The sequence below is a fragment of the Nilaparvata lugens genome, chromosome 6 (genome assembly GCF_014356525.2).
Source record: "Nilaparvata lugens isolate BPH chromosome 6, ASM1435652v1, whole genome shotgun sequence".
Taxonomy (NCBI): Eukaryota; Metazoa; Arthropoda; class Insecta; order Hemiptera; family Delphacidae; genus Nilaparvata; species Nilaparvata lugens.
The window spans coordinates 58,992,249-59,136,427 of NC_052509.1; the positions used below are offsets into that span (position 1 = coordinate 58,992,249).

The 144,179-nt window shown below is 33.3% G+C and overlaps 3 protein-coding genes across 7 annotated transcripts in view; 2 read left to right on the forward strand and 1 right to left on the reverse strand.

Moving 5' to 3' along the window:
* The first annotated feature begins 21,869 nt into the window (after nt 1-21,869).
* On the forward strand, nt 21,870-32,121 carry LOC111052549 (inverted formin-2-like). Its single transcript, XM_039431496.1, has 8 exons — nt 21,870-22,495; nt 25,595-26,526; nt 27,101-27,405; nt 27,905-28,159; nt 28,753-28,931; nt 29,314-29,417; nt 29,895-30,070; nt 32,095-32,121. The coding sequence occupies exons 2-8, from the start codon at nt 25,626-25,628 to the stop codon at nt 32,119-32,121; spliced, it is 1,947 nt and encodes a 648-aa protein (XP_039287430.1). The 5' UTR covers nt 21,870-22,495; nt 25,595-25,625.
* Nucleotides 32,122-51,914: 19,793 nt separating this feature from the next.
* Nucleotides 51,915-95,364, reverse strand: LOC111059396 (amino acid transporter AVT1A-like). Of its 2 annotated transcripts, none has more exons than XM_039431561.1 (8): nt 90,117-90,249; nt 89,464-89,611; nt 81,156-81,324; nt 71,500-71,688; nt 67,412-67,656; nt 60,917-61,123; nt 56,297-56,489; nt 51,915-52,876 (listed from the first exon to the last, which is right to left on the reverse strand). In XM_039431561.1, the coding sequence occupies exons 1-8, from the start codon at nt 90,117-90,119 to the stop codon at nt 52,729-52,731; spliced, it is 1,302 nt and encodes a 433-aa protein (XP_039287495.1). In that variant the 5' UTR covers nt 90,120-90,249; the 3' UTR covers nt 51,915-52,728. The 2 variants fall into 2 exon arrangements, with proteins under 2 accessions (XP_039287495.1, XP_039287493.1); XM_039431559.1 differs by lacking the exon at nt 90,117-90,249 and adding an exon at nt 95,055-95,364 and having other exon boundaries at nt 51,916-52,876.
* Nucleotides 95,365-99,281: 3,917 nt separating this feature from the next.
* LOC111045726 (hepatic leukemia factor) overlaps nt 99,282-144,179 on the forward strand; it is a 276,427-nt gene continuing 231,529 nt past the window's right edge. For all 4 annotated transcript variants that reach the window (XM_039431569.1, XM_039431566.1, XM_039431567.1 and 1 more), the window contains exon 1: nt 99,282-100,603. In XM_039431569.1, coding sequence (XP_039287503.1) covers nt 100,504-100,603 — 100 coding nt within the window. In that variant the 5' untranslated portion in view covers nt 99,282-100,503. The remainder of the gene's footprint in view (nt 100,604-144,179) is intronic.

A 144,179-nucleotide genomic window follows, 5' to 3' on the forward strand; every position in this document is an offset into this window, starting at 1 on the left:
TCTGTGTTGGCCGGGCTCTAAATATTGGAAATAAAGATACTTGACAAGTTATCTGAGAAGTAGACCTACTCAGCATGAAAACAGTGTTGACGTTTTCGAAAAATTGAAGCAGCGTAAAACATTGATGCAGCTGGAAGGTGGTGGAGTCCTCGCAGTAATGGTCAGCCAGCCTAACTGTGATGTCCTTCATCAATTCCACTCTCTTCACTCTGAACATTCTGATTCATTTTGGACCAACCATCGGCTTGGTTCTTGGCATTTTGGAAGAATTTTGTAGCATAAATTATATCTGTTACTTAAATAAAAACTTTTCCCATTCTTTATTCATATGATACTGGATGAAAATTAAATCGAACGTATCGCTTTTGCTGATGAACGTTTTGTCAACATTGAGTACTACGGTCATAGTTGCTCCAGATTCCGAAAAAATTAAACTGCTGTAAATTATTCATTCTAACAGAGCCAAAGAACGAGCCTGATGTTACTTTACGGTTGTTTTATTGAATTTGATTTTCGTCAAATCGAGCGAGCAATCAGGTTTAATGAAGTACTGGTATTATTATTTTTTCAAATGTTGAAAGAATCTTGTATGTTTTTAGTAGCCAACAGAAATCCCGTTCTGTCTCAATCGATTTATTTCCCCCTTAATTTTATTTCTATAGGAAGGATAAAATGCATACCCTTGATATATATTTCTTCAAATATATTTCAGTAAAATTCATAGAACGAATTAATTAGTAACGTGCATGTATTCATGATACTATCATGTTGAATTAGAATGGAATCTTGTTGTATGGTAGCCTACCAACAGCAAGGTAACAATACGAGTTACAGTTTTATCTATTCTAGTAGCTATTCGTTGCTTCCATTCATTCATTCTCACGCTCGAACTACCGCTGATGCTCAAGAATATCCTCATTCAACCAATATTTTGACAATTTGAGTTGTGTGACTTGTCCCGATAGACAACACAGGATTAGTTAGGTGCATGAAATATACATAAATAGCTCAACTGAAACTAGTCAATGCTTGTCAAAATACAAGGAGATAAGTGATCATTAAGAACTATATTGGATAGTGCTTCCTTTGTGGATGATATCAACCACCGCGTTAAATATTATACTCATTCACTAATGTACTCAATCCATACTCATATTTCCAATCTATTTATCAGAACATGCAAGTTTGCTTCCTGTATAATATACTATGCTTTTACTCTAAAAACGTTTATATTCAGGACTACTCAGTTTTTGAAAATGAAGTAAGCATCCGAAAAGGGTGTTTTCCAATTTGCTATCTTATATAAAAAAGTTTTCAAAAGGGTGCTATGGTATTATTTCACAAAAAAAAATCTACTCATATAATATGCTTCCAAGTAATAATACACAAATATGCTTGATCGATTTGATATACGATTTTCTGAAGATAGATTTTGAAATTTCAAATTCAATAATTTATAGTCTTATTTGGGTATCATGATTCAATATTCAAAATGTTTTGAAACTAAAAGTTCTAGGAAATTCATTCATTTTGAACAATTCAAAGAATGTTGGATCGAACGTGCTGAGAGCCTTTTTTCATTTAGAAATCTTTCGAACAAATAAATGCGTATTCCAACCAGTAATGAGTAATTGTGGTAGTGAATTGAATTGATTGACTCCGTGGTATCTATCACTCATATAAATTGAGGAGGAACACGTGCCTGTTATTCCCATTGCATGGCTGATCATTTGACGAACCGATTACACTAAATTAATATCGAATTTGAAAATCGTGGTTAGTTGTTCATAACCCAACAAAAGTTGTCTTCCCACCAAAGTACAAGCCTACATACAGCTTGTGTGTGTAACCCTACAGCCAGAGAAAACTTTTATAGATTGGAGAGAAACCTGCTATAGATTGTCTTTTTACTTTAGGGCTACTTTTAATATGAATAAAAATATTAATGTGAGTACCCTTATAAATGGCATTAGTAGCCGAAACATGTCGTGACAAAATAATTCATAAGGGTACTCAGATTAATATATTTATTTTTCTACTATAGATTGTTTATTCCGCGCTACAGCTTACAAGCATCATCCTCGGTGAACAAAGAAAGTTAAGAAGGTGTATTTTTCACGGTTGCAAGTAGCCTACGTCAATTAAAATTAACAACGGTCAAGTGACGTCATCTAACGGAATCGATGGCACGAGAAACAATGAACGACAGTCGATCACGTAAACGTGTTTGAATCTAATGGACGTAATTGCACCCGAACCTATCGGGATATTATCGGAACTTTTAATTATTATCCGCATCCTTTAAGGTATAAGCACAAAGGAAGGAAACACAAACTCAGATTTTACTTATTGTTCTTTACTTTGAAAGCTACAAACAGAATGTACAAATTACTAGTGAAAATGCCAGGATTTCAATTGCCTAAATGGTAGATTCAAATACTCACCACCAAATTGAGAGGAAAGTTTGCTTGCTTTGAGTTGACTCTGAAAAAATATGGACTCCCTCCACAATGGATTAGTGGTTTGAAAGAATTACATATTTCAATTTTTTGATAAGGAATAAGATTACATTACTCGTTTTGTAGAGACTGATTTGAATAATAATAAAAAGCTTTCATTAACCAATTCCGCTAACTTTAATGCTAGAAGAAAATTTCACGTTGAACCAGAATCAGAAGACTGAGTAGAATAAGATCGTTATAAGAATATTATAAACATGAAGAATTTCAAATGTTTTTCATCATCAGAAATAAAGTATGACATTGGCTCAGGCAATGAGACAACACAATAATCATTATCAATATTGATATTTCATGGAATTTCAATTAGGAAGTAGACAAAGGTATCGCCAGTGCACGGTTTTCTCAGCCAACCCCACGGACAATGCATTTCGTTGCCCAAAATAGACAAGGAATTTCCACCATTATCTTGGCTTCTCGTAATTACTGCTCCGTTCACACAGCTATTTCAGAAATACTTACTGGAGAGAGTTCACACCAAAAATAGGAGATATTATAAGAGACAGATTGAATTGGTATGGGTACACAGAATGTTATCATCAATTTTGAAGGAAGAAATTGAAATTTTTTTATGTCAAAGTGTTCAAAGTCCTTTCTTATTCTAGTCGCTTCACTGATTCTAGAACAGCTTGAAATGTTATTCTAGCATTCAATTTAGCTGACATAATCCATTCAATTTCTTCCATTAGTAGGTTATATTTACATGTATGGAAAAATGTTCGATAAAACGGGGGATTCACATAGCCCAATAGGAAAAATGTCAAGGTTGTATGAATTCAGAAGATAGAGTGAAACCATCTTCAAAACATATTCGAGTAACACCTTCAAAAATATACACTTTCCATTACTGTTATTCACGGTATGTGGGTATCTTCTGGGTCTACTCAATATTTTTCTTCTTCTTACAATCAAGGATTAGGCTATAGCCTGTTCCGACTCACATTCAGCTGCTATTTACGATTTGTTATGTGTAAGAATACTGGTAGTTCTGTGAACAGTAGATCTCGCGCAGTTATAGACCGCAGCCTCCTCTTATACAGTACTGTCCATCAGTAAATCCTACTGGTTTCACATGTATGTCGTGTCGGCGAGATATCGGTGTGAAAACGGCTAATGGCTGATGGAATTGGTGTATGAAAAATGCTAGCATCAAAAGCTAATCTCCTTCAAGACATACTGGCAACAGGACAGCCCGAGTTCAAAGCAGAGAACGTTCGAGAGACAATACTATGTTATTTTAGTTATTAATTGCATGCGTTATTGTACGCAATCAATAGTTCATTCATTTATTCACAATGGAGACAACAGGTTTCTCGAAATATGTCTCCTTAACAATAAAAATTGTACAGATACAAATGAAAAAAGAGAAATTATGATAAAAATAATACGTACTTATGCAATAATAAATAATACAAACAACAAAAATACCACCTAATTGAAAATTAAAAATACAGTGATTTCAAATACTTATAAAAAAAGTAAAAATAAAACTAATTGAGAATTCAAAATTCCAGAACTTATGAAAATTAAAGAATATAATAACAAATAATGAACAAAAATTGTATCAATAGAATAAATAACATTATTTATAACTGAACGACTTCCCAAACCATATGCACAACCACACTGATACACCAACTATTTATTTGATTAGATCATGCTTACACATCCTATTTAATATTGCATAAAAATTGCATTCAATGAGGCATGCAATTTATAGTCTACACAGCAGCTGATTTTTTCCCAAGTTACATTGAGATATTGGATCGCATGCGTCATGGCATGCAATTTATAATCAACTCGACTGCTGATTTATGATGAATAATTCTATATTCTGATTTTTACTCTAATATTGGCGTACGAAGGAGGCTCCTTTTTCCTTTTGTATTATCTTTGAAATGCAAAATTTCCAAAAACCTTGTATATACGTCGACACGCAATTTAAAAAGGAACATACCTGTCAAATTTCATATCAATCAATCAATCATTTATTTCTTTCCAAAACATACATGAAAAAGTCAAAAACTAAAAACTAACTTAAAGCTAAAGAGAAATTAGTGTATCATGTGCTATTAATGCTAGTAACGTACCTTCTGAGAATCATTCAATTTTGTTAAATAAATTTAAAATGCCTTTGAACTTGGAAAATAATAATTTCAAATGGAAAAAAGTGGAACCAAAGCTGGTTCTTGACATTGTAAAAAATCTAAGCACTTCATCAGCAGGTGATATTTATGGCCTGAGCAATGTCGTTGTCAAAGGTTTCATAGAAGGTATACTGACACCTCTTACATTTCTGATTAATTCAGTTCTTATGGGTGAAAAATTTCCAGATTGCTTAAAGCTCAGTAAGGTAACTCCGGTTTACAAGAAAGGTGATAAAACGCAGCCTAATAGTTACAGACCAATAGCTTTAGTTCCTATAATAGGTAAGATTATTGAAGCCTGTATGTTTGTTCAATTGTACGACCATTTTAATTCCAATGACTTACTCTATGAACATCAATATGGTTACCGACCGAAACATTCTACCATAACAGCCGTTGAGACTGTTGTTAATAGGATATTAGAAGCATTTGATAATAAGTTAATTGCAGGTGTGTGTTTAAATAGATTTACAAAAAGCATTCGACTGCATATCACACACTATTCTAGAGAATAAATTACGCCACTTATGGTATCTTGGGCAGTGAGCTAAATGTAATCATGTCTTATCTGCAAAATAGGAGACAAGTTGTAATTATAAACAGTGAGAAGTCAGAAGTTGTAAAGGTGATAGCAGGAGTACCTCAAGGGTCGATATTGGGCCCATTCCTATTTCTAATATTCATGAATGACTTTCATTGTAGTGTATCATCTAATAATTGTCTACCAATACTGTATGCAGACGACACATCATTGATGTGCTCTCAAAAAAGACAGGAAGACGTTACAGCAAGGTTGATAGAGAGTATCCAATTGTCTACGGCCTGGTTTGAATCTAATAGATTAGCAATTAATAATGATAAGACTGAGAATATATATTTTTCATTGGCGAATAATGTTTGTGAGAATAGATCAGTCAAATTGTTAGGTTTATATTTAGATAATAAGTTAACATGGAAAGAGCAAGTGGAGTTTGTATGCAGGAGAATTTCAAGAGTAGTCTATCTTATAAGGAAGTTAAAATATTGCGTGGGTACTCAAACACTACTGATGACCTATTTTGGCCTGTTCCACTCACTCATCAGTTATGGAGTTATGCTGTGAGGGAACAGCAGCAATGCAGGAAGGGTGTTAATACTACAGAAAAAAGTCATCAGAATTATTGCTAACCTGCAGCAAAGAGATTCCTGTAGAGAGAGTTTTATTAAATTTGGAATAATGACTGTGACTTCATTGTATATTTACTACAATCTAATCCAGGTGAGGAACAATTTGGGAAATTATCTTCAAAATAGTGATAACCATAATTACAATACCAGACAAAACGGTGACCTTCTCACACCCTATGTAAGATTGTCTAGAACTTATGTATCAGAGGCATGTAATGTTTAATAAACTCCCCATAGCAATAAGAAATTTGCAAGGAAAAAGCTTCAAATTAGTGGTAAAGAATCGGCTGAAAAAGAATCCATTTTATAACTTAAGAGAATTTCTAGACTGTGATATTAGTAGTATTGCTAGACTGTGAGCTATAATTAGTTTTCATGTTATATATTATATTGTAATATGTATTTCAAATTTATATTTTGTTGACGAAGCCTATTGCATTGATGTTTATATGTTTAATGGCAAATAAAATTCTTATTCTTATTCTTATTCCAGTGACTGTATAAAATTCATTTTTTTACAGTAAACTCGTCTATACTGTAGCATGCTAAATCCATCAAATAATATGCTCTCAGCAATTCCTTAAATTTTGATCTATCAGGTTCATGTCTTATGCAACCTGGGAGACAACCAATAAATTTTATTCCCATGTACGTTGGACTTTGTTTATATTTTTCCTTATTGTGTTTCTTTATTGTAAAATTATTTTTATTTCTTGTGTTGTAATTATGTATATCTACTTGCCGTGGGAATCTAGATTCGTTAGTTTTTATATATAATATTGTCCTATAAATGTACTGTCATGAACTTTAACTTACTGAAGAATGGCTTGCATGATCGCTCTCTATCAAGATTTAGAATTATTTTTATCGCTTCTTTTTGTAATAGGAGTATTTTATTTAAGTTTGAGATGCTTGTTCCTCCATATATTTCAACTCCATATGAAATGTGGGAGTGGATCATTGCAAAGTACACTGCTTTTAACGTTTCTAAGTTCGAAATTTTTGCTAGTCGTCTCAGCGCGAAAATCCCTGAACTTAATTTTTCACATATTTTTTGAATGTGAACGGACCAACTAAGGGTGTTGTCAAGATATAGACCTGAAAATTTGATTTCTTCCTTATTATTTACGGAATTAAGTTGTTTTACCTCTGAATTTCTACAAGTAAAATGGAGGAACTTTGATTTGTTATCATTAAGTAGCAGATGTCTATGATTTAGGTACTTTTTAGTTAATGATATAGAATTGTTACATTTAATTTCTGTTGTGTTCCAGTCCTTATCAGCAATGCACATACTTATATCGTCAGCGTATAAGCATAATTTACTATTTTCAACTAAATCGCACATATATTTAGGCAACCCCCCTAAGTAGCACAGAAACAAAAATGGACCTAACACCGATCCTTGTGGTACGGAATAGTTATTACATTTTAAGTTTGATCCAATATTGTACTGATTTTCATTGCTTGTATACTTTATATTTACATACTGTTGCCGTCCTTCTAGATATGACTTGATCCAGCTAAGCTCTTTACCTCTAATTCCGTAATTTTGAAGTTTATTTAATAATAATTTATGATTCACACTGTCAAATGCTTTGGTTAAATCCAGGAATGCTCCTACAGTATTCAATCCCTCATCTAAGTTTTCTAAAATGTTTTCTATGAACTCTATCAAAGCAGTAATGGTTGAGCTGTTTTTTCTATAGCCATGTTGTTCTTTGTCAAGTATACCATTAGTTTCAAAATAATCAATTAACTGAACTTGTACACACTTTTCAAATATTTTAGATAGGGCAGGTTGGATGGCCAAAGGTCTGTAGTCTAGAGGATCAGATGGATCTCCTTTCTTATATGCTGGTATTACTTTTGATATTTTTAATTCGTTTGGGTACACTCCAGTTATAATTGAGGCATTGATTATGTGCAAAAGAGGTTTGATGTGTGTTGACTTAGCATCCTTGATTATTTTTATTGGTATGTCATCATAGCCAGCTGACCACTTTGGTTTTATCGAATCTATTATTTTACTTAAGTCCTTCTCTTCAATTGTATTACATCTAAATGATAATTTTGTAACTTTTTCATTTTTCTCATCTGTTACGTCACTATTGGTTACATAAGGGATGACATGAGTGTCAACCATCCCTACAAAATCATTGTTTAGCATGTTTGAAATTCTATACGGATCATCTATGTCTATACCATTCTCTTTAAGTACAATATTTTTAATAACTTTCTTGTCCTTTTTGTTTGTTGTTTCATTGTTAACTATTTGCCATATTGTTCTGTTTACATTTGTTGATTTTTTTATTCTTGAGTCAATATAATTCTTTTTTTTTGTAGAGGATAATTTTTTTTAGATGCTTTTTTTGTGCTTTTATAGTTTTCTTTAAGTTTATATTACTTTTGTCTTTCCTGTATCACTGATGCATTTCAATTAGCATTTTATGTTCGTCGACAATCTCATTATCAATCCACTTATTACTAAATTGTTTCACTCTTACTATTCTACCAAACAGAAAGTGAATATCAAAATAATATTTGAGCAAATTGTAAAAGTATGAAAATTTGTTTTCTACAGGACTCTGATAAAGTTCAGTCCAATCCAATTTATCTAGATCATTTATAAAGCGCTGAATTTGGGACTTCCCAAACTTCCTACCCATTGTTTTAGTCTTCAAACCTTCACACTTATTATTTGTGTTCAAAATATGGAAAATTTGTCCATCGTGGTCTGATAGAGCTGTTATCAAACATTCCACTTTAATAGAAGTTTTGTTGAGACTGGTAATGAAATTGTCGATTGCTGATTTACAAGTTTCAGACATTCTAGTAGGTATTTCTATAGTATGTCGGAATCTATTCATATTCATTACATTAATAAAATCTGATTTCTTTTTCCCCTCCCTCAAAACATCCACATTGAAATCTCCTCCGATTACAACATTCTGGTTAATTTTGCTAATTTCTACTGAAAATCTATTCAATTTATCAAGAAACACTTCTATATTCTCTGAAGGAGTTCTATACAATCCAGCTACAATGTATTTTTTCTTACCTATTTTTATCTCTATCTTACATGTTTCAAAGATTTTATCATCATTAATAACAGTTTTTGCCTTTACCATAATGTTTTTGCATTCAACTAGCTCTTCAGATACTAATATTCAAACGCCTCCCCCCTTAAACGATTTTCTTACATACCAACTCATACAGGAATTTCCTGGTATTTTGATTCTTTGAATTTCATTTTCATCTAGTTTATGTTCAGTTACTATAACGATATCCGATTTTAATTCCTGCAATGTGATTATTAGGGAGTCTATTCTTGACTCCAAGTGCTGGATGTTTTGATGGAAGATTATTACATTATTGTTTATAAAGTTCGGTTGAGCATGGAAATTACCTCTAAAAAACTACTCTCTTCTCTGTGCCGGGAAAGTATTGGTGATTGAGGACATGAATTTTGTAAAATGGGAGAAAAACATGTGGGATGTTGAACGTTGTTATTTTCTACATTAACTAAGGAAAAACTGTTATTACTAAATGGTGAAGTATGATATTGTCTGTTGTTGAATTGTGAGGTATCATGCAGATTGTCATCAGAATTTATTGCATCCAGGGCAATTCCATTCTCGTCCAGTTGGTGAAGTGTCTCGTCTGCGTTTGTGAGATGTCGCACGTTTGAAGCTGCTCCTCCGTACCAAGTCGTATGAGACTGACCAATCAATGGCGCCGGTGATGAAGTCAATGAATAGTCGTCAATGGTTATCGCATCAACATCGTCATTAATCTCCATTCGTTTAGAAGGAACGTATTTTTCAGCAGTCGTTCTTCTGGTCATGCAATTAGCAATAATTCCACTATCGCTAGTCACAAGGTCACATAGAATCTTTCCCATGAAACGCTTACCATTCTTCGAGTAATGTAAGCCCTTTTTTTGTGAAATGGTGTCTCTGCATGTCCCTATTGACCTCTGTATAAATCACTTTTGATGCCCCACAGTAAGACGATATTCCACCCGAGATACATATGTTTGCAAAATGTATGTCATCGTTGAATTGAGGTCTATCGTATCTGCTGGGTATCGCACTGACAATTATGTTAGTGTTGAAGCTCGAGGACAAAATCTTATCCATTGCTTGATGGATAGTTAGATGACCTGGCTCATTGTTTCCAAAATCATTGGATCCAGCCATCACCAACACATAATCAGATTTAGTCAAATCCTTTATAAACTGAGTTCCATTTGCAATGACATGTTTGAGTTTTGCTCCCGGCAAAGTATAGACAAAAACGTCGAAGTAGTCAGACAGGCAACCAAGGTATTTAAACACATCTCTACCTTGACTATCAGCCAGTATCACGATCTTATTCTTCGCTGAATCCGTAGATGATGAAGATGCTGATTTAGTGACACACCTACTTGATTTCCTCATGTCAGCAGGTGTATTGCTCGCTTCTCTATGCACCTGGGCTCTTACTTTGATTGTATGCTTATGTCTCCCTGCCATTTTCAAAGGAAGTGACTCAGTCTCCTCAGCATCAAGGGCCGAAAAACAATTCGACGTCTCTATCGCACTGCCGCCAGAAAAACGAGGTGATTTACAGGTCGACCTTGGGGTTGTAAAATCCACTGGGGAAGGTCTGCATTTCTTCAATAATTTAATTTCGGTTTCCAATTTTAGAATGTTATCCGCTGTCTGCTGTGCATCATTTTGTAAAAGATTAATAATTGCATCCCTTGAACTGAGCTCAATCCTTAATTCATTAGCAGAATTCTTCAATTCTTTGAGCTTTACTCTCAACTGCTCTATCTCCGCATCAGCCCTCTCCTCATTACACAGCGATTCGTTCAACTCATTCAATCTGCCCCTCTTCTCTTGTGAAGTAATTTTCCTAGAGAATCATTTTCAGCTGCAATGCTCACCAAACAGGCCTTCAAAGGCATCATATTTATTCAGCAGTGAGATAACTTCTGGGATCATATCTATTACAGCTTCTTTTGAAAATTTATTAGCGATTGATTCCAATACTGCATGTATATTCACCGCAATCTCAATCACTCCACTATCAATCAACCCCTCTCTAAGGTCCATTGAATTGCGCTCCATCTGTGATCTACTGGTATTACGCACAAGTCGTATTATCATTTCACCACAACAGAAAGAGCAGTCTGTATTGAATAATTTCTTCAATCTGTATAATATGGCATGGGAACTAAAGTGAAGGAAATTTGACGCTTAGAGAGCCAACAAAGCAGGAAAAAAGCGGAAGCTCCTGAAAAGAAAGGATCAAGGAACATGGAAGAAAATAAATTAGAGGTTTAATATAGTTACAGTTCTTAGGCACGATTCCGTAAATCATAATAATGCATCGGATTTGTTCATGACAATGCTTTTGTTTATTTGATAATGAATTGATTCTCAGAAGCCACTTGATAACGACCAAAGATAACACACTTCGGTGTTCAGTTCGATTGAATTTGCAGAGATGGTTAAGCTCAGTAGATACACAAGATAGAGATGTGAAATGTTGCCGAAAGACCCGTGTCTCATCGATCTTCTCTGTATCATAAGCTAGCAACGACTCACAAGATGAAGCAACAAAACGAAACTAACCTTAGCAACTCAGGTAGCAACACTAGAAGAGCTTCCTATACTTTTGTTCAGGTTCTTCTGAAAATCTATTACCGCGTTTCGCCGTAAATGCGCAACATATAAACATTAAAATGTTTATATGTTTGTAACGTTAATGTTTATATGTTGCGCATTGTATATTCATATTGAAAGTCGATGTTCAAGCAGAGTATGAGGGTAGAGTACACAACCTTCCAATTTCCTATTCTATTTAAGATAATTGATTCAATAATTATATTTTGAGATGATATTGTAATTAATATGATGAAATAATAGCATTTCCATTTTTAAATTGGGACATGTATTCCATGGTAATACACTAAATTTTATTAATTTGTCTTCAGGGAACATATGCTGGTGATGCAACTGCGATCAAGATCAGCTCTCTGGCATTGCTGGCTGACACGAGAGCCAATAAGCCAAAGATCTCATTTCTGCACTATGTGGTTGATGCTTAGACCAGTTATAGAACCAGACACAACCCATTGTATATTAAAAGTCGATGAAGCCAACATCTACTGCCATATCACCATATTGTGACGTCAGCATCAGATAGAAAATAATGTAAACTAACTCAAACAACAGAGTTTTCTATCCGAATTTATAAGAATCATCACGATATGGTGATATGGCAGTAGATGTTGGCTTCAGAAGCTAGACTTCCCAACATGTCTATTCTATAACTGGTGCTGCCTCTCGCATGAGTTTTGTGGGAATGTCATATTTAGCTGCACCTCACACGTTAGCAGAAAATTCTTATAACCCTAAATCTTATCTTTTCTTGGAGGATCATCGTGACTTAGGGTAACTTTGTGATTACTCTCATGATGATTCCATACACCATACTACAGTTACATTAGACTGTTGGCTGTTAGGCCTAATGTAACTGTAGTAAGGAATCAGAATGAGGGTCAAAATTATCAAAAGTCACGATGATAGCCCAAGAAAAAATAAGATTTTGGGTTATAAGAATTTTCTGTTATCATGTGATGTGTGAGGTGCAGTTAGAAATAGACATTCCCACAAAACTCTGGCGAGAGGCAGCACCTATAAAGTCAGTAATCAGTGACAAATCCAGTTCCAACTGAATTTAAATTCATTTTCAAAGCTCTTGACACATCAAAGAACGATTGTTGATAGTCAAATTTGCAAAAATCATCCCCTAATTTGATGAAAAGCAGTTATCAAAGTTACAGCGACGGAAAATCGAGTAGAGAAAAGCTTTATGTAGTTGTTTAAAGTAACGCTAGATAGCGCTGGTAGCAAACATGATACAAACCACCGTGATATTGTATCATTCGACATGCAACACAGATTTTCAGATCTGATTGATATCTGACAAGTCAACTCAATCATAGTGAGGTTCAGGAAGCATTTGACACGTTATAAGGCAGAAGTGTTCTATCCTTGTCTATGATTAATCATTTGATATAGCCTATATCGCCTATATCAAATGATTAATCATAGACAAGGATAGAACACTTCTGCCTTAAAACGTGTATATCAAATGCTTCCTGCTATATCAAATGACTAATCATAGAAAAGGATAGAACACTTCTGCCTTATAACGTGTATATCAAATGCTTCTTGAGCCTCACTATGATTGAGTTGACTTGTCAGATATCATATAGCAGATAGTACTATCCTTGTCTAGCTCTACAAGGTTGCCAGATTGTTTTCAACAACGTAGAATTCTTATAATTATAACACCAAAATATTCATCTCAATCAAGGAAATCTATTATTTAATCATAAAAAACTATATTTTCTCAATGAATAAAATATAATTGATCAGATTTACTTCATACTTTCAGCATTACTCCTTATAATAGCTTCAACGCTTCCCATTCAATCATTGCTGACAATTTCAACTGAATCTTACAAGCTAGAAATGTTATGTCTGTGTATCTTGCTTTCACTATAAATAATTGCAAATATTGAAGTGGATTTTTAAGAGAGTAGCCTGTTATGCTTCTCTAAGAATGTTTTGTACATAGCTAGCTAAATAAATACATAAGTAAATCCTGCAGTATTCATTTATAATTTCATCCCATGATTGATGTGGTATCAAATTTACAATAATTTATTCCATCATTGGATAATGATTTTGTTCCATAAAACTGAGTCTGTACAAGAATTCACCATCAGCCGTAACTAGTTCCCTATAAAAAGGAGTGAGATGATGCAGAGTCATCAGCCAATAAAAATGCGTTGTGGACGTGAACTTGTAGCTGAAATGAACAAAATGGAGTCTGTGGAGTGACATCAAAAGATTAACCAATGAGAAGGCGTTGTGCTCCGAGCACCTAAAGTACTCGCACATGATTGGTCGACATTGTTTGAAGTAATAGATGTTATAGATCGACGTTGTAGATCATCTGACATCGGAATTGGTGTTTCGTGAACATAAACTGTTCATAATACATTACAGAAACGTTTTTTAATAGATTACATCAATATCACATAGTCTTCCATTCAATTTTCAATTAATTTTTTCAATAATAATAACATATACGATATACCTTCATTTGCTCAATTAGCCAACTTTAAAGAAATCTATATATATACATAGATGATTGAGATTACATCAATATCACAACGGCTTTTTGTTCAATTTTCAATTATTTTTTTTAAATAATAATAATAAATATACTATATAGCTTTATTTGACAAATAGAACGGTTTAAATACATCTATATACATATACTATGTCTACGATTACATCAATATCACATAGGCTTTTCATTCAATTAACAATTATTTTTTGAAAATAATAAGATGGAGAAGAGGGCTTATGCAATAATAATTGATATCGTAATTGAATAATTAATACCGCTGTACCATCGGATGGTAATGCTCAGAAAACCAGAGACGAGAAACTCAGAAAATACCAGGAGCTATCATTTGAGCTGAAGAAAATGTATGCGCTGATAGAATGCAGTGAGAATACTTATATTAATAAGAGTCAGTGACCTGATACTCAAGTCAGTTGTGGAAGTTGAGAAACCACACTACACTGCCTATCACTTAAAAACCAATACTTGGGACAATCTGAATCTATTCTATTAAAAACAAATACATTGAGTATGCATCAAATAATGCATACCATTTGGTATGGATCGTCTCCGAGATGAGGACGATCATTATCAAGGGTAAAGTAGGGTAATTGAGAAAAATAGGACTTGAAACACTTCGTCATCAAAAATTTCCAATTTTTCCCTTCAAAATTGATGGTAAAATATTCTCTGTACCCATATGAATTCAACCTTTATCTTATAATAACTATTGTTTTTGGTGTGAACTCTCTCCAGTATGCATTTCTGAAACAGCCGTGTGAACGGAGCAGTAATTACGAGAAGCCAGGGTTATGGTGGAAATTCCTTGTCTATTTTGGGCACCGGAATGCATTGTCAGTGGGGTGGGCTGGGAAAACCGTGCACTGGCGGTACCTTTGTCTACTTACTAATTGAAATTCCATGACATATCAATATTGATAATGATTATTGTGTTGTCTAATTGGCCTGAGCCAATTTCGTGCTTTATTTCTGATGATGAAAACATTTGAAATTTTTCATGTTTAAAATATTCTTGAATAGTCTGATCTTATTCTACTCGGTCTTCTGATTCTGGTTCAGCTTGAAATTTTCTTCTAGAATTAAAATTAGCGGAATTGGTTAATGAAAGCTTGATATTTATATTCAAGCAATTCTCTACAAAACAAGTAATGCAATTGAACGAGCGTTAGCGAGTTCTCACTCTTGACTTACTGAAGGTCAAAGTCGTTGTCCGTCTGTTTGTGTATGTTCTACAATAACTTTACAAAGAATTGTATATCAATCAAATTCAAATTTTGAACACGTACCCTTGGAACCTCTTCACAGGTCAAGTTCGTTGGACAACAAAATTGACTCTCTCATTCGTCCTTTCCCAGGATATGAAAATAACATTGAAAGTGCATAAGAAAACAATTTGCTTTGATTTAGTCAGCTCAAGAATTCATTGCATGCAATTACTACAGTATTTTTCATTCATTCATAGCATCAGCTGAGACTATTTGAGAGCTATCACACAGACTGACACATGATTTCAGCTGGTTAATATACAAAATACTGGTTGAATTCATATGAGGGTCAAAGATGTTGAAGCGACAGAGTAATTTTTGAAAATTTATTTTTTCATTTCAAATAGGATCCCCAATGAAACCTACTGTCAAATAATTATTCTTGTTAGAGAAATATTGAGCTGTTTCCATGATTTTCATCAACTCAGTTTAATTAAGAGTTGCGGGTTTCAAAGATTACGAAAGAACAGTCTGTTCTTTAGCGAGTTCTCCAACCCAGGGGGTCGGTAGTCTTATTTAATTCTTGTCAAAAATTATCTTAATTTTATCCAGAAAACCTCAGCATTGTGGAGGAAGTGCATACTTTTGTTGTAGCCATCAATGAAATCAACATAAAGCTCAAAAATCAAGCAAACTTTCTTCTCAATTTAGTGGTGAGTATTTGAATCTACCATTTGGGCAATTGAAATCATGGCATTTTCACTAGTAATTTGTACATTCTGTTTGTTGCTTTCAAAGTAAATTTCGAGTTTGTGTTTCCTTCTTTTGTGCTTATACCTTGAAGGATGCGGATGATAATAAAAAGTTCGGATAATATCCCGATAGGTTCGGGTGCAATTACGTCCATTTGATTCAACCACGTTCACGTGATCGACTGTCGGTCATTGTTTCTCGCGCCATCGATTCCGATAGATGACGTCACTTGACCGTTGTTAATTTTAATTGACGTAGGCTACTTGCAACCGTGAAAAATACACCTACTTAACTTTATTTGTTCACCGAGGATGATGCTTGTAAGCTGTAGCGCGGAATAAACAATCTATAGCAGAAAAATAAAAATATGAATCTGAGTACCCTTATGAATTATTTTGTCACGACATGTGTTGGCTACTAATGCCATTTATAAGGGAACTCAGATTAATATTTTTATTTATATTAAAAGTAGCCCTGAAGAAAAAATACAATCTATAGCAGGTTTCTCTCCAATCTATAGAAGTTTTCTCTGGCTGTAAGGTTACACACATAAGCTGTAGGCTTGTACTTCGGTGGGAAGACAAGTTTTTTTTGGGTTATGAACAACTAACCATGATTTTAAAATTCGATATTAATTTAGCGCAGTTGGTTCGTCAAATGATCAGCCATGCAATGGGAATAGCAGGCACATGTTCCTCTCAAATTTATATGAGTGATAGATACCAAGGAGTCAATCAATTCAATCCAGTAACGCAATTACTCATTACTGGTTGGAATATACTTTTTTTATGAAAAGATTTCTAAATGAAAAAAGGTTCTCAGCACGTTCGATCCAACATTTTTTGAATTATTCAAAATGAATGAATTTCCTAGAACTTTCCAATTTCAGTTTCAAAACATTTTGAATATCGAATCATGATACTCAGATAAGACTATTAACTATTGAATCTGAAATTAGGTTAGACTGAATAATAAATAAACAATCCAAAGTCTATCTTCTGAGCGTTAACATCAAATCAATCAAGCATCTATAGTTTATTATCACTTTAAAGCATGGATGAAGGAAAAGTTTATGTTGTAAGAAGTAGATTAAGTATATGAGTATGGATTGAGTACAATACTAAATGATATAATAGTTAACGAGATGGTTGATATCATCCACAAAGGAAGCATTATCCAATATAGTTCTTAACGATCACTTATCTCTTGTATTTTGACAAGCATTGACTAGTTTTAATTGAGTTATTTATGTATTCCATGCACCTAAATAGTCCTGTGTTGAATGAGCGGGACAAGTCACACAATTCGAACTGTCAAAATATTGGTTGAATGGAAGCTTGATGAGGATATTCTTGAGCATTAGCGGTAGTTCGAGCGTGAGAATGAATGAATGGAAGCAACGAATAGCTGCAATACATTAGTCTCCTAGAATAGATAAAACTGTAACTCGTATTGTTACCTTGCTGTTGCTACCATACAACAAGATTCCATTCAAATTTAACATGATAGTATCACGAATACACGCACGTTACTAATAAATTAATTCATTCTATGAAATATATATTAAGTATATGCATTCTATTCTCCCTATAAAAATGAAATTGAAGAGGAAAGAATCGATTGAAACAGAACGGAATTTCTGTTGGCTACTAAAAACATACAAGATTCTTTCAATATCTGAAAAAATTATAATACCGATACTTCATCAACCCTGATTGCTCACTCGATTTGACGAAAATCAAATTCAATCAAACAACCGTAAAATAACGTCAGGCTCGTTCTTTGGCTCTGTTAGAATGAATCATTTTACAGCAGTTTTTTTTTAATTTAGAGCAACTATGACTGTAGTACTCAATGTTGGCAAATTTTCGTCAGCAAAAGCGGTACGATCGATTTAATTTTTATTCAGCATCATATGAATAAAGAATGAGAATAGTTTTTATTCAAGTGTCAGATATAATTTATGTTACAAAATTCTTCCAAAATGCCAAGAACCAAACCGATGAACTGGTGAAGAAAGTGGAATTGATGAAGGATATCACAGTGAGGCTGGCTGACCATTACTGCGAGGACTCCACCACCTTCCAGCTGCATCAATGTTTTATGCTATTTGCCGAATTTTTCGAAAAAGTCAACATTAGTGGGGTAACCCCCCTTGGGGGTAGTACTAGGGGGGTAGTAGGGGGTAAACATGTGATAAATACGGTGGTGGTTCTGGTGAGCCACAAATCCGTTTCAATCTCCTATCTTCTAGTTTGGAGGCAAAAATGTTTCCAATCATGTTAAGTTTCTACGTGAGATTCACTTCAATTTGTCAGTATGGGTTAAAGGGGGATCATCAATATTATTTGAAAGGAATGTTGAGAGTTCAACGTGAATCTCACCATATTCTTTTGAGTATTTCCGTAATCCACCGAACACCGTTATAACTTTTCAGCATTGGATTATCCTGGGAAAGCCCGCCGGAAGTTCGTTATAGGCTATTGTACCCATTGACAACCACTGAAGATTAATTTAGATCTAGAATAACCCTTGATTGCTCACTTGCCCAGGTACAATATTAGAAACGGCACATTGAATAACTCTTTAAAATCCAAGCTTTCTCCTGAAGGCTTGGGTATCCAAAAGTAATAATCCTCAAGTAATGAGTTGGGATGATTCTGAATCGAATGAAAAATATTATGACGGAAAATACGAATACTCATATAGTGAAGTGGAGTGTTCCAAGGTAAAAAACATGTTTTTGGACTCAGAGGACCTTGAAACGTATAGAAAACATGAAATTAGGGTACCTTAATTTTTTTGGAAAGCAATACTTTCCTTACTTATGTTAATAGGGCAAAGAAAGTGAAAAGTCATTCAGTAATATTATTATTTCTTTTCAGTCTCGAGATATGAATCGGAGTGTTCCGGACTCTAGAGCAAACTAATGATCATAATCGTGATAATTTGTATTATTAACAAAATTGTTCTGATTAAGGATTTCCTCTACTCTGTTATGGGACTGTATTAATACAGTTCATAAACTAAGCATTTGGATTGAATTCAAAAGTTCCGATTTCGTTCTCAGGGATGAAACTCTATAACGAATTTAATAATGAGACGTTTTGGCTATTTCTAAGAAAATTTTTAGAGATAGTTCAACTTCAATTGGAGCTTCTCATCGGAAGTGATAGAGTTCCTTTTCACAACAAGAAAAGTAATTTTTGGATAATTTTAGACGGTATAATGTTGACGTCTAATCGCTAATCCGTAATAGAAATTCAAATTCTACGAATCGCCTATTCATCGGATAACAATTATATGAAGTGAAATAAGGGAGACTTCAACCTACTAAGGCATATTTCGTCCTCAAAAAATAATCTGATAGATCGTAATAACGTCAAACATAATTTTCTTCGTAATCATCATGCATTGATTGGGAATAATGAGACGGAGAAAGGGAGACTGAAGTCAATTTCAACATAATTATTTCGTCCCTGAATTTTTATAATATCAATCTATTAATCCTAGTAATTGCTATATCTACCAACAATTTCTCGTAATCATCAATCATTGGTTTGAATTGATATTATTTTGAATACTGTAACAAAAATATGAAGACTATAATAGCCTAGTACCATAGGAAAAAGATAACATTGTCTCATTTTTCTTCAATCTTTTCTCTTGGAATCCATACTGCTTTTACTTTGTACATTGAAAAAAGACTTGAAATCGTCTTTCTATTGAATTGAATGTATCTATTTCATTTGGAATAAAATAAAAAATGGAAGATGCTTATGGTTTTCTCCCATATTTAACAAGTAAGTTAAATATTGTGGATTGTTAAACAGATTCACAACAAATTTTCTTAAAAGCATGGTACACATGACTGTCGTACATTGTGAGATTCAGCTAGAGCTGTCATCATTGATTGAATGGGGAACGTTGGTGTTAATCATGACGAATTATGACAGAGTTAATCTGACTGGAGCCATTCATCCTTTATCGTATTGTAGTGGGGAAGTTGCGTTGACTGAGCAGTTGCGTGAATTTTAATGTATAAAGTATTCAAACAAATTTGTATTTTAGATAATACATACTATAGATCGGCAAAAACCAGCTATTGGAATTGATTTCACTGGATGATTTTAAATCTATGCAAAATCTTATTATACTTGTAAATTGGAAAATCAATATAATGGTTTAAATGTTTTATACATTATTATATACAACGTTTTTCATTGCATTATGGTTCATGGGAACATATTTATACCAGTTAACAAAGAATGGTGTGAAAACACATTTTAAAAATTATCAACAGATTAATATTATTTCTGGTAAATCAGTTTATTATTACTTCATTCTACTTAAATGAAGACTGGAACAATGTGTCTAGTCATGGCTTACTTTAGATAATACTTATTTACTCTATCTATAATAGTAGGCTATGATCTAGTAGAAGTTTTCGGAATAAAAAAATATCTACCAAGTAAACGCATGCTTAAAACATACTTCCTTAACTCGAAGATTGAATCATGTGTGTGATATGAATTCAAACTGAGGAAATTAAAAATTCATATGTTTTAATATTTTTCTATCCAAGAGTTTGTCAGCTGTATTATTTCTTGAAATAAAGCCGGCTTTAGCAAAACTCCAAACTTGTTGTCTCAATAAAAGTTATCAAGATTGTTTGATAATGAAGGATAATATTCAAGAGTTTTTGTGTTTATTCAGTTTCATTTATATCCTTTTCAATTGCAAAATGATAAAGCCAGTTTTTGTCATATTTTCAAAAGTGCGAATTTCAAAAACTCAACTGCAGCCTCCGTTGATGAAGTTGAAATTGGTGGTGTAGAAATGTGTTGGTTATAACCTTGTTGTAGACAATGCATCGAACTAAACCCAATATTAGCTATATGGATTTTGCATGTTTATCCTTTCCATCATCTAATTTCTGATTTAATTAAAAAATGGACGATGAGCTTTATAATGTTAATATAGACTCGGAATATTATTCCAAGTGGAAATATGATAGGTAGCCCACGGCCTCACATTATCCCACTCGATTTTGATATTGATTAGTCTTGCATTGTATTATTTTGAGTTTAGATCCAAGTTAAATATAATAAAACTTTTATAATAAACGAACGATCATCTTAGTTGATATAAAAACTTTTTTATTATGAAATATTTCACTTGAAACTTCAGCTCACGGTTCACGGTGAACTTTTCAGCAATATATATTGCCTACTAACTAATATTGTAAGCTCCTAAAAAATGAACAAGCAATATTAACTAATTATTCTCTTTTTATAAAGAATTAATTCCTTGAATGAATTAAGAATGAAATAAATGAATTTCTAGAAGATCAATCTTTTTTCCATTCAAATAATACATGCAAGTGTTTGGCCACCACAGCCTACAGCATACTCAAATTCAAGATTTTAGACAAAACCTTACTTTAATTCATCATAATATTTCAAGTTTTCACCCTGTAGTATCAAAGTATCAAATAATGAATCATTTTTAGTAGACAAACAAATTATTTGATCGAAAGCATATCTGTAGAATAGGAAAACTTTAGCCTACGGTAAACGGTCCAGGTCCAGGAACATCTATACTGTACCACAAAAATAAGATAAAAAATAGAATTGTATTTATTTAAACAAATGGATGTTGATATAGTGTTCAATTTTATCGTTATGTTTTAATTAATAATTGATTGTAGCTTACTTTTCAATTCGTGAAACCCGAATAGGCCTACAAGGTAGCCTAGGCGGCCACGTGGCCTAATTCAGCCTAAGGGTTTTTCACTCTTTCAAACCTTGAATTTAAATTTGAAATGATAAAAAATCTATAAAAAGCGACCAATACATTATCCATTCAATAAAAACATGTATCATTGAAAAGGAAACCATGGAAAGGACATGGAACTAATTCCAAACAGTTCTGTCTGCAAATCAACTGTTATTCAACATCCAAAAATATTTTAAAGCTTTTTTTATTGAATTCCTTTAATTTTATTCCAAAGTAGGGAAGTACCTACAATAAAATCACTTTTTATGATTAAGATTCTGGTAAATACTTGAAAAAACATTGAATTTGCCTAAAATCATAGTAATTTCTCATCTTCCACCATTTTGTTTTCCAACTTTCGCCAGAGCCTATAAATACCGGGGTATTTCCAAGCGGAGCTCAGTTGGTTCCCGACTTTCCGAGACTGAACAAGTGCTGTTGATCCTAAACCGGTGATTGAATTGCTAAATTCTTCTAAAGCATTAAATTAGATTCTCCAGTATATGTATTAGTATAGTTTGGTAGTATCATTCATATTGAATAATTAATAAACCAAGTGTATTGGTAACAATATAGATTGATATCTATTTCGATTGGTTCATATTTAATAAGAATTTGGTGAATATTATTTGTGCTGTGATTGTCCGATTTATCGACTCTGGTTTGTTTCTTGTGCGTTTTCTGGATAAACGGATAGCCTATATTACTGGTAAGTGAATTATTCCAATTCGATTTCCTTAGGCTATTTGTTCAAAATTCAATATTCATTTGTTTATTTCTTTTACATTAAATTTAATAATTTATGGTTAGGTTTTTGAACCGGGCTTTTCTGCTTAGGTTTTTGTTAGATTTGACTTTTTGGATAAGAGTTTTGTTTGATAAAGAAAGCTGTAAGTTTCAGTTGAGATTTTGATAAACCTATTTATTTCACTTTGAAATTATAGTTCTAGTTGATTTATCATTCTTCAATTTGAATAGTTTCATTTTTGATTGACATAATGTTTAATGGCATAGTAGCCCACCGGTAACGGTTAAAGGTACCAGTCAACGTTAAAGGATAGTTTATTTTCAACTATTGACATTAAAATTTCAATTTCTTGTTTGAAAACATTATATTTGTTGTGTTTTTAGCTGTTTTAGAAGTTGATAGGATGCATTTATGCATTTATATTATATTAGTCTAAAAATCTATGATTTCATTAGATTTCTAGAAATTTTCTCATGACATTGAAGGTCACGGAGCTTAAACGCCGTAGGTTCAATGACCTTGAATGTAACGTTTGATGTTGTTTCAAGTTGGTATTAATGATTCATATTATAGTTCAGTTTATCCAGTTAATTACAGTAGGCCTACTCTATTGATATTTCTGATTAAGGTGTTTATTGTTATAAAAATATTTATGCTAAGATATAGCCTAATATCTTGCTGCAAGTGATTATTGTTGTCTGTTTATGAGTTCTGTATTTGAAGATATATTGAATTGTTTGTTCTCTATTTTAAGTTACATCTATTTCTTTATTAATCCTTTTAAAATATAATTACTTTCTTCTTCAATTCATAGATGTAAGTTGTAGGTTGTCTGTTTTTTGTTTTTCACTTTTTGTGTAGTTGATATTGTGGTAATTATTCATATTAAATGGAAAAGACAAAAAGACAGAAATTGTCAAAAAACCACAGATTTATTTACTTAGAAAGACCGGCAACGGTTATTACACCATTTTCAATCTCTGATAAACTAAAACTAAATACAAGAGCTGCAGAATTTATACCAGTAGGCATGAACGCCTGCCATTGGCTCAGCTAGACAGTCACCTCCCACTCAACAGTGTCACAAAATGGCGGCTTGAGCAACAGACTCGCCATGATAACAAAATTTACTTTCAGTACAAAATAATAACACAAATATGTAAATGGAAATCTATTGACTAATGAATGTTACAATGTTATGATGAAACTAAATTCTTATGTTTCCATCATAATTGTATTTAGTTGAAATGAATTTGGTCATTTAAACTGTACTGAGAATTTTCCATAATTACTCTAGTGATCTCTAAAGCCTCTAGAATATTCTAGAATGCTTTTTGTTTGCGATCTTCGAACCGATTAGGGTATCAAATTATATTAAATGTAGTTCAGTTTCAATTTAAAAATTGGAAAAATTAGATTTTGTTAGCTAGTTTTAGTTTTCAAAAAGTTTACGTAGTGCAGTTCCGTTATTTTTTGAAGAGAGAATGTTGACTGAAACGGAACGCAAACTTGGACCTTAGCATACTGTAGGCGTAACTATTCGGTTGCCGGCAGTTATCGTTCAGTTTACGTAGAGAAGCAAAGTCAAGGACTTTTTAGCGGTGATCGGCCTAGGATTCGAATATCTGAAATGATTACTGCCATAGTAGTTGGGCTATCCTGTTGTTCATTTTCCTATGCTACATTATTTATATAGTTTGTAATAATTCCTATATATTTAAAACTGCATTGTGGGATACATATGCTGTAATTTTCTTTATAATGGAATAAACAAGGGTTGGATTGAAAAATGGCTGAACTTTTTCCAAATACGGCAATTATAATTTTTTTGTGTAGTTGAGAAGTTGATATTGTGGTAATTATTCATATTGAATGAAAAAGACTAAGAAATTGTCAAAAACCACAGATACTCAGGCTAGCTTCACACGCGTTCGGTTCGGTTCGTTACCAAAAACGAATGAGGCTTTCATACATGTCAGGTTTTAATTCATATGGTTCTAATTAGGTATTTTCTTTTCAAACACAGCTGTTTGGATTTTCACAGTTCATGCTGGTATATTTGAATATAACAGCTGGTGTTAAATTGTAAGATGTTATTTCTTGAACAACTAAATTTTAAAGTTAATTAAAAATTGTGAATTATTTGAATAGTTTCTTCTTGATTATGTTTATTTTGGATGTTCAGGGAGATTATTTTTTTAAATTGAAAATTTTTTCCTTGTTTTGACACATAGTATATAGACTTCATCCCTTCTCTCCATTGATGAAATCATGTAATATTCGTGGAAAAAAATAGAAATTCTCCCTGAGTTTTAATTTATATCTTTCATATTTTTTTAGCAAACTATTCATTGAGAGAAAAATGTTCCTGTGAACTAACAGAAATGAATTGACCATATGATTTTGACTTGGAAAATTTTGAAACAGATAATCACGATATCAGGTTAAAATAAAAACAAAAAAGGCAAGCGTGTGTGAAAGACTTTGTTTTTTCCTGTTTCCCTAGCAACAAATTCGAATATGATGAAACCTATTTGTGTCGATGGGGCGTTCGGTGCTATGCGGTTGCTATTCGGTACCGAATTCAAACCGAATCATCGTTTCACACTTTGCCGAAAACGAAACGAACCGAATGAGTGTGTAACTAGCCTTAGAAAGACCGATCTTTCTGAGTATCAATAAATCTGTGGTTTTTGAAAATTTCGTAGTCTTTTTCATGCAATTATAATTGATTGTTTGTATAAGGTAGTTTATCAGCTTATAGATTCACTACTTCTGCACTTAAAAAACATATTGCGTTGAGTTTTTCTCTATGAATAATATAGCCTAGTTCATAAAGTTATGCAGTTCCTATTCATAGTTGAAAAAGTAGTTTACTATAATATATAGGCTCACTAAATTAGTAGTTTGCAAGTGATTGATAATGATGTAGCAACAGGAACTAGTTTCTCAATTCCTCAATAAATACATTTTGCGAATTTAGGTTGTTTTTTGAATATTTCATTGATGCCTTATAATTTGTTTTGAATGTGTGAATTAACAAAGAATTTTTATTTTCAGTTAACTTGTTGCTATAACATCGAACGTAAAGATGGCTCCCAGACCTCAGGGATTACAACTTGACGGAAGTGTCACTGGCCTACAAGTCACTCCAGGTTTCACCGACAACTCTACTCAAACCGAAGCAGTAGAAACTACAACAACTGGCATACAAACTATTTCGAACGTAGTTGATTCCTCGACCCAGACGATTGGATGTTGCAAGTGCAACTGTGCAAATACCATACGAACTGTTGATGCCGCAATTCAGACACTTGGTTGTGCAAGTTTAAAAAGAACTAAATCCAGCTTTAAGAAGAGCGAATCTAGCAGTAGTTTGAAGGAGATGTTCTCGAAGATAAGAGTTGACCTCAAGTCGGCCTTAGAGGTGAACAATGATGTTGACCTCAATGTTGAGGTTGACGCTAAGGAAGTCGTTAAGAGGGTGGATGTTGTTGGTGATCTGAAAAAACCTGAGGTGTCACCAGTCATTCCACCCCCACATCCACTTCCCACCACTCCAGCAGTGGTGAGGAGATCTTTGCTGCCAAATTTTGTTTTTGAGGACGCCGAAGTCAAGCCAGCAGCTGATGTCAAGGTCACAGCTATTCCACCACCACCCCCTTTGCCAACGGCAGCTATTCCTCCGCCACCACCACTGACAGTTCTCAAGGTTGGAGCTATTCCACCACCACCCCCTTTGCCAATGGGAGCTATTCCCCCGCCACCACCACTGCCTGTTCCCAAGGTCGGAGCTATTCCCCCACCACCCCCTCTGCCAATGGGAGCTATTCCCCCGCCACCACCTCCTCCAATGATGGGCGCCTCCACTTTCCCCAGCATGAAGTCAGGCGTTGGAAATGCAGTGTTGAGGAAAAGCAAGACATTGCCACAACAGAGCACCATCAAGATGAAGACCCTCAACTGGACCAAGGTTCCCAAGCAGAAGATTGGTGAGTTGTAATTCATTTTCCTATTCTCTTTCATTTCTTCAGCTGGTTAATTGTATTAAATTTGATTTCTCAGTCTTTCAATTGATGCTGCATTGTTATAAAAAATCAATGCAAGATCAATCGAATATTCTTTCATATTGAAGTATTTGTTTCTGTTCTATTAGTACAGGTAGGAGAATTTATTAGGTAGCCCATTCTTCCAATAACTACCAGCAAGTTAATTTATTTAATGTAAAGGGGCTGATCAAGAGATTTATAAATAAATGAAGAAATGTAGGCTCATCAGTTCAATCGATTTATAAAAATTGATCGAACTATACATGGGGAAGAATATATTAGTTTACAATGTAAATATTATGCTTCACTTGTTTGATTCATTCAAACAGTAGTTAGTCTATTGGAAGAGTTCAGAGTTGTTGATTCATTGAAAGAATGACAATAATTTGTATGCAATAACTTCAATACCAATAATATGTAGTCTTCCAAATGATAGTAATCAAACTCAGTTATTCATTTTTTCCAACCTTTTATATGATTTCAATTCATGAAAATAATAGACTGTTCTCTATCATAGCAAAATCCTTGTGGTCAGACTCAGAGGTACAACTGCCAATCCTGAAGGTGGACTTTACCAAGATGGAGGAGATGTTCTGCCAGAAACAGCCGACAAAATCAGCTGATGCCTCCAAGAATCAGCTGGCAGAGAAGAAGGTGCAGAAAGTGAACCTGTTGGACAGCCAGCGCAGTTTCCTGGTCAACATTTTTCTCAAGCAATTCAAGGAAGATGTTGGGTTTGTCCTGGACTCGATTAAAAATGGCACTGGTCTACCTGTGGAGAACCTGAAATCGTTGATGAAACTCATGCCCGAAAAGAAAGAGGTGAGGATTCTATTGAAATTTCATTTCAAAACTTTGTTGATTTATTCAAAAGTTCAGAATGTGTAGTTATACATTTCATGTAGTACATACGGTACCCTATTTGTTAAGACACTTACTTCTCAGGGATAATTACAGTTTCAGGGATAATTATTTTACTAAATTTCTATTATTAAAAATTGATTTTCCATTGATTAATGATTAAAAATGAATTTATTGATACAATATAATACAAGGAATATTTTTACAAATAAAAATAATTATCAAAATACAATAGTTTTTGGCATGACTGGAAAAAGAAGCATTGAGCTTCAGTCACGAGTTCTAAAAATAAGAAGAACATTTTTTAATCTAATAACAGCATTACAAATGAAACAATTCTATTGATGGATGATAGTCTAAGGATGTTGAATTTACAGAATAATGAATAATTAATTTTTCCAAAATTGGTGATTCAGCCAACTCAGTTCTCAATTTTAAAATGTAATTCTTATTCTCTCAGATTGCTGAAATACGCGGTTATGCCAGCAGCAAAAACCTTGGGGAAGCTGAGAGCTTTTACCTGCATCTGTCTGACATCGCTGACTACGAACTGAGGGTGCAGGCAATGCTCTATAAAGAAGAGTTTCATGAACGATACACTGACGCATCTGAACATTTGGAGAAAGTGATTGAAACCTGCGAATTCCTCATCAATGATTGCAGTCTCAAGCAGTTCTTGTTGCTCATCCTGCAACTTGGGAATAAACTGAATGCTGTGAGTAGATATTATTTCTCAATAATCCAGGTGGATGATTCTCACTTTTGTGTAGAGTGATTTTCACTCTACAACAGTGTATTACTTCAAGTAGAGAAGATAACCTTAGAGGAAATTCTTATTCTTACATTGGTATGTATGAATGATTCATATTACATTGGTATGTATAATATCATAGCCACCTCTAATACAAGGCCCTGTCCTACGATATTACAATGTCGCAGTGAAGGCCTAGAATCCAATACATGATTTGTGAAAAAGATTTTTAGAAATACCAGCTGATCTTTTTCACCAATCATGTATTAGATTCTAGGCCTACACGTTGCAATATCGTATGCCAGGGCCTTGTATTAGAGGTGTCTATGATAATATGGTACTTATTATACATTTATTAAAATTCAAGATGAATTAACTGTCCATTTTATTCGAGATTATTCACATAATAATAACCTTATTTCGAAACGGTTTTGAGATGGTATTGCAATAATATGAAATATAGGCGTTCACAGATGTTTATTTTACTTATCAACTTGGAACAAGTGTTCAATAATAATACAGTGCATTATTATAATTCATTTCACTTTTTTCTTCAGGGAACTTATGCTGGTAACGCAGATGCGATCAAGATCAGCTCTCTGGCAATGCTGGCTGACACAAGAGCCAATAAGCCAAAGATCTCATTTCTGCACTATGTGGTTGATGTGGCTGCATCCAATGATGCCAGTATGCTAGCATTCAGAAGCAAGGTTGCCGATTTCCAGAGAATGTCAAAGTGAGTTTTGTTTTAGAGGCCTATTCTCTTTTTAATGTTATTTTCAAAAGTATTTTTTTTCAAATTCAACATGTTACCAATATGATGTGAGTAGATGTGGACTTGAGTGACAGTTAAGGTATTATTATTTTCTAATCCTAAGATTTTTTCAAGTATTTGCCAAATCTCTGAATGAATCCCGGAGTCCAAATAAAATTATAAGTTGATATTATGATAAATGTGCTATTTGGAAAATTATAAGTGATATCTTGATGATTTTTTATATTTTGTGTAAAGATGACTGATGGAAATTTTAATATTCATATTTTTTGTATTGTAATAAAAGTTGAAAAGACTAATACAATAGAAAGCAATACTAATCATCATATTATTCCATTTGCAGGACACCGTTTGCAGCCCTCGAAGAGGAGATCAATTCATTGGTGGAGGGTGCTAATGATATCAGAAAAAAAATCAAATCTAGCATAGTGTCTTCACAATTTGGTGGTAAGTTCCACACCCCTACAAATATACCATTCATCCATTGATTGTATTGAAAGTTCTGCACTCACAATGTGAACATACAATTTCAAATTGACTGTAGGAGAAGCCTAAACAATTTTTAATTTTATGATATGAGAAGCATATACAAAGTACAATATCAAATTCATGGTATGAGAAGCCTAAACTGTTTTGTGTTTATAATCACTATAAATTATCCCAATTGAAAAGTAGAAATAGCTAGCATTGTCGAATAACAAGAGTGGTACGCTGTATGATAAATGAGTGATAATAAAATTACAAACCGATTAAATTATTTGTATTGTACCTATAATTTAACAATTAACAGTAGTAACCTTCGGATTCCTAAAAACAGTAGAAATGAGAACTGAAAGATATTTCATATAAGTCTAAACTTTGAAATTTCAGAATAATACTTGGACCTATTGAACATGTTACTTATTCTATTGTTTACTTTTCCAGATTTCTTCCACAATGCAAAACAACAGGTGGATTGTCTTGTGAAGAAGATGAAGAAAATTCGAGAGGTGAAATCTCGACTGGCAGTTCACTTGTGTGAGGAGCCTGCTGCTTTCCAGCTGAATGACTGCTATCAGCTATTTGCTGACTTCTTCATCAAAGTCAACAAAGCTTTTCAAGTGAGTACATACAATAATAATGATCATTGTCCATTGTAGATACTCCGAAGAATGATAGATGATTTTGTTTAACAAATTCAGATCCTTTTGATTCATAGTCTGCTTCTTATAGCAAAACCAAAATAATTTAATGTCGTTTCAGCTATTACTCAGTATTGATCAGTTTCTTATAGTTTACAGATGGAAATTACTGAAATAATGCATTTATTCAAATTATTATGAATTAATAATAAATATTGAATGGAAATCCAAATTGAATGCTTTACAGCAAGATGCAATAGACTTGCTTAGTATTTTTCTTTGTAGGTGGCTGTTGAGGCATATTGGCTTTTAAAATTATTTCATATTATAATTAGATTTTAGTATTGTGTCTGCTGATCTAGGATAATGTCGAAGGATTAATTATTAGTATTGATCTCATCTCAAGTCTGAAAAAGAATCAAAGTACCGTAACTCATTTAAGTCTGGAAAAGTTTAAGAGTAACTCATGAGTCTGAGAATATTTTAAAGTAACTTGAAAGTCTGATTGTAAAGTTTGATTTAAAAATGCATGCAGTCTATGAAATTATCATTGTTTAGTATAGGAGTCACTTTGATATTGATGAAGTTCTATAGTCAATTTATATAATATAAGAGTATTTTATATGATTAAAGTTATAACTACCTTTATTAGAAATTTAGATGTGTCAAACTAGTTAATATTAATATTGAAAATATAGTAACTTGACCTGTAATATCACAATAGCTTTATAATTAATAATATAATATTTTATGGTGTAGGCTTAATTTTTAAAAAATATTTTATGTAACACGAAAGGAGATTCTTAATTACTTATTTAGGATAATATTTAATTTTGAAACAGATTGAAAATGAGACTTATTAAATTATTATTCTGTGATAATGGATCCCAGGGAATATATTTTTCATTAACTTTGAATCTAATTATATTTCTAAATGATGCTTGCAATAAATAGTGATAATTATTCCAGAATATAAATTATGGAGTCATTGAAAATAGAAAATAATAATATGTGATTTTAGGTCCGAATGAATGTGATAGATGACACCATAATATAGCCTATTATGTTAGGGAGTAGGTAGTAATTAATAAATAAAAGATTTTAATTATAGTTCCTAACAATTTTGTAACAGAAGGCTTCAAAACATACGATTACTAAAATAAAAAAATGATAGATCTTCTAGCATCATTCATTTGAATAGGTACTGATAAACTCTATCAATCCATAAATTTGAATTATTTTTCAAAGTGATAATAACGTTGATGATAGTTATGAATAAAGGAAGGCTGAAATGCGCAATAAAAAGTAATCAATGTGTATCAAATCTTAATAAAAATATGTAATAAGTGAATACCGGTGCTCACAATAGTTTTGTAGATCTCACTCATAAGTAATAATAAATGTATTAATCGTTTTAATTTAAAAATAAAAATGTTATGAGTAAATACCAGTGTATCCTATGCGTAGTTTCTGTCAATATTTGATATCAACTGCACTCAATGTTCAATGAATTTGTGATAATAAATAATAGACTATTTTCATATCAAGCTTTGTTTTATTTGTGTGATTCCTAATTGAAAGAGTTATTAGTTATATTATTAGATATTCACTTATTTCTTAGTTGGAATTTTCAAACATAGGCCTACTTGTAGTATGTACATAGAATATCATAATGAGAACTCTAGGTTGTTGTCAAAATATCACTTATTTATTTAAAAAAATCACAAACATGTTTCAACACCAATGGTGTTATCTTCAGTGTGAGAAATATAAAACTTTGAAATTGTAGGTTAAGATACACAGGTTGTAAAAAAGTTGGAGAATAATTAATCAAAAGAAACAGCGAAATGGTTAGAGTGAAATATTAAAAGACAACAAACTAGAGTTTTCATTATGGATAATAAGTATCACAATATCTCACCATCAACAGTATCTAGAATATCATAATGAAACAACGGAAATAAGTTCAATTTGTTACATTATTAATTTCTGTTGAATTCCAGCAATTCGACCGTAGAATAATTCACTAGAGATTGAAAATGGTGCAACAATATTGAACTCCATGACTGTTCATTAGAAACGTAAACCGTTGGAAAGCTGGTTTACTCTGTGGTCGCGCTGATTAAATATCGTATCGATTAGATTGATTGAGATTCTAGCGCCTGCTACTCCCTCTGGAAAAGTGACCTCTTTGAGATTTGATCTTTCTAAAATAAGGTTTTATGATTGGAAAAATCATTTGCTGATGGTTCGGAACCCACCTAAGGCTGTAGGTCCACTCAAACATCAACCGTGTCTCATAACCCATGCACAAGCCTGGGTGGCAGCTCCAGAGCTATGTGGCAATCACCCTCAACAAAAAACCCCATAGCCTATTGACATTTACTTTAAACTGTCAGTATTGGATGAATGGAAAGTATTGACGTTCTTTATTGACCGAGCGAAGTGAGGTCTAAGATTCAAGTCGACGGTTTGGCATTTCTCTTTATGTTTATATGTTGCGCATTCACGGCGAAACGTGGTAATAGATTTTCATGAAATTTGACAGGTATGTTCCTTTTTAAAGGAACCTTGGTGGAACAGTTGTATGATTGAACGAGTTATCAAATTTTGACTATGGTCTAATTGACCATGGCTAGGCTATATTTGATCAAGGTTGGTGAAACCAATTATTTTGAAAACCAGTATATAATTTTATGTTTTAAGAAATAAAAATATACTATGCATGATAAGATTTTGCATTCATTCAATATTATTGAATAAAATCAATTCTATAGGCTTATTTCCGTTCTTTCAAAATGTATTATTCAAAACGCAAATTTGATTGAAACACCAATTCAACATTGATCATCAGGCTACTCATTTCTTGATACATTGTAATGCATTAAGCATGCTTGAATTTTGCGCTACACTGCAGTACAATAGAGAATTCAATATTTCATTCGACAGATTCACTTCATACTTTCAGCATTACTCCTTATAATAGCTTCAACGCTTCCCATTCAACCAATGCTGACAATTTCAACTGAATCTTACAAGCTAGAAATGTTATGTCTGTGTATCTTGCTTTCACTATAAATAATTGCAAATATTGAAGTAGATTTTTAAGAGAGTAGCCTGTTATGCTTCTCTAAGAATGTTTTGTACATAGCTAGCTAAATAAATACATAAGTAAATCCTGCAGTATTCATTTATAATTTCATCCCATGATTGATGTGGTATCAAATTTACAATAATTTATTCCATCATTGGATAATGATTTTGTTCCATAAAACTGAGTCTGTACAAGAATTCACCATCAGCCGTAACTAGTTCCCTATAAAAAGGAGTGAGATGATGCAGAGTCATCAGCCAATAAAAATGCGTTGTGGACGTGAACTTGTAGCTGAAATGAACAAAATGGAGTCTGTGGAGTGACGTCAAAAGATTAACCAATGAGAAGGCGGTGTGCTCCGAACACCTAAAGTACTCGCACATGATTGGTCGACATTGTTTGAAGTTATAGATGTTATAGATCGACGTTGTAGATCATCTGACATCGGAATTGGTGTTTCTTGAACATAAACTGTTCATAATACATTACAGAAACGTTTTTTAATAGATTACATCAATATCACATAGTCTTCCATTCAATTTTCAATTATTTTTTTTAAATAATAATAATAAATATACTATATAGCTTTATTTGCACAAATAGAACGGTTTAAATACATCTATATACATATACTATGTCTAAGATTACATTAATATCACATAGGCTTTTCATTCAATTTTCAATTATTTTTTGAAAAATAATAAGATGGAGAAGAGGGCTTATGCAATAATAATTGATATCGTAATTGAATAATTGATACCGCTGTACCATCGGATGGTAATGCTCAGAAGACCAGAGACGAGAAACTCAGAAAATACCAGGAGCTATCATTTGAGCTGAAGAAAATGTATGGGCTGATAGAATGCAGTGAGAATACTTATATTAATAAGAGTCAGTGACCTGATACTCAAGTCAGTTGTGGAAGTTGAGAAACCACACTACACTGCCTATCACTTAAAAACCAATACTTGGGACAATCTGAATCTATTCTATTAAAAACAAATACATTGAGTATGCATCAAATAATGCATACCATTTGGTATGGATCGTCCCCGAGATGAGGACGTTCAAGTTGAGGACGAACATTATCAAGGGTAAAGTAGGGTAGTTGAAAAAATTGAATTTGATGGGAAGAACACATTGACAGAATGTATCAAGAATCTTCAGAAAAGAAGAATTATGTAAGTCCTCAGAGAAGTATAATGACTCAAATTGTTGTGTAAATCAGCTACATAGTTCAAAGGTGAATTTATGGTAGATGCTGGGAGCCCGGTCCTGAACCTGGGTGCAGGGCCCGCAATCGAATGTGAGGGTCATGAATAAATGGTCGACTACTTATTAATCCTTAAGCTATGCGAAAAGTTCGAAGAAAATATCACTGAATCAGTTCAACACTTAATATTACATTCTATACACTCTGATCCTATTCCCGACCTCTGATCCTATTCCTGTTAATGAGAAGGATATTATTCTAGACTATATTCTTTCCAGAGAATCAACAATTTTATTTGTTGAAACACCACCGATTCATGTAGTTACATCACGATTAATATCATATTAACGTTTCTCAACCATACACTTCTCCATACATATGAAGATAACTTATGAAAAAAATTGAACGAATTATGTCAGCTAGTTTGAATGTTAGAAGAAATTTTCAAGCTCTTCTAGAATCAGTAGAGCGAGGAGAATAAGATAGGACTTGAAACATTTTGTCATCAAAAATTTTATATTTTTCCCTTCAAAATTGATGGTAAAATATTCTCTGTACCCATATGAATTCAACCTTTATCTTATAATAACTATTGTTTTTGGTGTGAACTCTCTCCAGTATGCATTTCTGAAACAGCCGTGTAAACGGAGCAGTAATTATGAGAAGCCAGGTTAATGGTGGAAATTCCTTGTCTATTTTGGGCACCGGAATGCATTGTCAGTGGGGTGGGCTGGGAAAACCGTGCACTGGCGGTACCTTTGTCTACTTACTAATTGAAATTCCATGACATATCAATATTGATAATGATTATTGTGTTGTCTAATTGGCCTGAGCCAATTTCGTGCTTTATTTCTGATGATGAAAACATTTGAAATTTTTCAAGTTTGAAATATTCTGATTTTATTCTACTCGGTCTTCTGATTCTGGTTCAGCTTGAAATTTTCTTCTAGCATTGAAATTAGCGGAATTGATTAATGAAAGCCTCATAATTAATATTCAAGTCATTCTCTACAAAACGAGTAATATAATCTTATTCCTTATCAAAAAAATAAAATAAGTGTTAAATTCTTTCAAACCACCAATCCATTGTGGAGGGAGTCCATATTTTTGTCGTAGCATTCAGAGTCAACTCAAATCAAGCAAACTTCCCCTCAATTTGGTGGTGAGTATTTAAATCTACCATTTAGGCAATTGATATCCTGGCATTTTCACAAGTAATTTGTTCATTCTGTTTGTAGCTTTCAAAGTAAAGAACAATAAATCAAATTTGAGTTTGTGTTTCCTTCTTTTGTGCTTATACCTTGAAGGATGCGGATAATAATTAAAAGTTCCGATAATATCCCGATAGGGTCGGGTGCAATTACGTCCATTAGATTCAACCACGTTTACGTGATCGACTGTCGTTCATTGTTTCTCGTGCCATCGATTCCGTTAGATGACGTTACTTGACCGTTGTTAATTTTAATTGACGTAGGCTACTTGCAACCGTGAAAAATACTAAAATACATCTACTTAACTTTTTTTGTTCACCGAGGATGATGCTTGTAAGCTGTAGCGCAGAATAAACAATCTACAGTAGAAAAATAAAAATATCAATTTGAGTACCCTTATAAATTATTATTTTGTCACGACATGATTCGGCTACTAATGCCATTTATAAGGGAACTCAGATTAATATTTTTATTCATATTAAAAGTAGCACTAAAGAAAAATACAATCTATAGCTGGCTTCTCTCCAACCTATAGAAGTTTTCTCTGGCTGTAGGATTACACACATAAGCTGTAGGCTTGTACTTCGGTGGGAAGACAACTTTTGTTAGGTTATGAACAACTAACCATGATTTTCGAATTTGATATTAATTCAGCGTAGTCGGTTCGTCAAATTAACAATATCTTAATATTCATGCTTGATTTTGAGACTTACTTTTACTATCCTTTGTCTCCCTACATCCTTAGCCTGCTGTTTTTTTATGGCAGGGACAGGGTTAAGCCTACTACCGGTTAGCATTCTGTCAATGTGTTCTTCCCATCAAATTCAAAATTTTCCAATTACCCTATTCTACCCTTGATCATAATCTCCTCTTGAACGTCCTCCTTTCGGGGACGATCCATTTTGTGTACACCTTTACAAGAAAGACATGTATATTTTTTAATAAAATAAAAAAAAATTTCAAGTATTTTTTCTCTCAGCTTCCACAACTGAGAGAGGGTAGCTTCCACAACGGGGAGGATATTTTTAATATTCTTCCCAAAGAATGGACATTGATATGTCCAAAGCTCCGCCAATTTATGTAGATGCATAACAATATAATTATCTATAGTTATTATATTACAAATTACTTTTTCATATCATATACTTTCAATAATTTTTTTCTTAGTCTATATTATGTAAATTCATCTATAATTTTGCTGTATTGTAAGCTATTGTATATAAGTGTATAAGCCAGTATATATTGTAATCTACATAAATAAAGTACTCAATCAATCAATCAATCAATCAATCAACCGGTTCGAGTATTTTAAAGGGTCACTGACTCTTATTAATATTGGAAGTATTCTCACTGTATTCAGCCCATACTATTCTTCAGCACGAATAATAGCTCCTGGCATTTTCTGAGTTTCTCGTCTCTGGTCTTCTAAGCATTGCCATCCGATGGTATAGCGATATAATTTATTCAATTACGATATCAATTATCATTGCATAAGCCCTCTTCTCCAGTTTATTATTATTATTGAAAAATTAATTGAAAATTGAATGAGAAGCCTATGTAATATTGATGTAATCTCAATCATCTATGTATATATAGATGTGTTTAAACTTGTCCATTTGTGCAAATGAAGAAGGCATATAGCATAAATATTATTATTGGAAAAATTAATTGAAAATTGAATGGAAGACTATGTGATATTGATGTAATCTATTAAAAACGTTTCTGTATGTATTATGAACAGTTTATGTTCACGAAACACCAAATTCGATGTCAGCTGATCTACTACTTCAAACAACATCGACCAATCACATGTGAGTACTCGAGAACATTTCCACGCCCACAACGGCTCTCATTGGCTGATGCTTTCACGTTACCCCATAGACTCCATTTTGTTCATTTCAGCTACAAGTTCACGCCCACAACGCATTCTCATTGGCTGATGACTCTGCATCATCTCACTCCTTTTTATTGGAATGACCAATAGGAAACTAGTTACGACTGATGGTGAATTCTTGTACAGACTCAGTTTTATGGAGCAAATTCATTCTCTAATGATGGAATAAATAATTGTGAATTTGATACATCAATCATGAAATTATATTATAAACTGGTAATGTAGGATTTACTTGTGTATTTATTTAGCTAGCTATGTACAAACCATTCTTAGAGAAGCATAACAGGCTATACTGTCTTAAATCTACTTTAATCTTTATAATTATTTATAGTGAAATCAAGATACACAGACATAACATTTCTAGCTTGTAAGATTCAGTTGAAATTGTCAGCAATGATTAAATGGGAAGCGTTGAAGGTATTATAAGGAGTAATGCTGAAAGTATGAAGTAAATCTGATCAATTATATTTTATTCATTGAGTAAATATAGTTTTTTATGATTAAATAATAGATTTCCTTGATTGAGATGAATATTTTGGTAATATAATTATAAGAATTCTACGTTGTTGAAAACAATCTGGCAACCTTGTCTCCTTATCCTTGTCTATGATTAATCATTTGATATAGCAGGAAGCATTTGATATAGGCTACACATTATAAGGCAGAAGTGTCTATCCTTGTCTATGATTAATCATTTGATATAGCTATAGCTATATATAGGCTATATCAAATGATTAATCACAGACAAGGATAGAACACTTCTGCCTTATAACGTGTCAATTGCTTCCTGAACCACACTATGATTGAGTTGACTTTTCAGATATCAATCAGATCTGATAAGCTGTGTTGCATTCTGTTGCATGTCGAATGATACAATATCACGGTGGTCTGTATCATGTTTGCTGCCATCGCTATCTAGCGTTACATTAAACAACTACATTAAGCTTTTTTCTACTCGATTTTCCGTCGCTGCAACTTTGATTACTGCTTTTCATCAAATTCGGGGATGATTTTTGAAAATTTGACTATCAACAATCGTTCTTTGATGTGTCAAGAGCTTCGAAAATGAATTTAAATTCAGTTGGAATTGTATTTGTCACTGATTACTGACTTTATAGGTGCTGCCTCTCGCCAGAGTTTTGTGGGAATGTTTATTTCTAGCTGCACCTCACACATAACATGATAACGATATCAAAAAATTTGTACAATAACGTCTTTATCTCTTTTTGGAGGATCATCGTGACTTAAGAGTAACTTTTTGATTACTTTCACGATGATTCCATACTGCATTTACAATTTATTTATTATTTTTCGCCACACCCACACTTGGATGTAATGAGCTGGTTTACGTGCGTCATATGGAGGCCGAAAGTGATTGTTTTCCGACCAGGCCGGTAAAACTTTACGGCCCTAGGGCTGTAAAATGACCTTGAATAACAGCTGGTCGTGTCCGATCTCACAAAAATCATAGAGATAATCTCATAACGACTGTAATAATCTATATAATTATGTATTGTGAATCGCGGTATCATGTCTATAATATATTTTATGAATTACTGTCTCATAATTTAATATTTATTATTGTGTTTTTGATATCAAACAATAGAATACGATGATATCTCCATAGCCTCAACAATATAATGTTGGCTGCATTGTCCATTGTCAGAAAGGTAAGTATCACAAGTCTTTAAAAGTGAAGAATCGAATTTTGAAATCAAAGTACAATAATTGTATTAATATTTAAAAGTGAGGTAGAGTAATAATTGTTTCTTTTTTATTATCGAATTCCACTTCTTAATGCAATACAATCAACAATAATAATAGGAAAATACAGCAGAGATCTAAAGTTCAGGGTAAGCCTACTGGTGAAACTCAGCCTTGACTGAAAAATTCCTAGTAATTTTTCCGTAATTCATTATTAAAACTTTTAGATCATTTTTCTTCAATATCAAACCATATAGAGAAAACATTAGGCCCACTCAAGATTGAATCTTCAAATGTTTTCTCTATGATTTAACTATTTTCAGAGCAATATTTTGTTGTGAAAATGCCGGCAAACCGGCTTCAAGTTTGCCGCTATAGGCCTACACTATATTATAGTAGCCTACATACGTTACCTGACTTACAGGCCTCTTCAATCAAAAATATGCAATGGCCGAGAGCGTAAAGGCGTAATACATCAGAACTCAAACTTCAGTGAATTACAAACAAGATTTAGGTTCGAACCTCGGTCAGTGACATTTTTTTTTGTCGATGAATTTCGACTTTTATTAGCTATTTTTTATATTAGTTACCGTAATTTAAATTTCAATCAATTTTTTAGATATATTTTGAGACAAAACAGTGAAATATGCAATTATATTAATTTTTTAATCACATTATTTCAAAATAGTAATGAAAATTCTATTCATCCATCTATCCATGAGATATTGCACCAGGTGCAAAGCACGAGCTATAAAAATTCAAACAATTATTCGAAATATTAATAGTATAAAAATATTGTCACTATTGTAAATTATTAATTAGTAATATTGAAATTAATTGACAGTGAAAGTTGTCATAACCAAGATTCAAACTATCAAAATAGGCTGTTTGAATTTTATTTATTTTTTAATTTCTTATATATTGGGAAGTTTTTTTTTGGTGTGGCGAAAAATAGCGTTTGCACCATGGGCAAAAATGTATTTCCGGCTCTCATATTTCATGGCCGTAGGCCTCGGACTTAAAAACCGATTTCGAGCCGGAAATATCTCATTTTCGGCCCTAGGTGCGAAATATACTATTACAGTACACGCCAACACGCCTAGGGATGGCAAAATTTTAATAAAGGCAGGTATCGATGGTACCGATATATCAGGAGCAAAATATCGATAAACCCAATATTAGAGATAAATATACTACTCGTATACGTGTTTGTATAATACATCATTTAATGGCTTTTGTTTGGACGTATTGCTCAAAATCAAAACACACTGTAATATTCAATATATTGATTTTAACATAAGATTTTAGAATTATTATAATGAAGGAAACTTTGAGTTTATTCATTCATTTACTACAAAAACATAATATTATATTTGTTCAGGCCTCTGGCCTCTCACAAAAAATAAGGAAACGAACCATTGGACAGGTTTTTGGGACCACCAAGTTCATGAAAAAATTACCTTGTTAATTTAATTGTTTACTACACTTCAGTCTTCGGTGGGATACATTAGAAAAAAATTATGAATTCTTATTTATAGGCTAGCGTGGATGAGAAGTTTATTTGAAAATATTTTAATGCATCAAATTTTTAATGAGAGGATCCATTCAGTAGAAATATGCCCAATTCATTCAATAACACAATCATTCCTGAGAATTCTAAATTTACAAAAGTATTAACACTCAATTTACTGGCCATAATCATCTACAGTACTATATTCACTATATTGAATAAGAGCCATAATACCCAAAGTATCTAATATGGTACACAGGCCTTGTCTGCTCACTTATAATAATAATATGAACATTCATTGAAATTATAGAAGTTATAAACACATTAAATTGATGTAGAATGAAGGAGTTACTTACTATACTGTAATACAATATAATCAATCAGTACAGACTCAATACCTGCTAATCACTTACAAATATGCAACATTTCCTAACACTTAACCTATCAACTTCGTCTATTAACTATATTATTATTCTATTAAATTATTAAATAAAACAACTGAAGGTTAACAGGAACTGAGCAAAGCAAAGAACACATGACATCTTCAGTTTCTTGACATGAATGAAATGAACGCGAGAACGCCAACGAAGAGTCGAAGACAGAACGATATACCGGAAGGAATATATCGATATTAGCGATATATCGTTACAAAGATATCGATGTCAATATATAGATATATCGATCTTTCACAAATATCGATATATCGTTGCCATCCCTATACACGCCTGTTTCAAATGTGTTGGCGTTGTTGACACAGAATAGGTATTACTGTGTTGTCGGTTTGAATATTCTCGATCATATTATGATATTGCATGATGTTTAAAATGTTTCATAAATGTTCTTTCAATTTCGCATAATCTGAAACTTTGATAGCTTGTCCAGGTCTCAGCCTATTCACAAAGTATAGCCCAGCCAATAAAGGTTTTTTTCGATCCGAACATTAAATAAAAGCTGAATCTCTCACCATCGATAGAACCCTCCCAGAGAATCATTCTCCCAAAAGTCCCAAGAAATCCCCTCCCCCTTGGAGCTTTCCCCCCTAGATCCACTCAACATTGAAAATTGCATGTAATCACGGGAAATCAATTATCTCTGTAACCATCAATTGGAAAAAAATCTATCATATGTCATTCGATTCGTTACATTATGGACTACAATATTATTCGTATTCATTCCCTCAATAAATCGAACAGTTTCCTTGATAAAATAATATGTATATATATGTAAAAATTTAGGGGGTTTTTGATTTGATTTTTCTGTTTTCTCCGATTAACTTCAAAGCAAGTAATTTTAAAGAAAAATGAGACAATTAATTAATGTAGCCACATTCATTGCGAATTTATTGATGTATTATTGTTATGTATTTGCGATTCAAGTTGACGCCGTGGAAGGGGATACAGCCGACGCGGCTTACTCCCTTCACTATAGTTAACAGAATAGTAGTGCTTTCTACATTGCATCTCATTTACACTATGGCGCTCGAAACAATCAATTTTTTTTTCTATTGTATTGACATGCACTGAGTCTAGATTTTCACTGTTCAATACTCTAAAAAAATATTATGATTTTCTTGATTTAACCACGCTGATGATAAAAATCAGGATTTCGTTGTATGTCTGCTCACAGAATTTATTATAATTATTTGAAGTGTGCCTTCTCAATACGAGTAAGAGGTATCACAATTTGATAACTCTGGTTTCAGATATTAATGTTTTTCAATGAAGCTTGATGATATATTTTGTGTCCGACTCCTTCATCTTATCCTTATTTTGTGAAAAATGAAGATTCAAAATAGCTTTTTTGTGTTTTTTTTTTGTTTGATTACTCTATAATTTAAACACTTGATAATGTAATGAATATCATTAGATCACGTGAACAAAAAAATAAATTAAAGGGTAGGCCTACCTGAGATACTATAATATGATAACACTGTACTCCTGATAAGTTGAAAATTTTCAAGATGAAAGTAGATTAATTTGTTTCTCATTCGGTTGACATATTAACAAATGTTACCAATATTATCACATATAGCGAAAACAAATATTACTCTGAAGCTTTCTATTCTCACTGAACATGAAGAGGCAATACCAAGCCAGAATTGCAGTTCCGTTCACAATCATTATTGTCAGAGCTTTCAAATTGATGCTATGTAAATTCAACTATGGATGTTATCCCCATCTCACAATTTCCCTATTTATCCTTATCGTGATACAGAATTTAGTAGTTAATCTCTATAATCACAAAATGATTGTACAGTACCTATAATAAATATTACAAATAACAACATTTCTAGTAATAATATTTTAGGTACGAATTTCAAGGCTCTCAAAATGACTTGAATATAATATACAAATAAAAAAATTAATATCATAATATACAAATATTATGTATCTGTGAATATATGTGTATCTATTTGTTACGTTTTAAATTTTTTTAGTTGATTTTATATTAGTTGTTGAGTACAAACACATTCTATCTTGCTTCAATATGATTCAGATGACAAGTAGTTCTCTAAAGGAGTAACATTTCCAAGTGGTTTCTAAAAAACGTCCATAGACAATAATAACTGATTGTCTGATAATGATTCCAAATGCATAATATTATATTACATGTCTAGAGTTTCAATTGTTTATTTCAAGAAAGTATAGGGATAGATGTAGTTTTATATTTATAATTCAAGAATTTTTATTTAAATTTCGACAATGCTTTCAAGATGCAATACTCTTGCTTAGTATTTTTCTTTGTAGGTAGTTGTTGAGACATATAGGCTTTTAAAAGTATTTCATATAATATTCAGATTTTAGTACTTTGTCTATTGTTCTAGGATAATGTCGAAGGATTAATTATTAGTAGGCTATTGATCTAGATAAGATAAGATAAGATAAGATAAGATATTTATTAAGCCATAAACAATACAAGAAAGTACAGGCCAAGTCAATATTTACAATAATTTAAAAAGTCAAAAGACAATATTTACAATAAATTGTAAAACAATACACAAAATCTATAAAAAGATATCACAAAAACTTAACATATATCGTCAGAATAATTCAAAATAGCCTAAAGAATGTCATATGAATAAGCATGTCACAGCCAGGAATCCAACCACGTGTATTAAATACTACAGACATTATGAAATAAACAATATTTATCTATCAGTGAGGAACTCTTCCACACTATAATATGCTTTCTCCGCAAGAAAAGTATACAGTTTTTTTTAAAAGTTGCAGATGACATGGACAGAGATCTAGGTAGCTTATTTAATAGTCTCAGACCATAGGTTCGAGGGTCTTTGTCGGAAAACTTCAATCTATGCTGAACAATACATGGATTGCCACTACCTCGTGTATTATAGCCATGCATATCAGAATTACTTATCTCATCTCAAGTCTGAAAAAGAATCAAAGTACCGTAACTCATTAAAGTCAGAAAAAGTTTAAGAGAAACTCATGAGTCTGAGAATATTTTTAAGTAATTTGAAAGTCTGATTGTAAAGTTTGCTTTAAAAATGCATTTAGTCTATGAAATTATCATTGTTTAGTATAGGAGTCACTTTGATATTGATAAATTTTTATAGTCAATTTTTAAAAAGGTATTATAGTATTTAAAATGATAAAAGTTATAATTACCTATAATAGAAATTTAGATGTGTCAAACTAGTTAATATTAATATTGAAAATATAGTAATTTGACTGGTGATGTCACAATAGCTTTATAATTAATATAATTTTTCGTAGTGTAGACTATAAATGTTGAATAAATATTTGATGTAACACAGAAGAAGATGCCTAATATTATTATTCAAAGGATAATATTTAATTTTGAAACAGATTGAAAATAAGACTTTTAAAATTATTATTCTGTGATAATGGATCTCAGGGAATATATTTTTTATTAACTTTGAATCTAATTATATTTCTAAATGATACTTGAACTAAATATATAGTGATAATTATTAATTCAGAATATACATTAGGGAGTCATTAATAATAGAAAAAATAATTATGCTATAGTAGGTCCTAATAATAAATGTGATAGATGACACTATAATATAGCCTATATGTTAGGGAGTAGGTAGTAATTAATAAATAAATTTAATTATAGTTCCTAATAATTTTGCAACAGAAGGCTTTGAAACATAAGATTACTAAAATTAAAAAATGATAGATTCTCTAGCATCAGCCATTTGAATAGGTACTGATAAACTCTATCAATCCATAAATTTGAATTATTTTTCAAAGTGATAATAACGTTGATGATAGTTAGAAATAAAGGAAGGCTGAAAGGTGCAATAAAAAGTAATCAATGTGTATCAAATCGTAATAAAAATATGTAATAAGTGAATACCGGTGCTCACAATAGTTTTGTAGATCTCTCATAAGTAATAATAAATGTATTAATCGTTTTAATTTAAAAATAAAAATGTTATGAGTAAATACCAGTGTATCCTATGCGTAATTTCTGTTAATATTTGATATCAACTGCACTCAATGTTCAATGAATTTGTGATAATAAATAATAGACTATTTTCATATCAAGCTTTGTTTTATTTGTGTGATTCCTAAGTGAAAGAGTTATTAGTTATGTTAATAGCTATTTCTTAGTTGGAATTTTCAAACATAGTCCCACTTGTAGTGTGTACATCTATATATATATAAAAGCGAAATGGCACTCACTCACTGACTGACTGACTGACTGACTCACTCACTCACTCGCAGAACTAAAAATCTACCGGACCAAAAACTTTCAAATTTGGTAGGTATGTTCAGTTGGCCCTTTAGAGGCGCACTAAGAAATCTTTTGGCAATATTTTAACTCTAAGGGTTGTTTTTAAGGGTTTAAAGTTCGTCTTTTAGCATGTAATTCTTATTCTCCCAATCTCTTAAATTATAATTGAAATTTCCATAATATCATATTCAATTCAATTCAATTCAATTCAGTTTATTTCCAAAAACATAATACACGAATAAGAAATACAATATACAACATATTTTGGAATCCCCCTACTAGACTATCCATCTGTGTGTAGGGGGGGAGTTCCACTTTATACATAATAAGCTTAATCTGCTCATAGAAGTAAATAATAGAGAATACACTTATATTATGGATGTATTATTAATATTCTGATTACAAAATAGATAATATATGTGCTGATGTATATTTAAGAATGAGTATGTAGGAATATGTATGTAGGAATAAGTATACTTAATACTTTGATTGATAAAAGAATAAATAAAGAAGAAATAACAATATTTTTTTGAAGACCGCAGTGGCAGGGATTCCAGAAATTCTCAGAAGAGAGAATGAAAAAAAAGCATAAACCAGAAAGGCAAAACAGTCAAATCGGTTATATCAATGATAAAATAAATACCAATCAATTGTCTGGAAACCTTGAAGTCGTGTTGGTCACCAAGCATAACGAGATTGGAGTAGTTCTTCTGAAGCTTCCCAACCAATCTGGTACAGCCACCTGTCCACCCTCTTCCTAAACACTACCAAACTAAATGCCTCTGCTTCCCTAATCACCCCTGGCACATTTCTGTACAAGACATGGGCCAGGTATGAAGGTTACCAGTATTTAAATATGTTACTATAGAATAAATAAAACAAAATAAAACTTGTAGCACCCTTTATTTATTAAAAAACTTAAAATAGTTGAACAACTAGTTTCGGTTCTAAAACCATCTTCAGGTTCTAAAATAAATAAATAAAATTCAATAACTGTTTACTAATTGATATAAAACTGATATATGTTTAAATTCATATGACTAATTATTTATGGTAAAAGTTATTAAATTTAAATTTAAATTTATATTTTAAAATTTTAATTTTATTTATTCATTTTTAATTTTATCAAAAATAGGATTATTTAAGTCAAATTGGATTATATTTATTAAATTATTCCTATTCAATTTTGCAGTTTTATAGATATAAAATTCTTCTTTTACCAATTCGACTATATAATCCAATTTGACTTAAATAATCCTATTTTTGATAAAATTAAAAATGAATAAATAAAATTAAAATTTTAAAATATAAATTTAAATTTAAATTTAATAACTTTTACCATAAATAATTAGTCATATGAATTTAAACATATGTCAGTTTTATATCAATTAGTAAACAGTTATTGAATTTTATTTATTTATTTTAGAACCTGAAGATGGTTTTAGAACCGAAACTAGTTGTTCAACTATTTTAAGTTTTTTAATAAATAAAGGGTGCTACAAGTTTTATTTTGTTTTATTAATTTAAAAGCAGCCCATTTCAATAAGTGTTACTATAGAACTATAATCTAGATAGAGTACCTCTTCGAAACAGTTGTTAACTGGCAACTAAATTAATAATTTTGTCAGGTTGGCATTAAGTTGAGTTGACTTTGTTAGGTTGGCACCAAGTTGAAGATTTAAATGCATTTATCGCGGAAAAATTGGGCACTGCTACTTCAATCCTGGGAATATTATATTACTAGCCGTCAGGCTCGCTTCGCTCGCCATATCCGTTTAGCCAGACGTTAAGGACCCCCGACTGGATTGTCCTAACATGATAAAAATGCAGGCGAGCGAAGCGAGCCAGCTAATCTCATTCTTGGACGATCCAGTCGGGGGTCCAGGGGGCGGAGCCCCCTGGCTAGACGGATACGGCGAGCGAAGCGAGCCTGACGGCTAGTAGAATATAATAATGAAAACTCTAGGTTGTTGTCAAAATATCACTTATTCATTTAAAAAAATCACAAATATGTTTCAACACCAAAGGTGTTATCTTCAGTGTGAGAAATAGAAAAATTTGAAATTGTAGGTTAGGATACACAGGTTGTAAAAAGAGTTGGAGAATAATTTATCAAAAGAACCAGCAAAATGGTTAAAGTGAAATATTAGAAGACCACAACCCAGAGTTTTCATTATGGATATTAGGTATCACAATATCTCACCATCAACAGTATCTAGAATATCATAATGAAACAACGGAAATAAGTTCAATTTGTTACATTCATAATTTCTGTTGAATTCCAGCAATTTGACCGTAGAATAATTCACTAGAGATTGAAAATGGTGCACCAATATTGAACTCCATGACTGTTCATTAGAAACGTAAACCGTTGGAAAGCTGGTTTACTCTGTGGTCGCGCTGATAAACTATCGTTTCGATTAGAAGGATTGAGATCCTAGTGCCTGCTACTCCCTCTGGAAAAGTGACCACTTTGAGAGTTGATCTTTCTTAAATAATTTAATCTATGATTCTGAAAATCACTTACTAATGGTTTGGAACCCACCTAAGGCTGTAAGTCCACTCAATCATCAACCGTCTCAACACCCATGCACAAGCCTGAGTCTAAATCTCACCACAGTAGAATCATAGAATCAAGAGTTCTATAAAAATATTGTGTTTATAAAGAGTTTATAAAATAGAATTGTAGTACCTTTTAAAATTAATAAAAGTACATTTTTAATTAATTGATTAGTAAACATTCATTTTTATAACCTGACGATGGTGTGATCACCGAAACTAGTAGTTTTGTATTCTTGTTTTCTAATATTTTATTAATTTCAAAGGGTAATAATTCTATTTTTTATAAATACAAGAAAGTAGCCTTGAATTCATACATTTTAAAAAATTGTGAAGAGTTTTCATAAAACTTAGGTAGTCTATAAAGATTGTTGGATGTGAAGATACAACATTATGAATCTCTAGTGAACTCAATTTAATAAGTCCAGTAAACAAAGCAAATTGTCACAGCCTCATATTTAATTTAAAATATATAGAAACTAGCTTTGGTTGTTACACCGTTATCAATCACTAGTAGCATACTACAATGAATAATCTGGGTTTACCAGAGATTGATTATGGTTAAGCAACAACTAAAAATAGTTTCTTGATTTGTTAGTTTCTTGGTTGTTAACTAACCTAACATTCCTAATTTATTTATTCATGAAAAATGCAGATCTCTCAGATTTGATTTATATTCGGGCTATGGATAGAGGTTGGCCTAACAAGTGTCCTGCTATAATATGAGACGTTTCGCTACAATACAGGATGAGTTATTTACTGAAACAAAAAATTTCTCCTCCACTCTCACATCAGAAAAATCATTCATCTTCAAACGCTTATAACTCAAGAAAAGGAGTGAATTTCGCCAATATGATGACATATTATTGTTCATCTCGTCAAGTACTATCATTCCTGAATCATCTTGGATGCTTTCTGCTTTCGGTTTCGAATTCTAAAACAGAACTTTTTCCCCCCCGTTTGATTAAGGGTCAAGAAGGCTGGAAGATCTCTGCTTGGCTGTTTGGATTGGCGTTCGGGAATCAGATGATAATCAGCCAATTGAGGAGCTTCCTGTCCTGCCGACTCGTCTGAAAAAACACCTCATGTGATCTGGCCCTAATTGTTCATCGAAAATATTCTGATGCATTTTTTCTTCTACACCGTTTCAAGGGTTTCTCAATAGAACAAGGTTGTTCAATTACAAGATAATTCAGCTTAAAGCTTGAGAAGATGTATTAATAATAATAATATCGAGTGACCTGGCTGGCTCAGGCACAGAATATACAGAATGGAAACTTGTAATCAATCGCCTATCTAATCAATGCTTTTTACATGACGCCAATACTAAACACGTCACGTGACCTTGGGAAGTTCCAATCCTGGTCTTCTGATTGGCTCGTGGCAGTGAACGAGATCAATTGATCCGGATCATTGAAGTGATCCGAACCTACCATCAATACTATTACAATGCGGCGCTTCCTAACAAGATGGCGGATTTTGGCGTCAGTATATAGCCAAGTTTCCGTACTGTATGTATACTGTGGCTCAGGTCTGGTGTCAGAGTTTTCAGGTCGCAACTGATCAATTTCAGGGCCTCTGACATGACCTAACGACTGCTTTTTAGGCAGCCGGGACCGACGGTTAACGTAGATGTATTATTCTTTCAGCAGTGACAACTCGAGGTTCTACTCATGATAGGAAGACATTAAGCTCGTTCAATTATTATAATTATTTAATATTCATATTACATAGAAATAAATAAATATATCTACAAAAGCATAACATATAATCATAACTATAAATAATAGTGATAAAGATTGAATAATAATAAATACGTATAAGTGCACTTCTATCAATTTAAAATATTCGAATAGCTTGCTTGAAGCATGAATAATTTGTAATTTATCACAGATTATGGATTATAAAACTACTAGAGTAAATATTCTTTCTAAAAGTTTGATTATAATGTCATTCAAAGAGTTTACACTTATTATTGTTTACGTAAACTACTAGAGTAAACATTCTTTGTATAAGTTTGATTATAATGTAATTCAAAGAGTTTACACTAAATGTAAGTTGTAATATTTATCTTGAAATTTCCAGCAATTACATCTTTATATGAGAAGAAAGCAATATTATTGATAGATATATTATAACATAATTTAAAGAGTAGCTCTTATTGTCATCAATGTAACAATATAGTATTCAAGCTTTTACAATAATTATTAATAAGTAACAGATGAATGAAAAATTGCAATAACAATTTCCTATTAAAAAATTGTACACTATCTAAAAATTACTCTACAAAAATATATTGCAAGGACTACTCAACTATAATTTATTCATAATGCAAGCAATAATCGCATTGTGTGATGGAATTTCATGAATAATGCATTATGAAAATGGAATAAATATATTGTGATAGAGAATTGAGATTTTATTTAAATATAGGTATTTTCATGAAATATTACAATGGAATGGAAATCAAGTAGTATACAAATGCTCAATTCGTTCTTCATATTATAACCCTACTTGTTAATAATACATAAAAACGACGAGTAAAGAAAATAATGTCTAGTCTTGGAAGAATAAAAAATCAAGAGTCTGAGGTAATTCTGAAAATTCTGGAATGTTCTATTAGTTTTTGATAACATGAGGAATGGGATAATCTTCAACTATAGTTTTATCCCGGGGGATATCCAATAACAATTTAAAAATATTATCCAAAAAAGTTGAATATTATTGTTTACAATAACATCTACAATAAATTGTTTAGTCTGGTTTGTCAAAAAATACAATATCACACTTTTTTACAAAGATAAACCACATTGCAAAGCTGCTTCAGTAACTTGGGTTACCTTTAAAATGGTAAAATATTTAATTCACTTTTTCGAGGTGAATTCAAAAGTTGAAAAGATAAAAACGTTCAAGGCTTTGAAAGGCAACAATGTGGACTCTGAAATAGATAGAATTCATTTCATGAATGTTATTTACATAATAAAACATCTTATAAAATATATTATCAAATAAGCATGGCATTCATTTGATGAATATGCTAATCTCACGATCTTAGCTTTAGAACAACATCTTAATAATACAATTATTATAAATAAATTCACTATCAAATGCTTCAACATCACATTAATAATCTGACTAATTTACATAACAGACTAGTGTAGAAAAATAGCTGATAAAATAGAATAGATTTATTTCAATTTGTGTCCAACAATTTTCTTTTCCGAATAATAAGTTATCTCTAAATTTTTCAATAAAATTATTGAAAAATCCTTTCATTGATCAAAATGATTTTGGTATTTTTTATAGAAAAATTTACAAGTCTCGTAAAACGTATACCCCCCATACTATAATGAGATTCACTGTCAACTGACAGCCTTAACCTAGATGCCCACATATGACCATCAGTGAACATGTCCGGTACAGAGCAGATATTATCCCCATGTGTTCTAATGGGACCATTCACACTAAGCCCGGCCGAGCAAGTATGAAACGTCCCATTATAACTAATCATTATTATATTTTCACTGCAGCGGACAGGTTCACTCTTACTGATAACAGAGAATCCTGCTATAGTTTAATGTTATTTATAAGGAATACTGAACGTTTCAAGTGAATATCATTATTGACAAACGTCTATTTTATTAAACATACCGCTCATATCTATGTTAATAGTGTTTCTATTTTTCTAGTTGTATGTTGTTTGTCCAGTGTGCGCCAACTCTTAAGGAGCGTACAGAAATACGCGCCGCGAACATGAGCAATTCACTTTTAATCAGCTGATTATATCTGTATTTTTACAGAAACGGTAAGATACAGATATAAAAATCTTGGCATCAGATGATGAAGAGTGAATTGCTCATGTTCGCGGCGCGTATATCTGTACGCACCTTTAAGGATCAATTCACTTTTAATCAGCGATTATATCTGTATTTTTACAGAAACGGTAAGATACAGATATAAAAATCTTGGCATCAGATGATAAATAGTGAATTGCTCATGTTCGCGGCGCGTATATCTGTACGCACCTTTACATTCAGTTAGTTTTTCTCATTTCATAAAACTAATAGGCTCGGTCGCATAAAAGCCAAATAAATTTTAATAATAAATAAATGCCACGATGATAAACAATCGAAAAATCTCGTTTCTGAATGGTTCTCGTGGATTTTAATCACAGTTAAGATTCAACAGGCTTGAGTGCAACCGAGCTTCAAAATCTCATAAAACCTAACCTAAAGTCCGATTCTATCACACAAAAATTTCATTGGAATGGAAATGAAAGAGCTCTGATTCCCCCATATATTGAAGAGACTTGAAATGTTGTCGAAATTCACTATATTTTAAACAAAAATAATATTTTACAACATTTCAAGTCTCTTCAATTATGGAAAATTCTCACAACAATATTCATGCCAACCCCCATATATTGAAGAAAAATGAGAGTCTTCGAATTTTCAGATCATTGAAACTCTTTGGCAGGATCTTATTAAAGCGTGAAATATTGAAATCTAAGGGCCGATAGCACAGTATAATTTCAAATCAATGCTTTAAACTGAAGACAACAATCAAATTGTTACGTATCAAGCAATAGCTGGTTATAATTTGCTGCGTATCAAGCAATAGCTGGATACAATCAACAATCAGTTCATACTTAGTTTGAGATTACACCATGTGAACGATCCTCAATTTCCTAGTGGAATTTATAAACACTTGAGAGAAGAATGATTTTATTTGACATCAGGCCAATAGCAGGGTTTTGTTAGTGCATCGGCACTAAAGATGGCGGTCATCGCACTGTAAGTGGACGCTGCACCTCCCAGCAGACCAATCACAATCAGCTCCCACATGTAGACTCGCTCGTATAGTGGGATATATCTGCAAAACGAATTAATTTAGTAAAATATTTATTTATTTTGTAATGGGAATTGATTTAGTAAAAAAATGTATTTATTTATTCATCAATATAATTGCAAATCATAATAAATATATGACTGGGAATTGTAAATTTATATTGCAACTAGCCGTCAGGCTCGCTTCGCTCGCCATATCCGTCTAGCTAGGGGGCTCCGCCCCCTGGACCCCCGTAAGAAATAAATTACATCAGCGGGCTCACTTCGCTCGCCATATCAGGTGATATAATATTCCCAGGAATAGCTTTGATTGAATTAGCAGTGCCCAATCAATTTTTCCGCGATAAATGCATATCAATCTTCAACTTGGTGCCAACCTAACAAAGTCAACTCAACTTAATGCCAACCTGACAAAGTTATTAATTTAGTTACCAGTTAACAACTGTTTCGAAGAGGTACTCTCTCTCTAGATTATAGTTCTATATTAACATATGGTATGGACATTTTTCAATTATGATTAAGAGAATAAGAAGAATATACATGCTAAAAGACAAACTCTAAACCCTTAAAAACCACCCTTAGAGTTAAAATATTGCCAAAAGATTTCTTAGTGCGCCTCTAAAGGGCCAACTGAACATACCTACCAAATTTGAACGTTTTTGGTCCGGTAGATTTTTAGTTCTGCAAGTGAGTGAGTCAGTCAGTCAGTGAGTGCCATTTCGCTTTTATATATATAGATTGGAATATTGATTTAGTGAAATATATATTTATTTACTCATTAATACAATATTGAAAATAATAATAATAAATATATGACTAGAAACAGATAGAGGTACGGAAGAAATGCTGCATTTTCTAATAAAATATTACATTGTCTTGTAAATAATTTTCTTATTCTGGGCCCCAAAACTGATAGCATCTATTTTAACAAATTTATTTTTCACTGGAAGATTTTTATTTGAAGGTTATTAGGTTATCCCTATTAAGAAACTCTATAAAGTCACTTGAAACATTATCCTGAACTTAGATATCAAGGGCTAAACCACACGAAGCGTTTTTCAGAGTGTCGGCAGGGCAAGAAGCTCTCCGATTGGCTGATTATCAGCTGATTCCCAAACGCCTACCCTATTGGAGAGCTTCCAGCCCTGACGACTTCTCTGAAAAACAATTCCTATGACTAGGCACTTAGGATGTGCAACTGGGTTTTGAATTTTCAACTGGTGATATTTTTGAACTTGAGTTTTTCGATTTTGATATTATCAAGTTAGAAAAATAAAAAAAGGTTTCGGGCAACTTGTTTTTTTGAGATATGAGAGTCCAAGTAAAATTTTTTGAAACAGGTCATTTCCAATCCGATGAGAGATAAATTGATAAAATTTTGAGGATACATTCTACATGATATTATTATTTTTGTTATTCATGGCGCTTAGTTGCGTATATGTGAGCTTCATTGAAACTCACACAACATGCCACCTGTCAATTACATATATGTTACATACAAGATTGGTTTTATTTAATACATTTTCCAATATATTAATTTTCTTAAAACCTATACGTCTAAACTACCAGACAAGGACCTCGTTACCTCTTCAACACTATAGGGACAACTCTTTGATAGTAAATCACTTATTTTATTTTTGAATACTTTCAAATTAGTCTCCGTTTTCAAATCGTTTTTCAAAGAGTTATATATTTTTATGCCTGAAAATAAGGCTCCCTTCTCATAGGCGGTAAGTCTGTGCTTGTGCAAATAAAGATTGTTGTTACGCTGAGGAAACCTGTGAATGGGATGGTTGTCAGCAATTATCTCACTATTTTTTTTCATGTACATTAAAATGTCAACCATATATAAAGCCGGAAGGGTTAAAAGGTTGAGTATGCGAAATATGGGCGTGCAAGAGTCTCTCCTCCCAGAGTGAGTTAAATTCCTAATCACTCTTTTTTGGATTCAAAAAATGTTTAATGATATGGTTGACAAAAAATGATTTGGCAACAGTGCGGAGCTAGAAAAGGCTAGAACTATCTACTTTGTCTAATGACAAATAAGGACAGAAACCCAATGTTAATCAGGTGCTGACTATATAAAATGTGTCACTATAGAAAAGCGTGAGAATACATTCATCATTTTATTCTCTTTTTTCTTTAGGGCTACTTTTAATATAAATAAAAATATAAATCTCAGTTCCCTTTTAAATTATTTTGCATGACATGTTTCGGCTACTAATGCCATTTTCAAGTTGAATGGCATTAGTAGCCTAAACATGTCGTGCAAAATAATTTAAAAGGGAACTGAGATTTATATTTTTATTTATATTCATCATTAAAATAAAAATGATGAATATAAATTTTACAAAACAAACTAAAATCAGAAAATTAATTTACAAATTCATCCAACTCAGGCAGCTACTATCAACAGACATGATGAAAAATGTTTATTATGCAATAATCGAGTCCATAGCAAGATTTATTTTGGCCTGGGGAGCTACAAATTTTCTGTCACATCGATCCTATCTTCAATGTTCAGAAGCTAATTTTGAGGATAATAGGACGCAAACATCCACTCTTCCCTTCAGTACTACTATACTCGGAGCTCAGCATAAGACAGATTCGTATTCACAGACTTTTATCATTCACCAAGAAGAACCCACAATTTTTCATCAATTTGAATCACCCGCAAGGAACACGCAGAAGGGACATGGACTTGGCAATTCCCAGGATGACAACATCAGCTGCTCAGAGGTCAGCCACATATTTAGGACCAAAAATTTTCAATAAACTGCCAATAGCTATTAGAGAAACAGTTCCAATCAATTAATTCAAATCAAAAACAAAAAAGTGGCTCCTGGATAATAGAATCAATCGTGGAGAACAATTGGTTCTATGAAAAAAAATCCATACTGTTTCATTTTTATTTTCTTCATTTAAATGATTTTTCCCATAATAAATGTTTTATATGTTAAATTTATCTAAAATTTCTTCATCATGAGGTTATCAATTTTATGTTTTAAATATTTGTGTATATAAATGTGATTTTCATGAACTAATGGCTCGCAAGATGTATCTTGATTAGAATTTTTAACTTTTGGCATAAAATCTTAAACAATAGCAAAATTAGTGGCATCCCGACACATATTCATATATTATAGTGGGGAGAATTTTCTTAGATCAGCAAATAATCAACCAATTATATTAATACTTTGTAAATAATTGTAGTTTATATGCTTTTTGTAATCATGTCTATATTTTGAATAAACTCCTCTGGTCGTGTTGTACCCTCGACCAGAGAAATTATTATTGTTATTGTTGACCAAAAACCATTCAAAAACAGTGCGTAGTTAGAGACGGATAGAGCTACCTGCTTTATTTAATGGGAAAAAGGATAGCAAACCAATGTTAATCAGGTTCTGAACTTTATAAAGTGAATGTGACTATAGAAAGGCTTTACCTGTCAGGCCAATCGACCGATTTCTGATCACAGAGCTTCATGTAGAGGAGAGAGGGCAGTACGAATGTGGTGAGCGTGATAGTGGATCCTCCCACCAGCGCTAGGATCATCCCGAACTTGGGAATGGTTTCTCCAACCACAATCATCGCCACAACCATGAGAGTCCTGATGATGCAGCGCTTCCAACAGAATGCTGTCAACAGTCATTGCAATATTTGGATAATGATTGAGAATAAATTAATGAATAATATCAATTATTAAATATTCATCTTGATAATTATTAGTTATTGGATGGAGATGGCAATAATTAGGCCTACTTCATTTATTTCAATTTACTAAGATTCAAGATTCAAGATTTCTTTATTGCGAAAAACATTTACATACAAATGCATAGCATCGTCATAATAAATTTAACATGGTAAATAAAAAGTATTTACATTCATAGAAATAAAAATTCAAACACAAGCATACAAACAGCAAACAAAAATACCCTCAAATTAAAAACTCCTCTTTTCTATACGGGCATTTTTCTATTAATAGTATATTTCGCACCTAGGGCCGAAAATGAGACTTTTCTGGCTCGAAATAGGTTTTCAAGTCCGAGGCCGTAGGCCGAGGACTAGAAAAGATTGAGAGCCAGAAACACATTTTTGCCCATGGTGAGAACGTTATTTTTCGCCACACAGAAAAATAAACAATATAAATATGAGAATAATTTATTGTTTATTAGGCACTTCCGAAAGCAAAGGAAGGTCATAGCTCTAGCAAATCTGAGGTAATCTGAATATCAGGAAATTGTCGAAGTATTTTTATTTTTTAATCCGATTTGTCTAAATAACCTAAAAGATTATGTTCAATTATGTAAGGTTGAGTTTATACTTTTTATTCTTCCAATTGACAATAAGATGATTTTATTATAAATGTTTTGATTCTTGAATAATAAACACAAATAATGAAACATTTTTTGATCAGCTGTTTTAGCACTGAAATTTGGCCAATCTGAATGTCAACGTCAACAATGCTTGTTGTCGTTGACTTCGGAAGTTTAGGTTAGAAGTTCTATCCTAATCTGAAAATCGAATTTGAATAATTTATAATATATAAATCTATTCATCCAAATAAAATGATATTATCTTATTGCAGAATACTTATTCAACTCTAGAAGCATAAACTGATTCCATTTCATGAACCATTTTGTAAACACGTTCACATCAAATCAGAATCAGCTGACTTCAAGGTTATTTTACAGCCCTAGGGCCGTTAAACTTTTACCGGCCTGGTCAGAAAACAGTCATTTTCGGCCTCCATATGACGCACGAAAACCAGCTCATTACATCCAAGTGGGGCGAAAAATATTTTTCATGGTTCTCTTAAATTTACCCACTTCTAGCTCCTTCAAATGTGCAGGAAGCTTATTATAAGCTCTTATACCAAACTCCTTAAAGCAGTTCAATGTATTTGCATAATTGCACTGGTTCACTCTAAGAGATTCAGAATTTCTTGTGTAATGGTTGTGAACGTTGCTATTTACAGAAATACTTGCTAAATTAATTTTCACATACATAAGACATTCAAGAATGTAAATAGCTGGTACTGTCAAAATGTTGAATTTTCTAAATAAATCCACACAATTAAAACGACTATTCACATTAGCAATGACCCTTACTGCTCGTTTCTGTAACACAAATAGTTTCTTTACATTCGTATCATCACCCCAGGCAACAACACCATAATACAAATGAGAATGAAGATAAGCAAAATACACTGAAATTAAAACACTCTTATCAACAATGAACTTCAATCTATTCAATATAAAAATTCCCTTTGATAGTTTGCCACATAATATTTTGATGTGTAGGTCCCATTTTAAATTGCTTTGAACTTTGCATTGTCAGGTTGTAATCTAAATTTAAATTCCAAAAGTTGAGTTTTGTCCTTATTAAGACACAATGAATTAGAGTATGAATTTTAAATTTATAGACTCTGTATCAAATAGCTTATCACCTAACCTTACCCTTAGACCAGTTATAGAATAGACACGCTGGGAAGTCTAGCCTCTGAAGCCAACATCTACTGCCATATCACTATATCGTGACGTCAGCATCGGATAGAAAACTTTTCTGCAGAGTTTGTTTACATTGTTTTCTATCCGATGCTGACGTCACGATATAGTGTAAGTGATATGGCAGTAGATGTTGGCTTCATCGACTTTCAGTATGAATATACAATGGGCCGTGTCTATTCCATAACTGGTCTAAGACCTTACCTCCTAACCTAACCTAACTAACTTATAACAAGACATGAACCATAAGCTGTCTGTCGGAACAGGCAATGGTCTATATAAATAGAAATATAAATCTGAGAACCCTTTTAAAATTATTTTGTTTTTTTTTTTAAAGGGTACAGTACTTTGATTTATATTTATATTCAAAAGTAGCCCTAAAGAAAAAACGACAATAGTCTATATCCTTGCACGCAAGATGATGATGATGATGATTAATTAATCTATATAATGTTTTATATAAAATCGAAACGGCATTGATTAATTCACTTACCTACGAAAAACTACTACAACAGAACTCTACAAACATACTGGACCAAATATGTTCAAATTCTTCAGTTCTAGAGGACCGCTAAGAACTAGTTTGAAAAATGTCTCAAAGATACGCCCAAAATCTACGTATTTCCATCGTTTTTCAACTTTTTCGAGAGCGAATGAACATTTTAAAATTTTGGTACATTAGTTCAGTTAGAGTTAGGAAAATTCGTCTTTAAAAGGATGAATTTGGCATAACGTCCAAGGAACGCTCAGATAGGCTTCCTACGCTTTTTCAAGAACTAATTTACAGAAAATGTTAAAATTTGGCACAGAAGTTAGGGTCTACAAATTAATTAGATCTCAATATAAATTCACAATTACGCCCAGAATAGGCGATTTCAAGCATTATTCCAGAGTTTTCTCAGCCTTTTGAAAGCAAATGAACAGAAAATTAATCTTATTTGGATGTTAAAATTTGGCACAGAAGTTCAGTTAGGGTCTACAAATTGGATCTCAATATAAATTCACAATTACGCCCAGAATAGGCGATTTCAAGCATTATTCCAGAGTTTTCTCAGCCTTTTGAAAGCAAATGAACAGAAAATTAATCTTATTTGGAGAGGCATTCAAAAGTTCTCCAAAAATCGGTGTTTTTCTGATTTTTTACTGTCAACTAGTGATTGAATCAAGCCTATAAGTCTATATTGACTTTCTGACGGAAGAAAGCAAGCTCAAATGAAAAATGCAGGCGAGCGAAGCAAACCTGCTGGTCTATTTCTGGATGACATCATAATTCCTACTGATCTTATTATACCTGGATGGTGTTATTCCCGGTTTGACGGATAAGGCGAGCAAACCGAACTGGCCGGATAGTATAAATAATTATAACTTTAGTTAATTAATTTATTTTTCCTCCACCTACTGTCTAAAGTAATTACTTTACTCCCTGAAACATGATACTAAAGTGTCACTTTTTCGCTCTCGGTAGTAAAAAACAGAAAAACTCCCTAGGGAGGAAAAGTGATTCCATTTAAATAACATGGGAAGCATCTCTATTTTAAAAACTTACATTGTAATAGGTTAGAAAGTCTAAGCTCAGATGAGAAAGCATATAAAGAGGTGTCTGTCATTGAGTCAACTGAATTCAATACCACAACCAGAAATTTGATCAACTCATGAAATATATGTTTGTATGACATTATATTCTTAATATTAGTAGATGATAAAAATTTATACAATTTTTAAAATATTTTATTCTATTCAAAATACCAGCCAACAAATATTTTTGATCTGCAATTCAAATCTTAGCCGCGTGATGGAGTCAGCCATTTTTTGTAGACACCCAGCTGATATAATTGTTACAACTTTGGCCGATAGATAGCGCAATCGGCAGTGCCAATCAGACGACCGGTTTTTAGGTTTTAGATTTTAGGTTATGTTGTTAGGAAACATTGTCACCAACACGTAAGTTATTAAAATGATTTTATTTGCAGTTTCTATAAAAAAATGTAGATGGAGGAAAAATGTTGTGTACATCACGAGCGAAAAATACTTTTTCTCCCTCAGGAAAATTGCTGCCCTCGGCTTCGCCTCAGGCTTCAAACTTTTTCCCACAGGGAGAAAAAGTCGTACTTTTCACTCTAGATATACAAATAACTATTTTTTTCACAAGAAAGCACTGAATGGGAGAGAAAAACTAAGTATACTCCTTGTACTATTTCTCTCCCAAATTTAGATTACATATTAAAAGTCCAAAATGAGGTTATGATTCCACTTTTCTGAAATTTAGTCCTTTTTCACTCAAAAACAACAGAAACCTACTGATAAATTGTGTCAGTTTACAACGAAAAATTTCATATAAACTGAGTGTGAAGAGGAGGAGGAGGAGGAGGAGGAGGAGGAGGAGTAGTATAAGGTGAAGGACGAACAACCTTCTTTGGCATGTTTCTACAAGCAGCTGGCTGGCACTGTGGTGGAAAAATAATGGTAAAGGTGATATTCTCGGATGGTCGAAATATACGAGCCGAAATATACAAAACCATTAAACAAACGTAGTTTTCTCAGAGACTTGTTTGACTTACAATGAGGAATGTCGAAGATCTCCTCGATCTCCTGCGATACGGGGTTGACGACAATGAAGAAGGCCAACAGGAGATGCATCGCCATTAGGATGTTGGCCACCAACTCGAAGGGGCCACGTTGCAACGACAGCAGGATATTAGAGTTGACCGCGTCGCCGTACACAAAGTAGCCGCCGAACGACACCGGCAGGTACAGCAGGAAGATCACTGCAACACAATCATATCAAACTATTATTTCTAGAATAACAGAGATTACGATTAGATTCACTTTCAACTGTCAGCATTGATTAGATGGGAAGCATTGGTGTTACTTATGAGGCATGCTGACTGAAGAGAACGTTTACGTTATGTTTGTATACATTATTTGTTTGTCTTTTTTCTTTAGGGCTACTTTTAAAATGAATAAAAATATAAATCTGTGTACCGTTTTGAATTATTACGTCACGACATGTTTCGGCTACTGTACTAAAGTCTTGAAATAGTTATTTGTGCAACTAGTGCGCAAAGTGACAGTTTGCTGCACCGAAAGATACGTTTACGCCCGAGCCGTAGGCGAGGGCGGAATGGTTTGTTGAGTGCAGCAGAGGAACTTTGCGCACGTATTTCACATTAAGTTTTTCCTACAGTTACCATTGAATATGAAAAGTGGGTAATTATGGGTAAAATTGCCTGAAATGCATCAAATGTTTTTCTGTGTAATTTTATTATTGATAAAAACCTTAATTTATTGTCAAATTGAATAAAAATGTTGTCCTTGGTTATAATATCTACTTAATAATTTGCTCGTTATGCTTCGTTGCACGTCTGCTCACTATAGCAGCCCAGTCACTGTTACCAACTTCATTTTGATTTTGCTGCACTGTTGCTCCATATAACCTACTAAGTATTTTGCGTTGCCATGTTGCAAATCTGGAGTGCAGAAAAATTTTTCCCGCAATAGAGCGGAAAAGTGATTCTTTGCGTTCTGTAATCAGTGCAGCAATGGCCACTTTTCAACGTAACTGTAGGAAAATGGCATTAGTAGCCGAAGCGTGGCATTAGTAGTGCAAAACCGTCGACTTGAATCTTAGACCTCACTTCGCTCGGTCAATTGATGAAAATATAAATCTGAGTACACTTTTGAATTATTACGTCACGACATGTTTCGGCTACTAATGCCAATTTCAAGACATTAGTACAGTAGCCGAAACATGTCGTGACGTAATAATTCAAAACGGTACACAGATTTATATTTTTATTTATTGACCGAGCGAAGTGAGGTCTAAGATTCAAGTCGACGGTTTTGCACTTCTCTTTATGTTTATATGTTCCGCATTTACGGCGAAACGCAGCAATAGATTTTCATGAAATTTGACAGGTATGTTCCTTTTTGAATTTCGCGTCGACGTATATATAAGGTTTTTTGAAATTTTGCATTTAAAGGATAATAGAAAAGGAGAAGGAGTCTCCTTCGAACGCCAATATTACCGTAAAAATCAGACTGTAGAATTATTCATCATAAATCAGCTGTCTAGTGGACTATAATACTACCCGTTCCAAAAAATCGAACATTCTTGAAAATGTATCATCTGTCCATAAGCTGATTCATTTGGAGTTATATTGATAGAAAACATCTTTTTACATTTTTATTTTCGAATCTGATGATTAAAATTGAACAAATATTATTGTAAATAAATTCATTTCTAAAATCATGAAAAGTGAGAAATGAAGATTGTAGGAAATCAGCATTATGGTAGTTTATTTTGTTACTTTCAACACACCGATTTTTCGCCGACACGAATGTGAGAACACAGTATGCTCTCTGATGGACTGATTGAGTTGGCGTATTGACGGCAGCCAGACCTGATAACAGCGCTCACACTCACATTCCGGGACGACACGTCACGGTACGATAGGACAGAAAGCTCTATGTTTATTTAGGATTTTTTCTAGACATTTTTAATTGATAAATTATTTATCAATTTTTGAGTAAACATAACAACAGGTCAATGTAGCTTACAGAGTGCGAGGGGTCTACTATTCACAGAACTACTACTATTATTTGTTCGTATACATTACAGTTTGTATACATTATAGTATACAGAAGCGGCGCATAGTATAGACGTCCAATATTATTGTACATTAAGTAGCACCTACTAAAACAACAGGCCACACACCTGTAGTGAACAGCTGTGGCCACCTCAGTGTATATTCGTGTCTAATACAGTGTTGTAGCCTGTTGTTATAAGTAGGTACTACTCGTATATTGTACGTTAAGATTGCACGTCTACGGGCACTAGCTCCGTAAACAAAGCAGTAGTGCATTCGTGTGACGTCAGCGACTGAAAATGTGCAGTGCGGTCCCGGAAGCTGCGGTGTAAAGTCGTATCGAGTAGCTCGTGCCGTTCCTTGTGTCTTGTGCTGCCGTGTCGTCGTATGTCGTGCCATAATATATGCTGTAAAATATCCACATCAGCCAGTGCATGCAGTTGGGCTGATAGAAACGCGCGCGCGTAGGCGAATCATTATTAACAGTGGTGAGTAAAACAATCACATTTATCATTGTCATTAATTGCCAGTTTCAAATTATATTCCCCGACCTAATATACTTTTATCCATTACCATCCTGAATACCATCAAGTTTCATAATTAGATTTTTCAATATTTTAAAGATAAACCCTATTCCGCACATCATAACCCTCCTTTAAAAAGTTTGCAAATTATTAAATTTGATAAAATTAAAAATCCGTTACACATGGCTCACGAACAGTGACCAATAATAAAATCCATTACAGTAGTAATAATAATAAGCTTATTATTTATTATAATTAAGAATTGTAAGAATATTGCAATAATGTAACAACGTAATGTAATAAGATAATGTAAGAATTTTGTATTGACTGTATTTCATTATGGACTAATTTCACAGCATCTTTGATATAAACCGACAACTCACGAGCTCATCTGTGGCCAACACCTGGAGGACCTACACAATATAAAGAGATACTTGATGAATTCATTAATTCCCAATATATTGTCTTTTCGACTAATACAGTGTTAAAAAGTTCAAGGACTCAACAGGCTTAAAGCCCAGATGGTCGAACAGCAAGTTCTGGGCTTTAAGCCTGTTGTTCCTTCCCCAATCATTCATAGTTGAGAATGACATTGTAGCCAATGTATCAATGTATAAATGTATGTATGCATGTATGTATGTATAACAGGCACAGGCCCTTCGTGTATCGATAGTGCCCCTAGCCATTCTGTTGAGCTGAGCTTTACAAATGGTCAAGTGCTAAAGACTCACACTTGGCAATACTGTACCACTTTTACACTAGTAGTTCTGTGAACAGTAGACCTCACGCAGTATTCTCATCCACAAGTACCTGATTGAAACTATCTACCTTATGGAAATACAGCAATAGACTGGCTTTTCCACACATCTGTGTAATCACTACTTGTCAGCTGATTTATGATGAATAATTCTATAGTCTGATTTTTACTCTAATATTGGCGTATGAAGGAGGCTCCTTTTTCCTTCTATATTATCCTTGAAATGCGAAATTTCAAAAAACCTTGTATATACGTCGACGCGCAATTAAAAAAGGAACATACCTGTCAAATTTCATGAAAATCTATAACCGCGTTTCGCCGTAATTGCGCAACATATAAACATTTAAACATTCAAACATTTAAACATTTAAAGAAATGCCAAACCGTCGACTTGAATCTTAGACCTCACTTCGCTCGGTCAACTAGAATTTTCAGATCTGTGGAATGTGCATGGGTAGTAGGTACTTATTTTTGAGTTCAAATCGTGATGGGCCAGCAGTTTTCAGTTTGAATAAATTCAAAAATTGGATATACACTTCATCAAAATCTCAATTTATTAAGAATCAGCCGGGGTAGGAAACTTCAGTTTTTCAGTTCTGTTGCTTTCTGGAAGTCCAGTGAATATAGTATTATACAGGGTGATTCTTAATTATGGTAAAATAATTTAATACGTGATAGTAGAGGTAAAAATAAGAAAAAAAGTTCTTATAAACATATATCCATAAACGCTTCATTAGCGAGCTATACAGGGTGAAAGATTTTTCCCGGAATTCAGTTCCTCTGGTGAAATACACCGATGCTGAATTGTTTGGGGACTAGTTTTTGAAAAACTTATGCTGGATTCATATGGAAAAATATCTGAAAAATTGAATAAAACTAGTCTGAAAGCTGTAGTGTGAGTAGTTTTTGAGAAAGAAGTTGAATTATGCAAAAAATTGCATACGTTTGATGCCTTCTACGTTTGATGCCCAATAACTTTCTTTAATGACCAGTAAACAAATAATTTTTCGCAATAGAAATTGTAGAGAATTCAATTCTGAAAAGAATGATGTAAGCTATGTAAACTAAATTTAAATAAAAGTTGGATAAAATGTATACTTATGTAGTACATTACACCACAAAAATTTGCTGTTTTATGAGGAGAGAACTAATAACTCATAGGTTGTAGCTGATTGCACATAAAATATTTTTTTTTATATGAAAGTAGCATATCTAAATGACATTAAACTTATACCAAAAGACTAGTAGATTATGCCATTAAGCCTGGGAGGAAGCTCGAACATGATAGTAGATGATCTCCTATGATTCCTTCCCAAATGTTTACTGAAAACTGATGTTGTGGAAGATTAGGATTGATGGCATGAGGATTCTCAGTTGCCCAAATATGTTGGTTGTGGACGTTAACGATAGCTGTTCTTGTAAAGTGTGCCTCGTTGGTAAATAAAACTGTTGTTAAAAAGTGTGGGTAAACAAGTTTTACTAAAAACCATCGGCAAAAACCAGTGGCAATAGAGTATGAACTTTCTGGAGGTGGTATGGATGTAATTGTTGCTCTTTTAGTATCCTCCAAATAATAGATAGATTGACATTAAACTGCACTGACAATTCTCTTGTGCTCTTCTCTGGATGTTCATAAATTTCATTAAAAACTTGTTCTTCTAACTCAACAGTCATAGTAGATCGGGGTCTGCCTGCATAAATGTGCTCTTTGGATATCAAAGAATCTGTTTCAGACAGACGTTGATGAATAGTGGCAAAAAACCTTGAACTTGGACATACTCGGTTAGGAAAGTTCTCTTGATACAATCGTCTTGCTTCAGTACTATTACAGTAGTGTCCCATTCCATACATTAATTGCATGTCAGCTAATTCGTAGTATGAATAATGTCTAAAATTACATGCCATTTTTTAAAAAGTTAACACTTAACACAAAAGCAAAGTGAAATGGTTACAAATAACTGGATAATAGATTAAACAAATAACACAGCGCGGCTACAGTAGGCTTAACTTACAGTTTGTTTTTTTGTTCAACAGTGAGCTAGAACATTTCTGAAAATAATTTTCAGCTGATAATATTTCCTTACTTAAAACAAAATAAATAAGCTGTTTTGGAACAGCTGTTATTAAAATCCATGTTCTATTTGCAATCAGATACAACCTATGAGTTATTAGTTCTCTCCTCATAAAACAGCAAATTTTTGTGGTGTAATGTACTACATAATAATACATTTTATCCAACTTTTATTTAAATTTAGTTTACATAGTTTAGTTTACAAAAATTATTTGTTTACTGGTCATTAAAGAAAGTTATTGGGCATCAAACGTAGAAGTCTGTGTTTTTCTACTTAGATTTTTTGCATATTTCAACTTTTTTCTCAAAAACTACTCACACTACAGCTTTCAGACTAGTTTTATTCAATTTTTCAGATATTTTTCCATATGAATCCAGCATAAGTTTTTCAAAAACTAGTCGCCAAACAATTCAGCATCGGTGTATTTCACCAGAGGAACTGAATTCCGGGCGAAATCTTTCACCCTGTATAGCTCGCTAATGAAGCGTTTATGGATATCTGTTTATAAGAACTTTTTTTCTTATTTTTACCTCTACTATCACGTATTAAATTATTATTTTACCATAATTATGAATCACCCTGTATATTAAATTCTTGTTAATACCATCTTATTGAACTTTAAAAGAAAAAAAATCAACTTCTAGCCTTTCCCTAACTTTCAGTCTCTAACTACCTTCTCCATAACTCAGTACCATTATGACCCATTCTCCCTAGGGCCCATATTATACGAGCGCAACAGAGCTGGCAACAGAACAAAGCGAGAAAGAGATAGCGCTATGTGCTTTGTTGAATGAAAGACAAGGATAGTAATACCATTGCTAGTCAAACACTGGAAAGAGTACCCTACACATTGGGTGAATGCTGTGAAGCTATCAGGGGATAGAGCCAACTCCAACATATAGAATAAGACTACAACTTGACGTGTTGCATGCTGCAGGAGCCCTGCTCACTTAAGCGGCTAAACTCAACAAATTAATTATAATAATACTGCCATTATAACGTGGACATTAAAAAACATTGAAAAACATCGAAAAAACATTGAACTCAGTGAACATCTATAGAGCTCAGATCATGATGGGCCATCAATAGCAGTGTTCTCAAGAATGTTATTCACCAGCAAATCCGATAGCGACACTCTTGGGGAACTTTTCACGGTGCGTCATGTCGTTCTGGATGGTGGGGAAGGTGGAGGCGCCGCCGTAGGCGAACAGGATGACGCCGAACGCCAGGAAGAACTCCTTGAAGGTGTGCGGCGCATGCTGAGGTGGATGCTTCAGCTCCAGGCCCTCGGTCGCGATCTGCGCGATTATCAGGAAACACGAGAGAATCGTCGTTAGCAGGGCACCGATTCCTGCGAAACTGCAATCACAAAAACGTTAATTAGGCTATTCATCACATATGAAAAACAGGTTGGAAATAGTTATTTGTGCAACTAGTGCGCAAAGTGACAGTTTGCTGCACCGAAAGAAACGCGGAATGGTTTTTTGAGTGCAGCAGAGGAACTTTGCGCACGTATTTCACATTAAGTTTTTCCTACAGTTACCATTGAATATGAAAAGTGGGTAATTATGGGTAAAATTGCCTGAAATGCATCAAATGTTTTTCTGTGTAATTTTATTATTGATAAAAACCTTAATTTATTGTCAAATTGAATAAAAATGTTGTCGTTGGTTATAATATCTAATACTAATAATTAGCGCGTTGTGCTTCGTTGCACCTCTGCTCATTATAGCAGCCACAGCAGTCACTGTTACCAACTTCATTTTGATTTTGCTGCACTGTTGCTCCATATAACCTACTAAGCATTTTGCGTTGCCATGTTGCAAATCTGGAGTGCAGAAAAATTTTTCCCGCACAAGAGCGGAAAAGTGATTCTTTGCGTTCTGTAATCAGTGCAGCAATGGCCACTTTTCAACGTAACTGTAGGAAAATTATTATTTATTATTATTAGGGGTATTCACAATGTTGGAGTTAGCTGGCTAAGTCGCTCTATTCGCTAACTCCAGCTATTTGCTAAGAGTCTGTGTTAACTCAATGCTATAGTGGTACGTTAGAAAAAAATTAACAGACGATCGAGGTAGCAGATAGCGCAGGTTTGGGTTTGAGTCCGCTAACTCTAGCTTTCTCTGTTAAAACGGCAGCCAAATGTTTATAATCTTACTTTTTCAAACTAACTTACACAAATTATCCGCTTGGATCGTTACTGCAGTTAGCTAATAGCAGATGGTTTTTTTTCAAATCAAATCAAATTTATTTTCCATTTTCAAGACAAAAATACAATTGAATGATAACATACTATTATGCAATATTGTATACAAAATAATACACTTAATACAATACAGGTAAAAAAACCTGCTAAGGCATAAGCCTGAGCGCAGGTAAGTTGCAAATAAACTTATCTAGTGAATCTTAATAATAGGAATATTTTATTATTTGTAATTATGATAAAGCTCAATGAAGATAATGGAAAAGAATGCTCAAAAAAGAGAAATATCCTGTTGAAATATACTGTTTAGATGGGGCGTTCACAATACAGAGTTATCAAATAGTACTTCAGCTGGCTAAAACAACATTGTGAATACCCCTAATGAACGAAAATCCAAATTAAATGCTGTAATTGGAATAATTGCAATATATCAGTAATTTCCATCTGTAGGTTGGAAAATCTTCAATATAAAGAGAAAATAGACGACCTCAAATTAAAAGGACCGGTTGAATATACTTCTATTGAATTTAATAAATTATATCAACTGGAGAACAAGTTGGGAAATCTTGAATATAGAGAGAAAACAGACAATTTCAAAGTAAAAGGGCCGATCTATTGAATTCAATCACATGAACACTGATTAATGATCTACATCAAATTGTTGTTCTCTTTGTCATTGTTTTGTTGGATGAGATCATTTAGTCCCGGTTGAATTTGATAGACATACGTGCAACCATAATGAGGTCCACGTTATAATGGCAGTGGAGAAAGATATGAAAAAACGTTGCCGATCATAGTCTTGTCAATGCCTTCTGTATACGGTAGCTCATACAGGTTTATTGATGTAATATTAACTGTTCATTCTCGTTGGAAATAATCAATTTTATTAAGCAAAAAAAATATTTTCTCAATAATTTCATAATGAATTTTAATAATTAAAATGGAATATTTTGTTAATTAATTATCAATTCGACATTGTTGAAAGACGATCTGGCAACAGAGCAAAGCGAGAAAGAGATGGCGCTATCCGCTTTGTTGAATGATAGACAAGAACACCAATACCATTGCTAATCACACACTGCCATTATAACGTGCACCTCACTAAAGAAGCAAAAACTTTAATGATACAATATGTAAAATGATGTAGCCTCAATTACGTTTGATTTCAAAATCGGATTCAAACAGCAGGGGTGCCCATCTCTCTCAAGCCCAAGGACGCCCCCTCCCAGAATTGGTGCCCAGGACGCACCCCCCAGTCAGCGTCCAAGCTCACCCCCAGTGGTATGGATACCACTGCATACAGTAATTTAACAGTGAAGTATCTCATTTGACAACATGAAATGCAGATATAATTTATGCAAAACGTGTCATAAGATAGATTGTACCATGATGACTAGGCCACACTCTTGCCAAGTCGCTTGCCGCAAGCACGCTTGTTTGATGAGCGTGGGTGGGATATATTTGTGGATACTCGGCTCATCACTTGCCTTGGGTTGTTTAACTGTCGCTCGTATCTTCTCGGCAAAAATCAAAGCGGAGGCGAGCGGTGGCATAGTAGACATCCACACTCTCATGCTCGTCATCATTTGTACGTAATTGGCGAGAGTATGGCGCCGTCAAGAAATTTGTGAAAAATCATCAGATTCTTTCCAGTTATTTCGGAAACCAATTTCTTATTATGAATAAAACATTTGTAAGAAAAATCAAAGGACAAATTTGAAAATAACTACTGTATGACTTATACTGTATAACTTCACTGTTCAGTTCTGTGAACATCGCTTAACCAAGACCCCCCCCCCCCTCCAGCAACAGCAAGACAATAACAATATGTGATCAGAGATTGACTAAAATGACCCTCCTGAAAATAAATGGATGAATTACTCATACCGTCACTTCACTCCTGAATACTCAACTCTCCGCCTTAAAAAGAGTATTTCCATTTTCATTCCATTCCAATCACTGAATTATTTTTTATTATATTAGCAGATAACCCGTGCTCCGCAAGGGTCCATTTTAAAACTTGACAAACTGAAAACTTGACGTAATGGAATCTTGAAGAATTGAAAATAGGTCTATAACCATCCTCGGTTAATTGAAAATCTATAATGCAAAATTTCAAGTTAATCAGTCCAGTAGTTTAGACGTAATGATGCGTAAAACATAATTTTTCAATCCCGTACGTGTATAAGCCAGTTCTTTTCATATCCGTCTAGCCAGGGGAGCCCCCTGGACCCCCGACTGCATCGTTCAAAAATTAGATCAGCGGGCTCGCTTCGCTCGCCTGGATTTTTCATTTGAGCATGCTTCATTCCGTCAGTAAGTCGAAGTACTGAGAAAACGCAGAAAAGCTGAGAATAACGCCGATTTAGGGAGTATCTTTGATGAAATGTTAAATTCACCTCATAACAAAATTGTTAGACCCTAGCTCAACCTCTGTACCAGATTTGAACATTTTCTGTTCGCTAATTTTGAGCGTATCTTTGGCGTTATTTCAAATTCCTTCGAACACAACATTATTACACCCCAGCTGAGCTTCTGTACTAAATTTGAACAATATTTCTGATCATTTGTTCTCGAAAAATCTGAAAAAAGAAAGAAAAAAACGCAGATTTTTGGCGTATCTTTGGCGTTATTTCAAATTCCTTCTAACAAAACATTATTACACCCTAGCTTTGCTACTGTACTAAATTTGAACAATTTCTGTTCATTTGTTCTCGATAAAGCTGAGAAAACGCTGGAAAAACGCAGATTTTGGGCGTATCTTTGGAATTTTTTTTCCAAATCCGTTCTTAGTGCGCCTCTAAAGGGCCAACTGAACATACCTACCAAATTTGAACGTTTTTGGTCCGGTAGATTTTTAGTTCTGCGAGTGAGTGAGTCAGTAAGTCAGTCAGTCAGTGAGTGCTATTTCGCTTTTATATATAAAGAGTAGATTATTGTATTTCATTATTATACGTATATAGTATGAATAAATATGAATAAATGACGATGATTACCTGAAATCCTTAGGCGATCCGAGCCACATGACAGGTATGGTTAGGACGGCGAATATGAGGAACCACATGCAGTAGCCTATCTCGGGCACAATCGTCCTCAACAGCTCCTGGAAGATTTGCGCAGCCAGCAGCAGGTACACAACACCCGCCCCGAACAGCGTCACTTGGATGCAGCCAGAAACTAGTAGACTGCAACAAAAGTCAATCAAATTTGCGTAAATAATATCATAAGCGTTTAAAAATATGAAAAATAAATTTGCGTTTAATAATATGATACATTTAATTTTTAATTTGTGTACCTTTCCTTCAATTTGAGATTTTGGGGTTTACAAGTTTGTGTTTCTTCAATGGTTCCTAATTTTCTTAAATAACTCAATAATATCGGGAGACCGAGCTTTGCTCTGGAGTGTAAAAGCATAGAACATTTGTGACAGAAGATTGAGTTTATAGTTTATATTATTTATTTATTCATTTTCTCAGTCGTACAATTATTTTTTCCTACAGTTACCTTGAAAAGTGGCCATTCCTGCACTGATTACAGAACGCAAAGAATCACTTTTCCGCTCTAGTGCGGGAATAGTTATTTGTGCAACTAGTGTGCAAAGTGACAGTTTGCTGCACCGAAAGAAACGTTTACGGAATGATGGTTTCTTGAGTGCAGCAAACGAACTTTGCGCATGTATTTCACATTAAATTTTTCCTACAGTTACCATTGAATATGAGAAGTGGTTGATCAACTTAATTTTGATTTTGCTGCACTGGTGCTCCATAAAACCTACTAACTATTTTGCGTTGTCATGTTGCAAATCTGGAGTACGCAAAGTACATAAATTAAAAAGTATAATCAAAAGCCAAGACAAATTAGCCAATGTATATCAACACACGATCTTTGATCTCAAAACATTGATAATTCATATAGATTTTTCTTCATCCAATTTCAAGATTAAATTCCTACACATGACACAAACTCAAGGTTGGTTTTCACTCTTGAACTACATTTCACTTTCATTGAGATGCATTGTTAGTTTTGACATCACTTTTACTAGGAAACAAAGATCTTTTATGAGATAAATAATTGATGACCTTGAATCCGAGCCGTTCATTTCATAATGTGTTTCAATCTAAAGAGACTAGTGCTAAAATGTTAGACATGGCATCATAGTTTATGACAATTGATAATAGTTAATAATACGAAATGGTTATTTTATGAGAGATCAAACTACTTGTTATCATTGATTGTCATTTCATGTACAGTACATGACAATTTGTAAAGATAGAATCAGGAATTCGCATAAATCGTTTTTTGTTTAATAAAAATTCTGTGAAAACATTCAAAAGCAAATTCAACAAAAACTTAGAAGTCCTGTAATACAGGAAAAAGCTGCCCACACACAAGAAATGCATGATAATAATAATGTGATAAGTAAAATTTCATATTATCTTACTTGTGGGCAGCTTATTCATGTACTAGATGAATATTGTAGAATTTAATTGAATCTACGAAGATACGTTTTTCATGTATGCACTAATAAATCTGATTGGACACATGTGGGTTATAATTTTTTATGAACCACTGGTTCTTCATTTATGCACAGTATTATATACTAATAATCTGATTACTGGAAAACCAACTATAATCGGCTACATTACCCTATAGTGAGGTGCACGTTATAATGGCAGTGAAGAAAGATAGGAGAAAAACGTTGCTAATCCTCTGTGTTGTCAATGCCTTCAATAGACGGTAGCTGATACATGTTTATTGATGTAATATTAACGTTTAATTCTCGTTTAAAATAATCAATTAAATTTTATTAAGCAAGCAATTATTAAATGTTTGATTAATGTGTGTTATGTGGAATCTGTTGTGTTGAAATATGAAGGATGGTAGATATTAGATTAAACTTGACGTGTCATATACTGCGGGATTGTTGCTCCCTTAATGCAGTTTAATAATTGTGACGAACAAGAAAAGTAAAGTAAAGTGAAGTATAATTTGGAAGAAAAATAGCAAAAGGACTACCTTATTATTTTATCTTACCTTATAATTTATGTTATTAAATTAGTCTCATTTGCATTGTAATAATAAATAAAATAAATAAATAAAAATAGACTAGATTTGGAAGCTGTTTCCGAAAGTTCTGTATAAATTGAGGAATAGATCAAGAAATAATAGCCATTTAGAGAGGAATAAAGTGAAGATTTTAATTATTCAACTCAACAATTTAATAAGTAGTTATAATTTCAAGTAATATAGTTATTAGTGAATGATAGATGAGTATTTCACAATCGCCTATAAAGATTCAAATAGTGAAGTTATTAATGGATGAAAACCCAAATTATTGTTATCAATGATCAAACGTACATCGAAAACAAAACTGAATTCACTAGGTATAATTTTCATTTTTATGGTAAGAAGCCAGAATAGGATTCAATCAATTTCAATTACAGCAGATAAAAGAATTTTAAGTTCCTTCCAAATGTGCTTAGAATCAATCTGAAAGAAATAATAATGCTCATATCTTTTTAAAAAAATATGAATTCAGGGCTACTTTCTTGTATTTATAAAATAGAATTATAGTACCCTTCGAGATTAATAAAATAATAGTGGTGTGATCAACGAAAATAGTAGTTTATAATTTGTATTCTATTAATTTCAAAGGGTACTATAATTTTATTTTATAAATAATGCTCATCTTTATGCTTGGTAACTCTGATAATGAACATCTTAATAAGTACAGGTTTTAATATTCAGGTGGAACTGCATTTTCATGAGTACACTTATAACTTTTTAGGTGTTTATACCTTTGATTGTTATAGTATAGTAATACTTTTCTATATTATTTCATTGTGTTTTGTTTTATGTACATCAAATAACATTTTATTTGGTTTATTATTTCAGGCTTATTCACTCAACTGATAAGTTCTTATTCGAAGGATACAAAGTGCCAGTAACATCTTTCTTGAATTATTTTATTATAATATAATTGATTTCATTAATTTGTTCATTTAATTTTATGTACTTGATGTAAGATGGTACCATTAAAGTTAAAGTGAATTCATTTAAAAGTTTAGTTCTACTCCATGTTTTTTGTACAATTCTGTTATCACTAATTATTACAAACGATTCATTCAATACAGACTTAAGATGACGTCAACATTCTTGTAGCTTTATCTATTATTTCTTGAAACAAAAAGTCTGATTTGTATGCAATAGACCGTGGATTGTGAGAGACTGGATTTTGAATTATTTATATATTTCAATTAATACAATTACGATTTATGTATTTGATTTGAATTAAATTATAATTGACTCTCATTATAATATTATCATATTACAGGATATAAGTATTTCTATAATTTCATACAAATTTCTTCATCAAGTAAAAAATATAGTTGACTTTTTAATCCTCTTAAATGACACTACATGTTACTTCAATATTTTATTATTACTACATTTTATTTTATTTATTATTATTACTACAAAATTACTATAATATTGTAGACTGCACTAGTAAAATTGTTTATTGCAAATAACTTTCAAACTTTATGAAATTATGTTGTCGTAAAGCAATTATTTGAGCAGTGAGTAGGAAACGCTCATTGAATATTTTGAGAATAGAATCATCAATTATCATTAAAGTATAATAAAGAAATGTTAAAAAAAAGATCCAATAAACGTGCCTAACATATAAAACAAGCTCAAAATTCAATTCCGAAAGTAAAAATTGTACGGAAATCAACAGAAAAAATCTAAAATTTGGATTTTTGATTAGATATAATTAAATAAGAAAAAATAAAATAGAATTATATAAGAAATGTTAAAAAAAAGATCCAATAAACGTGCCTAACATATAAAACAAGCACACAATTCAATTCCGAAAGTAAAAATTGTACGGAAATCAACATAAATAATCTACAATTTAGATTCTTAATTTATTTCTATAATTAACAGGCCTTACTATAAGCCTTATATAAGTTGTCATTTTTATCTTCATCATCAATCATAATTAATCAAGATTATTCATGGAAAACCATGAATCAAATAATATAATAAAAATCCAAGACAAATTAGCCAATGTATATCAACACACGATCTTTGATCTCGAAACATTGATAATTCATATAGATTTTTCTTCATTCAATTTCAAGATTAAATTCCTACAGATGACACAAACTCAAGGTTGGTTTTCACTCTTGATCTACATTTCACTTTCATTGAGATGCATTGATAGTTTTGACATCACTTTTACTAGGAAACAAAGATCTTTTATGAGATAAATGATTAATGACCTTGAATCGGAGCCGTTCGTTTCATAATGTGTTTCAATCTCAAGAGAATAGTGCTAAAATGTTAGACATGGCATCATCATTTATGACAATTGACAATAGATGATAATACGAAATGGTTATTCTATGAGAGATTTCTCAAACTACCTACTTTTTATCATTGATTGTCATTACATGTACAGAACATGAAAATTTGTGAAGATATAATCAGGCATTCGCATAAAATCGTTTTTTTTTTTCAATAAAACTTCTGTGAAAACATTCAAAAGCAAATTCAACAAAAACTTAGAAGTCCTGTAATACAGGAAAAAGCTGCCCACACACAAGAAATGCATGATAATAATAATGTGATAAGTAAAATTTCATATTATCTTACTTGTGGGCAGCTTCTTCATGTACTAGATGAATATTGTAGAATTTTATTGAATCTATGAAGATACGTTTTTCATGTATGCACTAATAAATCTGATTGGACACATGTAGGTTATAATTTTTTATGAACCTCTGGTTCTTCATTTATGCACAGTATTATAATACTAATAATCTGATTACTGGAAAACCAACTACAATCGGCTACATTACCCTATAGTGAGGTCCACGTTATAATGACAGTGAAGAAAGATAAGAAAAAAACGTTCCTGATCATCTGTCTTGTCAATGCCTTCAATAGACGGTAGCTGATACAGGTTTATTGATGTAATATTAACGGTTCATTCTCATTTAAAATAATCAATTATATTTTATTAAGCAAGCAATTATATTTTTCAAAAATTTCATGATAAATTTTCATAATTGAGATGAAATATTTTGTTAACTAATGATTAATTCTACATTGTTGAAAGACGATCTGGCAACAGAGCAAAGCGAGAAAGAGATAGCGCTATCTATTTGTTGAATGATAGACAAGGATAGCAATACCATTGCTAATCAAACACTGCCATTGTAATGTGGACCTCACTATATGCACAAACAATTTTGCATTTAGGAAAAATATTTATATATATTTTTTGTTTCTAAGGGTGTTGCTCACATGAGGAGAAGGAGTGGAGAGGGAAATGGAAGAGGAGAAGAAGAAGGAATAGAAGGTAGGAGACGACGAGAAGTGAGGAGGAGGAGGAAGAGGAGAAGGAGAATGGAGAGCAGGAGGAGGATAGGAGGAGAAGGAGGATTACGATGAAGTAGGAGGAGAAGAAAAAACAAGAAGATAAGAGAGAAAACGAAGCTGAACTGAGAAGTAGGAGAATTTTTTTCCTACAGTTACCTTGAAAAGTGGCCATTCCTGCACTGATTACAGAACGCAAAGAATCACTTTTCCGCTCTAGTGCGGGAATAGTTATTTGTGCAACTAGTGTGCAAAGTGACAGTTTGCTGCACCGAAAGAAACGTTTACGGAATGATGGTTTCTTGAGTGCAGCAAACGAACTTTGCGCATGTATTTCACATTAAATTTTTCCTACAGTTACCATTGAATATGAGAAGTGGTTGATCAACTTAATTTTGATTTTGCTGCACTGGTGCTCCATAAAACCTACTAACTATTTTGCGTTGTCATGTTGCAAATCTGGAGTACGCAAAGTACATAAATTAAAAAGTATAATCAAAAGCCAAGACAAATTAGCCAATGTATATCAACACACGATCTTTGATCTCAAAACATTGATAATTCATATAGATTTTTCTTCATCCAATTTCAAGATTAAATTCCTACACATGACACAAACTCAAGGTTGGTTTTCACTCTTGAACTACATTTCACTTTCATTGAGATGCATTGTTAGTTTTGACATCACTTTTACTAGGAAACAAAGATCTTTTATGAGATAAATAATTGATGACCTTGAATCCGAGCCGTTCATTTCATAATGTGTTTCAATCTAAAGAGACTAGTGCTAAAATGTTAGACATGGCATCATAGTTTATGACAATTGATAATAGTTAATAATACGAAATGGTTATTTTATGAGAGATCAAACTACTTGTTATCATTGATTGTCATTTCATGTACAGTACATGACAATTTGTAAAGATAGAATCAGGAATTCGCATAAATCGTTTTTTGTTTAATAAAAATTCTGTGAAAACATTCAAAAGCAAATTCAACAAAAACTTAGAAGTCCTGTAATACAGGAAAAAGCTGCCCACACACAAGAAATGCATGATAATAATAATGTGATAAGTAAAATTTCATATTATCTTACTTGTGGGCAGCTTATTCATGTACTAGATGAATATTGTAGAATTTAATTGAATCTACGAAGATACGTTTTTCATGTATGCACTAATAAATCTGATTGGACACATGTGGGTTATAATTTTTTATGAACCACTGGTTCTTCATTTATGCACAGTATTATATACTAATAATCTGATTACTGGAAAACCAACTATAATCGGCTACATTACCCTATAGTGAGGTGCACGTTATAATGGCAGTGAAGAAAGATAGGAGAAAAACGTTGCTAATCCTCTGTGTTGTCAATGCCTTCAATAGACGGTAGCTGATACATGTTTATTGATGTAATATTAACGTTTAATTCTCGTTTAAAATAATCAATTAAATTTTATTAAGCAAGCAATTATTATATTTTTCAATAATTTCACGATGAATTTTCAAAAATTAAGATGAAATATTTTGTTAATTGATGATTAATTCTACATTATTAAAAGACGATCTGGCAACAGAGCAAAGCGAGAAAGAGATAGCGCTATCTATTTGTTGAATGATAGACAAGGAAAGCAAGACCATTGATAATCAAACACTGCCATCATAACGTGGACCTCACTATATGCACAAACAATTTTGCATTTAGGAAAAATATTTACATATTTTCTTGTTTCTAAGGGTGTTGCTCACGGGAGAAGGAGTGGAGAGGGAGATGGGAGAGGAGAATAAGGAATAGAAGGTAGGAGACGACGAGAAGTGAGAAGGAGGAGGAGGAGGAGGTGGAGGAGGAAGAAGAGGAGAAGGAGAATGGAGAGCAGGAGGAGGATAGGATGAGAAGGAGGATTACGATGAAGTAGGAGAAGAAGAAAAAACAAGAAGACAAGAGAGAAAACTAAGCTGAACTGAGAAGTAGGAGAATTGTTTTTCCTACAGTTACCTTGAAAAGTGACCATTCCTGCACTGATTACAGAACGCAAAGAATCACTTTTCCGCTCTAGTGTGCAAAGTATTACTTTGAGTACTCTTAATACTTTGCGTATTATCTTGCAGCCATCTCAATCAGCTGTTGATATTGTTGGCGTGTATTTTGAATGCGAATTTGTTCTATCTATATTTTTTCTGATTCTCAAATAAATAAAAATGAGAACTCATTAAATTATAAATTTTGAATATTATTAATTATTCATTATTTCAAATAATATATTTCCATTCATAAATTGATTGGTTGAGAAATTATTTAGAAATTAAGATTTACTCAAAATTATTCAAATTTTCAGATTGATTTAGTTTTTAATTTGAATAAATTATCGATTATCAACTTTAAAATAAATTAAAGTTATTAATAACAAAATTATACAGACAAAAATTTGATGGATTTCAGCCATCATTTTACCCATGATCAACCACTTCTCATATTCAATGGTAAATATTATTAATATTATTTTTATTATTATATTTTATATTCAATGGTAATTGTAGGAAAAATTTAATGTGAAATACGTGCTCAAAAGTTCCTCTGCTGCACTCAAGAAACCATTCCGCCCTCGCCTACGGCTCGTGTGTAAACGTTTCTTTCGGTGCAGCAAACTGTCACTTTGCGCACTAGTTGCACAAATAACTATTTTATTGATTTATTGATTCATACAAGCACATCATAAAAAATGATAGAGAAAAAAATAAGGTAGCCTTATGCTATTCCTCTCCCAAATTTAGATTATAGGTCCGAAATAGGTTAAGTCTTGTAGTTGTTCACTTTACAAAATTTTCAGTTCTTAATTATCTTCACAAAGTAGATTTTTAAATTTAGATGCTTCAAAACCAAACAAAGAAGAAAAATTTCACATTATTATCACTAAAATAGGAAATATTCACAAATTAGTGCCGTTTCACAGTATCAGTTTAAACTAAATTTCATTTTAAACTGGATTAAATCCATATCAAGTCTTGTTCATTATAGTGTGATCCATTTTTACTTTCCTTGCCCTATTACCATAGGTAAGGAAAGTATTGCTTTCCGAAAAAAATTAAGGTACACCAATTCCTAAATTTCTATACGTTTCAAGGTCCCCTGGGTCCGAAAAAGTGGTTTTTGGGTATTGGTCTGTATGTGTGTGTGTGTGTGTGTGTGTGTGTGTGTGGTGTGTGTGTGTGTGTGTGTGTGTGTGTGTGTGTGTGTGTGTGTGTGTGTGTGTGTGTGTGTGTATGAGTGTATGTGCGTCTGTGTACACGATATCTCATCTCCCAATTAACGGAATGACTTGAAATTTGGAACTTAAGGTTCACAAGTGTGTGTGTGTGTGTGTGTGTGTGTGTGTGTGTGTGTGTGTGTGTGTGTGTGTGTGTGTATATATATGAGTGTATGTGCGTCTGTGTACACGATATCTCATCTCCCAATTAACGGAATGACTTGAAATTTGGAACTCAAGGTCCTTTCATTATAAGGATCCGACACGAACAATTTCGATCAAATGCAATTCAAGATGGCGGCTAAAATTGCGAAAATGTTGTCAAAAACAGGGTTTTTCGTGATTTTCTCGGAAACGGCTCCAACGATTTTCATCAAATTCATACCTAAAATAGTCATCGATAAGCTCTATCAACTGCCATAAGTCCCATATCTGTAAAAATTTCAGGAGCTCCGCCCCATCAATGCAGATAGATTTCCAATTATCAGGCTTCAGATACAATTGAAACAAAAAAAATCAAGTGGAGTAGATTGAGCATGAAAATCTCTACAATTAAGGTTCAGTAACATTTTCACCTAAAATTGAAAATAAGCTTTAAATTCGAGAAAATGTGATTATTCAATTGCAAATTATTGTTGATTCTATTAAATCATTCACTATGAAGAGATAGCAGACCTCATGTGTGTCTCCAGCGTTATTGCCCTGTCACCAGCTGTTCAAGTCTTTGAATAGTAGACTTGAGATGCGCGGGAACACTAGCGTCAGGTGATCAATTTTCATAACGGCAAGGAAAGTTGTGTGAGTGCGCCACACTAGATTTTTAGTTCAAGCCACCAGCTGATTGAATTCAGTTTAAGCTTTGACTGTGCAAACGGCCCTTAAAGAGATAATTTTGAAGGACCAAAAAAAACTTAATTCTAAAAGCACAGCTGACAAATGAAGAAAAAAACAAGTAGAGGACAAGGAAGAAAACAAAGCTTGATTGGAAAAGTAGGGTGAGTGAGTGAATTGTTAGTTACCTGCACCACCTCCCGTAAGCCCTGTAGGCAATGGTGGAGTAGGGATTGCGACTGGATGCGCGGTGCTCGGGATAGCGCTCCTCCAGGATGGTCCAGCACTTGCCCAGGCGACACCCTCCGTAGCACGCATTCAGGCAGAACACCACCACAAGCACCAGGCCTATCCAACCTGCAAAAGAAACACTCACTTAGTCAGCTCCACCTCATACAATAGAATAGAATACATTTTTTACACTTAAACAAAATACAATATGAATATATATAATAAAAATAATTATACAAATACTATACTATAGTGAGGTCCACGTTATAATAGCAGTGTTTGTTTAGCAATGGCATTGCTATCCTTGTCTATCATTCAACAAAGCGGATAGCGCTATCTCTTTCTCGCTTTGCTCTGTTGCCAGATCGTCTCTTAACAATGTAGAGTTGATCACTAATTAACAAAATATTATGTCTTAATTTATTATGAAAATTCATTATAAAATTATTGAAAAAAAAATAAATTCCTGCTTATTAAAATATAATTGATTATTTTGAACGAGAATGAACCGTTAATATTAAATCAATAAACCTGTATCAGCTACCGTCTATAGAAGGAATTGACAAGACAGAGGTTCGGCAACGTTGTTCTATCTTTCTTCACTGCTATTATAACATGGACCTCACCACATACTACACATACAAATAAATACTATAGCCTAATGGCAGAATTTGATTGACCACTATAACTGTATTGAGCACACATTCACACTATGCTGACAGTGGAGAAAGATAGGAGAACAGCGTTGCCGATTCTCTGCTTTGCCACTGCTTTCTATAGAGGATAGCTGATACTGGTATATATGATTTAATAACTGTTCATTCTTCTTGAAATAATCAATTATAGGTATTTCATCCATCAAGGAAATTTATTTAATTTCTCAATGATTAAATTTCATAATTGACATTAAATACTTATTTATTAATTAATAAATTAATTAATTTCTACATTGTGAAAAGACAATCTGGCAACGTTGCGGAGCTAGAAAAGGATAGCGCTATCTGCTTTGTCGAATGATAGGCGAGGAAAACAGCACCAATGTTCATCAAATACTGACATTGTAACATGGAACTCACTATAGGCCCTTCCAAACTATATATTATTCTTGTATATATCATGTTATATTATGTATATAACCTCGGACTTGGTGTAGCACGTGATAATGTGGTATCAGTTGACATTATTGACTTAGCAACAGATAAAGGTTTATGTATTAATCAAATATGCATTTAATATTGGCTGTACAACTTAGAGCGAACATACGATTGAGTTGAGAAGAGTTATCTAACACTTATGTGAGTTCTGATGGATTCACCAAGGTTATACCGGGTGCGAAAGCAAAACTTCCTTTTTTAAAGTAAGCGCTATTCAGTCAGCTGATGTCATAGTAGAGCAAATTTGGTCTCGTTATTGAGATCAGATCATAAAGTTTCCTTCCCGACATGTTCAGTAGCCATCATGCATTGGAACAGTGAGAAGCGTGCATTTGCCGTTGAGACTTATTTTTCGAGTGGATGCTCTGTGATCACGACCCAGCGCGCATTTCGAAATCGCTTTAATGTAGTCCCTTTGGCTACAGTCCCGGACTGGAAATCAATTGTTACGTGGGTCACTACGTTCAGACAAACTGCAAGTGCAACAAGAAAAATCTGGTGTGGTACACTCACACAACTTTCCTTGCTCATTGAACTGTAAGCCTCATTCTTGAACGAGAATAATGTAGGGGAATAACATAATGACGATAGGAGTGGCCGTAGTCGAGTGGATCAGATGCTGGCTTTATGATTCAGAGGCCCGGGTTCAAATCCCGGCCCGGGCCAAGATATTTATCTCGGGCCACTCCCGTGTTTCGGATGGACACGTTAAGCCGTCGGTCCCGGCTGCCTAAAAAGCAGTCGTTAGGTCATGTCAGAGGCCCTGAAATTGATCAGTTGCGACCTGAAAACTCTGACACCAGACCTGAGCCAGCCAGGTCACTCGATATTATTATTATTATTATAATGACGATTGGCGGCAACATATTTGAAACTACGATCAGACTACTGTATATGTGTATATATAATTGTTTTCAGAGTACTTTTTCCTTTGTGTAAATATTGTGAAATTCGATGATTTTTTAAAAGTCGTCAAAACAGCTGTTCTACAGATGAAATATCTCGACTATGTGTTCTTTTTATAAACTGCTCTACCTACCTACCTCAAGCACGAGAAGGAGTTTACGAAGTCCATTTCTCAAGGATGGGGTGGACCCCATTAGTTTCCCAGGAAAAAGACTGCCAGACATGGCAGTTGATGGAGCTGATAAATAAGTACAGAGGGTATGAATTTGAAAAAAATCGGTCAAGTCATTTTTGAAAAAAATCGTGAAAAACTTGGTTTTTTAGTAACTATCTGCCATTTTTCTCAAGAATATAACGGAGCTCCTGCAATTTTCCCAGAAATGAGACTCATGTCAGTTGATAGGGCTCATAGATAGCTATCTATGATATAAATTTGAAGAAAATCGTTAGAGCCGTTTCCGAGAAAACCGTGAAAAACATGGTTTTTTAGTAATTATCCGCCATTTTTCTCAAGAATATTACGGAGCTCTTGTAATTTTCCCAGAAATGAGACTCATGTCAGTTGATAGGGCTTATAAATAGCTATCCATGGTATAAATTTGAAGAAAATCGTTAGAGCCGTTTTCGAGAAAACCGTGAAAAACATGGTTTTTTAGTAATTATCCGCCATTTTTCTCAAGAATATTACGGAGCTCCTGTAATTTTCCCAGAAATGAGACTCATGTCAGTTGATAGGGCTTATAAATGGCTATCCATGGTATAAATTTGAAGAAAATCGTTTGAGCCGTTTTCGAGAAAACCGTGAAAGACATGGTTTTTTAGTCATTATCCACCATTTTTTCCGCCATTTTGAATTGAATTTCTTATTGTCGGATACTCATAGTATAAGGACCTTAAGTTTAAAATTTCAAGTGAATCGGTTAATTAGAAATGGAGTTATCGTGTTCACACACAGACCAACACCCAAAAATCATGTTTTTGGACTCAGGGGACCTTGAAACGCATAGAAAACTTGAAATTGGGGTACCTTAATTTTTTTTGGAAAGCAATACTTTCCTTACCTATATTAGTAGGACAAGGGAAGTAAAAACTTGTAATTGGGGTATCTTAATTTTTTTTGGAAAGCAATACTTTCCTTACCTATAGTAGTAGGGCAAGGAAAGTAAAAAGAACTAAACACCCTCGGCCTATTAGGTCATCTGAGAACATTGAAGCAGCGAGAGTTTCAATGTTGAGATCACTACAGCGTTCTGCGCACAAACATGCGTCTGCTCTTGGTTTCCGATCGTTCTGTGAGACGAATTCTTCATGATGATCTTCATTTCCATCCATACAAGATGGCAATTGTGCAAGAACATTCTAAACGTGACTTCAATTCAGAGAGCACTTTCCAGGACGCCTCATCTCAATTAGGAGCGATTTGGTGTGGCCAGCTCGATCTCCCGATTTGAGCCCTTGTGATTTTTTCCTATGGGGTTTTTTGAAATCCCTTGTTTATTTGAACCATCCAAGGACCCTACAAGATTTGAAAACCAATATCAGGGAAGAAATAACGCCTGCAATATCCAGCAATGCTGGCAGGAGTCATGACAAAAGCCAAACATCGGTTTACTCAGTGTATGAAGAATGGGGGATGTCACCTACCTGATTTGATATTCAACAAGAAAAATCTGGTGTGGTACACTCACACAACTTTCCTTGCTCATTGAACTGTAAGCCTCATTCTTGAACGAGAATAATGTAGGGGAATAACATAATGACGATAGGAGTGGCCGTAGTCGAGTGGATCAGATGCTGGCTTTATGATTCAGAGGCCCGGGTTCAAATCCCGGCCCGGGCCAAGATATTTATCTCGGGCCACTCCCGTGTTTCGGATGGACACGTTAAGCCGTCGGTCCCGGCTGCCTAAAAAGCAGTCGTTAGGTCATGTCAGAGGCCCTGAAATTGATCAGTTGCGACCTGAAAACTCTGACACCAGACCTGAGCCAGCCAGGTCACTCGATATTATTATTATTATTATAATGACGATTGGCGGCAACATATTTGAAACTACGATCAGACTACTGTATATGTGTATATATAATTGTTTTCAGAGTACTTTTTCCTTTGTGTAAATATTGTGAAATTCGATGATTTTTTAAAAGTCGTCAAAACAGCTGTTCTACAGATGAAATATCTCGACTATGTGTTCTTTTTATAAACTGCTCTACCTACCTACCTCAAGCACGAGAAGGAGTTTACGAAGTCCATTTCTCAAGGATGGGGTGGACCCCATTAGTTTCCCAGGAAAAAGACTGCCAGACATGGCAGTTGATGGAGCTGATAAATAAGTACAGAGGGTATGAATTTGAAAAAAATCGGTCAAGTCATTTTTGAGAAAATCGTGAAAAACTTGGTTTTTTAGTAACTATCTCCCATTTTTCTCAAGAATATAACGGAGCTCCTGCAATTTTCCCAGAAATGAGACTCATGTCAGTTGATAGGGCTCATAAATAGCTATCTATGATATAAATTTGAAGAAAATCGTTAGAGCCGTTTCCGAGAAAACCGTGAAAAACATGGTTTTTTAGTAATTATCCGCCATTTTTCTCAAGAATATTACGGAGCTCCTGTAATTTTCCCAGAAATGAGACTCATGTCAGTTGATAGGGCTTATAAATAGCTATCCATGGTATAAATTTGAAGAAAATCGTTAGAGCCGTTTTCGAGAAAACCGTGAAAAACATGGTTTTTTAGTAATTATCCGCCATTTTTCTCAAGAATATTACGGAGCTCCTGTAATTTTCCCAGAAATGAGACTCATGTCAGTTGATAGGGCTTATAAATAGCTATCCATGGTATAAATTTGAAGAAAATCGTTAGAGCCGTTTTCGAGAAAACCGTGACAAACATGCGTCTGCTCTTGGTTTCCGATCGTTCTGTGAGACGAATTCTTCATGATGATCTTCATTTCCATCCATACAAGATGGCAATTGTGCAAGAACATTCTAAACGTGACTTCAATTCAGAGAGCACTTTCCAGGACGCCTCATCTCAATTAGGAGCGATTTGGTGTGGCCAGCTCGATCTCCCGATTTGAGCCCTTGTGATTTTTTCCTATGGGGTTTTTTGAAATCCCTTGTTTATTTGAACCATCCAAGGACCCTACAAGATTTGAAAACCAATATCAGGGAAGAAATAACGCCTGCAATATCCAGCAATGCTGGCAGGAGTCATGACAAAAGCCAAACATCGGTTTACTCAGTGTATGAAGAATGGGGGATGTCACCTACCTGATTTGATATTCAAAACTAATTGAAACAAAACTTTATATATATATGTGTCTACATTACAAAAAATAAATACAAACTTTCTGATCCATACAAAGAGTTTTATTTACTTTAAAAAAAGGAAGTCTCGCACCCTGTATTAATATAATCTAGAAATATTATTAAATTACGCTATTATTCAATAATAAAAGTAAAAAGTAATATATTTCAACAAGTTCAATCTCAATCGGAACTGTTAATAGTTCAAACTCACATAATAATTCAATAATTGAATTTTTTCAATCCACCGGCAGTTCAAATTGCGCTTAAACTTACTCTGTGAAAGTGTTTTCAATTTTATTAATAAGAGTAAAGTTTAAACATCTCCATACTGAGATTTATTTGAAACCAGCACCAGCGGAATTCCTCATTACGTCAATGTTTCTCATGCTGACAGTTTCAAGTGAATCTAACCAAAGCATTTCTTTTTATGTCATCATAGCAAAAATTATTTGACTCTCATCATGTTAATACATTTATAATATCATCTATTCTTTCTAAATGATTTCAAAAAGTCAAAGTTCACTACGGTAGACCAACTCCTATTTACAATGTTTCATAATTTGTCATTAAAAACTACCCGACCACACAATTGAGAGATTAGGAAAGGACTGTCTATGAAACGTGTATATCACTTTCTTATGATGTACTTTATGGCCTTATCGGTTGTTTGAAATTAGAATAAACATAAAATAAATTTCATATAAAATAAACATTCAATGAAAGTGGTTCACAAAGCATAGAAATTGAATATACAGAGATTCACTGTAAACTGTCAGGAATCCTCATAAATAACATCAATTTTTTGTGTAGTTGAGAAGTTGATATTGTGGTAATTATTCATATTGAATAAAAAAGACTAAGAAATTGTCAAAAACCACAGATTTATTGATGCTTAGAAAGACCGGTTTCGGTTATTACACCATCTCTGGTAAACTCCAGATAGGTGTAATAACCGAAACCGGTCTTTCGAAGTATTAATAAATATGTGGTTTTTGACAATTTCTTAGTCTTTTTCATTCTAAAATGAAATCAACGCTTCCTGTTAAAGCAATGCTGACAGTTCAAACTGAATTTCACTAATGGAATAGTATTCGTTCGTCACAATCATAATGTGTTGATTAAATCAATATTTCATGACATAATAAGGCATCTACTTATCAGGGAATGACACTACATGAGTCAAAGAAAATAAAAATGAGTCTCAAGGTGGGAAAATACTAGAATATTAAAGAATGGCTATGTAAATAGGAGATAACGCAGCTTTAACTCTTCTAATAGTTCAAGACAGTTCACAGACTAAGTAAGATAACCTCTAATTCATGAGAAGAGAATTCATCTAGGCTCTAGGCCGAATCATAATATTATCTAATAGTTTGAGATGTATCATAGACTAAACAGTGTGTGATATCATAGACTAAACAAATGGTATGGATTTTGTAGAATAAACAAATAGAAGTCTTTTATCGGCGATGATATCTAATGAGTTCAAGAAGTTTCGGATGTGAACTAGACAAAAAAGTGAAAAGAGGTCACATGAAAACTTAATATGTGAATTGAACAAAATACAAATCATGCAATCTTTTTACAAAGAAATTACTCATTATACAAACAAGGTATTAAATGGGACCACAGTTTGAGAAATGGGAACCCCTAAAGGAATATTGCATTTTTTAAAATGTATGTAGTATTAAAGGCTACTTATTTTTATATATAAAATATCATATAAGTAGCCCTTTATGTATTCAGGGCTACGGTACATATTTTTTATTTATGATATAACATCATAGTACGCTTTGTGTTTTTAATCTGTTATTTTATATTAGAAACTTTTTTAAAAAAGGATACTATGGTGTTATTTTATAAATTGAGATTTTTGTTTGTTTCAATTTTGTAGTAGCTACCTACCATTATTGGATTCATATATATTGGGTTCACTACTTTTATGAAGACTGTAGTTGGTATGGACTTGGAATTATTATAATATGAACAAGGTAAAACAATCATTGATCCATTCAGAATTGCGTGACATACTTTCAAGACTTTTCACTCTAATGCGAATGTACAGTCATGAATTACAAATTAAAAATTGATGTCTGCATGTTGGTTTTAAAACTTAGGTAAAATTGAATATTTGAAAAATGAAGTTTTAAATTTGTTTAGTAATATCATAGAGAAACAATAGCTTGAGTAGATATCCCATGGTATAGGGCGTTTATGTCGCAACTTTTACTGTTATCTCAAGCTGATAGTCCACGTATTTATTTCCTAAAAAGGTGTGTGACGCTGGTTGTCTCTGATATTATGCCGTTCATACACACTTACCCGGCCAAAAAAGTAAAAATCTTCAATAATCGATAGTAATTGACTTGAGATAACAGTTAAAGTTGCGACATAAATGCCCTATACCATGGGATATCTACTCAAGCTATTGTTTCTCTAAGGTAATATTATCAAGGAGTTTTTCAGTATCACAGTATAGTATTAATAAAAAAATTCTATGAATATTGGAATAAAACATGAGTTCAAGAAGTTTTGGATGTGAACTTAACAAAAAATGTGAAAAGAGGTCACATGAAATAGGAATTACTCAATATTATGTGAATTGAACAAAATACATCAAATCATGCAATCTTTTTACAAAGCAAATTAGTTATTATACAAACAAATAGTTGAATAAACTATTATATGATAGTTTGGAAAGAGCTTGATTGAAAAATTGTAAAATTACAACTTAAAATGACGACAGCTTCAGGTATCACAGGTATCAATTTAATTTCATTTCAAATCGTCACCTTTTTTATCCACTTACTTTCATCTATCCCACTACATGTAAATAATATTTCTCTGATATATTTTGGAAAGAATTGTAGTAAGAAATAACAGTTTTAACTGACCACAATCAACCACAGCCTTAGGTAATGCTAGTATCCCACTGCCGGCCATCTCTCCAGCTACAAATACGGCTGCATTGAATACGTTCAATCCCTTGCCCTTGCATGGCTCTGAGGAGGTACACGACGTTAATGACCTGTCGTAACTTTCCTGAAACCAAAATATCACAGTATTAAAGAAATCAAAGTCTAAGATGAATAAATGAGGTGGAAATATGCAATAATGTTGAATGAAAAATAGGAAAATAATAAAATAGAAACACATTGGTCGTTTCAACAAACTGACACACAACTACATAACCAAACATTTTTACTTATAAGAAATATTATTGTCATAATTGAGTCAAGTGTAATAAATCTACTTGATGATAAAAAACTATGATCTGATGAAAAAGAATTATACGAGAGACTTGAGAACGTGAAAAGAATACTGAGGAACGAGTTTTGAATACAGAATTGCAGTTCCATCGTAGTTTTTGGTATTTAATTAATAAAAAGTGGAATTTACATTCAACTGATAGAATTTTGAACCATTTAGACATATAGCTGATCCATGTACCATCAATATTTCAACATGAGGGCAAAACAAAAGATGGAAAATGCTAGATACTAAAAAGTCTAATCTTGAAGCACACTTTACGTCATGATTAGCCTACCATTTTAATTTCTCAATTGATGAAAATATTCTCTTTGTTTCAATAAACACACAAAACGTCCACAAAATTTAGCAGTTCACAAAGTTGACTATCAACTGTACTCCGCATTCAAGCATCTGATCATGACTGATCATTTCAGTTTGCTTCTACTCGAGCATCACCAGAAATCCAATTTAAATAATGAGATAAATTTATTCAGAGCATGAACTGATTAGCATACAGTGCAACTTGTACTTTGCTAAAAGCTAATCAGTTTTTGTAATTTGCAATTATATTGAAGAGACTCAACGATAAATTGCAGTAAACGAATTCAAGTAAACATCAAGTTTTATTTCAATATTTTTAAGAACATTATTTGAATTGAAAAAATTTGAATATTCTCTAGCAGAATGATGGTGAATGACTGCTTAAGAAAATAGATCCGGAAAACCCACATTGAAAAAGAAAATTCACTAAGCATTGGTATACATCACAATGTGCAGATACGAACAAAAATTGATTTTAATAAAACCATTGGTAAAAATTTATTTACATTGAAAATGAATCAATGGTGAATGTTTAATTAAAAAACTAAAAACATCATGCCCAAGTTTAGTTAGTCTTGATAAAATTCAGGTTGATAGTATTATTTTTTCATTAGTCCTAGAGTTATCAGAAATTTTTGTTCAAGGTTCTAACACATCTTCAGTTCAGGAATTGTTCCATACATCATCCTCTATTATATCAATTGCTCCGAATCAAATGTAATAATGTCATTAAACTTTACCAGCTCCTTTGCTGTGTTACTCTACAGCTAATTATTCCAATAAAAACATTATACAGCACTCTATTCTAGTTGTTATAAAAATCTCCTACCGTATTGTTTTTATTCCGAGGTTTTTGCCCATGGAAGATTACGTGTGGGGAATTGGAGGAATCACCCAGTTACAAGAGTATCGGTAGAATTTACATGGAGTTGAAATAAATGCTAGAGATAATCACTTATGCTAGAGATAATCTCAGAAAATCACTTGAAATTTTTCATGAAAATATTCAAAATATTTGATAAATTATTAAATTATAACAGCCCGGAACTAATTTTCTCTCAATTATTCAAGATAGAAAAAACGTACGATATTTTATTTGGAAAGCAATTATTGCATCATACAGATTTGTTGAGCATATTTGATCTTCTCAAATAAATAGCACAGAATTCCTTCTTTATCGTTTATTCATAAAAAGTCATTGCTTCCTATCTAGAAAAATGCATTTGATAATAATAAGTAAGGATAATCGAACAGTGAACTTTATGAATTGTGGAGGTGAACTCTTTGTAGATGACTCACCCACCACTCATGACAAGTTCGAAAATGGAGTTCTGATTTTTTTCTAAATTTTAGATGATTCATACATGAAGCTTGACATGAAAATGGCCTACTAACCGAGAAACGAGCCCAAACCAGATCTGAATTTTGACTGTAATTTTAGACCCGAAACTGAAACTGTCATAGTAAAGCATAAAATCTTGTTGCTGTATGCTTCAAATTCAATAATAACTGGATAATTATACAGAATTCTATCTCATTGAAAAGTATAATTTTCAAGTTCTTCAGATAATTATAGCAAAATAATTCATGGCGAAAAGAAGATACTTTTTGAAAACGATGTATTTATTTTCCAAACTCTGTGCTCATTTGGTCTTAATTTAACACTCAGGCCCGGTTTCACAAAAGCCGGTTAAATTTTAACCGTGATTAATTTCACGAGAACTAATCATAGAAGGCTTTTAAGAAAAAAGGCTTCTCTGATAGTTCTTGTGGAATTAATCATGATTAAAATTTAACCGGCTTTTGTGCAACCGGCTCTCAGATTGTTTGTTCCAGTAACAATTATTCAATCATCAAAATTAATCAAACAAGATTAACATTATGATTCTCAGTATCTAATGCGATACCGTAAATTATCATCAACTTTTCCAAGTACCAAGCAAAAATAAACAAATACTATTATCCTTAAATTTACAAAACAGACATGAGGATAAATTCACACAACAAAATTAATCTCTGACCCATGAATGACCTTGATATTCTGTTGACATTAGGATGCAAAGTTCTGTTCCAACCATGTGAGTTCACAACTAGACATTGGACCACTCAAGATACCCTTGAAATCATGGTTGAAGATTTACACAAATACAAAACTGCATTCAGACTGGTGGCAACAATAGCTTATCAACTGATTCATTGCAATATTTTACGTAAATATTATGAATAACCAAGCAATCTTGAGATGCGTATGACCTTTAAAAATTTCAGTGAAAGCCGTGACACAATAAATTAATAAAAAATATGATAAGAGAACGGAAAAAGATCGGAAGATCGTCCGTCTGTAACCTAGATGAAACAGTAGGAACTAACATTCATCACAAATATTTCAATGCCATTAATTACTCCAATAATTAATTACAAATAATTTATTGTATATTAGACTCTTCGTCATCGCCAGCTATTGCAAACTATTTCAATGCCAGCAATGAATGCTCAAATTTATCATAAATTTTCGTCCATATCAAGGAAAATTAATGACAGTTCTATTGTTGATAAATATATTTTCAAATTGATATACATACTGTACAATAGGAATTTGCATTTTCTTTGTTCAAAATATCTATAGTATTTGGAAAGAAGGAACAAATTTTAAACTGCTGTAACACATCTATACATTTATTTTAAAATTGAATATTTTTACAGATACACCCAAAGTATCCCATGTGGGGTTAACTTCTCCCATTTACGTATGAAAAATTATATCCGGTATATGACCATCCAAATTCACGAGGCATTGAATGATTCATTCATTAAATTTAGTGGTGACGCGTTTTCGGTAGGATTCCATTAATAATCCTTCGATTTCCACTCACATTCAATATTGTGATATTGTTTAGGATTTTTTCACGTGACTTTTGATTCAACAAGTCCCCACAATAAAAATAGTCACAGTCAGATAAAAACATGATCATAATAGGAATCATCAATTCATCACTCCTGCACCAAATAAGAATAGATTTCTTCTTCTGTCAACATCAGTTATCCTAGCAACCTTGAACAAGCCTACGACTATGTAAGCTTCACCCTCAGGAAAATATAATCACGTTAACCTTATTGTTTACGATAAGTCGAATAAATTATAAAAAAAACTATGAACAAACTTTGAGAAACTCCTTTTTATATAAAAGTCAAATAACACTGATTCATACACTCACTCACTCACTGATTCATAATCAACAGAACTAAAATTCTTGTGGACCAAATGTGTTCAAATTTGGCAGGTATGTTAGTTGGCCTTTCTATAGAGGCGTACCAAGAAGGATTTGGAAAAACATTCCAAAGATACACCCGAAAACTGCGTTTTCTCAGCTTTTCCAGGAACTAATTGACAAAAAATGATCAAATTTGGTACACAGTCTCAGCTAAGGTGTAAAAATGTTGTATTGAGAGAGTTTTGAAATGACACCAAAGGTGCGCCTAAAATTGGCGGTTATTTACTTTTTCAGCATTTTTTTGCGACAACAAATGAACAAAATATTTTCAAATTAATGTAAATATTGCATTAAAAGGGCTTTGTCATAATGTCAAAGATATGCCGGAGATCAGCGGTTTTCCAGCGATTTCCAACATATTTCTGAGTTTTCTCAGCTTTTTCGAAAACAAATGAACAGAAAAAAATTTAGTGTAAAAGTCCAGCTAAGGTGTGAGAATGTTATATTAGAAGGGCTCCGAATAAACGCCAAAGATACGATCAAAATCTTCATTCCGGCGTTCTCCAGCATTTTTCTACGATTTCGCAGCTTTTTCAAAAACTAATGGACAGACTTCAGTAAACCGGTCGAGGTTTTTTACAAATGCTGCATTGATGAAAGGGCTTTGAAATATAGCCAAACATGCGCCCAAAATCTGCATTGACCAGTTTTTTCTATGTTTTCTTGAGAACAAATTGTATAAGTGAGTATAAGTATAGTATTAAGACAGCAATTTTTCCATTTCAGTACATAAGTCCGTCAAATCATTTTTTGGGGGTTAGAGTAAGTTTTTCAAGGGTTTTCAAGTACGACTGAACTTTGATTTTCAACTCGATATAATGTTCAGCTTAAGTAATGGCGGTGCTAATAAATTAGAAGGATTCTTTCCTCCAGCTTTTTAAGGACTTTTACTAAATTTCTCCGAAATGAAACCTAAAAAGACCGAATGTTCTCTGAATACACTAGATTTCTCCAAAATGAAACCTAAATAGACTGAATGTTCTCTGAATACACTCTAATTCTCATTTATAACGAGTTTGTTGACTTACCGGACATATAGACTGTTGTGGGGATCAAATAAGTAAATAGTATATTCACTTCTAGCGTAGTGGAACTTCAAGTTTAAATAGCTTCTGAAATATATTTTGAACAAAGGAAGTGTTGTACTCATCTACTAGTAGTACTGCAGAAGTGATAAATACTCACTTATGAAGATGGACTGATTAAACTAGCCTCAAGTTTACGAACAATATAGGCCTATTCAGGTATAAATATTCAAATAAATGTTGACTACTAAAATTGTGTGCTAATTATTAATACCGTATTTATTCTTGAAAAAAGATTGATATAAATTTGATGATTTTCAAAGCATTCTTATCTGAGAGCTTACAGCCAGGTAGGTTTAGGTAGGTGGAAGCTTGTCTGTAGTAGGCTATTGAACTGAATAAAAAAAAAAAACTCTACAATATTCTTTAGTTTTGTAATCATATTAAGAAGTCATACTACACGAGCAAAAGTTTATCAGCAAATTCTCTAGAACAATTTTGGAAGTGTGTCAAGTTTAGCTGATAAACGTTAACCCAGAGAAAGTACTTTGTGGCAGTTCCATCAGTAACTTACCAACTGAATGAAATTAAATGTCCTCAATTGTGTTCACTTACATTTGATTCGTATCCCGAACAACTTCCAGATAAAGGATCATTTGCAACCCTTGTCCAAATTGGCTCTCTTGAGGAGCTTGTTGATTGATAATTCACACTTCGTCCCATAGAAGAGTTCACACTTAATTTCTCGTCTGGCATTTTACTAAAGCTTGGATGAAACCTACCCGTACAAATTATCTTCAATCACTTATTTGAAAACCATAACACCCTAACAAAAAGAATAATTGAATAATACTAAAATCACAAAAGAATGCACACACTGGACGGTTGTCTGCTGTTAACTGCTCTTTTGTAGAGAATTTTGAGAAGGTTATGTGATGTGACAACAGAGCGAGTGTGGCGCGGTCTGGATTCAGATGTCGTACTAGAGGCGATCAGCTGTCTACAAGCGCCAACTTTAAATGCCAGCTTGGTTTGAGTCTATTGATTATTGGAGGATCAAGCGATTGACAATTGATTTTTAAACGATCAAGCGATTGACGCGCTTTCCAATCAACCTTAATTGGGCATTCATTCAAACAATCGAAACCTTCTCCTCATCCCAAATGTAATCAGTTAACTACACGCTTGTAAACTTGTAACTACATCACAAATTTACAGTTCGTACGGTAATGGAAAGTTTCTAATAGTTGTTGGAGTTCAAACGGCCAAAATCGAGAAAAATAAAAAATTGAGGATCTGTAGTACAGGCGAGGATCCAGGACTCACACGCTATAATGACAGTGTTTGATTAGCAATGGTGTTGCTATCCTTGTCTATCATGCAACGAAGGGGATAGCGCTATGTCTTTCTCGCTATGCTCTGTTGCCAGATCGTCTTTTAACAATGTAGAAGTGATAATTAATTAACAAAATATTTCATCTTAATTATGAAATTATTTAAAAATATTATTTAATGCTTAATAAAATATAATTATTGATTATTTTAAACTGGAGTAAACAGTTTTGTTAATATTACATCTGTAGATAGACCTGTATCAACTACTGTCTATGGAAGGCATTGACAAGACAGCGTTGATTGGCAACGTTGTTCTCCTATCTTTCTCCACTGCCATTATAACGTAGACCTCACTATAGGGGGGATTGGGGGTGTCGTCAGGACCCCCCTCCCCACGTTTGACTCCCCTCAATCGAAACCCGTTTTCAATCGAAAACAGTATTAATTTGAGCTTATTTTTACAATTAATTGGATTTTTAGATTTGATCATTCAAATACCAAGGTCATGATACTTATTTCTGCACCCTCAACATCTTTTTCAAACACCACTTGTAAAGTTTGGGCAGGGAGCTAGTACACATTGTACCAGAGAAAACTAAAAGATTGTTTTATTTATTAGGTGTAATAAATACAGACCATTGAAGAGCTAGAATAATGGCTTTTATTGACTAAAATAAACTGAGATAAAATAACAAACTTTCTGATGATTTAGAATAATTCAAACAACTGATTCATGACATATGATTATCATATCATTCTTCCCTCCCAGTAGTGGAACCTACCGGGGCCAATCTACGAGTGTTGACAGAAACTTCTCTTCCATCAGAAAGTCTTACTTGAGCGACATGAGGGTTCAAATGAATAATTTCTACCTTTTCAACTTCAGGATCATGCTTACTGAGTCTTACAAAGGTCTTCATCCATGCCTCCTTGGCGTTGATCAGCCAGGATGGCAAGTTTGTCATAGACGTGTGATTACGAGGATGAATGAACATTCGCTCGTGAGGTGTGCAATTGATGGTCGTGCAGAGAAGCGAGCGAATGCTGCTTAGTGATTCTAAGAGTACCTTTTCCCAGTGAGAAGTATCCATGTTCCTGGACCGTAGGGCTAAACGGATTGTCTTCCAAATTATTCCATTGTAGCGTTCCACCTGTCCATTACCTTGAGGGTTGTAAAGTGTTGTGGAACTGGTAGCTACACCCTTGGACATTAAGTAATCTTTGATATCTTTTGATAGAAAACTGGTCCCTCTATCAGTGTGTATGTATGAAGGATAGCCGTATGTGGTGAATAAGTCATTGAGATTTTGAATTACTGTTTCTGATGACATGTCTCGACAGGGATAGGCAAAGGGAAATCTCGAATATTCATCCACAATAGTGAGGATGTACTTGTTTCTAGTTGATGATGGCAGGGGTCCTTTGAAGTCAATGTTGATCCTTTCAAAAGGCCGAGTTGCTTTTATTAATTTTCCTTTGAAACAGTTGAATCTTGGCTTCAGCTCTGAGCAGATCTTGCATTCCATGCAGACTTCTCTGATGTCATCTACCGAGTATGGAAGGTTATGAGCATGAAGGTTATGAAGGTCCAGTGAAAAAATCTTGTGATGCCGGGGTGGCAGAGGTCTTGATGATATTTTATCAAGTCTTGTTTTGATGTGATACATCCCATTATCACACATGCTCGAGAAAGAGCGTCAGCAGTTATGTTCTCTTTTCCAGGTCGGTAAATGATGTCATAGGTGTATTGAGATAGCTCAAGGCGCCACCTCATGATTTTTTCGTTCTTCACCTTGCCTCTTGCCGTGCTATTGAACATGAATGAAACAGATTTTTGATCAGTAATAAGTTGAAAGAAACGACCAGATAAGTAATGACGCCACTTCCTTATGTAATGACGCCCTCCCACTGGGAGGGAAGAATGATATGATAACCATATGTCATGAATCACTTGTTTGAATTATTCTAAATCATCAGAAAGTTTGTTATTTTATCTCAGTTTATTTTAATCAATAAAATTGTAATAAATAGAGACCATTGAAGAGCTAGAATAATGGCTTTTATTGACTAAAATAAACTGAGATAAAATAACAAACTTTCTGATGATTTAGAATAATTCAAACAACTGATTCATGACATATGATTATCATATCATTAGGTATTACTATACATAGAACTGCTGAGTCCCCATCATTCCTTCGCTTGCCTTAACCCCCCCCCACAGGACACTCTAAAGTTCGCAACTTAAATGATTTCGTAAAACAACTACATCACCTCTATCACCTACAAGCGTCAAACAGGTTCCTACGTAGTCAATCAATATCGATTGAATCAAGCTTTTGTTCACATAAATTGACCATTTAGGCTCTACGGCCTCCTTCAAAATCTCAACACTTCATTCTCCATTCAATTTTGAAATGATAATCTACATTAAGCTAATAATCATTGAAAAGTGTACAGAAATAATAAATCATCATTAGGGAATATAACTGATATTTATATAATCATGATGACGAATTTCGTTCTCTTCCCATTGGCATAAAGATTGGACATTTAATTTTGGATACTACTTTGATACATATTAGTGTTAGAAAATGGGTCCATCATTTTGATTTTAGAATAAAACTATAGCACATCACTTGTTACTTCAAGCTCTAGCTGTATCGTTAGCACCAATAGGATCGACAAAATCCTCTCCAGTTCAAGAGATGTGAGCGCTGGAAATGTAACATTTTCTCTGCCACACACTGAGTGTAATTATCTCTTTTTCAATTAATCAAAACCCTGAATTTCCAAAAAAAAAAAATAGTTTCATAATATGCGACAACACTTTTAGGGTAAGAAAACTCGAACTTGAGTTATTGCAAATTTCACAACAATTTATTTTCATGTTTCATGAAATATACAATCTATATTCATGAGATATAGCCCGAATTATGACTATATCACCGATTTAACATCATCATCATCATCATCATCATAAAAATGTACACAATTATGACTGTGATGGATTCTCGCACAGATAAGTTTAAGTAAGCAATATGTATTCATGAAACATATCCCGATATATATGAAGTACACAATCTATATTACTATCCAAGTTGGAAATCTAGCACATACTATCAAAAAGTAAACAATTAGCAATACCGGTTCCGAGAGATGCTCCAAAGAAGTCTATCCATCTTCTTTCAACTTTATCAATCCATCGCATGCGCTTGTCTACACAAACGCACACACACGAAAGGGCTTTTGGGCGCACAAAAGTATAGTTTTACACCTGATGTAAACAAAATAAGTCGGAGCAACTTGGCTTCTATTCGTGGCGGATAAGCTGTCCCTCTCTGTCATGAGACTGTCCCTCTCTGTCATGTGATTGTCTCTCTCTGTGGCCAAGAGGGAGTGAGAAAGAGTCATACATGTAGTGGCCAATCAGAGAGCGTTACCGGGCATTAGTGGTGGTAGGCAACTTGTTCCAAGAATATTTTCACCGGCAAGACGCGCTAGACGTCGCTCAGTGCCAGTGAAGACCAGTCGTCCGGTTGTCAGTTGCCGTATCCGACCAAACAGCCGACCAGGGAAGTCGTACTACTCGCGTGTGTATCGCAACGTTCACAAAAACAACAAAACCTAATCGAAAATATATAAAACACGATTAAACATCCATAGTAGAATACAGAAATAGTTCGAGTGTGCGCAGTTGTGAGAGTTTCCTACAAAGGTTTTCGGCGTTTGTAACAAAAAAGTTTGTTACAAAACTTGTGACAAATTTGCTGGAAAAAGTTTTAGGCATTTGTTACAAGAGAGTTTGTTAAAAATTTGCTAGAAAAAATTTCTAGGCGTTAGCTACAAGAGTTTGTGACAAATTTTCTGGGAAAAGTTTAGGCATTTGTTACAAATTTGCTGAAAGAAGTTGTAGGCGTTTGTTAAAATTGGTACACACCTGCTGGAAACAGTTTAGCGGCATTCGACTTGCATTTCTGTGAAAACACTCTAAGATTGTGTGGAAAATAAACTCAGTGCTGTAGTTTGTTATTAGAATAGTAGCTACATTCTACAGGAGTTTAAAACCTAGATAGAATTGAATACTAGGCCTATCTACAAGAGGTTGTAGAACACTATCTTTATTCTACGAAAATAGTTGTTGTTGAAAATAGGATATTATAATATCTTCAAGAAACAGTAGAATACCATCCACTGCTCACACGAAGTTGTAGAATATCACATACAAAAAGTTGATAATACTTTCTACAATCTTGAAGAATATTATCTAGAACCATCTAATTTTATCAGTTTTTTCTATATTCAAAACAGGACTAGTAGAGGGGAGAAAATTCTGCAATATCAGAACAAGTTTCCTACAACACTTTACGCTACAGTTTGCAGGAAAGTTTGGGAGTATTTGAGAAAAAAATTCAAATGAAAATGGGAATACCAATGTGACCCTCCAACAAGCATCAATGTGAAACCACACATTTGAAGTTAACTGTAGCAATAACAAGAACTGATTCTAGAAGTAAATAATCTAAAAGTTGTGTGGGATTAATCACGAGCAGCCAAACTTTAAAGTTTGAAGTGATTGGTAATTCATTAACTTTGAAAGTTTAAAGTGATTGGTTTAGAACTTCTCTACAATAACCGACTAGTGCTATAATTAGGAATATTCGGGTAAAGTGATTGGTGATAAGTTTTCAAGTTTTTCAATTTCTGTTCTCTGACTTTGTGATCGGATATGACTGACAAGGATGAGCCGCCGCCCTCGCCAATTGAGTTGGATTGCAGTTTGAAATCACTTCTCGACCAGCAAACTCTAGGACTTCTGCCGCTGTTAGGTGAGTAGCTTACGCATTTTCCATTTTAAGAAATATTTATATTTTTAAAAAACTATCAATATTTACACATTTTTAATTTTGTGACAATATGTAGATTTAAAAACCCTCAATGCACACCAGAATATGGTCGATATTATTCAAAGTATGTTGATCGATTACTGATTATTTTAGCTGTTTAGAAAAGCCGCTGTTAGTTGAGTAATGTACACATGTTTCATATTGTGAAATGCAGTATGCAGATTTAAAAATCCCCCAATGCACACCATAATGTGATCGATATTATTCAAAGTCTGTTAATCAATTGTTAAATATTATTTGAGCTGTATTAAAGCTACACAACAAAACCCAATAGAATCAATAATTTGATTGAATGGTATGAGATGTGGTATTCTCTATAATTGAAAGAATACGACGTTGATGTTGTCAATACCACTATATTTGCTTTTTAAATTAATTTTTGAACAAATATAGTGATATTGACAACATCAACTTCGTATTCTTTCAATAGAATCAACCAAAAATGATGATACTGCACCTTTTATCAACTTTTACAAATTAATTAGAATATTAGTTCTTCACCTATACAGCATATAAGCAGATATTAATTCAATTACAAAAACAATTTGTCTAAGCCTACTTACTGACTGGAACGCTTAACAAAGTGACAACATTGATATCAAATGGTTTTTAAACAACGTTGAAATCGAGGAGGTAGGAAGGGGTTAAATAGGTGACACTCGTAGTCCATCAACATTCAATTTAAGTTTACTTGAAATTTGGTTTGAAATTCAATATCTTACAGAAATATATCAGTCGGATAGCTAGCTCATTGATTATATAAATATAAATGTAAATAGAAATACAAATATCATAACCCTTTTTGAGTTATTTTATCACAACATGTTTCGGACATTCATACCATTTCCAAGTGATTTGATATAAATAGATAAATACTGCTGGAAGATTCTTATTTTTGATTATATATAGCCCTGAACAGAAAAGAGACAAATATAAATGTATATATTAGGCAATTAGATGTGAACCTCCCGTCAAGACTCTCCTCCAAAAAAAAAACCATGAGAATAATAATTATGTTCTTGAAAAGTTTACATCATTTTTTATTATGATTTGAAACTGAAATTTTCTACATTATTTTGATACAATAATCAGATAGACGGTTTGAATGCAAGAGGAAATTACTTTGAAAAATTGTACCGGGCTCATTGTAAGTGAGTTACAGATTCCATTCCTAGAACGTTTTATTCAAGAACCAGCTTTTAAACGTCTACTCCATCACATGCACTTAGTCCTTTGCCCTTGGTTGAGTTAGCAATTCAATTTGATGCATGAAATTGCGTCACACAAACAAAATAACAGGAATGGACTGAAATAATTGTTGGTGAGAAACTGAAGAGTCAAACCTAACCGCAAATCCTCTTACTGGCATCATAACATTGTACTGGAGTAATCCCTCTTCACAAGCCAACAATACTACTTCCATTATTATCCCACATTACAGCGTTAACAGGTCTATTTTCAGAAACAATTGAAGTTTGTGAATAGTTTGAAATTTTCTACGAATATTCAAAGTACACGACCCAGACAATAAAATTGGTAATTAGTTTTCTTCATTTGTAAAGTACTGCACTGCCTTTGAAGAAGTGTAAAGACTATAAGTAAAGGACGAGTTTTTGATTACTTTCATTCACGGATACATAATTATTCTAGTAAAAAAAGTAAATTTGTATGGCTTTTGTTGATGGGGAGTCCCTTGCGGGAAGGTCCCACCGCCTGAATATATAATTTAAGCCGTCAATGGGCCTTGCGACTTTCTTACTTCAGCCGGGACCGACAATTCAATTCTAGTAGTATCCGTGCTTTCATTCATTATATTATTGAGCAATTCAAGTCTTGAAATGTTGAAGCAAGCATACTCCACCCAGAATGAGGGCCAAACCACATAAAGCGTTTTTTCAGGCGCCAACCCAATCTGAAAACGTTGTTCCGAGTAGACTACGTTTGACAATTGGAAAAATAATTTCAATTATTTCTGAAAAACTTTCTTAATTTCATCACCCTCTTATCTTTTTTCATGTTTTCTGCTTGAAATGTCTCGACATTGACAAACATAAACATTAATTAAAAAATTACTATAGGTCGGATAAAAATGATCCAGACACCAATAGAAAGGAAACATTCTCCCCGTTAATTTGAAATAAAATTATTACGCCCCATGATTCTGAGAGAAGTGATATTCAAAAGAAAAACGAATCTTCGCGATGATTCCAATTTTATCATAAAAGTTGAATTTCCTTTTGATCCTTCAACCCTGAAACTTTTCTAGCACTACTAGGATATCTGGGATGATATTCTACATCCAATTCTGACGTTGAATTGGAAATTTGAGAAAGTTGCAATTTTACACGATTTGGCAACCCTTTAATTTCTTGGGATGGAGGGCCAAGTATCAATTTATTTTACACAAACTATAAATAACTAGATAAACGCTGAAAACGCTAGGGTCTGGCCCTACCCTATTGTGTTGAGAAGTTGAAAATAGATCAATCCTGGGATTTATGATTATGGAAATATTAAGGAAGATATTAGAGAGCTTCAATACCTTACCTAAAAAATATAATGTTTTTCATTAATTATCTAGTTAAGAAGTTGGACAATTTATTTGTAAGGGCGTCACAATCTGCAATGGCATTTATTATGGGTCCATCATTATGAATTATCTCATATGAATATTACCTCATTATGGCTCCATCATTATGAATTATCTCATATGAAAATTATCCCATTATGGGTCCATCAAAGCTTAGTACTGTGATACCTGTATTTATTGACTTGATGATATAAAAAGAAGAAATCAAGGTGTAAAATTATAATGAACATGAAACTTTAATCGCACTTTAAGCCTCAACTAATTACTTTATTACATTCCCATGATGAGATTTTTAAATCTTGCTTTCAAAGGGCAGAGATTTAACTAATGTCCAACAAAGATCTAATTTGCGCACATCTTTCAACTAATACAGCAGGAGATGCATTTATCTCATCAATCTTCCTGATGCAGTCAAGTTAAATATATTTTTCTGTTCTTTATTTTTAATTCTTCGCACTTTTTTGTCCATTTTTTCTTCTCTTTCTGTTATATTGATGAAATAGCATTACAAAAGCAATCAAGAAGTAAGATTCTTGATGAACATGAGCTGTGATAAGTTTCTCAATACTGTATATGTTTCTTATAATGAATACCTCATATATGATGCATTATTTATGTCTTTAACCTTGATATTTCCAATTCCTATTGTTGGAGAATACTAAAATAAATAAAAATAATTCATCAAGTTCAGTAAATGATCTTCTATAGTGTGATGTAGGCCTATTTTACTTCTTTTTGTAACACATACTGTGGAAACTCTATTATTTTATTCTACTTGGAGCAACAATGTTCAATGGAGGAAATACCTCTGAACTTTTCCTTTCAATACTGAAATACTCATATTTTATAATTTTATCACAATTTGACATTTTTCAATATTTATTCAATACCCTACTTTATTATATTGTTCCTCCCTATAGGCTACCCTGTGTGGGGACACTTGAATATATATAATAAAATATTTATATACAAATTTAAATATTATATCATGAAGAACATAATAATTGAATATGGTATTATATTGAAATAAATCAATATATCAATATTTATAATCATTCTTGCACACATTCATACGCACACACATTCACATATGCGCACACACATTCACACATGCGCACAAACATACACACACACACACACACACACACACACACACACACTTACACACACTTACACTAAACTTAAAACTATGTACGGAGTGGTTGCTGTTTTTTTTCATATTTAGTTCAATTTTATTCATAGTTGACGTTTCGTTTTTTTTCAAAGTGCTGATATAATTAGACCATAAATGAATGCGTTTTGAAGAAAGTGACAGTGATTGAAATTTAATACTGTCTTACTGTTTACGCATACCGGACGGGATTTGTGAGTTCAATGATTTATTCGATTTATTCTTTATTATTCTTCATTTTTCTTTTCACAATGGAGCACAGATCGGGAGAGAAAAACTAAGAATACCTTGTACTATTTCTCTTCCAAATTTAGGTAACATTAAAAGTCCAAAATGAGGTTATGTCTTCTGAATTTCCACAACAGGATAAATAATTTTATCCTCAGAGTACACTGTAGATCTATGAGGATTTCTACCCAACTTGACTTTTTTTCTAATCTTTCAAATACATAGCAGATTTCTACAATATTTTGTTTTCTATAAATCATGTAAAACCAATGTAAAAAACAATAAAATCTTTCCAAAATTCAAGAGGAAGCATGTATTTTAGATGCTTCAATAACGTTACTAAACTCGATGCACTACCCGCATATTCATTCAATTGTGAATCAGTCACTTCAAATTAGGGAAAACATCCTAAGGGAATTAGGAATATTGTTTGATTTGGATCCTCCAGGAAGGATGATGTTAGGACTTGAGACTCCAATGTCCGGTTCACCAAGCTCAATGAAAATTGTCAAATTTGAAAATGGTCAAATCAGGTACACGCTTTACGAGAGCACTGAAACATATATGATTTTTATGGCAATAGTCACTAACGATAATTCAAGTGCATACTTGTAAATCATACCCGACTTGACCATATTCAAATGTCAAGATCGAGTTTAGTCAACCCGGGTTTAAGGCTTTGTTTCTTTTCATAATATTATTTAGAATGTCTTCATAAAATGCTGTATTGATAGGACTCTGAGAAGAATAATAAGAAAACAACTACTATAATATCATATTGTGAAATTTGTTGCATAATTAGCTGTTGTACTGTAATTTATTGTAGATTCGTGTATAGACCGGAATGTATTGTGACTTACTTGAATAAATTTGAATTTAAATTTGAATTTGAATTGTAATATCTCAATTCCCATCAATAATTGAGCAATGAATGAACGAAATCACGGGGAAAACCCATGTAAATATATTTGGAATAGATTATATAAATCAGATAACAGTACCGGTAGTCTTATTGGAAGCTTCAACATATTATTTATAGGCAATCTACACATTACTATCACTATATCGAGTACAATAGCAACTGCTGGAATATTACTATGTATATCGATAAGAATGAATTTCAAGCATAACTACTGTGATTGTTACCTATAGGTTGATGTAGGAATATATAACTATATCTCACTAAACTCTATCACACATAAATTTTCCATACTGATGATATTGTGAACTAGTTCAGGAATATAACTATATTTTACTAAACTCCCTCATATATAAATTTTGCCAACTTGATGTTATTGTTGTGGACTAGTGTAGAAATATAACTATATCTCACTAAACTCTATCACACATAAATTTTGCCAAATTGATGATATTGTGAACTAGTTCAGGAATATAACTATATTTTACTAAACTCCTTCATATATAAATTTTGCCAACTTGATGTTATTGTTGTGGACTAGTGCAGGAATATAGCTATACACACTGAACTTCGTAGTATGCCAAAATAAAAGTTAGACATGATTGCACATGCTTCTCTCAAGGTCAAATCTGGGAAGACTGATTCCATTGTTCGTTCAACCTGAATTGGAACTTTATGTATCCATCAGACGTTAATTGACAAATGCATTCTACTTATCACCCTTTTATAACAGTCATTAAAACGTGAATTACAAAGTAGTCTTGGTGATAGTGCAGGGCTACCACTACCATCTTTATAGCTGTAATCAGCAAAACACCATCATTATAGTAATAGACGGGTTGCACTTTTTGTAAGTCATTTTGTACTTTTTTTAAGACTTGTAAACTGGTTCATTGATGAACTGACGGACGCGTCTATTACGTTTAGATGTAATGCCAAGGTTGTATGGGGGCTAAAAATAAATTGGCGTACAGTAATCGCGGTGAATATTGGTGGCTTGATTTTTCATCGACACGAGAAGGCGTGTTGAAAAAGTTTAATCATGTGAGATTGTTGCCGACTTCTCAGGTAGCAAGATACCACAAAATTTTTTTTATCAATGGTGGAAGGAAATTCGATTTCAATGTTCCATAGAAGCATACGGTAAGGATAGTAGGCTATAGGGAGGATTTAGTTAGGAATAAGGAGATCATGATCAATTGCAGAACAGTTTTGAACATTACATTTTCAAATTGCCACTTGGAATAACGAACAATCTTGTGGATGTGGAGTCTGATGCAAAACCATTGAGGCAACATCAAAGTGCATGCTTGTTACCAATCAAATTCATCAAGAAATTAAAATAAAGTATCAGGAGGAACGTTCTCATTAAAAATACATAAGAACCATGACGATCCAGGAATAATAGACCTACTTGTTATTATTATCACCAGCGGTCAAAGATGTTTCTTTTGCTAGTGGTGCCTGAAACAATTTTTAGTTTTTTAGTTCTGGGTAGTTGATTTAATTTATTTTTCCTCCACCTACTGTCAAAAGTACTTATAGCCCAGTCAATGAAGGTCCAAAAAAGCAGTTTCGATCCGAAAATTAAATAAAAGCTGAATTTCCCACCATCGATAGAACCCTCCCAGAGGGTCATTCTCCCAAAAGTCCCAAAAAATCCCCTTGGAGCTTTCCGCCCCAACCCCCTAAAACATGAAAAATGCAGGTAAACACGGGAAATCAATTATCTCTGTAACCATTGATCGGAAACAGTTCTATTATATGCCATTCAATTAGTTACATTATGGACTACAATATTAGTTATATTCATTTTTTCAATAAAATTAACAGTTTTCTTGATAAAATGATATATATGTAAAAATTGAGGGGGTTTGTGATTTGATTTTTTTGTTTTCTCCGATTAACCTCGAAACAAGTAGTTTTAAAGAAAAATGAGTCAAATAATTAATGTAGCCACTCTCATTGCAAATCCATTGGTGTATAGTTTTATGTATTTGCGATTCAATTTGACGCTGTGGAAGGGGAAACAGTCGACGCGGAACGGCGCGGCTGACTCTCTTAGCCATAGTAAACAGCAAACTGGAAATCAATTATCTCTGTAACCATTAATCGGAAAAAATCTATCATATGTTATTCGATTCGTTACATTATGGACTAGAATATTAGTCGTATTCATTTCCTCAATAAATCAAACAGTTTCCTTGATAAAATAATATATACATAAAAATGTAGGGGTCTTTCGATTTGATTTTTGTTTTCTCCGATTAACTTCGAAGCAAATAATCTAAAGAAAATTAGACAAATAATTAATGTAGCCACATTCATTGCGAATCCATTGTTGTATATTGTTATTCATTTGCGATTCGATTTGACGCTGTGGAAGGGGAAACAGTCGACGCGGTATGGCGTGGCTGACTCTCTTCACCATAATAAACAGTAAAATACGACAGTAGTAGGCCTACTGCTTTCTAAGTTGCATCTTATTCACACCATGGCGCTCGAAACAATCAATTTTGTCTATTGTTTTGACATGCGATGAAACTAATTTTTCACATTTTAATTCTCTAAATTCTCTAAAATCATTTTGTTGTTATAGATGTGCTAAATCATGCATTCTATGACAGACAAAGATATTGTTTGCAACCGATAAAATATTCATACTATTACATAATATAATACGTATTTAAAATATGTGTGTATGATTATAATTCTATGCTAAAATTTATCATAAGTTTTGTCAAAAACTGAGATAAATCAAAGATTACAATAGTGTTAACAGTGGCAATTTCCTGAGAAATCATAGCGTGCAGTCTTAGCTGTTTTCTACAGTTAATATTCTTCAAGCCAGGTTGATAATATACCTTCAGTTGAGCCAAATATATATGACGGCTGAGGCATAAAAAAAATATACATTGGGATAGTTGAGTCGAAACTTTCTATGATTCTCTCTGTAAAGTAGCTTATCTTCCGTTCTTACTAGTTGAATCTAGATTATTTAGACAGTTCAATATGAAAATTCAGTAGATTCTAAAGATGAAAGCCATGCAAAAATACAAATTAAGGAAGAGTAAGCATGCATAAAAGGTAGGAAAATCATGAAAGTGTTTCACATTCAACCACAAAGTACCCTACCGTATAAGATTAATTGAAAGACGATTCATCATCTTCTATTATTTTTGTTAACACATCGATTTTTCACCTCCACTCGCATCTTGTCATTCACTATACAAGGTTGGCAGAAGCTTTTCTTTATGTCGATTTATGTTGATTGAAATTGATTTTGATTAGGGCACCAAAAGGATAGATCATTTTCTATTTGAAGCATTCAAATTGAATCTATTTACAGATTTAGTTGGGTGAAGCTATTTGAAAAATGTACCTGATTATCAATTCCATGGTTTTTATACCATTCTAGTTCATTGTGATCATTGAAGGGTTGAAGTGATGAGTTAGTTCAAGTGAATTCTAGTACACAAGTATATTGTGCTTATGATGGGCTCTTCTTTATTTTCTATCGATGTTTTGCTCCAGTAGAGGAAATTTAAAATGTTGGTTCCACATTTTATAAGCTTTATAAATAATATAAATTTGATAAGTCCAATATCAAATTAATCGATGTTGACTTTCATTGTATCGCTTTGTATCAATGTTACTTGCACTGTTTGCAATTCATCACTATTCTCTCAAGAATTAGTTTTTTATGAATTTCATGATAAATCAAAATTGAAATTCAAATGCTTTTTGGATGACGTTCACATTCCACTGGTTTTTTTCAGTAATTGTTACGTTGAAGAGTGAGGCAAGTCAATCCATTTGGAAGTAAAAGGAAATCACAGTGCGATTTGAACAGTGGATAGTAACTTTGAAATTCAGTTGCTCAATTCATTACGGCTTGATACTATCATTCATAATTATAGTTGATCAGAAATATGGATTGTCTTTATAATGTTTATATTTCAGTTTGACCAATCTTCTATCACAGTCTCGCTTTCATTCATAAACATGATAATCCTAAATACGTTGGTTACCTTAAAGATGTAGCTTATCTTACGTCGAACAATGTACAATATAAACAATTTTCATTAAATTACTATTATGATAATCATTGGAATTTCTGCCTGTGATTGAGAAAAAGTCATTTTATGAGCCTTGAAATTCATACCTAGAAAAAGTTGCATTATTACTAGAAATTTTGTTATTTTTACTATTTATTATAGGTACTGTACATTGATTTCTGTGATTATAGAGATCAACTACTTTATTCTGAATCAGGATAAGGATAAATGGGGAAATTGTGAGATGGGGATAACATCCATAGTTACATAGCATCAATTTGAAAGCTCTGATAATAATGATTTGAACGGAACTGCGATTCTGGCTTGGTATTGCCTCTTCATGTTCAGTGAGAATAGTAAGCTTCAGAATAATTCGCTCTCACTATATGTGATAATATTTGGTAACATTTGTTAATATTTGAATCGAATGTGCAACAAATTGATCTACTTTCAGCTTGAAATTTTTTTTGTTTTTTTGTTCTTGAAAATAAATTTTGAATCTTAATTTTTACAAAATAAGGATAAGATAAAGGAGTCGGACACAAAATATATCATGAAACTTTGATGAAAAACATCAATATCTGAAACTAGAGTTATCAAATTGTGTTACCTCTGACTCCTATGGAGAAGGCACACTTCAAATTAATATAATAAATTCTGTGAGAAAACAACGAAATCCTGATTTTTATCATGAGCATGGTTAATTCAAGAAAATTGTAATATTTTTTAAGAGTATTGAAAAGTGAAAATCTATATACAGCGCATGTCAAAACAATAGGCAAAATTGATTGTTTCGAGCGCCATACTGTAAATGAGATGCAATGTAGACAGCAGTATTATTCTGTTTACTATGGTGAAGGGAGTCAGCCGCGTCGGCTGTTTCCCCTTCCACAGCGTCAACTTGAATCGCAAATACATAACAATATACATAAATGGATTCGCAATGAATGTGTCTACATAAATTATTCGACTCATTTTTCTTAAAAACTACTTGCTTCGAAGTTAATCAGAGAAAACAAAAAATTCAAATCGAAAAACCCCTAAATTTTTACATTATATTATTTTATTAAGGAAACTGTTCGATTTATTGAGGAAATTAATTCGACTAATATTGTAGTCCTTAGTTTAACGAATCGAATGGCATATGATAGATTTTTTCCCGATTAATGTTTACAGAGATAATTGAATTCCAGTTTACTGTTTACTATGGCTAAGAGAGTCAGCCGCGCCGTTCCGCGTTGACTGTTTCCCCTTCCACGGCGTCAACTTGAATCGCAAATACATAACATTCCCCTTCCATGGCGTCAACTTGAATCGCAAATACATAACAATATACATAAATGGATTCGCAATGAATGTGGCTACATAAATTATTCGACTCATTTTTCTTTAAAACTACTTGCTTCGAAGTTAATCGAAGAAAACAAAAAAATCAAATCGCAAACCCCCTAAATTTTTACATATATATTAATTTATCAAGAAAACTGTTAATTTTATTGAAAAAATGAATAAAACTAATATTGTAGTCCATAGTGTAACTAATCGAATGGCATATAATAGAGCTGTTTCCGATCAATGGGTACAGAGATAATTGATTTTCCGTGATTACCTGCATTTTTCAACTTTGAGGGGTGCTAGGGGGGAAAGCTCCAAGGGGATTTCTTGGGACTTTTGGGAGAATGACCCTCTGGGAGGGTTCTATCGATGGTAGAAGATTCAGCTTTTATTTAATTTTCGGATCGAAAAAACCTTTATTGACTGGGCTATCACTTTACTCCCTGAAACATGATACTAAAGTGTCACTTTTTTGCTCTAGGTACTAAAAAACAGAAAAACTCCCTAGGGAGTAAAAGTGACTCCATTTAAATAACATGGGAAGCATCTCTATTTTAAAAACGTACATTTGGAATAGGTCAGAAGGTCTAAGCTCAGATGAGGAAGCATATAGAGTAGTCATTAAACCAACTAAATTCAATACCTCAACCAGACATTTGATCGATATATGAAATTTATGTTTGTGTGCTGAAATTATTATTACAAACTTCATAAATCATTATACTAAAACAATGTATATATTTTTTTCTTTTATTCCATGTTATTCAAAATATCAGCAACGAATATTACTTATAAACTAATCAAATTTGAAACGGGAACTTCATCAAAGCTGTAGTTTTGGCTGTCATTGTTGTTACAACTTTAGCCGACAGATAGTGCTGTTGGAGGAGAACTGTGATTACAAGCCAGCTGTTTCTGTTTACTTTTTAGATTATGTTGTAACACATTGTTTGGTCACATACGTTTTTAAAAATTATTTTATTAGCAGTTTTTATAAAAATGTAGGTGGAGGAAAAATGTTGTGTATATCACGAGTGAAAAATGTTTTTTCTCCCTCAGGAAAATTGTTGCCCTCGGCTTCGCCTCGGGCTTTAAACTTTTCCCTCGGGGAGAAAAAACAGCACTTTTCACTCTAGATATACAAATAACTATTTTTGTGATAAGTGTTTGACTTATTATTATTAACCTTTGATTAGTTACGTTGTTAAATTTTGGAAATAAAGAATTTTGACAATTATTGAAAGTATGCATTCTCCCAAGCATAAAATAATGACAGAAGCACTTCACAACCATATTCTTCAAAGACAATAGCTCCAGATATTTAATCATTCCATAACTGTATTTACAATATTCGATAAGCCTATAGAAGAAGCTGAGTAGCAACACAGAAACCCAATGAAAGGCAAACCACCTCAGGAGGAAAAATTGAGGAAGGGGTGAACGTGAGTTTTCATTCACAGAGGAATGATTTGTTTGGTTAAAATGTATTCATACCTTTAGGAATTCCATTAAGGGAATCCTGGTGTGCCCATGAAGGGAGAGGGGTTTGGATGCAGACTGCCTCCTTGAAATACCGTACTTGGGGGTATCAATATCAAAATCCTGGGAGAGGGGCCCCAAACATGGTCAGCAGTGATAAAAATGTCTACTGACAACATTTTTTCTTTTTGATCGTGGGGTTGGAAGCGGAATTGTTTTTAAATTTAGAAGGGATGCGTTCATGGAATTGGGAGGGGGACACTCCTGAGGAATCCCAATAGAAACAAGAAGGAAAACGTAAATCTCTGATGAGAGAAAGTTGTAGTTGATGAAAGAGTTGTAAGATGTAGGACCGGTTGAACAAAAGCCGGTTAAATTTTAACCATGATTAACTCCTCAAGAACCAATCAGAGAATGCGTTTTTGAAAAGACGGCTTCTCTGATTGGTTCTCGTGGAATTAATCATGGTTAAAATTCAACCGGCTTTGTGCAACCGGTACATAAAAAGGTAAATGGCAAGAATTATTATAGAGCCAACATCTATTTATCCTGGAATTAATATTGGATTGCTCGAATTCTTAGGTAGTCACCAAATCGTGGAATAAATCTATAGCATGAAAACAAGTTTAAAATTAAGTTTGGGGGAAACAGATCACATAATAATCTGTCAAAGATTACAGAGGTAGTCTACAACTATACAAGTAGATGACATGGGATTAAATTGGATAAAATATAGAATATTGTTGAGAAATTTTCCGTCGAGACGATGATCACCACCAAAAGAAAGAGACAGAAATTGTTTACCTCAGCTACAGTGGGATTCACTCGAAACTGTCAGCATTCCTTATAAGTAACACGAGAGCTTCCCATTCAAGTAATGCTGACAGTGTTAGAAGTCGAAAACCAGTCAAGGTACAGAACCGGTCGCAACACGAAAACCGAAGGTTTGACCAAAAAGCCAACCTATCGACAAAATTCTCGTCTGGTGAATAAGAATTCGATCAGAATTTTCGTATAATTAATCAGATTCTCGGCTAAACATAAACAAGAATAAGGGAGCAGCAAATACCAGTGCACCGGGAGAAGGAAGACGTTTTGAAATAATGTTGGACTGATCAATGTAAACTTCTTTTGAAACATAGACATTTTTTAATTGGTTAGGGTATTATGATTTTGAATGGAAATGGATCTAGTATTATTTGTAGGCCCACAGTGGTTTGAGCTTATATCAATACTAATTCACATTCAGAATTCTGATAAACAGCTGATACCAGTGTTTATAGCTCTGCAATATTTATGTACTTTTTACTTTCCTTGCCCTATTACCATAGGTAAGGAAAGTATAGCGAAAAAAATTAAGGTACCCCAATATCCAAATATTTCTATACGTTTCAAGGTCGCCTGAGTCCAAAAAAAGTGGTCTGTATGTGTGTATGTGTGTGTGTGTGTGTGTGTGTGTGTGTGTGTGTGTGTGTGTGTGTGTGTGTGTGTGTGTGTGTGTGTGTGTGTGTGTGTGTGTGTGTGTGTATGAGTGTATGATGTGCGTCTGCATACACGATATCTCATCTCCCAATTAACGGAACGACTTGAAATTTGGAACTTGAGGTCCTTACACTATGAGGATCCGACACGAACAATTTCGATCAAATCCAATTCAAGATGACGAAAATGTTGTCAAAAACAGGGGTTTTCGGGATTTTCTCGAAAACGACTCCAACGATTTTGATCAAATTTATACCTAAAATAGTAATTGAAAAGTTCTATCAACTGCCACAAGTTCCATATCTGTAAAAATTTCAGGAGCTCCACCCCATCTATGAAAAGTTTGATTTTAGATTCCAAATTAGGCCTATCAGGCTTCAGATACAATTTAAACAAAAAAGTCCAAGTGGAAAAGATTGAGCATGAAAATCTCTACTATTAATGTTCAGTAGCATTTTCACCTAAAATTGAAAATAAGCTCAAAATTCGAGAAAATGTGATTATTCAATTACAAACTGTTGGCAACTGTTGATTCTATTAAATCATTCACTATATGCAGAGATAGCAGACCTCGTATGTCTACAGCGTTATTGTCCTGTCACCAGCTGGTTAAGATCTTTGAATAGTAGACTTGAGATGCGCGGGAACACAGGCGTCAGGTGATCAATTTTCATAACGGCAAGGAAAGTTGTGTGAGTGCGCCGCACCAGATTTCCTTTTTAGGGCTACTGATTATTGAAAAACAATAAAAAATTCATCGAGTGCCCTTCATTTCAGATTTAAATCTCCAAGAGCTATTTTCAATTGATTAACACTTGAAAATGGTTCTTAAAGAGATGAAACTGGTTGTGTTATAATACAATAAAGGGCACTTGATAATAATGTTTATTGTGTTTCAATACCTCTGCAATATATGGAGCAGTGAATTTAATGACAAGTTTTGAAAGAATCTGATGTAAATTATCTAAGAATATTACCGAGACGGCTCACATTGAAATTTCAATTCAAGTTGAACATTTCTATCGAAATGAAGTAGTAAGCTCCATTGTACGTTACAAGTCAATTCGTGAATTCGCTCAATAAATCCTAATAAAAATTGAAACCCCTTACCTTCACAATATCATTAAAATATTATGAAACATGCTACTATACCAGACTACCATCAGATAACAAAATTGAAGAAAAGCAAATAAACTTAATCGATTCGACTAGAGTTTCAAACCTCATATACACGATCAATATATAAATACTGAATCGGATAAAACCGAATAAATAATTTGCCAAAGTGCTATTTTGTCGATTCTGAACCAAGTTACACAATGTAGGTGTTTACAGCTTGCGTGTTAAAAGGAATTCATTGACGTCATGTTCCACAGGTTCGTAGCCTACATAAATTAAAACATAAATTTGAAAAGTGGTACCAGAATATATTAGTTAATGTTAATTACAAATACATCGAACAAGTGTAACCCCTTCCCTATATGGATGCTGGATGAATTAGAATTCAATCTAGTGGTTGGGGAGAATGCAGTTTACAAATTTCTTCGTCTCTTTCTGTCTCTCATTGGAATTGGGTTACTGTCTCTCTCCAACAGTAAGCTTCCGTCTTTCTTCAAAGATAAGTTTCTGTCTCACTTTTAAAGTCAGTTTCTGTCTTCGTTCAAGAGTAAGTTCTGTCTTTCTTCAAAAATAATAAGTAGTTCGTCTTTCTTCAAAAGTCAGGTAGCCTACTGTCTTCCTTCAACAGTCAGTTTCTATCTTTCTCCTAAGTTACTGTCCTTACTCGAAAGTCAGTTTCTGTCTGCGTCTGAGGCTTAATCATTTGACAAAGCCGGAGCCAAATATTCTGATAAGTTGCCAGGCGAATTTAAATACTATTTTCCATCTCAGTTTTAAAGATCACATGCTGTCGATTAGAGTAGCTGATGTGAGGTGATGGGCACATCTCCAACACAATGTGAATTTTTCAAATATTTTAAACTTGAAATAAGAATTTTTTCTTGACTGGTTTGCATTTGAATGGAAATAGATAATTCCAGAGAATGATGAAATTGAAGTAAGTCTTGTCATAGATTGAGAGATATTGATAAATTATTCCTCTAGTAGCCTAATCCAATTGAATAGGTATTGGACTGACCTTCTACATCTGATGATCACATCTCGATAAATACCAATTAATTGGTTGATGGGGTCATCTACAAATTCCTGCAAAAGACAAGACAAATTGAATTATTTTAACGCTCGATGCATAAATATTTTTCACTATTATACTATTGCAGAGATTATTTTTTGTGATTGTTTTATATATTTATGTTCATTGGTAAGACAGGAAACCATTTTTATCGTTCAGTCAGTAACTAGTAGTTCTGTGAACAGTAGACCTCACGCAGTATTCTCATCCACAAGTACCTGATTGAAACTATAGACCTTATGGAAATACAATAATAGACTTGCTTCTCCACACATCTGTGTAATCACTTGTCAGCTGATTTATGATAAATAATTCTACAGTCAGATTTTTACTTCAATATTGGCGTATGAAGGAGGCTCCTTTTTCCTTTTATATTATCCTTGAATGCAAAATTTCCAAAAACCTTGTATATACGTCGACGCGCAATTAAAAAAGGAACATACCTGTCAAATTTCATGAAAATCTATTACCGCGTTTCGCCGTAAATGCGCAACATAAAAACATATAAACATTCAAACATTTAAACTTTTAAGATAAATGCCAAACCATCGACTTGAATCTTAGACCTCACTTCGCTCGGTCAATTAGTTTTCGCGAAAAGAAAGTTAAAAACTGTTGAATAAATAAATTATATTTTCTCAAAACCAAAACCTCTACGCATATTTCTCCATAAAATTGTGATTAACTAGAACTTTATTTATTCTTCATTCTTTCTCACAATAAATACATCATCGAAATGTCAGGAGAGAAAGAATAATTTAACCTTGAGCTATTCCTCTCCCAAATTAAGATAAGGTTACACATAGTCCAATCCAAAATAGCTTAGTTCTTGTATTTCTTCACTTGACAATATTTTCACAAAGCAAATGATATTTTCCTACAGTTACGTTGAAAAGTGGCCATTGCTGCACTGATTACAGAACGCAAAGAATCACTTTTCCGTTCTAGTGTGGGAAAAATTTTTCTGCACTCCAGATTTGCAACATGGCAACGCAAAATACTTAGTAGGTTATATGGAGCAACAGTGCAGCAAAATGAAAATGAAGTTGGTAACAGTGACTGGGCTGCTATAGTGAGCAGAGGTGCAACCAAGCACAACGCGCTAATTATTATTCATTATATATTATAACCAAGGACAACGAGGACTTTAGGATTTTAGGATTAAGGTTTTTATCAATAATAAAATTACACAGAAAAACATTTGATGCATTTCAGGCAATTTTACCCATAATTACCCACTTTTCATATTCAATGGTAACTGTAGGAAAAACTTAATGTGAAATACGTGCGCAAAGTTCCTCTCCTGCACTCAAGAAACCATTCCAACGTGAAACCAATCTGTAAACGTTTCTTTCGGTGCAGCAAACTGTCACTTTGCGCACTAGTTGCACAAATAACTATTTCACTTGAGAAGAGTGTTTGTGATCTATTGGAACTTCAAAATAGTGTTGAATATTATATGTTTTGTGTGTGTTAAAAATTAACCAACTGAACTATTGCTGGCCATATTTGGCACTAATTCTGTTACTTGAGTGAGCTAGAGTAACAAGCGCCATTTTCCATTCACACAAAAATGAATAGAAAAACAATAATCAATTAATTCAATCCGTCCCAAAACCACAATGTAATACTACAAAGATTAATAATAAATTACATATAGTCTCAGTAGTTGTATAACAAGTTGTCTTTAATGTCAGACAACTTAAATTTCAGAGAAATAATATTTCCTAAACTCACTTCCAGTTCCCAGCTACTTTCCAGTCCACAAATTCAACTCCTGTTATCATTCTTATACAAACATGAAAAGTGTAAGAATTTACACTACATTCCTCATTGTTATTATTAATCAGTTCGATTCTATTCTAGATCTTTCCACAAGGGTTTTCCCATCAACCACCATTGCTCTTATCTTTATCATTCTTGTTATCTTCCAGCTCTGTGAGAAAACTAACGCCTCAGTCCATCAATAGCAATTATTTACAATAGCATTCATGTAATCTGTATACCTATAGATAGATTTACTCCAATCTGTCAGCTTTCCTTATAGATTGCATCAATTGATCCCTATTAAACCAATGCTGACAGTTAAAGTTAATCTTACTATGGAAGCCTATATAGTACTTATTATAGACTGTTCGTACATACACATTTGGGTCCAATTAAAATCCATTTCGGATATTTTGCTAATCCGGATATGTGTAATGTATTAAGCCAATCATCCGGTTAAACTCTTTTCCAGACTTTCCGTTGATTGAATACAGAAGTTAGGAATGCTTTGATTGAGAGAAAAAAGCCTGGAAGGTCTAAGTACAGAAGTACTTTTCTTGAAAATTCTCATCAAGCTTTCCAATTTTTCAATCATAAGTTTTCATTTAGTTCATATTAATTTAGTAGTCAAAGAATGATATTGGAAAAATATTGTTTTTCATGATTAAGTGGTTATAACAGCTTCAAGGCGTTTCACCCATACACTTCACTACTGCAAATCAAACCAAATGAAATTTTATTACAATTAATTGAGATTATAAATAGTATAAATTATTATATAATTACACAATAGTGAGGTCCATATTATAATGCGAGAGGAGAAAGATAGGGGAGAAAAGTGTTGACGATCCTCTGTCTTGTCAATGCCTGTTAAGAAAATTTAATTTGAGTTATTTCATTCACTTTGTATTGATAGAATTTCATGTGTATTCCTCATTTCTATTCTGTAAACAAATAGGTTCTACTCTTTGTTTATAAAAGTTATGTACTCTCATCTACATATTTATTTTCTGTTCTGAATATGTTAATTGTTCATTTTTTCCATTATAATGTAGTGCTAGTATGCAATGGGTCTTGCAAGACCTGGCAATACATTGTCATTTGTGATAAACAATCAATAAACAATCAATGCCTTCTATAGACGGTAGCTGATACAGGTTTATTATGCAATACGGGTAACTGCTCATTCTCGTTTAAAATAATCAATTTTATACTTTATTGAGTAGAAAATTATATGTTTCAATAATTTCATAATGAATTTTCATTATTAAGATGAAATATTTTGTGAATTAATTATCAATTCTACATTGTTAAAAGACGATCTGGCGACAGGGCAAAGCGAGAAAGAGATAGCGCTATCCGCTTTGTTGAATGTTAGACAAGGATAGCAATACCATTGCTAATTACCACTGCCATTACAATGTGGAGCTCACTATAGTACGTTTTTCATGCGCATTTGGATGAATGCGATACCATATTTTTATCCGAAATAGGTCTAGTTGATTTTTATAAATGAAGAAACAGTAATATTTCCAAGCAGTTTCAGAAAAGGAAGTTCATCACTCTATTCCCATGAAATTCCCTGTTCCATCGTATTCCCATTTACATAGATAAGAAGGATTCTCGATCGAAACGGAAGTGATATGATGAAGATTATGAGTTGAATTCAGATCCATCAAACATGAATATGTTAATCATGGACAATGTGGGAATACTTTGAATATAGACTAGACTGCAAGGAAGCTACTATATAAAAAGCACCAATGTTTTCCATTTAACCAATGCCGACATTTTAGAGTGAATTACACTGCACCCCAGGTTGTCTATTATAATCCAGTCAAACATCTCCTGTCTTTCCTAATAATAAAAATATTACCTACTACCCTTGAAGATGCCTTGGGATGATTTACATTCTGATATTTGAATTGAAATTTTTTTTTCCTACAGTTACGTTGAAAAGTGGCCATTGCTGCACTGATTACAGAACGCAAAGAATCACTTTTCCGCTCTAGTGTGGGAAAAATTTTTCTGCACTCCAGATTTGCAACATGGCAACGCAAAATACTTAGTAGGTTATATGGAGCAACAGTGCAGCAAAATCAAAATGAAGTTGGTAACTGGGCTGCTATAGTGAGCAGAGGTGCAACGAAGCACAACGAGCAAATTATTAATTAGATATTATAACCAAGGACAGCGAGGACTTTAGGATTTTAGGATTAAGGTTTTTATCCATAATAAAATTACACAGAAAAACATTTGATGCATTTCAGGCAATTTTTACCCATAATTACCCACTTTTCATATTCAATGGTAACTGTAGGAAAAGCTTAATGTGAAATACGTGCGCAAAGTTCCTCTGCTGCACTCAAGAAACCATTCCGCCCTCGCCTACGGCTCGGGCGTAAACGTTTCTTTCGGTGCAGCAAACTGTCACTTTGCGCACTAGTTGCACAAATAACTATTTTGTGCCTTATAAGAAACTGATATAATTCAGCCATAAACGACACTATGGCAAACCATATTTGTCATATATTAACTAGTAGTTCTGTGAACAGTAGACCTCACGCAGAATTCTCATCCACAAGTACCTGATTGAAACTATAGACCTTATTCAAATACAGTAATAGACTGGCTTCTCCACACAATCATCTGTGTAATCACTTGTCAGCTGATTTATGATGAATAACTCTATAGTCTGATTTTTACTCTAATTACTCTCCTTTTATATTATCCTTAAGATGCAAAATTTCCAAAAACCTTGTGTATACGTCGACGCGCAATTTAAAAAGGAACATACCTGTCAAATTTCATGAAAATCTATTAATGTGTTTCGCGGTAAATGCGCATCATATAAACATATAAACATTTAAACATTAAGAGAAATGCCAAACCGTCGACTTGAATCTTAGACCTCACTTCGCTTGGTCAATTAATAAGAGTTTTCAAGCAATTTTCCGTATTTGGGTAGCCTATATTTTACAGTCAGTGGTATTTTCTCTTAAGTATCAACCTACAGAATGATCCGTAACCCTCTAATTATTGGTACTCAAGCAAAACTGATATGCATAACTTTTAGAAAAACGCATTAGCAATAACAACTGGAAGATGGCATGGAAGCGCTTGGTTTCAAGCTTTAGTTTCTCGATAAAATGATGAAATTTTCAATCGAGAATAAATGAGGGCATAAATGCATCAGAATCTAATAACATCAAATTAAAAGCAAATGCATCACTAAAAAAAGAAAATATTTCAAATATTATAAACTGTTAGATTAATTGATATCTATGGAAATAATCATAAATGGAAAAAAATCGCATTATCATTGATTCCCTCATGAATCACCTAGGCTTAAAATACTTCTTGAAAGTTGCCTTTGTAAATAAATGAATGAAAAAATGGGTTTGCAATTAATATTTCCCATTGAATGTTTATATTGGATTCAAAATTGAAGATTATCAATTGAAATGAATGAAGAAAGCAACTTAAAATGATTAGAAACAATCAATATTTCTTATTTCCAAATATTGGATATCGACCTAGTAGGCCGAACAATATCTGTAGTTGGCCTTCTTCTCATAACAGTCATGACAGAAATGATTTATGATCAATCCTGCACTACTCTACTCCTAACACCTAACGCTCCATTCATTACAGAAATACACTTGTTTTCGAAAATCTGTCTTTGAAACTAATTCCAGAACTCTCAACAGTTGTTTCGCGTCCAAAGTCAAACGAACAGTATCTAGATCTAAATAGCGGCGTGATCTCTGCGAACGACTTTTGGCACCTATCTGCAACCTCGGCACGAGATATAATTAGGCTACACTTTCCACTATCACTAACATTGATACAGAGGGCATATTTCTAGATTGAAAACATTTGACGAACCGTCTCCTGTTAGATACGTATATTAGAAAACAAAATTAGAGAAATTTGAACCTCGGAGCGGTATATAAGATAAATTCCTGTATGAGATTGAGTTTATGTGTGATTTGTTTATTTGTTATGTGAAACACATTTTGTTGCAATTTCGTTGAAAAGCTTCCAAAGTATTACATAATAAAATTGAGGAACTAAATTTAGCAAGTTCAATTTGAACTATTTTGAGGTGATAATTTGGAATTGCAATGTTATGATTCAACTAATAAAACTGTTTGTGATTTGAATGTGGAACTATATAGGATGGAGAATTCCATGGAAAATCTTCTTTTCGTCTTTATTCTACGGTGAAACTTAATGCACAAATAACGGTGTCGGCCTATATGTATGTTATTAATGTATAAGTAATACAGCTCTCATTTGTATATTTTGATATCTCATGTCGTATAAAAAAAATGCATTGACAACATTGAATTATACTCAATGAAAGTTGATGGCGGTAGGGGTGGCAAGAAGGAATATTGAAGAGATGAGATAAAGATCTTATTCAACTGTTCCAAACAGCAAATTTTGACAATATAATAAAATAAAATGTGTGAGTGATAATAGAATTTTATGGAACGGCGCTCAATCTCCAAAACTCTCTGAGCAATTTGGTTACATTTTTGGAACTGTTGGATGCAAAATAGCGCCCAAAACATAAAATTGCGAAGTTCCCTTCTTCTAACATCTTCCAACAATATTAAAATATATTTTCAGAGAGCAGGTTATTGTGGACAAAGACAACACAATGATTTCAAATGTGTTTGATGTTCGCAAATGTCTGCATCGTATAGGTATGCACACTCCAATTGAAAACAATGCATCAAATCGAATCGTCCGATCCCTACGATGCGTGCCGTCATAGCCACCTCTAGTACAAGGCCCCGGCCTACGATATTGCAACGTCGCAGTGTAGGCCTAGAATCTAATACATGATTGGTGAAAAAGATTTTAAAAAATACCAGCTGATCTTTTCCACCGATCATGTATTAGATTCTAGGCCTACACTGCGACGTTGCGATATCGTAGGCCGGGGCATTGTACTAGAGGTGGCTATGGTGCCGTCCGTCCGATGACGATCTGTGTGCGCCTACCTTTATACAGTTCTCCGGAATCATCCGAAATCATATATGAATTTTGTTGCAGATTACAGTTATATTATACAGAAAAACGCTGTGAGCTCTAAACTCTTAAAGTATATCATACGCCTACTATTTATTCCCACGCACAAAAGAGATTAGATAGTGACTCAGTGACTCAGATTCCTTAAGTAAAAAACCAAGAAATTATACATTCCGACACAAGACGCGGCTGTGAGAAAAAATTAAGATTTTTTAGTTAATTGGACTAGATGGGTTATTCTCAAGAATAAGAACAATGAAAATCCGAGTGAAGTTTCAAATTTCACAGGGCTTCATTTTTGTCTTTAGGGCAGGAATTCCACTTTCTAAAAGTTCGTAGGAATTGAGTATCATCAGTAGTTAAGAATGGACGAAAAAATAAGAAAAGATTATACAGTGATTGCAAATTCAAAAGAGTTCATGAAAAAACCAAGAGTCACCTCGTCAAGAGATAAATAGTTATTTGTGCAACTAGTGCGCAAAGTGATAGTTTGCTGCACCGAAAGAGACGTTTACGCCCGAGCTGTAGGCGAGGGCGGAATGGCTTCTTGAGAGCAGCAGAGGAACTTTGTGCAAGTATTTCACATTTAATTTTTCCTACAGTTACCATTGAATATGAAAAGTGGGTAATTATGGATGAAATGATGGCTGAAATCCATCATATGTTTGTGTATGTGATGCTGTTATTAATAACAACCTTAATTCATTTAAAAATTAATAATCCAATTGAAGTTGAAAATTGTCAGCCAAAGTTCTCATCTTTATCCATTCAAGAATCAGAAAAAATACAGATAAAACAAAAAATTGCATTCAAAATACATGCCAACAGCATGGCTGAATGGCTGAACCGACAAGCGCGCGACCTAGCGGGAAGAATCGTACCTAACTTCGTTTCATCCAACTAAAAACAGTATTCAGATATTTAGACATGGTTAACTAAATTACCGAAAAATAATATAAGTAAACTAAAAAATATTTATAAAATAACGTAGACAACAGAAAATATTTTATTGTAGTATATTCTAATGTTAATTTATTAATTTTATTGTCATGGATTTTGAACGGTAATTATTTAACCTGAAAATTCGAATTTCATAATGTGTGTTTGCTACATTTCTCATTGCTTATAGTTGAAATAATTATTACTGTCAATAGAAAATAAACATTATTTATTATTAAATGTTGGTAAGCTATTATTTAATTATGATTTAGATAAACATTATTCTTGTTTTGGATTTCTAGATTGGAATCTTATCATAAATGTAGGGTAGCCATTGAAATGATTCTTATCTAAATCTAACCACAGTCATTGTTACCAACATAATTTTTGTTTTCGTGCACTAATCCTCCATATAACCCACCAACTATTTTGTGTTGCCATGTTGCAAATGTGGAGTGCAGGAAAAATTTTTGCCGCACTAGAGCGGAAAAGTGATTCTTTGTGTTCTGAAATCAGTGCAGCAATGGCCACTTTTCAACGTAACTGTAGGAAAAAACAATTTTCCCTTCATACGTTCGCTTAATAATTCCGAGTTCACCACTTGGAATAGCAATGTTTCAATTTATGAGACTCTGTAGGAAGTAGGAAGAACAGAACAGGAGGGAAATAGGAAGAGAAAGAACACAAATAAGAATGCTACTATAGTGAGGTCCACGTTATAATGACAGTATTTGATCAACTTTGGTTTTGCTATCCTTGTCTATCATTCGACAAAGCCGGTGGTACTATCCTTTTATAGGTCCACAACGATGCCAATTATGTTTTTGACAGTGTAGAAATATGATTAATTGATGCAGAGAATCGGCATCGCTATTCTTCTATCTTTATTCACTGTCATTTTAAAGTGGACCTCACCATAGTAGCATAGTTGTATTCTGATTTCAATTTGATTCCATGGAATATTTCGTATGTAACAGGTGAAGAAATTCCCGCGTTCATGTCCACCCTATTTCAATAATAATTGATGTTAGATAATAATCACAGTTTCGAAGTGGGGTTTTCCACTTTGATACATAAATAGCTCTGTTCAAGGCATTTGATCAAATTCACGATAATTCAATGCAGTGAAAATCAATGAAATCAAGGTATCCTATCTGCTTAGTCAATCAGGCTGATATCTTTCATATAATCAATCACTTATTTGAAATGAGAATATATACTGTATTTATTTAATCATTCAGAATTACACAACTTATAGAAAAGTACCACAGGCTAACTTACGCCCAAAAAGGTTCTAATTCTAATTTATACAACAGTCCAAATGTAGCAAAGTTAAGTGTAATTAATATTTAACGAAAATCCTAAATAAATGCTGTAAATCACCCCGAAGACTTCTGCTACTGCAGACATTGACAACAGGGTTAACAGCTAGATGGAAATTCGATGAGAACTACTATCCAAAAATTACTTGCCAGCCCGGGAATTGAACCCGGTACCTTCCAATTGCCAGTCAGGAATGCTTACCCTTACACCAAACTGACAATCTCTGGATAGTAGCGCACATTTTATACGAAGTCATAGCGGCCAACCAGTTACAGATGGAATTGAATAAAGAATGCATTTATTTAGGATTCTCGTTAAATAATAATTATATATTAATTAGCATTTGAATAAATACATTCTCTATTCAATTCCATCTGTAAAAGTTAAGTGTCACTTCAACATTCTTCAGTTACACACTCAATTTACAATTCAAAACACACAAAAATCATTTTTAAATTGAAAAATACTTCTAAATTACTATTTCGTAATACGATGTGGTGACAACTCAGAAAATCTAGAAATAAAGATGTTCCGTCGGACTAGCTAGGAAGCCTAACAATCATCCTTCATTGCCAATCAATATAAATTATTATGCTCATAAAAAGGTAAGGTTTCATCCATCTAGAGCAAGTTGAACAGTGAATTGAGATATATTGGAGATCTCAACCATGGCCAATCTATTATGATAGATTCATATCCTTATTCATATTCATATCCATGGCCATATCCATATCATATCCATATCATATCCATATCATATCCATATCATATCCATATCATATCCATATCATATCCATATCATATCCATATCATATCCATATCATATCCATATCATAATCATATCCATATCATATCCATATTCATATTCATATCCATGGCCATGTCCATGGCCAATCTCTTCTTACTATAGAAGAGAACTTTTCATAGTCTTTTTAGGGCTACTTTTAAAGCTACTTTTACTTGGAAATGGCATCAGTAGTCAAGACATGTCGTGCAAAATAATTCAAAAGGGTACTGAGATTTATATTTTTATTTATAAAAGAACTATATAATGGCTATGTCTCAACCCCATCAACTTAAATAGAAAAACTGAAAAGATCATAGTGCCAGCAAGAAAATGTAGATTCTACATGTGTTCACCTAGTGAGCCAAAAATATCCTTCCTAGTCAATCTCTATCAATACTTCAGCTGAATACGATTTCATCCTTCTAGATAAGTGAATAGACTTAGAACGTTGTCAAAAATCCACTTTAATTAAATAAAAATTAATATTTTAGAGGAGCATGCTTTCGTGTGTGCTCACACATCATCAGCTGTAAGTTACAGTAAAGTTACAGGAAGTAGAAACATTCCAACTTAACAAAAACAAAAGCAAGAGCTACTTGATCATTCTGACTAATTATCATTCCTATTTTTAATTTATGATTTTAATTTTAATTCTAATTTATTCTTAATTATAACAAAATTATTAGAAATTATATGATTTCGGCCTAATTTTTATGAAAAACTTTTTACTTATTATAAAACTAACAAAAAGAAAAGCAAGAGCCATTTGTTCATTGTAATTGATTGTTAATTCTAATTTTATTAATTCCAACAAATTATTTGAAATTACATGAATATTCATATGAAAAAAAAATTATAATATAAATAAATAGGTGTAAGGCAGTAAAATAGGTTATCTAAGTTAAAAAGATTTCAGAGTGGAAATTTGTAATAAAATGAAGGAATTGTGAAATATCATCATCACTGTTGGAAATACTTATCAAGAATCCTAGAAAACTACTGAAATTGGGGTTATAACAACCTAGTCTGTTTTTTTTCCTTAAATGTTCAATAAACTATTTTTTTTTCAACATGTCTAGATTTGATTTGGTTCATTCTAGATGGTCTTGAACTAACCTACTTATATTACAGGGGAATATGTTAATATGATGATTAAGGTTGTTATTGAACTGTCTTTTTCTATTTTTTGAATTTCTACTGTTTCTAAAATATTCAATAGCCTGCTTTTAGGACAAAAGTGCAGTATGTCGGTATTGTTTTTTGGGTCAAAACTGTGTCCATTCTCTAATAGATGGTCTGCAAAATTTGAATTAATATTACCCGTTTTCCAGGCTGTGGTATGCTCTGCATAAAATCACATCTAGATAAGATTGAAACGTGAGTTGAGGCGTTTTGAAGCACTCAGTACACACCTTTTTAACTTATAAAAAATCAGGAGTGTGATATTACTAAGTGAGCAATAAACCCATGATAAGCAAGAACTATTTACAAGGAGAGCAGTAATGGTAATCACATTACGTGGCCAATTGCAGGCGTACGCACTAAAACACTCCCGGCATACAGATCAATTAACGCACAAAACGCGATAAATTCCCTCTCAACCACGTACGGGATCAATCACAGATGAACGGTAGACGCCATAAGTTAAGATTGCGATAACAACTGAATGTTTTATTGTCGAGTTGTGAGTACTTGGCATGCGATACGATCGCTTTCAGAAGTTGTTTCTTGCGTTGCTGGTCACGTGATTCGAATTGCCGATTAATTTATTGTTTTCACGCGTCGGCTTCCAGTTGCATGTAATAAATAATGAAGATTGGAGCGATTTTTGAACGACGACAATGAAGTCTTGAACAAAGCAGTGGTGGAAGATTATTATGAATGGATGAAGCTACAGCGGCTAAGCTTGATCCGGTCTGATCAGTCTGGCTGCGTAGTTGTAGCTATGATTGCGTAAAAGAAATTTGAAGAAGATCCAGGTTGGATAAAGAATATTTTTTTCCTACAGTTACGTTGAAAAGTGGCCATTGCTGCACTGATTACAGAACGCAAAGAATCACTTTTCCGCTCTAGTGCGGGAAAAATTTTTCTGCACTCCAGATTTGCAACATGGCAACGCAAAATACTTAGTAGGTTATATGGAGCACCAGTGCAGCATAATCAAAATGAAGTTGGTAACAGTGACTGCTGTGGCTGCTATAGTGAGCAGAGGTGCAACCAAGCACAACGCGCTAATTATTATTCATTATATATTATAACCAAGGACAACGAGGACTTTAGGATTTTAGGATTAAGGTTTTTATCAATAATAAAATTACACAGAAAAACATTTGATGCATTTCAGGCAATTCTACCCACTTTTCATATTCAATGGTAACTGTAGGAAAAACTTAATGTGAAATACGTGCGCAAAGTTCCTCTGCTGCACTCAAGAAACCATTCCGCCCTCGCCTACGGCTCGGGCGTAAACGTTTCTTTCGGTGCAGCAAACTGAAACTTTGCGCACTAGTTGCACAAATAACTATTTCAGGGATGCTTGAAGTTGAATGAAGTGATAATAAAGTGTTTTTCGATGGAAAAGAAATACTGGATAAAGAGGTTTCAGGTTGTAGATAGTTTTTAAAAGTTGATTGTAGTAATAAGGAATTTTTTGATGAGTGATACTAGAGACAAATGATTGTTACAAGTATCTTTGTTTAACGGTACCTTTACTCTATGGTGATACTGAATGAAGAAATAGTGATGTTCTTTGAACGCTGAAGAAATTAGATGAACTTCAGTTCCGAAGTGTTATTGTATGAAAATTTTATACCGATTACTGATTCATAAGTACATGCTGGATAATGAATGAATAGAAGATACTGGTACTGAATGAAGATGCTGACACTGAAAAGTGTTGTTGAAAGGGGAAGTGGATTTGTTTTCATGAATGGAGAAATGCTCATTAATGAAATAGCTATGTTAAAAGAAAAAAACTGAAGTATATCCACTGAATAAAGAAATGATTCTAAACTAATGTGATAGTGATTTCTAATGATGATAGATAATGAATGAACTTCACAAGCACAGCTTGGAAGTTAATGACGGAGATGAAGTAGAAGAATCACTTGAAATTTGAAAATTAAAAAAGTTAAATTGAATGGGAGAGTAATCACGAAAGAAGAAAGATGTTTTGAGATACCTACTAGATGAGATATTATTGCTCAATTTTAGGAAGCTATTCATTTTAGGATAAAGTATAGGCAGTTATTGCGAGAAAAATTAAAATTGTGACGTCAGGTCTCTTGATACTTTCAAACAAATTATTTGTTATATTGATTGGAAAAAAGGATGTCGAATGATTCCTCATGAATCATCTCACCAATGGGGATTATTGTTCTCTGATTGGTAAAAGTCCCAACTCCAACCAAGCACCTGATTGGCTGAAATTGCTGCCACGAAATGGTGGATTTATAATTTGTTAATAACGTGCAAGCAATGATGTAGGTTACATTGTTTTATAAAGAAGCATTGATTTAATGTAAAAAAATGACCAGTAAAACTCACATTTCAGACATCCAGATATAATTGAGCTTCTATAGGGAAATTTCATCATTTAGCTCTATGAAATATACCTAATGAAAATTAGATTCGATTAGTTTAAATAGTCTCCTCGATGTACTGTAAATTTGTTGAATTATTGAATTTTCTTCATTACTTTCCACATCCCTCTGAAGACTGCTAGTTCCCTAACTAGACCAGAAGAAAATTCATGATTTTTTCTAAGAATATAATTTTTTTCAATTTTCTCATTTTTCAATTATTCATTATTTTTTCAATATCAATGAATTGAATGAAATCAATTTCAATGAATTGTGTTTTGTGTATCATTGAAAAAATAAATAGACTATCCAATTTTATTTTGGAATCAACTGCAAGCCTCTTTAATAGATGAATAATTTTTTTACTAGGAACGGGAATCAGCTTATAACTGAACCTTTTGTTGATCTCACTAGATACGAATCAATTATCAATTTTATTAATTTATTATAATTGAACTTCTAGTTTATTTCAAAACTAAATATTTCAAAACTAAATAACAATGTAATATCAATTGTTGTGTTTGAATGACTAATTTTATAGTAGGCACTTTTAAAATCTGAACCATCTATCAGTCCAAATTAGTACAGTACTTGAATTGGACATGATTTATTCTAGGAGAATAAGTATTTCAATTTCAATCTCAATCCAACAATTTTTCTCCTCATTTCTCGTCAAATCCAGTTTTCTTAATAGCCAATCAAGATTCAATTAACATGAGAATGCACCTCCAGTAGTCATTATCAGGGGAATCTCCAGTCGCATCTTCAGGAGTAGAAAAACGACAAAAAAGCCGCCGCCAAGGACGAATTCACCACAACCTCAACATCTGTCTCATCATTCATGTTAACAGCATGATCATGAATGGATAACCAGTTTGCAATGCAAGCATTCAAATACAAATAATAATCGTTAGGCCTTTTGGAGTTGGCGGTGCTGGTAGTGGAAAACTGAGAATTATTTATTGATACGAACTTTGAAATTTATATCCGATGAGCGAGAAAGATAGGTCGGTCATGAGTGACAGTGAAACAGAGTGAGTGTGTGAGAGATAGAGAGAGGGAGAGAAAAGAGAGGAAGATAGATAGAAGAGAGAAGGGGAGAATAATACAGAGAGAGAATAAGACAGAGATTATGGAGAGGAAAAGAGATAGATAGATAGAGAGAGAGAGAGAGAGAGAGAGAGGAGAGAGAGAGAGAGAGAGAGAGAGAGTGAGAGAGAGTGAGAGAGAGAGAGAAATAGAGTGAAAGAATGAGTGAGAGATTATGAATGGAGAGAGATTAGATTAGATTTCTATATTTATGTATGTTACAATATTTACTGGCTTATCCACTAATTTACATTAAATGACGGTAATGCTGATTATTCAACAAATTTTACAAAGTATAAACAATTAATCAATGACAATAAAGATTGAATGCAATTAGAATAACGATAATATAATAATGTGATTAAACTTCATAAATCGGCGGTGTTTCAACACATATTGTCGATTCTCTAAGAAGGATATAAAATATCCTCCCCATCAACACACGACCGGGAAACAGGGAGAGAGAGTGAAAAGAGTGAAAGAGAAAGATAAGTTATATAGAGAAAATGAGTGAGAGATGTTAAAGAGAGAGAGAGAAAAGTGAGCGGAAGAGAAACAGAGAGAATGAGTGAGAGATAATAGTGAGAAAGAGAGAGAGAGACAGAAAAAGAGAGACGAAGAAATAGAGTGAAAAGAATGGAAGAGATGGATATAGAGAAAAATGAGTGAGAGATGATAAAGATAAAGAGAAAAAAGTGAGAGAAAGAGAAAGAGTGATTGATTGATTGATTGTTTTATTTTCCTCCTGGCAGGGTTAAAAACATTAAGTTACCTCTACAACCCAAATAGGCCAACACAATTATATAGCATCAATATAACTAGTCTACTTCTAAAAACAGTAACATAAAGATAGTAAGGAAAATAAATTGTCATAACAAGAGCAATTTAAAAGATTTTTTCAAGTGTTCTTAGCGAAATTTCATGAAAGTATTCATAATTATTGTCTTCCCTTGTTTGTGAAAATAGTTTTGAGGTTTAAGAAAGAATGAGTAAGAGAGAGACAGAAAAAGAGAGAGAAAAAAGAGAAAGTGAAAAGAGTTGAAGAGAGATAGACATAGAGAGAAAATGAGTGAGAGATGATAAAGATTGATTGATTGATTGAGTACTTTATTTATGTAGATTACAATATACTGGCTTATACACTTATATACAATAGCTTACAATACAGCAAAATATAGATGAATTTACATAATATAGACTAGAAAATAATATTGAACTGTATATGATATGAAAAAGTAATTTGTAATATAATAACTATAGATATTATATTGTTATGCATCTACATAAATTGGCGGAGCTTTGGACATATCAATGTCCATTCTTCGGAAAGAATAATAAAAATATCCTCCCCACTAACTCTCTACCAAAACCTTTATTAGAGGGATAGAAAGAGAGAGAGAGAGTGTGTGAGAGAGAGAAAGAGTGAAAGGGGAGAGACAAAAGAAGGAGTGAAAAGAGTAAAATTAAATATATATATATATATATATATATATATAATATATATATATATAATCATTCAAAATTACACAACTTACAGAAAAATACCACAGGCGTATAACGGTTCCAATTCTAATTTATAGAATGTAGAGAGAAAATGAGTGAGAGATTATAAAGAGAGAGAGAAAGAAAATGAGTGAGAGATGATAGAGAGAGAGAGAGAGAGAAAGAGCGAGACAGACAGAAAAAAGAGTGAAAAGGGAGAGAAAAAGAGAGTATGAAAATAGTGAAAAAGAGATAGATATAGAGTGAAAACGAGTGAGAGATGATAAAGAGAGAGGAAGAGAGAGAAAAGTGAGAGAAAGATAGAGAGAGATTGATTGATTGATTGATTTAGTACTTTATTTATGTAGATTACAATATATATTGGCTTATACACTTATATACAATAGCTTACAATACAGCAAAATTATAGATGAATTTCATAATATAGACTAAGAGAATAATTATTGAACTGTATATGATATGAAAAAGCAGTTTGTAATATAATAACTATAGATAATAATCATATTGTTATGCATCTACATAAATTGGCGGAGCTTTGGACATATCAATGTCCATTCTTCGGAAAGAATATTAAAAATATCCTCCTCACTAACTCTCTACCAAAATTCTCTCTCCAAATGATGGAGAGGAAGAGAAAGACAGAAATAGTGAGAGACGATAGAGAGAGAGTGAGAAAGTGAGAAACAAAGAGAAGAGAGTGAGTGTGGAAGTGAGAGACTAATCTAGAGAGTGAGTGGAAATGGTCAGGAAAAGAACAGATGCAATCGTCAAGGACTTGAAAAGTAGTTTCAAGTTGCAGGTTCCAGTCTTCCAGACTACTGTACCTAAAACCTTCCGTGTGAATTCTTCAGTGGATTTGTTACGAAATATATCACTCAGTACGAGCTTAAAATTGGACTGATGAATGGTTCGGCTAGTCCATAGTTCAAGTCCTGCATGCTCTGTGGTTAGATTCACATAAAACTTTCAGTATTGGTTGAACAGCAAGCATTGAGGTTATTGGTAGATAATGCTGACAGTTTGAAGTAAATTTCACTAGCGAGTCTCTTCAAAAAGTCAGGTTTTACACAAAAAAAGGCGACTCTACACTAGATGATCTAAGGGGCTACGTGCTAAATGAAACGTAGTATTAGATCAGTCTAGTGTGTGGTAGCCTTTTTTCGATTGCAGGTAACTCTCTTTGATACATTTATATAAATAAATTAGGATTTTACAGTACTTTACTGTCTTCCTTCTTCTAGCCGAGTCCTCCATCCTTGTCTGTCCTCCCACTCACCATCTCTCAAATTCCTCATTACCATAGCCTCATCCACTTCATCCCACCAACACCTTCTTGGTCTTCCTCTCCTCCTCCGCCCCAACGGACTCCAATCTGTCACTATTCCAATCCACTCACTGGCACTAGCTCTTCTGGCATGACCATACCACATCAACCTCTTGTCTTCTATGAATTTCATTTTATCAGACTCCACCTTCATTCTGTCCCTGATCACCTCATTCCTCACTTTATCCATTCTGGTCAAAGCACAGCACCTTCTCCAAAACTCCATTTCGACAGCTTTTATTTTACTTTTAGTTTTCTTGTTTGTCACCCATACTTCTGCACCATAAGTCATTACACTTCTCACGATGGTATTGAATATCCTGTGCTTAGTTTTCTTATGGATATTTCTACTCCATAAGATTGGGTGCAACTGCCTTATGCAACTTCTTGTCTGTGCCAATCTGATCTTTATTTCTTCCTCTGTATCGCCACTTTGCGTGATAGTGAACCCAAGGTATTTGAATTTTTCTGCTCCTTTTATCTCAGTATTGTACATTTATAACAATAAATTATTAAAAATTGATAAATTTATTGAAAAAATCTGGTGTGGTACACTCACACAACTTTCCTTGCTCATATTTGAAACTACGATCAGACTTCTGCATATGTGTATATATAATTGTTTTCAGAGTAGTTTTTCCTTTGTGAAAATTGTGAAACTCGATGATTTTTTTAGTCCTCATTTTTTTAAAGTCGTCAAAACAGCTGTTCTACAGAAGAAGTATCTCGACTATGTTTTCTTTTTATAAACTGCTCTACCTACCTACCTCATGCACGAGAAGGAGGTTACTAAGTCCATTTATCAAGGATGGGGTGGACCCCCCATTAGTTTCCCAGAAAGGAGACTCATGCCAGTTGATAGAGCTGATAAATAACTATACAGGGTATGAATTTGAAAAAAATCGGTCAAGTTATTTTTGAGAAAATCGTGAAAAACTTGTTTTTTTTTAGTAATTATCCGCCATTTTTCTCAAGAATATTACGGATCTCCTGCAATTTTCTCAGAAATGAGACTCATGTCAGCTGATAGGACTTATAAATAGCTATCCATGTTATAAATTTGAAGAAAATCGTTAGAGCCGTTTTCGAGAAAACCGTGAATAACATGGTATTTTAGTGATTATCCGCCATTTTTCTCAAGCATATTACGGAGCTCCTGAAACTTTTCAAGAAATGAGACTCATCTCAGTTGATGGGGCTTATAAATAGCTATCCATGATATAAATTTGAAGAAAATCGTTAGAGCTGTTTTCGAGAAAACCGTGAAAAACATAGTTTTTCAGTAATTATCCGCCATTTTCTCCGCCATTTTGAATTCAATGTTATTGAATTTCTTATTGTCGGATCCTCATGGTATAAGGACCTTAAGTTTGAAATTTCAAGTCAATCGGTTGATTAGGAATGGAGTTATCGTGTTCACAGACAAACACACATACACACACACACACACACACAGACCAACACCCAAAAATCACTTTTTTGGACTCAGGGTACCTTGAAACGTATAGAAAACTTGAAATTAGGGTACCTGGTACCTTAGTTTTTTTTGGAAAGCAATACTTTCCTTACCTATGGTAATAGGGCAAGGAAAGTAAAAAAGCAACCTGGATGGATTTATTTTCATCTACAAAAGCGAGCTTGTAAGTACATAGTTGTATGCCTGGAATTAATAATAATAATATACAGGGGGGTATAGCCACCAAAGGACAATGAATGACGCTCCCCCCATATCAGCAAAAATTAAGCTCCAGCCCCTCAATAAGTGCTCTCGCAGAAAAGGTCATCAGTCGTCATCTCAATCATTTCCGACCTTTAAGAAACTCCCCCTCCAAGAATTTTTTTACTATTTTTTGGCCACATTGGACTACTTGAGTCAACCAACTAAAATCGTCCTTAGTTTTCTGAAACTGTGTGGTCTTTCGATCAGCCCAACACTTCTCGGATCATCTCGATCATCTCGGATCGTTGTCGTCTTTCTGCATCAGTGATTTCGATATCCCTGCGCATTTTTGAAAAATCGAATATGTGCGTTTTAAGTAGTGGTTGAAGACTTTTAATGATAATATTTATAGTGGAAAACGTTCCCCAGTCAATAAATAAATAAATGAAACTATAAATAAATGAAACTATTTGAGTTATGAAAGAAAAGTAAGTGATTCATTATTCAGTAAGGAACAATTCTAAACCATCTCTGAAAACAGTGGTCTCTTGAATTTGAAATAAATCCAATCAACTTCATCGAATTTACCCTAGAGCCGTGTAAGTCTCAAAGGAACGTACAAGGAATAGTCAATGAACTTAGAAACTAGAAAACATTGAAACCAAGTAACCATTTGTAGTTTGTTGTGTTGAGCTTGTAGTGACAATAATTAATTGTTTCTGTGACTGCCATATGCCAATGTTACTGAGAATACATAATTGGTCATTGTGTCTGCCATAATGACAGAATGACGAGAATACATCATCATCTGACTTCTGAAGATGCCGAATTGAATGATTAGTTAGGGAAACACAAAGAAGTAAGAAATGACGAAGAAAAATAAGAAGAAGGAGAAAAAGGAAAGGAAGAAGAAGAAGAAAGAGGAGGAAGAGCAGGAAGAGTAGGAGGCGGAGATGGTGAAGAAGAAGAAGAAGAAAAAGAAGGAGAAGAAGAAGAAGAAGAAGAAGAAGAAGAAGAAGAAGAAGAAGAAGTAAAATAGTGTTATCCAAGAGAAGAATGTGAAGTACAAGACGGGACGATAAGAAGAAGGAGAAGAACTCTTCAACTAACTGGTAGAAGACTTGCATGCTGCTATGCATTTAAAACACGCAGATAAAGGATTATTATTTGACTTCTACTGACTTCAACACACGTGTAGAGAACGGTTCACCTCGGAAAGGCCACTGACTGCTCTCAACACAACATACAACACAACATACATGGAGGACGGAACATGCTTTCAAATACTGCACCACTGATGTAACATGTAAGATGGCTGGAGTTACTTACTATAGTGAGGTCCACGTTATAATGGCAGTGGATAAAGATAGAAGAATAGCAATGCCGATTCTCTGCATTAATTAATTATATTTCTACACTGTGAAAAACATAATTGGCATCGTTGTGGACCTAGAAAAGGATAGTACCACCGGCTTTGTCAAATGATAGACAATGATAGCAAAACCAAATACTGTCATTATAACGTGGACCTCACTATAGTTACGTCTGCCCAACTTCTCTAGTGAGTTTGGTGGTTGATAAGTTTTATTTTAAAATAGCAGTTAACCCGTGCTCCGCAAGGGTCTATTTTAAAACTTCAATAACTGAAAACATGACATTAATTTAATGTTAATTTTAGTCCAGTATTTTAGACGTGATGATGCGCCAAACATAATTTCCCTCTCCCGTACGTGTATAAGCCAGTTATTCCCTTTATTATAGTATGGACCTGAGCCAGCCAGGTCACACGATATTATTATTATTATTATTATAGTATAGATGATTTCCTAAACTTGATAATAACATAATAAAGTGACAGAACTCAAATCTTGTTTAGAAACCTCCCTCAACTTAATGCTAACCTGACAAAATTGAACTGGTTATTAATTTAGTTACCAATTTTAAACATCTGTTTCGAAGAGATAGTCTGTCTCTCTAGATTATAGTTCTATATCGACTTATGCTATGTAAATTTCAATTATAACTAGTAGTTCTGTGAACAGTAGACCTCACGCAGTATCCTCATCCACAAGTACCTGATTGAAACTATAGACCTTATGGGAATACAGCTATAGACTGGCTTCTCCACACATCTGTGTAATCACTTGTCAGCTGATTTATGATGAATAATTCTATAGTCTGATTTTTACTCCAATATTGGCGTATGAAGGAGGCTCCTTTTTCCTTTTATATTATCCTTGAAATGCTAAATTTCCAAAAACCTTGTATATACGTCGACGCGCAATTAAAAAAGGAACATACCTGTCAAATTTCATGAAAATCTATCACCGCGTTTCGCCGTAAATGCGCAACATAAAACATATAAACATTTAAACATTTGAACATTAAGAGAAATGCCAAACCGTCGACTTGAATCTTAGACCTTACTTCACTCGGTCAATTATATTCATGTCCAATGAAAGAAATTTGAACATTAATTCTGGAAAATCTAGAAGGAAAATCAAATGAAAAAAATGAAATGGAATTTATTGATTCCTTTCACAACAAACATTGGGCTTCGAGGTGCACGAGATTGACATTTTTAGAATATACGTGCAAAATTTTGAGATCCAAATCATTCCCGTTTTTCCGGTATGCAATCCACAAGTTGACATGTTTTGATGCGAACAAACGAACACACGAACAAACACAACCCTACTCTCTCTTATTATATAGACTATTAGCATCCCTTACAAATAGACACCAACGCTTCCCGGCTTCCCAAACAAGAAATCCTTACACTTAAAACGAGTCTCAGTAAAGCGACAGCATTGGTTGATACTTGATAATAGTGAGGCCTACGTCATAATGGCAGTATTTGATTGACATTGATTAACATTGATTAACATTGATTAACATTGATTAACATTGGTATCAGTCCAGTCAATATAGACACGAAAAAGAGGGTGTGCTTGCAATTTCTATTGTGGTTCTGATTTTTCAATATATAGTTTAGATACATGTCCAGAACCAATTTTTCATGCGAAATTTCCTTGAGCTAGCTAGATACAGATTGGCCCAAAAACCTCGTGTTTTTAGTTCATTTCACAGTTTTAATCTATTTCCGCCAAATTCAGTAATCGGACAGAAAAATCTGCTCACGCCTTTTTTCAGATCATGAAATTCTCGAAAATAAATTTTGATGAATTTCAGTTTTTGATCACATCTTCCTATTATTATCATTGAAATGTATTTCAAAATAAGTATTAATAGAATAAGTATTGATAAAATAAGTATAAAACGTAATTCAAAATTACGCCCTTTGGGCGTAATTTTGTGCTCTACAATCTGAGACCAGGTAGAGCGCTCTATCTCATATAGATCTCCAGGTACACAAGGTAACAACGCTATTTCTATTTTGAGAAACACCTATTTTTTAGCTTCAATCATCATCACTAACTACATTGTCCTCACATTGAGATTTCGCACAATTTTATAGGTTTATCAGTTTAACAATGCTCCTTGTATTGTGAAAAACACCTAATTTTTAGCTTCAATCATCATTACTAACTACATTGTCCTCACATTGATATTTCTCAAAATTTGAAGGTTTATAAGATAATGTTCTGTAAGAATCACCCGTTAAGATGCACTTCATTTCAGTATTTTCCACTGGAGAGGCACGCATGAGGAGGACACCTCAAGGATCAAAATTTCAAACACTCATAACTTTTGACACAATGTTCTGATCTCATCGTACATCCTCAAGTTTTTTAACCAGATTACTCCCGTGTTATCGGATGGGCACGTTAAATTGTCGGTCCCGGCTGAAGTATGACAGTCGTAAGGCCCATTGACGGCTTGAATTATATATTCAGGCGGTGGGACCTTCCCGCAAGGGACTCTCCACCAACAAAAGCCATACGAATTTACTTTTTTTAGCTCATCCTTCTTGGCTCGTCAAGGCGGTTCATAATCATGCATCATGATTCAAATTCGGTCAAAAATGGAAAATTTATCCTTGAAAGTACTTTAACCGGTATTTCAATCCACAGAAAAATTACCAATTTCTATATTTGATACTATTTAAATGATTGATGTTATTTATAGGAAATTCTGGCAGTTAGAAGCAAATCTCATTATATTCATGTCAACAATGGTTGAATAGGAATTGTGACAATTTAAAATGAATTTCACTCTATAGATTGATTGGTGAGTTGGTTGAGTTACCTTAGTTGGTTAGTTGGTTGGTATTTCAATCCATAGAAAAATTACCAATTTTTACTATATACAATACTACTTGAAGGATTGATGTTATTTACATTAGGGCAGAATTCAATAGACACAGGTTCAAGAAAAGTTTATTTTCCTGGTTGGTTGATATTGGGGTGGAAAATTATAAAAATTTAGTTAGACTGTAAATATTGAAACTATTTATTATTCATTCTTCTCTTTACTGTTTTTCATTTTTCTAAAATAACCTTTCTTATTATTATCCTTAGTAGAATATTAATATTTATCTACTAATTTCATAATTTTGTTTGTATTTTAATTTTTTACTAATTTTATTATAAAAACTTTAATCCTATATCAGTGAATGAAGTTTGTAAATAGTAATTATAGCACGCAATAAGCAACTAATTACTTATACCCCACACATATAATTTATAGTGGGGTGTATATTTATTCATTGAAGTAATCATTTATTCATTGTTGAAACACCGCTGATTTATGTAGTTGCATTACAATACTATATTATCAATATTCTAATGTTCCATTCAATCTTCATTGTAATTAATAAGTTTTCATAATATGTGAAATTTGTTGCATAATTAGCTGTTGTACTGTAATTTATTGTAGATTCGTGTATAGACCGGAATGTATTGTGATTTACTTGAATAAATAAATTTGAATTTGAAAAAAAAATTATAGGAAATGCTGGCAGTTTAAAGCAAATCTCACTATATTCATGACAACATTGTATGAATAGGAATTCTTATAGGAAATTCTGACAGTTTAAAATGAATCTCACTCTATAGTTTGGTTGGTAAGATGGTTGAGTTACATGTGTGAGATGCGATGGAATTTTCACACACATTGTCTGTCACCTGATACATTTGGTCAGTGCAACAATCAGTAGCCGGGCGACGAAACTGGTTTGCTTCATTTCGGTAGTTGAATGACATTCCTCTGTATTATTCAATGGGATTTGAAACAGTTATTGGTATTTGCAGTTATTACGCAAACAGCCGTGCATTGATCTAATTACAAGTAGTTATTTATATAGAACTTGCTGGAGCTTATTTGTCTGGGAGGAAAAAACTGGTCACATATCAACTGATTGATTTTCAACCGTCTCTGATGATGGTGATTTGATGCTGAATTCAGTCATGTTCTAATACGAGTATTTCAATTTTGTAATCATGTTGATGTCAAAATTTTTCTGGCTCAAAATTTTGCAAAATAACTTAAAAATTTCCAATTTATAGAGATTTGAGTGAAATATTTTTGTTTTTTATCAGTTTTTAAAAATCAAAATTCAACATTTTTAGTTTAGTCATTAGTTTTGGGGGGAAATCGGACTTTTTGAAGTGAAAGTGTAATCTTGACCTTATTCTTTTTTGAAACATTTATTTGTAAAAATTTGGGAGAAGGCAGTTTTGGGCTATGCCTGTTGCCTTCTCCCAATCATATTATATTTATTATAATAATGATTTGTAATTGTCAATGAAATGAATAAATAAATAAATAAATAAATGTCTAAAGTACACACTTGTGACATGGGTAGGTTTTTAGTACTTATGTTGATTAGAAATTAATTACGTAACAAAATGTTGTTGTTAATCAAATTCCTATGACTCCTTTACTATTAACTATTCAACTATCAACTCTTCAACTATTTTGAGTAGTTAAAGATCTTCTACCCCCATCTGGGGCGGTTACACACTCGTAAGTAAAGAGATTGATAGTTTCACCATAGAGAAAAAATAGTCTGGAAATTGAAAATCTTAGTACCCTTTTTTAAACTCTTATTCACAACATGTGAATAACACATTGAATAGTGAATAACACTATTTAACATATTAATATTAGTTTTCTTATATTTCAAAAAATTAATAAACCACATTCCCTTAAATATTCTTGAAAAAACAAACATAAATCAAAGGCTTAGATCAGACATAGATAAATGGATAATAGCAAAATAAAATCGAGGAAAAATTGTTTTAAATAAACTAATTTTCGTCTACTCCATGGTTGCAGTTGACTTACCTACCTCTTACCGTTCTCTTCTTCTTCATTCTCCTTCTTCTTCGTCTTCTTCTTTCTTCTTGGCCTTTTCCGTCTTTTCTTCTTTCTTCTTGGCCTTTTCCGTCTTTTCTCCTTCCGTTCCTTTATTTTTAGTATCCTCTTTATTATTAAGTACTAGTTTTTATTCTGTATTTTTTTCAAGAAATTTGTTTTGGATCATTTTTGTTAAATATTTTTGAAAAACATTTATATTGCAACTCACACCTGCGCACAGGGTTTCTTTGCAGGTGTAGATTCTTATATATATATATATATTTTTTGTCTTGAAAGTGTTGTATATTTTTTTGAGAATCAATAAATTTGAATTTGAATTTGAATATGAAAGTAAAGTCCACTTGAAAATAACATTAATATGTTGAAGCATGTTGTGAATAAAAGTTTAAAAAAAGGGTAACCCACTTATATATTTTATTTTCAGATAAATAAGAATAGCCATTATCAAAACGTAACCTTTGCTATCTTTTTTCTATGGTTTCACATAGTTATTGATTGTACATTGTAACGAGCTTTAATCATCTCATATGCCTGGTGATAGCTTTTTCACCAACGTTTAACAAAAATTTGATTGCCTTTTCAGACACGTGTTAAGGTGCGTACAGATTTACGCGCTGCGAACATGAGCAATTCACTTTTAATCAGCTGAATAAATCTGTATTTTTACAGAGACGGTAAGATACAGATATAAAAAGCTTGGCATCAGCTGATCAAAAGTGAATTGCTCATGTCATCTGTACACACCTTAAGACTATCAAATTTATCAGACTAACGAGTTTGCCCCCTATCAAATATTTGAAACTAGTAAACCCACCGGAGAACCGCAACTGGAGAACTCGCTTAAAATGCCTCTGATATATTGCCAGCTGTTTTATTGAAATCTCCAATTGGAATCGATTTAAAATATTCCATATGACTTTGACTTGATTTTTTTCCCGAGATTATTGATCCTATCGTGATAACAAACATGATATAGTGAGGTCCACGTTATAATGACAGTATTTGATCAACTTTGGTTTTGCTATCCTTGTCTATCATTCGACAAAGCCGGTGGTACTATCCTTTTCTAGGTCCACAACGGTGCCAATGATATTTTTGACAGTGTAGAAATATGATTAATTAATGCAGAGAATCGGCATCGCTATTCTTCTATCTTTATTCACTGTCATTATAAGGTGGACCTCACCATAGTCAATGTAGCTAGAATATATTCTAGGTAACTTGATGATAGTGATATAGAGCTATAGTGATATAGAGCTTGTATCATTTCTCGCCTTAAAAAAGATATAGGAGTTGGTCAATCTCATTGTCCAACAAATTTGCTTTGTGAATCGATTTAGAAAATAACTGTTGAAAATTAAAGATTGATATGAAAACATTCGAAAGTTATCTTCGAGCATTCGAAAGTTATCACCGAGCATTCGAAAATTATCATCGAGCATACAAACGAACGAATCTAGTCTCATATCAAAAGTAGGAACTTGATACGCACGTTCAATCGAATGTTCGACATGTGAAATGGGGCCTACAGGCAACTAAAGCATCTCAGCTAAGAAGGCCCTCTAGAATCGTTGATAAATACTGCCTCTATAGTGAGGTCCACGTTATAATGGCAGTAGATAAAGATAGGAGAATACCGATGCCGATTTTCTGCATTGATCTATATATATAAAGCGAAATGGCACTCACTCACTGACTGACTGACTGACTCACTCACTCACTCGCATAACTAAAAATCTACCGGACCAAAAACGTTGAAATTTGGTAGGTATGTTCAGTTGGCCCTTTAGAGGCGCACTAAAAAATCTTTTGGCTATATTTTAACTCTAAGGGTTGTTTTTAAGGGTTTGAAGTTCGTCTTTTAGCATGTATATTCTTCTTCTCCCAATCTCTTAATTATAATTGAAATTTCCATATCATATGTTACTATAGAACTATAATCTAGATAGAGTACCTCTTCGAAACAGTTGTTAACTGGCAACTAAATTAATAATTTTGTCAGGTTGGCATTAAGTTGAGTTGACTTTGTTAGGTTTGCATCAAGTTGAAGATTTAAATGCATTTATCGCGGAAAAATTGATTGGGCACTGCTACTTCAATCCTGGGAATATTATATTACTAGCCGTCAGGCTCGCTTCGCTCGCCATAGACGTTTAGTCTGGACCCCCGACTGGATTGACCTAAAATATGATAAAAATGCTCAAATGAAAAATGCAGGCGAGCGAAGCGAGCCTGGTGATCTCATTTTTGGACGATCCAGTCGGGGGTCCAGGGGGCGGAGCCCCCTGGCTAGACGGATATGGCGAGCGAAGCGAGCCTGACGGCTAATTAATTATATTTCTACACTGTCAAAAACATAATTAGCATCGTTGTGGATCTAGAAAAGGGTAGTACCACCGGCTTTGTCGAATAATAGACAAGGATAGCAAAACCAAAGTTGATCAAATACTGTCATTATAACGTGGACCTCACTGTAGTGCTATACAGTTATGTTTTCATCCAAAGTAGAGTTTCCGATAGGTAGAGATAGATAGAGATCACTAGCAAATTTGTGACCAACTATTGAAATTTTGTGACAAAATTCCGTCATCTCCAGTTTGTAAATGTCCTTCAACATAACACGAGAATTTCGACAAGTTAAAATTCAGCACAAACAATATTCTTACTAAACGGAATAAAGCAGGCAATTCCTATGCGACAGAAAATTTTCCAGCAGAATAAAATGACAACAAGGTTCCTGTGTGGTA

What these genes read in the sequence shown, in the direction of transcription:
- LOC111052549 (XM_039431496.1), top strand. Translation starts at nt 25,626, where the DNA reads ATGGCTCCCAGACCTCAGGGATTACAACTTGACGGAAGTGTCACTGGC. An exon ending in GGTTCCCAAGCAGAAGATTG is followed by an intron (nt 26,527 to 27,100) that starts GTGAGTTGTAAT and finishes TCTCTATCATAG; the next exon opens with CAAAATCCTTGTGGTCAGAC. An exon ending in TCATGCCCGAAAAGAAAGAG is followed by an intron (nt 27,406 to 27,904) that starts GTGAGGATTCTA and finishes TTATTCTCTCAG; the next exon opens with ATTGCTGAAATACGCGGTTA.
- LOC111059396 (XM_039431559.1), bottom strand. Translation starts at nt 95,195, where the DNA reads ATGCCAGACGAGAAATTAAGTGTGAACTCTTCTATGGGACGAAGTGTG. An exon ending in TAAGGCTGTGGTTGATTGTG is followed by an intron (nt 81,325 to 89,463) that starts GTCAGTTAAAAC and finishes TTTCTTTTGCAG; the next exon opens with GTTGGATAGGCCTGGTGCTT. An exon ending in GGATCGCCTAAGGATTTCAG is followed by an intron (nt 67,657 to 71,499) that starts GTAATCATCGTC and finishes TTGTGATTGCAG; the next exon opens with TTTCGCAGGAATCGGTGCCC.